The sequence below is a fragment of the Peromyscus eremicus genome, chromosome 12, assembly GCF_949786415.1.
Source record: "Peromyscus eremicus chromosome 12, PerEre_H2_v1, whole genome shotgun sequence".
NCBI classification, from domain to species: Eukaryota; Metazoa; Chordata; class Mammalia; order Rodentia; family Cricetidae; genus Peromyscus; species Peromyscus eremicus.
Genome location: NC_081428.1, coordinates 7,799,394 through 7,943,572, shown reverse-complemented (window position 1 = coordinate 7,943,572; position 144,179 = coordinate 7,799,394). Strand labels below are relative to the sequence as shown.

The window sequence follows — 144,179 nt, the reverse complement described above, 5'->3', positions numbered from 1 at the left end:
CAGTAGTAGCAGAAGCAGAAGTTCACTATGGGGCTGGAGATGCCTCTCAGTGGTAAAGGGCATGTCTAACACGCACAAATTTCTGGATTCAAAATTCTCTCTCTCTCTCTCTCTCTCTCTCTCTCTCTCTCTCTCTCTCTCTCTCTCTCATGAAAAATCTGCCTTTCTTGATATTTCATAATCTACAGAAGGTTTGGGCTGATTTCTTAATAATTCCTTGACCAGAAAAACATCACAGCTGCAAGAGGCAACCTCATACGGACCATTTCCTAACAAAATCCAGAACCCAACCACCCCCCATCCCACAGAATAACCCTCCATAGCCTGGCATGCCTCAAAGATACTTGCACATAGAGCAATGCCTGCTCTGTCTTTCACAGTATTTTAAGTGGAATAGAATAGGTAAATTTAGGTACAAAAATATGTTATTTTCCCCATGGGACTTAACATAATTAGTTCATTTTGATGGAGAGGGAGGAAATCTAGCCCAGGAGTATACTGTTTTCTCTAGAATTATGCCATACAAAAAAAAAAAAAAAGAAAATGAAAAGAGAGAAAAAAAGAACAACTCCCCACCACCACAGCATAGAAAAATGCCTCAGCCCCTCATCTATGAAATGGTCACCATGGGAGCAGAGAACTTCCCCCTTCTCTCTTTTAGAAGGCTGTCAGGATTCAGCTAGTGAGCCCTTATTCATTTTAGGCGACAAATCTTGTGTCCCCGCTAGGCAGCAGGCCTGTGTCCCCCATCGAAGAAGGCATGTCATATCCTTGACCTCCTGAAGCTCTCTGTGCTGGGAGGCTGTGATGTACAGGGCAGCAAAGAGCCAGAGGTGGAAGGTGAGTGACCCAGGAGCTCTCAGCTGAGTGCTAACGCATGAGGAAACTATTCACGGGCGCATCGGGTTGTGGGGTATGGCCAGAACAAAACTGGCACCCTACACACAGACTCACACGAAGAGAAGGGTGCAAAAGCAAGTCGGAGGGACCATCCATTCAAGAGTGATGCTGGAGCAGCCCGGCCACCACCGGCAACAATGAAAGGAAGAGCAAACCTGCCTCACGCCGGATCCAAAGAAAGGTCCAAGTCAATCATTAAGAACAGGAAACTTCAAAATATTTAGAAGAAAATCTCTGTGAGCACGGCTTAGGAATGAGTTCTTAGGAATGAGACCAAAAAGTAGATAGAACGGTTGGATTGGTCCTCATCAACACCAACATTCTCTGCTCTGTGGAAAATCAAAAGGGTGAAAAGCTAGGCCGTGAATGGGAGAGACATAAAAGCTGTGTGTTATTCTTTTTATTGTTGTGACCAAGTAAATGCCTCTCAAGAAACAACTCAGGGGGCTGGAGAAACGGCTCAGAGGTTCAGAGCACTGGCTGCTCTTCCCGAGGTCCTGGGTTCAATTCTCAGCACCCAGAAGGTGGCTCACAACCATCTGTAACTCCAGTTTCAGGACCTGATGCCTTCTTCTAGCCTCTGTGGGCACCAGGCATATGTGTGGTAGACCAATGTACATGCAAACAAAATATACATACATACATGTAAAAAAATTCAATTAAAAATAAAAAAAGGAAGCCGGGCGGTGGTGGTGCACGCCTTTAATCCCAGCATTGGAGAGGCAGAGGCAGACAGATCTCTGTGAGTTCGAGGCCAGCCTGCTCTACAAAGCGAGTTCCAGGAAAGGTGCAAAAAGCTACACAGAGAAACTCTGTCTCGAAAAACCAAAATAAATAAATATATAAAATAAAAAGAAAAAAGGGAAGAACCAACTCACGGTCAGAAAGATGGCCCAGCCGGGCGGTGGTGGCGCACGCCTTTAATCCCAGCACTCGGGAGGCAGAGCCAGGCGGATCTCTGTGAGTTCAAGGCCAGCCTGGGCTACCAAGTGAGTTCCAGGAAAGACCCAAAGCTACACAGAGAAACCCTGTCTCGAAAAAAACAAAAAAACAAAAAAAAAAAAAAAACAAAAAACAAAAAAAAAAGAAAGATGGCCCAGTAGGTAAAGGTGTTTGCCCCTAAGCCTAACCACCGGCATTTGACCCTCAGAATCCACATAAAGGCAGCAGAAGAGCACTCACTCCACAAAGTTGTCCTCTGACCTGCATATACACACTGTGGCACACATATACATATACATCATATACATCATATACATATACATCATATACATATACATATACATCATATACACCATATACATATACATCATATACATATACATATACATATACATATACATATACATATACATATACATCATGCTCACACACAATAATTAATTAAAAAGAAACAACTCAAAGGAGGGAGAACAATTTCAGCTGAGGTTGAGGGTCCATCATGGAGGGAACCATGGTGGTGGGAAGCTCCATGGCAGCAGGGCCTCTGCTGGACTCATCTCCTCCTCACACAGTGGCAGGACAGGAAACAGAGTGGCCTCGAGGTGGAGCTCAGCTCTAAAACCTCAATTGACCCCAGTGACCTGCTTCCTGTGGTGAGATTCCACCTCCTGAAGATTCCAGCCTTCCTAAACCATGCCACCAGACGAGGACCAAGTGTTCATATACATGAGACAACGGGGACATTTCACACTCAAAACATAGCATTCCACCCCTACCTCCCACTGGCCCATGCTCATCCCATAATACAAACTGTGTTCAATCCAACTTAAAAACTCCACATAGTGGATAACAGTCCCAAGACTTGAAAAGGCCAAAAATCTCTTCTGAGACTCCAGGCAATCTCTCCACAAGGAGTCCCTGTAATATCAAAGCATCCCCAATGTAGAGAAGCAGAGGTCAAACACCCCCATTCAGCAAGGAATTATCAGGCCAAAGCAAGACCAAACATCAAAGTCTACAGCTCCATGTCAAGCATCTGGGGATTGTGTTGAAATCATCTGGGCTCCAAGGGTCTTGGGCAGCTGCACTCCTCTGGCTCAGCCACCTACAGCATGTGTAACCTCTGTTTTGGGCTGTAGCTTTCCTTGGGAGATATCCCCTGTCTCCAGCATCCTGAGATCTCCATTGAAACTTAAGCATTACCTTCACAGCTGGACACAATGGCCTGAGTGGCAGGGGCTCCTTTCAGGGAATCTGACACTGCCACATCTTATTTGGCCTTGGTGGTTATCTAGTATCTTAGTATAAGCTTCCACAACTGCTTTTCTCTTTCATCTTTCATGACTGCAAAACCAGTACCTTGGGAATGATATTGCCTAGGTCTGCTGCTAGCTCAAGCTGTAGCCTCAAACATTTTGGATATAACATACGTCATCTGTATATGAGCATCACATACTAGATGAATGATTTACATAAGAACCCAGCAGTGATAAAATAGGACAGTTTAAAAAGAAATGGTCAAAGCACTTGAACAGACTCCTTACCAAAATTATATGGGTGATAAGTACATGAAAATATGTTAATCATCTGTCATTGTCTTAGTTGGGGTTTCTATTGCTGCCACAAAACACTATGACCAAAAAGCAAGTTGGAGAGGAAAGGGTTTATTTGGCTTACACTTCCAGATCATAGTCTATCACTGGAGGAAGTCAGGACAGGAACTCAAGCAGGGCAGGGACTTGGAGGCGGGAGCTGATGCAGAGGCCATGGAGGGGTGCTGCTTACTGGCTTGCTCCCCATGGCTTGCTCAGCCTGCTTTCCTGTAGAACCAGCCGCCCAGGGATGGGACCACCCACCATGGGCTGGCCCTCCCACATCAATCACTAATTGAGAAAATGCTTACAGCTGGACCTTATGCAGGCCTTTCCTCACTGAGGCTCCTTCCTCTCTGATAACTCTAGCTTGTGTCAAGTTGATACACTATAAGACCAGCCAGTACAGTCATTAAGTATATGAAAATCTAAACAACTGTAAAGTGCCACTGCACAGCTATCAGAAGAGATAAAAATAAAAATATGACCCTAAAAAATGCTGGTGAGGATGCAGAGAAATTGAGACATCTGAACATTTCCCACAAAGTTGAGCTTTACCATATGACCCAGGGTGTCTGCTCAAGAGAAATATGAGCCTGTGTCTACCCAGAAGTCTTCGAGGCAGCCGGACAAAGAATGGAAATGACTCAAGCATCCATCACCAGGTGAATGGCTAGACAAACAGTGTGTGTCCGCAGGCTGAATGGCCACCAGCAATAAAAAGGAACAAATGAGAATCCTACAGTTTGAAAAGGCATTATGCCACTGAACAAAAGTCGGACACAAAAGACTCCATGCTTCATGTAATAGGAACAGGAAAAAAGAACAATGATTGCCTGGGGCCAGGGCTGTAGGGAAAAGTGGCTGAAAATGAGCACGAGGGAAGTTTTTTAGAGAATGGAAATGTGATATGCCATAACTGTAACGGTGGTTCCATGATGATGTTCAAGTGTCAAAACTAAAAGCTGTACACTAAGCTCACTTTTTGCTGATTTTATTGCATGTGAATTACTCTTTAAGAAAGCAGGAATGTGTATAGACATATTATACAGCTCAGTAATAGAGTGCTTGCCTACCATACTGAAGACTGTGTGTTTTATTCCCAGCAACACACACACACACACACACACACACACACACACACACACACATACCCCGATTTCTATCAGGCCAGGTGATGTAAGCTGCGACTCTCTCAGCTGTTTGAGAGGTGCTGAAGCAGGAATGTTACCAATCCAAGGCCCTTTTAGGATGTAGAGTGAGTTCAGGGCTCACATGGGTAACTTGGTAAGATCTATCCCAAAACTGAAACAAACAAAAAAGGTAAAAAAGAATTTGGGGGTGTAGTTAAGTAGTAGAGCATTTATCTAACATGAATAAAGCCCTGGGTTCAATTCCGGTACCAAGAAGTGGGGAAGAAAGAGCCATACACTAAACCAAGATCTTTTGGGAAAAGCACAAGGAGAATTTTCTCTAGAGGGTATCAAAATATACTGCTTCATTTAAGGTTTCTGTTGCTGTGAAGAGGCACCATGACCATGGCAACTCTTACAAAGGAAAACACTTAAAACATTGGGGTGGCTTACGTTTTCAGAGATTTAGTCCATTATCATTACTATCATTATGGTGCAACAGGGTGGCGTGCAGGCAGACATGGTGCTGGAGAAGTAGGCGAGTGCCCTATATCTTGCAGGCAACAGGAAGTGAACTAAGACACTGAGTGTGGCTCAAGCATATACGAGACCTCAAAGCCTGCCTCCACAGTGACACGCTTCCCGTAACAAGGCCACATCCACTCCAACCAAGTCACACCTCCTAATAGTGCCACTCCTTTTGGGGGCCATTTTCTTTCAAATCACCACATATGCTACAGAATTACCATCCTTGTTTTGTCTTGCTTTGTTTGTGTGTTTAGATAGGAGCTCATTCTGTAACCAAGACTCTCCTTGAACTCACGGCACTCTCACCCCTCAGCCTCCGGAGTGCTGGGACTACAGAAGTGAGCTATCATACCGGGCAAGTTCCCATACTTTCTCAAGTGTACTGTTGGTCCAGCAATAGCTAAATAGCCTGACTGACATAAAGAGCTTAAAAGGAGAGCAATGTGCACAGCAAATGGTGATTTAAGTGGGGGGCTAAAATGAACTCCTCAATATGTACAGATCAAGTCTGATTTCACTGAAAAAAAGAAGAGCTGTTATCTACACAAGGCACATTGTGCTCAAAAATAGAAAATCAATTATCTAATCATTGACCTAGCTGTGAGGGCTCACACTATTCATTTCCTGACCCTGCTAAATGTTTAGGAGGCCACTGATTACCCTATGTTCTGATTTTACTATAAAAGAAAAGAATGCTATTACCAGCCAAGCTGATTGCAGTCACCACTACCTTCTAATGGGAATGGCATCATTTATCTCAGTGGGAAGATAAATATCTAAATTGTGCCCTTCCACCCACACAGACAGAGGAGAGAACGGAAGTGCTGAAATGTCAAGGTCCCCGCTGGTCCTTCTGGGATGTCGGCTAGTGGAAATCAAGTAGGTGGATGACTGGCCTTAGTTAGCCCTCTAATGCTCTTCAATGTCCTACGGAGGGTGTAGAGTGGAAATGCCATCTCTCTGTCCCAAGAAGGGACTTCCAGCAACACAAAAGGGAACTGCAGCCTGGGAAGGTGACTGATGAAGAACTGCTAACAGCAAGCAGGCCAGCCTGTAGACTACCACAGAGGAGGAGAGCTAATGGCTGATCTTCAAGGTTAAGCTGTTGGCGTCCTGTAGTGTGGGTTCCCCTGCTGTCACGCCAAGCCTTCAGTAAACACTTCTCTCCCTGAATATCCCACAAACTGCATGGTTTCCAGGAAAGCAACAGTGTTGAAGGGAAGCTTTTCTTTCCTAGTCCTCCCCCCACCATGAGGCAGGACATCCAAGGGCCTAACACTGGCCCTCTATCTACCCTTAAGTCACTATATCTGGTCTGTTTCCACATTGTTACAACAAAGTGCCTGAGGCTGGGAACATTTTTAAACTTGTTTTGCTTTGTCATGGCAGTGGTTTCAATGAAAATGCCCCCCTGGGCTCACAGGGAGTGGCACTGTTAGGAGGTGTGGCCTTGTTGGAGTAGGTGTGGCCTTGTTGGAGGAAGTGTGTCACTGGGGGTGGGCTTTGAGGTTTCAGATGCTCAAGCCAAACCCAGTGTCTCACTCTCTCTTCCTGTTGCCTTGGATCAGATGTAGAACTCTGAGCTCCTTCTCCAACATCATGTCTGCCTACATGACACCATGCTTCCCATCATGACAATGGACTAAACCTCTGAACTGTAAGCCAGCCCTCAATTAAATGTTTTCCTTATAAGAGTTGCCGTGGTCATGATGTCTCTTCACAGCAATAGAAACCCTAAGACAGTTGTCTTATGTTTTTGTTTGTTTGTTTGTTTTGTTTTTAAGCAGGGTGCCTCCATGAAGCCTAAGCTGGCCTTAAACTTGCCATTAATTCAGACTGGCCTCAAACTCATGATTCTCCTGGCTCAGTCTCCTAGTGCTGGAATAGCAGGGATATATATCACTATGCTTGACACCTGGGCATTTTCTTTAAAAGAGGGTTTATTTAGCTCAGTTCTAGAGGCCTACAAGTGTGACATTTGCTTCTGTTTGGCTCTGGCTCTGGTTTCATGGAAGGTAGTAGCATCACAGTGGATGGGCCATGTGCAGAAGAAATCTTTCTGCACAGTGAGACAAGAACCCAGAGGTTGGCTTACTCTTCTTACAATAACCTATGGGAAATAGCACATTCCATGAGTGTTAATCCTGTCTAAGGGTGGCATCTTAGGATTTTATTGCTATGAAAAGACACCATGACCAAGGCAACTCGTAAAAGAAAGCATCTAATTGGAACTTGCTTACAGTTTCAGAGGTTTAGTCCACTATCATCATGGCAGGAAATGGTGGTATGCAGTCAGATATAGTGCTGGAGAGGGAACTCAGAGCTCTATGTCCAGATCCAAGGCAGCAGGAAGATTGTAAGCCACTGGGCCTGGCTTGAGCATCTGAAACCTCAAAGCCCACCACCAGTGACACACTTCCTCCAACAAGGCCACACCTCCTAATAGTGCCACTCCCTGTGAGCCTATGCAGGCCACTTTCATTCAAACCATCATCCCCCAACAACCTAGTGCCTTCTCACCACACTCCAGCTCTTAAAGGTTCTTTTACATGTGAAAGGCTCACTCGGCTTTCTGTATGATGGCAGCCACTCAAATAAAGAGCTTTATTGTGATAAGGTAACTAATGGAAAGAGGGTAAGCATCCTGAGGAGCAATCATAGCTGTATCAGTGGATACAGGAATGGTTTAGGAGCTGGGAGATCGATTTACGGACACCTTCCCACTATGGTGGTTGGTGGATAGATGAGGCACATCTGACCAAGTTTTCTTATCCTCAGATGTTTTCCTACTCTGTAAACTTCAAGAACAGAGATGACTGTTGTTCTTATCACTGAAGTCCTCCCCATCCTTCAACAGACATTGAAGAGTCTACAGAGCTAAATGACTGATTGGGATCTCTGATTATGAAGACTTAGAAGGTTGCAGATTAGATTATCTTGAGTTACTTTAGTTTCTTTGAATGCCATCCATTGCCCAGCCCTTGGCTGACCCTTTCAAATACGTCCATACCAGGTCACCCGTTCCTATGGGTCCAGAAGCTAAGCACATCTTTAGATCATATCTGAAATCAATGGCTGAGTTTTCCCACTGTGCTTTAATGCACCAACTCTGGGCTGTCATCAATGTATTTGACAAATGCCTTAACGTCCCTCATTTTGAAACTAATAAAATCTCACACAACCATTTCCACGGTGGAATGTCTCTTTGGGGCAACCTGAATCGCTGTTTCTGAGCCACAGGCCACTTATTTTTTGCTCAAGGGTAAACGAGCTCTCCTTGGCTTTGACATGAGAGCTGCTACATCAACAGCCCCCAACACACCACACAGGGGACATGCTAGATGGGTCCCTTCCCGTGTGCCCTTTTGCTGGTCAAACCCACGGCGACGGAAAGAGCCATATTTCACCTGATCATGGTGGAAGATAAGGATAAAGTGGGGATGAATAGTGGACCAGGCAGATTTGCTCCCTAATCTGGTCTCAGTTCCTCTTCATCCTCAAGCTGGAGAGCAAACCACACTCTGACCTTAGCAGCTACCCCTCTCCCATTTGTGAGAATAGCAACTGGGCCAGCACGACTTGTCTCCTTGTTCCCACACCTGTCTTTGACATCTAACCGGATCTAGATCTGGGACCATGCTGTTTGAGTTGACTTCCCTTCCAACACTTTCATCCACTTCTATCTAGTTCTAGAGTTCTGTTAAGAAACTCGCGAGTGGGCCCCTGAGGCATGGTCTTCTTCTATCATTCATTTGACTTAAGAGTCTGGCAGGATAAGAGGATGTGAACTACTCAGCTACAACAAGATGTCCAATGTATGCAGTAAACGTTTCAAGAACCATCCATGTGGGCAGGTAAAGGTGCCTACTGCCGAGCATGACAACCTGAGTTCAAGTCCTGGAATACACATGGTGGAAGGAGAGAACTGACTCCAGCAAGTTGTCCTGTGACCTCTACAAGTGTGCCATTGCATATGTGTGCAAGCATGTGTGCACATATATACACACACAAACTAAATATATGTCAAAATCTATTTTTAATATCTGTCCACAGGGGCTAGAAAGATGGCTCAACAGTTAGAAGCATCTCTCACTCCCGCAGAGGGCCTGGGTTCAGCACCCACATAATGGCTCACGACCATCCGTAACTACAGTTCCAGGGGCACAATGTCCTCTCATGACCTCCAAGGACACCAGGCACACACATAGTACACAGACATACACACAGGCAAGACACTTCTACACATAAAATTAAAAAGTAAAATAAAATGAATGCACCCATACGGAATTCCAAAGGGGAGGCTGTGTCCCTAAGAAACGTTTGTTCCAGAACTCAAGGTTGAGAGTGCCCGTGTCTGGCTCTTGTTCTAACTCTGTCACCATGTCACTAGAGGTGACACAGGCTCTGTCTTAGTGACAGGTCTTCAGAATTCTGCACACAGCAGCCAGGGCCGTGCTGAGACCCAAGCCGTGTCAGCCAGGGCTGGCATCAGGGCAGATGAGCTGCTGGCTGGTGGGAAGCATCAGAATGTGCCTTCCTCTGAGACTCCCCAGTCAAACTGTGCTGTTTGGGCTCAGAAGGCAGAAAAACAGACGAGTTACTTTTGACCAAAAAAAGTTAGCCAGTCGTGGATGATGGCTGGCTGCAGCCCAGTATTGATGGGAAACACTCCAGTCCCAGCAAGCAAGACTTTTCTCAGTGATTCCAGCTGTATTTACACACACACACACACACACACACACACACACACACACACACACACCGCACTCTGCCTTTCACCAGTCCAAGGCTGGGGGTCAACTGGCCACCAAGCCCACTCTCTTCTCCCTGCTCACCTCATTTTACATGACACACCACCTCAGAAGATAGCATCTCCAACCCACTTGGGAAGCAGTGGAGTGATCCAGACCAGAACCCCCAAATCCTGAACCCTCACACTTCCTAGGGCTTGGCGTTTGTTTGTTTGTTTGTTTGTTGTTTGTTTGTTTGTTTGTTTGCGGTGGCTCTAGGCACCATCCCCTTTCAGGGAATAAGTTCTTCATGAAGAAAGCTACTGTTCTGCAGAGTAAAAAGGGCCAACACTAAGAAAAACATGCCATGTGCCTGTCACTGAGATAGAAATATTACTTGATGGAAATGTCTTCCCAGCAAGACCCACCATCTTGGCTAGAACTATGGACCACAGAGGAATGTATGCAGTCCTAACTCCAAGTATCCAGAATGTTACTATCTATGAATATAATTTTTTTTAATAATAATAAAGTTATAATGAGACTTTTAGGGTGGGCTCTAACACAACATGATCAGTGTCCCTGTGAAAAAGAAAAGTTTGGGACACATACCCATCCACAGAAGACTCATGAAGTCTTCTCACACAGAGAAAACGTAGACAATAACAACAACAGTATTAGATACTTTTCTGTTGCTATGATAAAAAGTCATGAACAAGGTGAGTTACAGAAGGCAGGGTTTGTCTGAGCTAATGGTTCCAGGGGAGAGTCCATACTAGCCGGGGAGGCATGGCGGGAAGCTGAGAGAGAGAGATCGTGTCTTCACCTGCAAACACGGAAGCAGAGAGTAAACTGAGTGGAGTAAACACATAAACTCTCAAAGTCCTCCCCAGCGTTCTGCAAGACTCCCCCTTCCCAAGGCTCCAGACCTCCCCAAACAGCACCACAAACTGGGGGCCAAGCACTGAAATGCACAAGCCTGTGGAAGATGTTTCTCATTCAAACCACCGCAAGGACGTACTGAGAAGATGGCTAAGCATGCAGAACACACGACCTCAGACGTGAAGCCTCTGGACTTCAAGCAAACGTGCGTCTATTATCTAAGCCGCACGGTCCTTGGCATTTTCCTGCGATGGCCTGACAGGTGACTACAGCTGCCCCTCCCCAGCCTACTATGCTTCTAGAGGAGGTGTTTGTCATGGGGCCAAAGGGAGCCCACATGGTGCAGCTGGCTCAAGATCCCAGAGTGATGGCATTGGGGATTTGAACTGGGGTCCTTTGATGCTGCACTTGTTTGATACACCTTGAAGTGTTGAGCTAGGAACCTGGCCCAGAGGTGCTCATAAAGCTCCCTTAGATGTAACTGAGCATGAGGACACATGCTCCATTTATAGCTAAACATCAATGGGTTTGCTGCTTGCTCAAACCCCTGGGGGTTGAAGGGGGATAAAAGCTGTGTCAGAAACCTTTGGTCCCGCTCCTTTTCTGTCCAGCCCTAACAAGGCAGGAGATCTAAACCAGTGTCTGCACGGAGCCCTTTGCTTCAGTCTGTGTGACCCCAAGACACAGTTGACCCCAGCGAATTCCCAAGTCCTCTCTAACCCTTCACTTCTGTGTGATGTGTGTTTAACCTTTGACCCGGGCAGCTACTTCCTCCTCACAACTTTGCATTCTCCAGAAAGAACGGTCTGGGCTCTGGATCGCTCGCTCCCTCCCTCGCTCGCTCGCTCCCTCTCTCATTTCTCCTACAGTCAAAGGCCTTCCTTCTGGGAGTGGTAAATTTGACTTCTGCCAGGGTTAGGAAGTTACAGGAACCAAGAAGCTAGGAAAATAACAGAAAAGGGCTCAGTGGGCAGTGAATTCCTAAGCATTTCTGTCTTCTTTATACAAATAAAATCACTTTTTTCTGACTTGCTTTGCAATGGCCCCAAAATAAACCCAAGATCACTTACATAGTTGTCACTGAGTCTCCCTGACCGACCAAGACGCCAAGGTTCACTGGCAGAACACCATGGTGGGCAGTGCCATTCTGCCGGGTATTGTCAGCATAGATGCCTGAGCGGGGGCGGGGGGGGGGGGGGCTGTCCATCTCTGCTCAGCCTGGCAAGCCACAGGCGGGCGGTTCATCAGTCCCTGGTGTACTGGGCTCTCGGCAACCAGAGTGGTTCCTCCTCGTCCAAGGGATCACAAGTGAGCAGAGACACACTGTACGTGCCACAGCAGTGCCCAGCACCCCTGGCTGGCAGTGTTTGTGTTTCAGACGTGTATGAACTATCTTACGTATGTTTTAGGGGTGACAAGAAGGAACCACAGTAGGTCCGTCCTCAGTAGGAAGAGAAGAAATCACACCAATTTGCTGGCCAGTACTAAAATTCTAGCTATTACTCTGCATGCATGCCTGTGTGTGTGTGTGTGTGTGTGTGTGTGTGTGTGTGTGTGTGTGTGTGTGTACATACAAAGGTCCACCTTGGTGTCTTTCCTCAGCATGGTCCACCTTGTTGAGTTTTTCTTATTGGTTTAGACAAGGTCTCTCACGGCCTGGAACCCACCGAGTATTCGAGGCGGGCAGGCTGGCTGGCTGGCAACAGGACAGACTCGTTCCTGCCGCCCCAGAGTGAGACCACAAGTGTGTACACCACGCCTGCTGTCTTCGTGGGTTCTGAGCTTTGAACTCAGGGCCTCGTGTTTGCCCAGCGAGCACTCTCCTGTTGCAGTCACCGCCCCAGCCCTGGCGGCTGCTCTCTATACAGCGGTTTGTGAAGCAGTTTTTGTGAGGGGTTAGTTTCCACAGAAGCCCGTCGACCGCTCTGTGAGGGAGATTTTAACACTCCTGTCTCACAGAGGAGAACGACAGTCAGAGTCAGCTGCCTCCTATGGAAAGGGGTGGGGCAGAAATGCAGGCTCTGTCTTCCGACCTCAGCCTTTGGTTTGTACCTTAGCCAGCCCATGAGCCGCCCCACAGCGAGCTCTCAGCAGCCCCCAACACTTACATTTATTTGAAACTCAAATCTTGCTCCAATAGTTTTTTCCACAGTGTAACTATTTGTACTAGTTTTTTAAACAAAACACATACCTACATTTATCATGGCACTGTTTATAATACCTACTGTGTGGAACGAGTGTAGCTAGCGACCAGGTCAATGAGTTAAGGAAATATGGCGTACCTACACCAAGGGGATATTGTGCAGCCATGAATAACACAGTCACGGCATTGACAGGAAAATGGGTGGAACTAGAAATCACTACTAAGCAAAATCAGTCAGAGGCAGAACGACAAATATTGCATGTTCTTTCCTATGTGGGAACTGAAATTTTTAAATGACGACCTGAAGTACCAAGACCCTTATAAAGTAAGGGGGACTAAGGAGAGAGGGGAGGAAGTGGAGGATGAGGAGGGGTAGTTGAGAGCACAGTGTATGTATGCAAGCAAATGCAGATCTTGAACACCAACTAAACCTCTCTATGCCTCAAGACACTCACAGACTCAGTTTTCCTTTCACCCACTGAGATCAAACAAGGTCACCCTTAAACTGAGACTCGGCTTTCCAAGACTCCAAGCCCCTTCCCTTGAGACACTGGACCTCATGTCTTTTTCATCGCTGGTGGTTTCTCACTCACACAGGCCTCCCCATGCCCCAGAGACAGCTGCCTCTGTCTTCTCCAGCTTCCTTGGAGCTTCAAGGGGGATGCCTCCTGTCTAGACTGACAGGACAGATGCGGGACACACCTTAGCTCTCTCCCCCTGGCCTGACAGAGTCCTTGGGCCGCCTCCCTGCTCTTACCACATCTCAAGACAAGAAGAGGCCTGGATGCAACCGTGAAGGAGATCAAAGAGTCCTGAGGACGAACAGTCTTTCACCTGGGAGTTTCTTGAGAATTGCTGAGTTCTGAATGGCCAGTTCAACTCAGCCCCTCCTTTCCTACTCTCTGTGCCCCAACATCCTCCCTCTCTCCCACACTCCCTCTCCTTGTGTTCAATAGCCCCACAGCCTGGACAAGCCACTACCACTTCTCTGGAGGAAACCGGTGTGGGCCCCTCGCCCACCTACCACCTAAATCCCCTAAAGCGGGAGCTTAGGGAGCTCAGGTCAGAGGCCTGACCCTTAACCCTCTACACCTGCGAATGGAGTGTCTGCATAACTCTCTTCAGACCAGTCACATGCAAGAACAACCCAGCATGGTCCATCCCTCTCTTTATAACTTGTCGGTGGATGGAAAGATGAAATCACCAAACAAACAAAAGCAACTGAACGTGTGAAGCCCACTCCGAAGGCAGCGGCTTACCCAAACCAGCGTCTCCCGGGCTCTCCCTACTGAAGGAGACTCTTCTTACTGCCTCCTGTACTAGGGAGCTGCTCTAAGCCTTTTTTAGGCTTTGGAAACAACTGAATCAGAAGTCACTGTCTTTAGGGGGACTCAATTCCAGCCCCTTCTCCCAGGCTGCCACCAACACGGTTCAAAACTTGGTGGAAATGCGTGGATACAGTTCTGTGGTCAGTCAGTATCACGTAGCAAATGGATAATCGCTCAAGAGCTTGGAGTGACAAGGGAGCCATCCACATTGAAGGAAAGAATCTTCGAAGGTCTCCACTCCAGGAGGGTGGCCATGCTTCCGTCCCTTCAAATGCCCCCGGCTCACCATGGCCAGAGAGATTCCCTCCTTTCTCCTCAGTCAGTCCAACTCAGCTCCCTCCCTCTGAGCTCAATCTCACAGTTCATTCTCTTTCCACTGTTATATGGGTTCTAGGCATAAACTCCGGTCACCAGGCTTGTACAGCAAGTCCCTTTACCCCCTGAACCATCTCCCTGGTTCTTGAGCTCAATTTTTGGGAGCCTGGCCAGAAAAGGAAAACATGTTTGCTTTATCTTGTAGGAAAGCTCAAAAATTCTTATCTCTGTTAACTTGGGTTTCCAGCTCCTTCTAATCCAAAATACTTTACCACCTGGATAGGAAGAGATATTATTTTATTCAGAGGCCTACAGGGTTGTGAAATTCCTACACACTGCTTTGCTGGCAAGCTGGTGGCACCAGATCTCTCAAGAGAGGCCTGGATCATGGCCTCCTCTCTCTGGACTCAGAGCTATCCCCTTCTGCACTTGGTGAGGTACAGGATCATCTACTCAGAATGATCTCTGGGCTCAGCAGAACTAAGAGAAAGGGTTCCCTCAGAACCTCTCCTAATGTGAGCACCGAGGAGGCCGTTCCCATGGGCGCTGCAGAGGGGGTGCCCCAGCATGGCTCACAGTGAGCACTGAGGAGGTCATTCCCGTGGGCGCTGCAGAGGGGGTGCCCCAGCATGGCTCACAGTGTGAGCACTGAGGAGGTCATTCCCGTGGGCGCTGCAGAGGGGGTGCCCCAGCATGGCTCACAGTGTGTACACTGAGGAGGTCATGCCCATGGGCGCTGCAGAGGGGGTGCCCCAGCATGGCTCACAGTGAGCACTGAGGAGGCCATTCCCATGGCGCTGTAGAGGGGGTGCCCCAGCATGGCTCACAGTGTGTACACTGAGGAGGCCGTTCCCATGGACACTGCAGAGGGGGTGCCCCAGCATGGCTCACAGTGAGCACTGAGGAGGCCATTCCCATGGCGCTGTAGAGGGGGTGCCCCAGCATGGCTCACAGTGTGTACACTGAGGAGGCCGTTCCCATGGACACTGCAGAGGGGGTGCCCCAGCATGGCTCACAGTGTGTACACTGAGGAGGTCATGCCCATGGGCGCTGCAGAGAGGGTGCCCCAGCATGGCCTAGCACTCAGGTTAGTCAGACATTGGTAGCCTGTGAGCAGCATTGGAGGGAAGGAAAACTCCAGGCCCCTTTGTGTGTGGTCTGAGGTATCCCCCCATGGTTTTCCCATCGTGCTGAGAAGGCACAGGTACTTAGAATACATGCGACTCCAGCTGTACAGCTGTCTCGTGGGGGTTAGTACAGCCTGCCAATATTTTCATTCATATCACCCCCGCCAGCCCTCTCCCACGTGAGGCTGGAATTCCCAGGATTCTTCATCGAAATACTTTCCCAGACTCCCCTTCCAACGGCTGCTTTTATCTTGACAGCAGTTGGCAGTCGTCTCTAGGGCTGGACAGCATCAGCCCTAACACGCACCGCGGTCACTGCGGTCAGAGAGTGCCCTCAGCACGGACAGGGTGGCGGGGAAGGGGAAGAGAGCCAGCGGACCACCCACCACCGCAGCAAGCCCGCTGCCTCCTCCACCAAGGAGACCTTTGCATGCCAGCTGCTCCCCTGACTTCCATTTGTGACAATTCAGAAGGCACACAAGCAGTCTGATCGGCCCCAAACCTTTCTAATAACATCTTCCCAGAAGGGCCCAGTCAGGTACCTTGATTTCCCAATCACTTACTGATTGGTTCAAAAAAGAAAAAAGAAAGAAAGAAAAAGAAAACCTGGAAAAAGCCTGTTTTTAGTAGAATTGTTAACACCATTTGAAAAGAGAATAACAAATCCATATTGAAACAAGTTGCTTTATAACTTTGGTTTTTCACTCTCTAAGTCCTTCAGTAATCAGAAACAGGCTTCATTTTCTCTAATTGTTGTAATGTGTCAAGGAAGAAAACCAAACCGAGAGGTCAGAGCTGGGCTCAGGGTTGTGTCTGAATGAGAATTAAGAGCATGTCTCTCTTTGCCTTTGATCGCGTGTCCATCCCACCAGTGAATCACGAACAGAACCAGAGTGAGCAATGTTGGGGACCTCCAAACTATGCAACCCAGACTGCCCGACTGTACACAACCATGTGCACTGCATCACTGTTTATGGCAGAAAGGGTTTGGAAAGAACCGGAAACCTGATGCTGGGCGTTCAGTTTCTAGAGCTATTCAATGTTGTGAAATATCATTGTCATCATGAGGACCGCTACACATGTATATTTGATGAGACAGAGAGCTGTCCATAATACAATACAGAATACACAGTTAGCTGCCTCTTATAATTGTAAACAAAATGTGTAAGCGAGAGTGTGGGAGGATGTATGATAAACTCTACTAGTGGCCATTTCTGGTTACTTGAGGTACAGCTTACTCTACTGCCTCCATTACCTGGACTTCCATGTTGCTTGCTTTCAGACAGGGTCTCGTGCACCCCAGGCTGCCCCACTGTGCAGCTGAGGGTGGCCTGGACTTCTGTTCCTTCTTTCTCTTCCTCCCTAATGCTTAGGTTGTGGGCATCCACCAGCATGCTGGGCTTATGCTGTGCTGGGCATTGACCCAGGACTCTGTGTGTGATAGGGACCTCCTGGGCTAGATCTGGATCCCCCACTTCTGGTTTGGACACAGCAAAGTACACTCTTGGGTCATTTATAAGAGTTGTAAGATTATTTTCCCAGGAAGCCTATGGTCCAAGAGCAAGCACATGTCTACATCTGAGATGAGCACACTTTATAGTGTGAAAACACAGTGCAATGGCAATTCTTGGCGGTCAACTGGACGACATCTGGAACTAACTGAAACCCAAGCGGCTGTGTATGCCTGTAAGGATTTTTTTTTTTCTCAACTAATTTGAAGTGGGAAGACCTACTTGTAATCTGGATCTCTTGAGGTGGGAAGATCCACTTTTAATCTGGCCACACCTTCTTCTGGCAGCCTTATATAAAGACACGGAGGGAGAAAGGAAGCTTGTTCTCTTTGCCTGCTGGCTCTCACTCTTGCTGGCAAGTCCATTCCTTCACTGGCATTAGAGCTATTTCTTTGGGATTCTGGTGAGATATCCAGCCCTACGGACTGAACAACTACTGGATTCTTGGGTCTTCTGTAGGTAGACAGCCATTGACTAGCTGGACCACAGCTTGTAAGTCATTCTAAATAATCATACACACACACACACACACACAGATATGATCTGTTCCGTTCCTCTAGAGAACCCCGACTAATATACACAGCCTTTCCAGTTTCTCCTAGCATCATTGTTTGAAGCCAAACACGTTTCCCAGGCTGGCTGGTGTCTACCTTCAGCAAAAGCTTAGGAAACAGTTTCTCATCAACATCAAATTTGCTGTCTTGTTTATTGTGTTGGGATTGCTTCACATGGCCCTGCTCAGACATAAAGCAAAATTGTTCTACTAGACAGAATGGCAAGTCCGCTGACCCCGCCAGCTCAGCCGGCCTCCTTCCCCAGAGCCCACTGCAAGCTTTTTCCCTTGTCTGTTTGATCCTTGGAGCTGCTGAGGCATCCTCTCTGTTCCAGGCCTCTGCCTAGATCTTATCCCGCAGCCCAGAGAGAGTCTTTTATCACTTGAGCTCAGAAATCTTCAAACTCCGCTGGCGGAGACAGCATTTGTTCAAAGGAGTTCCCACTGTGAGGCAAGGGGGAGGGTGATAAACGCATGGATGGCAGGGACAGTGTGTGTCTGTCATGTTGCTTAATTACGAAGTTTCCTCTTTCACTGTGTCATGTGTCCCGGTAGGGACAATAAACTTTATAGTCCTACGGGCAGGAAGAGCATGGCAGGGGAGCCCTTGTTCTTGGGGACCAGGAGTGGCACCTTTTATTACATGTGTCTTGGCTCATGCTGATCTCATCTGGGCTTTCCTTGAGAGAATTCTGAATCTTTTGCTTTTTAATGTAGACGGTGAACCAGGGTGTTTCAGACACTAGTGTCTGGGTGCGTTCTGAATATGCTTTTAACTGCCCATCACGAACAGTTCAATCCAAATGCTGATTTCAGAGAGAGGAAAATGAATGTGAAGGAGACTTCTCCTCAGTGAGGAGACGAGAACAAAGCAGTCAGTCTCCCCATTCACGGACCATCTCCCCCACACTGGCTCTCCGAAGGACCACATCAGGACCAGATTCTCCTAGGCTTCCCTTCAAAGAGAGAGAGAGACAGCCACTGTTGCCTTGGAGACGGTGCCCAGCAGGCTGGCATCACGAGACTTTGTGGGTCCTGCTCCAGGGCTGACAGCCAATGCTGACTAATTCAGTTTGACTTGGTGATGGCTTTGTCGGGGACACAATGATGGGGGGACGAGGACAGGGGAACTTGGGCACGTGAAATAACAACAGCAACATAGCTCCCTTTAACAAAGCAAGTTATGACAAGAGAGATCACTAGCATGTTTTGACAATCACGATGGTGGATGAAATGTTGGGGACCAGAGATGCCGTGAAACAAAGCACTCACGTGCCCACGTTTGAGTTCTATTCAGAATTCTGATTCAAAAATATCTCCAAGACCTGCCACCTGGCAGCCAGCTCTGACTGTCATGCAGCAGCAGCAGCAGCAGCAGCAGCAGCGTGGGCGGCACTCTGTTCCAAACCTCTCTTCTGGTCTCTTCTAACAGGCAGAGGATGGTCAGTGTCCACCAGGACTCAAGTGCTGCATGGGAGTCTCTACCTGCCCAGGCACAGTTGCCAATGCAAAGCAGCATCCACTGAGTGTCCCTTATGGGATGCTTGGGGAAGAACTGTTTGATATTTCAATATGTTTAGATTTGGAAATATTTGCGTAACAATGAGAAGCCTGGGGGATGGGAGCAGAGACTGCTTCCATACACATCTTACAGAAGTAGAGCGGAAGGAACATCACACATTCATTTTAGCCCTATGTGTTTTTCACTGCGACCCATCACATGAGGCTGACTGTGGAGTTTCTACTTATGGGGTCACGTCAGCATTCAGAAAGTTTCGGATTTCAGAGTTTGGGCTTTCAGATTAGTAATACTCAAACCTCCACTTAATTAAAACAAATATTGCAGGGGCCAGGGAGACGGCAAGTGGCTAAAGGTGCTTGCTGACAAGCCTGACCGGCAGAATCTGTGCCCTGTGACCCACAGGGAGAGAAGTGATGCTTGCAAGTTGTCCTCTGACCTCCACACGTGCGCTGTGGTAAGCATCACCCCCCCCCCCACACACACACACAGACATACATAAAATAAATAAATGTAACAAAAAATTAACATAACATTTTTCTGCTTTTTTAAATGAATTGGAAGGGGAATTTTACAGGTCATTTTAACCCAGTTCCTCATTCCATGGTTGGAGACAGGGCTGGGAAACAGGAGGTCAAGGGTACGAATGGCACCATCTGCTACTGGCTCTGTCTGGCTGCACCTCAGAGAACCACCTTTGCCTCCGCTGTTAATGTGGAGCATAATTTAACACACGAATGCAAACATTTGCGTTTTAGCAAATGGAAACATAAAGCGCAGTTCTTTCTCGGTACCCATGGGGGTCCCTGCCACAAAACGGCGTTCTATTTTGTACATAACCGAGGCACATCTGCCCACACTTTAAATCACTTCTCAATTACTTTTGATTCCTAATACAATGTAAATGCTATGCAAATTATGTTATAAGCTATTATTTAGGAACTAACAACGAAAAGGAATCTACAGATGTTCAGCATAGATTTAACTTTTTTCAAGTATTTGTGGGAAGTGGACAGTGTGTGTGTGTGTGTGTGTGTGTGTGTGTGTGTGTGTGTGTGTGTAGGTACCTGTGGAGGTCGGAGTTCAACCTTGGGTGTTGTTCCTCGAAAGCCATCGTCCTTGTTTTTATGTTAAGACAGGGTCTTACTGGGACCCGAGGCCACCAATTAGGCTAGATTGGCAGGCACTGAGTCCTAGAGATCCCCCTGTCTCTACCTTCCCGGTGCTAGGATTATAGGCACTCAGAACCATGGCCAGCTCTTGACCTGGGTCCCAGGGATCGAACTCAGATCCTGTTGCTTACAGGGCAAGCACTTTACCAGCTGAGCTCTCTCCCCAGCACCTCCCACATTTCTGATCTGTGGTTCTCTGAACTCACGGCTATGGAAGCTGGAGAGAGAGGGGGGTCAACTCTAACTGCCTTTATCTTCTTTCATTTTGGAAAAAGGGCTCACCAAAAGTGCTTTGGATGCCTTGTTCCATTAACAGTACCGTTCCCTAGGCCTTCCAAAGAAGCTCGTGACATGGAGACAAATGGGGAGAACTCTTGAGAAGTCCTTGTGAGTCAGGCATTTTGGTGGGGTGATTAGAAACATCTCCCCCAAAGCCCGACATCTCTCAGTTGGCAATTCCAAATGGAGCCGGCAGACACAGGTATTAGGGAGAGTCAGCATTCGGGAAGGGGGTTTAGTAATGAACCTGAGTCATGGAGACATAGGAAGCGAGTGAAAGAGAAACCATAATTAACTTCCCATGTACGATCTGAGTCTCAGGGAGGCTGCTTGCAGGCACGTACGAGGAAACAGTATTAGGGATGAGCTGACAGACTGTTAATAATCTGATAGGGACTAGGGTATAAAGGGGCTGGGGTTGTCCCGGCTGTGCTATTTAACCGAGAAGCTTCTGATGCTCCAGGTTAGTTGAAAGAGACTCCACCAGCCACTCAATTTGTCCTGGCGCTAGTGAGTAGCCAGACATGGTGAATATTTAGGTGGTGAAATGCGGCCCCTTGTGGTCTGATTCAGGAAGAAAAAAATTTTTTTAAAAAAAATGTGCATATATATATATATATATATATATACAATTATATCTGCCTAAATGACACTAACCTACTGTACATGGAAGAGGTAAAGTAGATGGAAATACAAGTTCACATTGTGAATTGCAGGGAAGGCCTGGAGTCTGGGTTTCTGAAACCGCTGCCATGGAGATGTCCACTCTGAGCAGCTCCAGGACTCTGAGGGAAGTCCCTGCCACATGGGATGCCCCAGCACAGCTGCACTTGGGCCTCTTCACTCTGGGATTGCATGCCCCAGGATGGCATTCCCATTAGGTTCCTGTCCTCCCAATGAAGGCAAGGTTGTGGGGGTGTCAATTGTCAATACTGAGACCCTGGGACCACTTCATCCTGCAAACCTGAGACCCCTGCTTTGAGATCATCCTTCTCGGAGAGAAGGGCATCCTTGTGGGGTCGCAGAGGCCATCCCCTAACATGGGACGACGTTTCAGGTTGGCATGTGTCTATGTCCTGTGGGTTCTACATGAACAGAGCTATGGCTGGTTCTCCTGGCCCTGGGTGCAGTAGGACGCTCTCTGGCCTATTTACCTCCAAATTCTCTCTTGAGGTTTGCACATCTGCAAATCACTTATGATGCCTGTCTGCTGGGCTTCTCACTCACACGTGGCACACAGTGAGCACCCGCTGTGATCAGAGTCCTGTTTCAAATAGTCATACTTTTACCTCTAATTCTAAGAATTCATTGTATTTGGTTAGTAAAAAATAATTTTTAATACCAAGTATTTTTAACTTGTGTGGGAGGAGAAAGATGGAGGACACAACAGCAGAATGATCACAGGTGGGTAATTACACATGTAAATGAGCTGAGTTTGGCAATTCCCCCCCGAATTCCTATTTACCCTTAACATGTTATGCTGAATCCTACACTACCACTTCATTTGGGGGTGTTTCTTTTTATTCTTATACGTTAATCCTAAAATGTTAAGGGGAATTTAGACAACCACTTTTCTATGCTTAGCTTTTACAGATAGTGCCACTTATCCTTGTAACTGATAAACAAGTAGACAGGATAAAACTGTTCTTTTCACTTAAAAAAAAATCATTATTAATTGCCTCCATTCAGTGTTCAGGGTCCGACACTTTGGGTTCTCAGGTCACCGGTGTTGGGGACATCTTAAGTGTTGAAGGACTAGTTCCCTCAAGTCTAGAACACAGTATCACAAGGTAGTGAAGCCAGTGATTTACTGATTGGGAAATAATGACCACGGCTGAGCGATCTGCAGTTCACTAGGAGGATGTTACAGGACCTCAAAGAGGACCATCGAGAACTCCAGAGAAGCGAGTGTGAGACACAGCACGCCTATGAGCAAAAGCTCAGCCCGCCAGACACACACACACACACACACACACACACACACACACACACACACACCTCACATACACCCCCCCATACACACACACACCTCACACACATACACACACACCACACACACACACACACACACACACACCTGTAATCCCAGAGCGGAGAGGCAGAGGCGAAGGGCTTCTGGGGCTCACTGCCAGCTAGTCTTGACAAGTTATCAAACTCCAGGTTTAGAGACTCCGTCTCAAAAAATAAGGTACAGAAAGATAGAAGACACCTGACACCAACCTCCAGCCTCCACACATACATGAACACATACGTGCACAAGCACATACATACACAGAGGGAAAATGTGCCACGACAAAGACTGAGTACCCCACACGTGTGGTGAGGTGAAGTGTGAATTACTGTCCACCCACTGTTCAGCAGTGACGGCAAGTCCTTCTGCTGCCTGTTTACACACGGACACTGACCAATTTCTCACTCAGGGAGAATAAAAAGAATGTCTGTGACAGCAACTATGTAAGATTCCCGGTCATTTGTTTTCAAGTATTTTGCTTTTTCTCTGGAAGAAATGAAGAATGCGGCTATAATCCTTTGGTTGTAAGACACTTTCATTTTTCACTTAACAAATGAGATGTTAAGAATGGTCTTTTGAGTGTTGGCTTCTAAATGTTAAGTTAAACAGGATGGAGCAAGACTGAAATAGACTACAGTGCTAGGAAACCAGCTCGGAAGGAAGAGGGAAACCCTGACTGTTTTTCAGTACTTGATTTCTCTAATGGAATACCCACAACCCCTCTCTGCCCAACTTCAAGCTGCCAGTGGTTTACCCAGCAGCTCAGGTATCTCTAAACATCTCAAACGCCACCTCCTGCACACCACAGGTGCTTCCATGGTCCATCTTCTGTTCAAGGCATGTATTCAAATGTCAAGTACAACCACTGAACGGAGTTCATACATTATGTCATAGTTTGGATCTGAAATGCCGCCCCCGCAAGCCTTCCGGTCACTAGGGGCACACGCTTAGTTACACTGACTGTGACTCTAACTTTCTCAGCATGCTTCAGGAACAACTGCTCAGAAAGTGAGTGAATGAGCACTACAGGGTGCTGTGAGGAGCCTCATCTGCACCTAGAAAGGGGTCTGGGCCGAGCAGATCACAGAGTATGTAGATTTCAGGGCCCCAGAATGTTTTTTATCACTTAAATATCAATTTAGTTTGTAAACAAACAAATGAACCTTCAAGCATTTTAAAAATCTTTATTCTCTTCCTTATTATAAAATAATAAATGTTCATTATAAAAGTTTTACATTATAGAAAATCGAAATCTAATATGTTACACTAAAATCTTACCCCAGAAGTTACATATTCTTTGGTAAGTATCTTTAAGCATGAAGATCCCACAGCAGGTTGGGATCTCACTGCACACAGGTGTTATTTTTAAGCATGATCTAGTGAACAGCAGGATGGGATCTCACTGCACACAGCTGTTATTTTTAAGCATGATCTAGTGAACAGCAGGATGGGATCTCACTGCATACAGATGGCATTTTAAGCATGAAGATCCCACAGCAGGATGAGATGGTAGTTTATTCTTGCACAAATTTCCAAGTCATTCTAGCAAGTGGACTGACCAGTTTTTCCAGAGGCTTAAGCACTAATCTTCAAAGACTACACCACAAAGCAGATGAGAAAAACAATTAAGATTTTCTTACTACTCACTCTTTAATATCCAAAGTATTAAGTGACAAAGTTTTTAAAAAATAGAAAAATGCATTTAACAAAATGAATTTAACAAAAAAGGACAGAAAAACCACCCCGTTTTTTAATAAAATAAGAACTCACAAAATCTCGTTCTAGCATGTATCATAAACTGGCTTTAAAATTCACATACGGAGAACAGTTACTTCTTCCCCTAAAGTACACAGAAGGAGTCCGACCACCCATGAGGAACAGGGTGGGGCAGGTGGGGTAGGGGCAGCTTAGCGGCAGCAGCCAGCGAAGGACAGTTTTGACTCAACCTCCCACAGCTTCGTCTGCAAGGCCTTCAGGACGTCTTCCATCTACCGGATTGAAAAGGCATGGAGAAACACAAGTGTGAGTATAATTACTGCTCACAGTTGAATGGTTAAAATGAGTCACACCTCTGTGACTGTTATGCACGGCATAGATGAAGATATTCGGCCTAACGAAACTCTTTAGATGAGTGAGTCTCCCGTGAATGAGACATACTCATAATCTTACTAGCTTTAGTCACAACCTAACCCACAATCTACAGCTACACACGAATTCGCCATCCCGTCAGTCTCAAGAAATGTGAGTGTTCAGCAATGAGCCCAATGCCAGGCAAGCCAATCCGCTTAAGGCCACAGGATGGTTTAGCAGGCAAAGGCACCTGCTGCTGAGCCTGACCAACCCTGGCTCAACCCTGAGCCCTGACTGGGGATCCGACACCCTCTTCCAGCCTCCACAGCCATCAAGCACACACATGGTGCACATGCATACATGCAGGCAAAGCACACAGACACGCAGACACATACAAATATTTGTAAACAATTTAAATATTGCTTTGCTCCAGGCTACATTCCTGGTTTAGAATGAGTACTGTTTTGAGCTCAGCATGGAAGGTGTTCGCTGTTCTGTTGACACAGCTTCAGCTCACAGCTCAACTCCCTAATGGATGATGAGCACTTTCTCACCGCTAAAGTGCTAAAAGCAAAACAGATGACATCACAAGGCCGTGGGGAGGGGTCATCTGGTCACTGCAGGAAACTGTTCAAACAAGGGCATAAATTTAGAGCAAAATTACCTGCTTTATAGACTTCTCTATTTCAACTCTGCTTTCCAGATTGAGAAGCTCCTTGTCTTCCGACACGATTTGCTTTTCGGAGGACCCTAAAGTGTAACTGAGATGTGGTACAATACAGAGTTACAGTCTGGAAAGGAACAAGCATCAACTCTGCAGCACTAACACCGCCAGCTCGAAGGCCATTCCTCTATCCCCGCGTAACTGAAGACAGCCGCTCCCTGTTGGTGGAGACCTTCTGAGGAAGCCGTACGACATAATCTCATCCCTCCCTACCGGCTTTGTCCAGCTAGCCCTGTGCATCCAGCTTCCGTTATAAATATTTCACTGTCGGAATAAGCCGCCTCCTCCTCCCCCCCCCCCGCCCCCCCCCCCCCCCCGGGCGGTCACCACGGCTCAAGGCCAGCGGCAAGCAGAGCAACCCTGAGAAACCAAAGCTCACTTTATGTGACTTCCCAGAAACATGGGCGTTTTCAAGTTTGGCTTCTAAGAAGTAGCCAGTTGTGGAACCAACTCTGATTATCAATCTCAGGGTTAGAGAGATAGTTGTAGGTAGTTAAGAGCACTTGCTGCTCCTGTAGGAGCTGAGTTCAGTTCCCAGGACCCCTATGGCAGCTCACAACCGTCAATGACTCCAGTTCTAGAGGATCCGATGACCTCTTCTGGCCTCCAGGGAACCAGGCTTACATGTGGCACACATACATACGTTTAGGCAAAACACCCATAAACACACAATAAAAACAACTAAGTCTGAAAAAATAAGATTTAGACAGCCTCAACATTGTCCTCCAGCCTGTGTTCTCCACAGCCCTCTAGGTTGTGGAGTGCTATTATTAAAAATGTATTTTTAAAAAAGCAGCAGCAGCAGCCTGGGCCATGAGAAAAGGAAGTCTGGTGCCAGCTCCCACATAACTCAACGTGAGGAAGGACACGCAATTCCTTCCCTTCTTTAAGTGTTTTATCCATGTAGCAACTTCACATCATCTGTCAAATAACAAGCCTTCTGGAGCTGCTGAGATGGCAGCAGGTAAGAGCACTGGCTGTTCTCCCAGAGGATCTGGGTTCAATTCCCAGCTCCCACATGGCGGCTCACGGCTGTCTGTAGCCTTAGTTTCAGGGGACCTGACACACTCACAAGGACATATATGCAGGCAAAACAGTAATGCTCATAAAATAAAATAAATAATAATAAAATCATTTTATCTTATATAAAATGAAAAAAAGAAAAGAGAACTAGAAAAAATCATCCTGTAAAAAAAGAAGAAATGAACTGAAAAGACTGATGGCATTTAAGTCATTTTCTGAACTGTAACTACATGTCACACGGGGCAAACACCTCTACAGTGAACCCAGACTCCTCAGCACGATAACCCTGCCCCTAAAGGTACCATGACCCTAAATTTAACTTTTAAGGAGAAAAATAACTTCAATATTGTGACCTTTAGGACAAAATATTCCACCCCTTTTCTTTTATATAGTTTCACTTTGAAATGTTATGGTGATCCTAGCACTTGGAAGACTGAGGCAGGAGGATCACTGAGTTCAAAGCTAGCCAGGGACACCACCACCCCCAATCTTAAAAAATCTGAGAAGAGTAAAGGGAGCTGGGGATTCCTCTCTCTGTTTTCTGACTGAGATGTAATGTGACTGTCTTTCCCACTGACTGACTGGTCCCTCAAAGTCTGAGTCCAAATAAACCATTCCTTCTTAAAAAGAAAGTCAGCTGGGTGTGGTGGCGTACACCTTTACTTCCAGCACTCGGGAGGCAGAGGCAGGAGGATCTCTATGAGTTCAAGGCCAGCCTGGTCTACAGAGTGAGATCCAGGACAGGCTCCAAAGCTACACAGAAAAACCCTGTCTTGAAAAACAAAACAAAAACAAAAACAAAAAAAAAAGAAAAAGAAAAACAAAACAATAATAATGATAAAATGGAAGATAGAAATTTTAATCCAGTAAGGTTGGAACAACTCTCTTTTTTGTTTGATTTTTGTTTTTGTTTTGTTTTAGGTTTTTTGAGACAGGGTCTCGTTATGTAGCCCTGACTTGCCACCACCACATGGCTTTATCATTATTATTTTTAAGGAGAGAGCTTGCTGGGTAACCAAGGTGCTTTAAACTCCCGACCACCCTCCCCACCTCAGCCTCTGGAGTGCTGAGGTTATGGTGCATCACCACACTTGGCTGAAAGGCCCTCTCTTTTATATGCATGCACACCCTCAGTTCACTGTCACTGACCCTGGTGAGCATCTCACAGATTAAGGGGGCACGTGTCTGGGACCCAGCCTTCTACTCAGACATTAAAATCATGAACCACCATATACTACATGCTCTGTAACATGGAACACTGCTTGCTTAGTGATTCTTCCATGTGAGTTGGCTTACGGATTATAAAATTTTGATTTAGACTTGTCTAGTTTCAAAAAACGCCAAATACAAAGTTATCAATTAATAATAACTGGATAAAAATTACTTAAATTTTTTTTGGGGGGAGGGTGTTTCGAGACAGGGTGTAGTTTTGGTGCCTATCCTGGATCTCGCTCTGTAGACCAGGCTGGCCTCGAACTCACAGAGGTCCGCCTGGCTCTGCCTCCCCAGTGCTGGGATTAAAGGTGTGCGCCACCACTGCCCGGCCTGTTTTAAAAATTTTTGAGGAGAAAAATCTAAGAAATTAAACAAGCATGATAAAAGTACCTCAAGTAAGGAAAGTATAGTCATTTTCTTTTCTTCTTAAATTGTTCTTTCCTGATACACAAGATCTTAGGGTCACATCTTTACAAGGACAAATTAAGAGGCACTGATATCAACTGATTTAATTTTGTATTTCTTATTTTAAAAGGACAGTCAACTAAAGGCCACTGAGACATCTGACATTGTTCTGAGGGGTAAGGTTTCCCATATCTAGCACTGGGTTTTTTATTTGGCAACCCAGGACTTCTAGGGTGAGCATAATCCCAGTGTAGGGTAACTCCAATGAAACTCAGATATATACACATATATAATAAAATAGCTTTCCATACGGCTTTTCAAGTGATCAAAGCTGTGGATGGCTGACGGCTTCTAGAGGAGGGAGTCAGTTTTCTCTAAGGAGGAAGCCCTGGTAGGTGGACCGTGATCTGTGGACGGCCACACACATGGAGTATAAGCCACACAAACTGGACTTGATAGGTTATGAAAGCGGCCTGAAGTTTTGGAGGGAAGAAGTGGGAAGAAGGAGCTGGGAAAAGTTAGAGTGAGGAGGGTGAATATGATCGATACATTGCATGAAATTCTCAAAGCATTACTAAACACTTTTTAATTATAAAACTATCTGAAATTAGGGGCCTGTAGCACCTAATTCACATTGTTTCCTAATGCTTTTTAGAAATCTTGCAGAATACAAATATTTCCTTGCATTTTTAAAAAATACAGAAAACAAAACAAAAACAAAAAACCAGATAATTCTTTATTATAGTAAATAACTAAATTTATATTTCTAGTCTTCTAGAATACCAAAGGGACTCCTTTCTTAACCAATTTTGAAATGCCAATTCTTCAGACATTCTTTTTGGGAGTCCGAGGGCATTCTGAGAGTCTTATGGATCCTAAGGCTAGCTCTCTATGTAGCTCTCTCTATGATCCTCCTGCCTCCACCTGCCAAGTGCAGAGATGATGGTATGCACCACCGTGCTGGGCTCTGAACCAAGGGTTTGTACATACTGCGCTCTACCCACTGAGCTACAAACACCCTGATCATCTAAGGCACAAGTTCTCAACCTGTGGGTCCCAACCCCTTTGGGGAGTTGAGTGACCCTTTCACAGGGGCTGCATATCAGATATCCTGAATATCAGATATTTACAGTATGATTCATAAAAGTAGCAAAATTACTGTTATGAAGTAGTAATGAAGTAATTTTATGGTTGGGGTCACAACATGAGGAACTGAATTGAAGAGTCACAGCATTAGGAAGACTGAGAACCACTGCCTGAGAGGTTAATAATGGGGATAGGAAAGTGTGGATAGTACATACTAGTCTACACAATTGCTTAAAAACATCTTGCTAGGCATACTCACACTCATGATCCCAGCATCTGGGAAGCAGAAGTAGGGGATTATGACTTTGAAGTCAGCTAAGAGTACGTACTAAAACTGGTAGTGGTGCACAGCTGTAATCCCAGCACTCGGGAGGCAGAGGCAAGCAGAGCTCTGTCAGTTCAGGGTCAGCCTGGTCTACAGAGTTCCAGGACAGCCAAGGCTACACAGAGAAACCTTGTCTCAGGAAAAACAAAAACAAAAAAATAAAATAAAATACAAATAAATAAACAAAAAACTCAACCGATATTTGTTTCAAAAAAAAGTCTCACATTTTCTCCTATAATTGGGTGTCTGACTTTCCCAATACTAAATAAATTAGACACAAAGTGTATATGGGGGTGGGGGTGACTTGCTGGCTTTACTGTCAGGAACTTTTACTCTAAAATGTATTTGAACCCACCAGTGTTGATTTAGTACAGTTGTTCTCACACCAACTTCTGCAAACCTAACAGTGAGAAATCAGTCACGAGGCAGCCACTTAGCTCTCAAACCTGCCTTTCAATCAAACCTGCCTTTCAATCAAACCTGCCTTTCAATCAAACCTGCCTTTCAATCAAACCTGCCTTTCAATCAAACCTGCCTTTCAATCAAACCTGCCTTTCAATCAAACCTGCCTTTCAATCAAACCTACCTTTCAATGGCTTCAACGCTGAGGCAGAACAAGTCCCTCTTGTAGTCTAGGTTCTTGGGAGTGCATCTGTACACATAGCCAAGGCGGAGGGAGCAGCCTGTACAATACAGAGTCTCAAGAATGCTGCAATAAAGAAATGACACTACTTAGGGAGAATGTATGAATGCGTATGATAAAATCCACAAGCTGAGGGCTGGCAAGACGGCTCAGCAGGGAAAGCTGCCAGGCATGACAACCTGACTCGATCCCAGAACCCATATGGTGAAAGGAGAGTTGTCCCTGACCTCTATAAACACACACAAAGACACAGATAGACAGACACACACACGATTTAAAGAAATAAAAATAAATTAAACACCACAGGCCCTGAGTTGCCTCAGGTGAAAAGGGGCTATTCTGACCACTTTGTGTTATTGTTTTCCTTTTGTTTTTGTTTTGTGTTTGTTTTGTTTGGGGGGGCACTGGGTCTCACTATGTAGCACACCCCCACCTCAAACTTTTAGCAGTAGTCATTCTGCCCATCTTCCCGTGGCAAGTGCTGGGGTGACAAGCATGCTCCACTACAACCAGCCTCATTCCGACTGTACTAAGTCACACACACACACACACACACACACACACACACACACACGTGAGCTGAGTGTAGAAGTGCAGTCAGCTCTAGGCCACACTACTTTGGACAAAAAATGACAAGGAACATAAACAAAATGCTGAGGCAGGGTTTTCCAGAATATATAGTCCTTGATCTGGTATTAAGACAAACTTTAAAATCTGGGAAAGCAACAAAAAGAGTCTGCACATCCATAACACTCTTGGTAGGAAGGTAGGCAATTTCCCTGTAATGAAATTAAGTAAATATTTCAAGTTTTCCGGCCACCAGGGGTCTGGTGTGAGCATCAACTCTGTACTGTGGCACAGAGCAGTCAGACATACAGAACTGAATAATCTGCTCCCCTAAACACAGCCACACAACACAAGCCCAGCCCAGGCCAGGTGGTGGCACACACCTTTAATCCCAGTACTTGGGAGGCAGAGGCAGGTGGATCTCTGTGAGTTCGAGGCCAAACTGGTCTACAGAGCAAGATCCAGGACAGGCTCCAAAACTACACAGTGAAACCCTGTCTTGAAAAACAAAGGAAAAAAAAAAAAAAAAAAAGAAGAAGCTTGAGCCATAGACCATCCAGTTTGTAATTAATATAAGCCTCTGAGTGATTATTTTATAAGCAGCTATGGGACCGTGGGTAGGAGAGATTTGTCTGGACCTTGGGGCCGGGCTGGACCTGAGAAACTTCCCACTACATCACTGTCCACCCAGATACTCAGAGATGCTTTTTAATTAAGGCAGCAATATATGGAACAAAGATCAGCACCTGGTAAGATTTCATTAGTGAAATAATTGGCTAGGTAATCTGCTACTTATTTTATATTAAGTCTCTATGGCATTTAAAAAAAGATTTTTTGTAAGAGATTAAAAAAAAATATTGGGGTTGGAGAGATGGGTCAGTGGTTAAGAGCAAGTACTCTTACAAAAGATCTGAGTTAGGTTCCCAGAACCTACATAACAGCCCATACTACCTACAATCCAGTTTCAAGGGGATCTGCCCTAGTTAGGGCTTCTACTGCTGTACCCATGACCAAAGCAACTTGGGGAGGAAAGGGTGTATACGGTTTATACCTCCATATCCATAATCTATCACTGAAGGAAGTCAGGGTAGGAACTCAAACAGGACAGGAACCTGGAGGAAGAAGCTGATGCAGAGGTCATTGAGGTCTGTGTAGCCTTAACTGTCCTGGAACTGACTATGTAGACCAGGCCTGCCTCTGCCTCCCAAGTACCGGGATTAAAGGTGTGCGACACCACCTGGGGGAGGCATTTTCTTAAGTGAGAGTCCCTCCTCTCAGATGACTTTAGCTTGTGTCAAGTTGACATAAAGAGCCAGTACGGGATCCAATACCCTTCTGTGGCCTCTGCTAACACTGCACCCACATTCACAAACCCACACACATATACATATACACACACTTTAAAAATAATAAAGTAAAAATTTTTTTAAGAACTATAAAAACAGCTTAGGGGCAGGAGAGATGGCACAATGGTTAAGGACACTTGTTGCTCTTCCAGAGAATCAGGTTTAGTTCCCAGCACTCACATGGCAGCTCATGATCATCCATAACTCCAGTTCCAGGGGATCTGATGCCCTCTTCTGACTTTGTGGGCACCAGGCACACTTGTGGTGCACATAGATACATGTGGGCAAAACATGTACACTCATAAAATAATAAATCTTTAAAGAAAAAAAAAACAAGCAAATAAAAACATCTTAGTAGATCCCAAGTAGAAAATCCCACCTACACTACCAACAGTGAACAGGCAAATCTACATGAGATATATATCTATATCAAGCTTCATAATAATTAGGAGGCTACAACACATTGTCAATATTGTAATCAAGAAAAAAGATTTAGAAAAACCTGAGATTTTAACTCCTAGGATATACTGATAATAAATGGATAATCTGAATTTTCAAAATCAGTCACGATACCTACAAGAGCTCACATGAGCCCCCTCACATCTCGGCACCATTTGAATGTGGTCTGTCTTCCAAGTTCATAAAGAAACTCCAGTGAGACAGTACACGGCCCTCAGAACTGGGGTCTCTTGAAGGTGACTAAGACTGGACAAGTCATCATGGTAGAGCCCCAATGGCTTTACAAGAGGGAGAGACCAGAAGAGACACACACCCACACAAGGTTCTGTCTTGCCACAGTATACTCTGCACCACCTGGGACTGTCATCAAGAAGGCTACCACTGGACGTGGCCCTTAGACAATGTACCTCCAGAACCATAAGTCACAGCAAACTTCCTTCCTTCATACCGCAGCATGGTCAGGTACTTCATCACAATCCAACTGATCCAGAACTAGAATCATCTTGGGGAACAGCAGGAGTGTGTGGCCACCATCAGACTATAATTGAACAAGACTGAGAAGCACCACCAGAAACCACAAATGACTTTAATTAAGGAACCTGCTCAATCCTAAGATCCTCCATGAGGGACGGATCAGAAAAGCAGGGAGCCGTACTTCTGGAACCCCCGCTTGGGCTCCTGCCGACCACTTGAATGGCTCAGCTGGACACTCAGTAGAAAGGACACCCTAAAGCAACCCAGTATTTCACAAGGCCTGGTGAGACCCAGGACAACTGAAGGCAATACAGATGACGGGTTCAGAAGACACAAGTAGACAGTCACTTCAGCTCACTGAGTGAGAAAGACAGTTCCCTTCTCAACTCTCAACCAGTTCTGATTGCTAAAGAACAGTCAGCTCCATGTCACACTGCTGTCCACACGGCTGTACACTGTTCAGCACCCCAGAACAGACCACAGGCTTAGCAAGACAAGCAACAACTGTGTGATCTACTGTTTATCCACTGCAGTGGAACTCGAGCTACCTTCAAGCTGATTTCAGGAGAACACACTAAGCACAAACAGTGGACCTGGGACACAGTCACGACATACTGGAGGAGGTTACATCAGAAGACTGAGTTGGAAGCAGAGAGGAAAGAACACTGCAGAGCAGTGAGGCCAACACCAACACCCTGGATGGACTGCAGTCAGTGCCGCAGCCGAGTGAGGGGCAAACCCCCGGGCTTGTTCTCTTCAGCCACAACATGAGACGTGATCTAAAGTTGAGATTTCCAGGAGACAGCTAGAGAGATGGCTCAACAGTTAGAGCACCGGCTGCTCTTGCAGAGAGCCAGGTTCATTCCCGGCACCCACACAGCAGCTCACACCTGTCTAGTACTCCTAATTCCAGGGGATCCAGCGCCCTCTTTTGACCTCTGTGGGCATCAGGCACACGCATGATAAACATACATACATACGTGCAAAGACTCATACACACAAAATAATAAATAAATCTAAAAAACAAAGGTGAGATTTCTAAATTGTAACCACCCACCTGCCAGCAACATAATCTGACACGCCTACACATTATCTTTACCAATATCCATGTAATTTCCCTTGAGTTTCTCTACCGCTGTACTCGACCCTATTTGAACAGGATATTCCAGCATTATTAAAGCTCTAATGTCAGTACCACCTTTGCTTCTCTGGGCACTACCTAACATTCATCTCTACACCTCAGCAAGACACGGTTCCGACTTGGGGTAGCAACTACAAAAGGCGGGGCTTCCGTTCATTTGCTGAGGACAGCACTTGCAGCCACAAGATGACAACCATGACAAGGTGGCTGTCCTTCAGCCCCAGCAGTGGCCACATGGAACCTAGGACTGCTGTGCTGTGGTTGGGACTGCTTGTTTAGGGCCACAAACGGCCTGTCTGTGTACCCAGTCGGCTGTGGACGCGGATTCTGGATTAGTACTTCCTGTCTGTGCTGGGACATGGAAGAGGCAGCAGCACTGGGACAGGGCACCTCAGACTTGGAGATTTTAAGATAGATATGTTCTACACTTACCTCCCATCTTCTTCAGCACCAAACCCAAAGCCCTAAAGTCGGTGTCAGCGACCCCTTCAGAAACTTAGAAACTTCCACTTTCCTATCTAAAGGGACTCTCACCACTGAATAATGGGTTTTTACTTCTTTTATATATGTTCAGTGACCATGAAAAGTTACATCTCAAGCAATCTCACAGATTGGTGGAAGACTCTTCCTTAAAACTAAACATTTTCTATGACGCAATATTCACATCAACACCTCACTTACCAGCCGTCTTCGCCTTCACACTTGGACAGTTTCTGTTCTTTATCCACAGACACGTTGGAGGAAACACCTGGGAAGAGAGCGGCAACACTTCATTAGTGTGGTTTGTTATAACACACCTGAACACAGACAACTTTTAACTCAACTTTAACTTTTATTTTAGAACTCAGGGGGATAGCGAAAAAAAAGGAGCCCAAAGACGGAGCCCACATACATGGTTCAAAACTAAAGGTGCAGGGGCCTTCTGGGCAAAGAAGGTGGAGTAAGAGTCATTCTCATCCTTCTCTGAAAACTAACAGTGTTAATAAAGCGAACAACATTACCCAGGAACATCAACGACAGAGCTTGCACTGTGAGAATCGCAAGCTACAAAGAACAACTACCAGGTAGAGAGAATCGGGGTCAAGACCAAGGAAGATGGTCATCCCTGCACCTCCAGATCCAACACAGAGCTCCTCTAAAAGTAACGGAGCAGGTCCCCAGACAGACATCTTGGGCTTGGACACGTCAGTTGGACCAGAGAAGCAGTACAAAACATTCCCAGAGGAAAATGGAGAAGCAGCCTCTCCAGTTCACCCTCCTCCACAGCCGCCCTAGTAAACCCCATGCCCACATATTCAGTTGCTCCCATTAGAAGCCGGGACGTATCCCATGAGTTTACTTTGGTTTTTACAGCTCTGGGTATCATGCCAAGCAAGCTCTGCCTCACAAACCTTCCTCAGGCCCTGAAACCTCAGACCACCTCTTGCCTGGACGACTGCTGCAGCACAGCTACAGCAGTGTTACCCTTCCCTCCTTGCTTGTTCCAGAGTCGACTGTCACTCCTCTGCCCCGTGTTCACTCATCCGATAGATTCTCCAAGTCCCTCCATTTCCTGGTCCCTTTCTAAAGCTTGTCTACACTTAGGCAACACAAGCCTGGGTCCCTTCCTGGGGGCAGAGGGGTGGGGGAGCAGGACCCAAGTTAGTATCTACGTATAAAGATAACAAAAAGAAATTTTCCAGCACCCAAACTTGACATTTCTGTGGGGACTGGAAAGACACTGGTGATAATTATACAAGCGATGGGGAAGTCACAAATTTTTTAAATTTTTATTAATTTATTTTTGAGTGTTTTACCTGCATGTGTGTATGTGCGGCAAGTGCATGTGTGGTGGCGCCAGATCCCCTGGAATTGGAGTTACCAACAGTTGTAAACAGCCCGTCAGTGCTGAGAACTGAACCCTGGTCCTTTGCAAGTGCTCTTGATCCTCGAGTCCTCTCTCCAGCCCCTATTTTTTTATATGTTAATAAAACTACTGGGGTTGAGAGATGAGTTTATAAATATATTAAGAAAGTTGCCAGGTGGCGGTGGCGCACACCTTTAATCCCAGCACTTGGGAGGCAGAGCCAGGCAGATCTCTGTGAGTTCGAGGCCAGCCTGGGCTACAGAGCGAGATCCAGGACAGGCACTAAAACTACACAGAGAAACCTTGTCTCAAAAAACCAACCAACCGCCGGGCGGTGGTGGCGCACGCCTTTAATCCCAGCACTCGGGAGGCAGAGCCAGGCGGATCTCTGTGAGTTTGAGGCCGGCCTGGGCTACCAAGTGAGTTCCAGGAAAGGCGCAAAGCTACACGGAGAAACCCTGTCTCGAAAAACCAAAAAAAAAAAAAAAAAAAAAAAAAAAACAACCAACCAACCAACCAAACAAACAAATCCCATCCCAATTTTAGGCTGTCCAAATTAATGGTGGCAATGCTGGGTGGATCACCCAGCAAAGAAATCGCCTACTCATTGGCCATATAGCACTCAGGAACTCACTTAATCGGTCCCGTTATCACATGTATTCGCCCTCACTTTGGCACAAGCTGTTGGACATGCCCACAAGTCCCCTCAAAGAAGCTGGATGGTCTTAACATTTGGAACTGTAAGAGCCATGGGGTAACAGAGCCCACCAGATCTGAAAAACCTTGACACGCCCCTGAAGGAAGCACCTAGCTAAGACGCCTGGTCACTTGTTTCTGGATAACGTTCACGACAATGCTCAACGATGCTCAACCCTGCTGGGGATGGCCGAGCCCACTGACAGGAAGGGCCCTCCTCCCCTTTGCTCACCCCCAACCCCCGGGAACCCAGGAACCCCTCAAGCCCCCGGGCCCGAACTGACAGCGCAAGAGGATGCAGTTGCTGTCCTCCTGGCTGGTCACCCAGGTGAGCGAGTCGCCCAGCGGCCGGCGACAGCGCGAGCACAGGAACACGAGCGGGTTCTCCCCGGCCGCCGCCGCCGCCGCCGCCGCCTTCTCTTCGCACGGCTCGGGCTCCGCCTCCGCCGCGTCCGCGCTCGACATGCTCGCCCACTGCTGAAGCAGCCGGTGGCGGCGCGAGTCTTCCGAGAGCCGCTTCTCCAGCAGCGAGGGGTCGCTCCACTTGCCCTGGCGGTTACATACACAAGAAGCAGAGGAGCAACCTAGGGAGCAAGAAGCCGCCATGAGCGACAAATCTGCCGCGCGCCCCAGAGCCCCACGGGAAAAGCACAGCTGGGCATGCGCGAGGACCGAGAGGCGGGGCACCGCTCGAGGGGCGGGGCCTGAGGACCCGGCAGCACCTAATGCGCGTGCTCGTCGCCCGGCTGGCGCGAGCTGCGCCCACTGCGCCTGCGTCCTCACGCCTCCTTCGACTAGGAAGCCGAGCTGGAGGTGTTGGCGGGATACCTTCGTGCACCCTCCGCTACCTCTGGGGAAGTTGAGGGTCTCAAATGAGTGGACACGCCCGTGCTGGGTTAGCAGAGCAGGGCGGTGGTGGCGCACGCCTTTAATCCCAGCACTCGGGAGGCAGAGCCAGACGGATCTCTGTGAGTTCGAGGCCAGCCTGGTCTACAGAGCGAGATCCAGGAAAGGCACCAAAACTACACGGAGAAACCCTGTCTCAAAAACACCAAAAAACAAAACAAAACAAAACTCAGGCCTAGTGGAGACTGGGGCCAGGAGAAGTCTAGCCATGGCGTTGCTGTGGCCCCTCAAGGACCAACCATTGGAGTATGTGTGAGGATACCATGCCTGAGTTAATTAGCTTCCAAGTAAAAGAAAGTGCTTCAAATAGTTCAGGGTTTTTCCACCCAGCGAATTGTCTCTTTTCCTACTGCTTTTGTAGAGTGTGCCTGGCCTACCCTTTCTGTGTTATGTGAGTAATACAACCCACATGAGTTGTGGAAGTTGGGTAGTATCTTTGGAATTCAATGGGCAATTGTTAGCCTCAGACATCGGGATCCTATGATCAGTACTTAAAATGCTATAATAGGATATCCCAGTACAGTGATCTTCATTCTCAGTGAATACATCTTGTTGCAAGAAAATACAGCTCTCGGGCTGGAGAGATGGCTCAGAGGTTAAGAGCACTGACTGCTCTTCCAGAGGTCCTGAGCTCAATTCCCAGCAACCACATGGTGGCTAACAACCATCTGTAATGAGATCTGGTGCCTTCTTCTGGCCTGCAGTCATACATATTGTATACATAATAAATAAATCTTTAAAAAAAATACAGCTCTCACCTCAAAGTGACTTAAGAGAGGGTTTATTATGGAGCCAAATATGAGTGGCCATGGCCCAAGAACACAGATCCTATGTTCCAATGTGACATCAGTTACGTGAGGTTTTAATTGTGTGTGAGGGGGCACAGTAAAGAAACCATCAAAATGGCCCATTTGACGATTAAAGAGGAAGGTTTTTATTGTAGATAAGAAAAAGGAACTATCGAGGCATCTGGAAGAGTTCGGAGCAGAGAGAGAAAGCAGCAGACTGCTGGACATGGCCAGGGCTATCTACAAGGAGGAGGAATAGCAGGAGAGAACAGTAGACGTGGTGAGATTGGGGGGTGGGGGTGGGAACGGAGCCTTGCCATTATATAGAGAAGGAACAGGTATCTGGGAGAAGGGAAGCCTGTGAGCTAGAACAGGCCTAGGAATTTGGGGTAGAGGAGGAGGTGAGAAGGGCCAGAATGCTCGAGTTGGCAGTTTGAAGTGTATGACAGGTACTTGTGAACAGGGTCTGTGGGAACCTGGAGGCCAGCATGGCCTTTGATATGCAACCATGGGCATATGTCAATGGAGAGCTATATGTCCCTTCTGCCAGAGAGGCAGGGGAATGACTCCTTTTGGAACCTGTTTCATACGTTCCTGAGGAATGCTGACTTTTATTTAACTTCCAGAAATCCTTCTGCGGTCCAGTCTGGCTTAAGGTGGGCCAAGACTGTCATTTCTGGATATATGCATTTCCTGAGACTTAAGGGAACAGAACAAAGAATGCCATAAACGAACAAACTTTTCAACTACACTGTGAGTTGTATCAGGAAAGCAAGTTACAGCAAAGCAATAGGAACCCTCTGCTGTGGACCTCCAATGCTATCTGGCCATATTCTTAGCATTTGGCTTTAGAAGCTAGGGATCTGATTGTATATATCAAAGTCTTTACCTCATACAGGGGAGGGCAGTAAATGACCATAGAAGGGGACTAAAGATAATCCAAAATGATTGGGCTCTGAACTTTACAGCGTTCTAACCTCTGCAGTCATTGATGTTCTGATCCCTCAATTAGCCTTTGTGGTCTCTGCCTCTTTCCAGGAATTTTCCTTCAGAGTTCCAATACCCCTGGTGCAGGCAGGAAATAGCAGTCATTGCAAACACTCTCAAACTCCTGCTTTGCTGAACTTGGCAGGGTGGGAGAGGAAGGGAAAGAGAGCTTGGAGATAGAAGAAAGTTCAAGAGGAAATGAATGGATGAGGCCTTGGCCATTGTGCTGGAAGAATTGTGGATTGATTTTTATTTATATTTATTTAAGGGGAACCTGCAGATGTTGGAAGGCAGAGGACAGCTTGGAGTCAGTTCTTTTCCTCCTGGAGTTTAAACTCAGGCTTGCTGCCAAGCACCTTTAACCTCTGAGTCATCTCTCCACCCTGAACTAGAGATTCTCAAAAGTGCACTGGCAGCCGAGGAAAATGAGAAATTAATAACTGCTGATTACAATCACAGACTGATTTTAATTGCATGCACTTCCTAACATTTGCACACCAGAATGACAATAAGATGTGATTGCAGGTCCCCAGAGGCGGGTGGCTGACTTCTCTGGTAGGCAGGTTTGATTGCGGTCGCATTCAAAGACCATTTAGATGTGTGTGTGTGGGGGGGGATCCAAATGGCACCAAAGGCTGCCTTCCCTGACCAGCTGGCACCAGGAGAATGGCACACTATCCCCTCAGCCCCCAAGGACCTTCTTTCACCCTCAGAGCCCTTCTTAGGGGATACAACCCACTATAGGTTAAGCCGGGAGCAGGGAGGTGGTGATATTTATATCTGTATTCCACACAGAACTCAGGAATATGTCTCACCTTCTTAAAAGTCCTCAGAGGCAGGTCGTTCTTTAAATAGTGTTTCTTCGCTCTTCTATGTGGTGAGTAGAATCACAACTTCCCAGCCCTCAACCGATTCTTGTGAAAGTTAAAAACAAGTAGGGAGAGCATGTGGTTCTCAGCAAAACCATAATACAGTGGAGCTGAGAAACCCACATGCTTAATTGATGCATCTCATTCTAACCATGAAAAGGCTGAGGTCTATGGGGTTCATGAGTAACTGTTCAGATGACCGGCAGGGATTTATGAGAGCCTGGTCTGTTAAATATTGAGCACACCCCTCACCTTCCCCCACGGAAACACCTAGAGAAGAACAACGTCACCATCCATATCTTGGTTACAATTTTAACCGGAAAGAAACAATGCTAACGGTCAAGGTCGTGGAGGCATTTGTTAATATAAGTATGTCATTGTTATCTCAAAGCGTCAGCCTTTGTGGGAATATTAGTTTTCTCTAATGCCAAAAGGTGGGAGGAAATGTTTAATTTGTTATTCCCCCTGGTTCTTTTTAAAATCTAGATTATTGTCACACCATTAAGTTCACCATAATAGTTAGTAATCCATTAAACAGAAGTAAAAATTTCGAATTAATCTAATTAAATTATGCTCAATTGGAAATGAAGGAAGGAGAGCAAGAGGGTGGAAAGGTAAATATATATAATTCCTCAGTTTAAAATACCTGCACAAAGATGTGAAATCCTCCCCCACACTCCACCTGACCTGTATTCACCGCATACACTACCATGAGCAGTAAGGTGTCTATCTCTGTTATCCACACCAGTCTCTGGCACGTCCTTGGCTTCCCCTCTCCTTCCCAACTTGACCTCTTCAGAAGGGGACCAGGAAGTCATTTTGTTGGACATCCTTGATTTAGCTTTTTCCCTAATGTCTTAGTCAGAGTTACTGGGTTCATGTGTTTAACAAGAGCACCACAGAGGTCATGTGTCCCTCATGCACACGGTAAGGGACAAACACAGTCATCACTGCTTGTCAGTGATTTGAAATGTAGCACCTGGAAGTTTCTTGTGATTGTTTTTCTCTGTGTAAACAGTATTTTTTATATTGTTATTCAAATTAGTAATTTGCAATTTGGAGATTCTTGTTAAATTAGGCAAATATTGTTTCTCCTCAAACTTTCACCTACTAATTTGACATCCATCTTTACATACCTGCCAGAGTCTTGCCCTCTGATAGTTGTGCTGTGTTTCTTCCCATCCTATAATTATGTTAGGATGAGCTAGCCTTTGGATAACTTGTTTATTTCATCAATCAGTTATCAATATGGGCTCACCTGTAGCTACTTTTTCTGTGGTATGCTGTGGGCGGAGTTTTTTGTGGGGACCACCAGTCAGCTCTGTCCTACCAGCTGGCTCCCCAAATAACCACACAGAGACTTATTATTAATTATAAATGTTGGCCGATAGCTTGGGCTTGTTACGAACTAGCACTTCCATCATAAATTAACCCATATGTCTTATCTACATTCCAAAATGTGGTAGGACAGTTTTCAGCATGGCATATTCATCTTGCTCCTCTCCGCGTCTCCTAGCGACCGTGACTCTGCCTTTCTTCTTCCTCACATTCTCGTTTTGTTCATAAGTCCTGCCTAAACTTTTCCTGCCTAGCTATTGGCCAGTCAGCTCTTTATTAACCAGTGAGAGTAATATGTATTTACAGTGTACGAAAAGATTGTTCCACAGCAGTATGCCCTCTAATACTACCACCACAGATTTTTATACTTTTCATTTTTATACCTTTCCACATTCTTAAATTTTTATGTTACATATTCATTTTAATTATTTTAATAATGGTTGATTTAAGGGCCTTGTCTGCTAATTCCAGTATCTGGGTCGTCTCAGAATTGGCTTCATTTGCCTTCATTTTCTCTAGATGGAATGCCTTGCTTTTTCTGAGTCTTTTGGAGGCAGAGTGATCTTTCCATTGTATGTGATGGCTAGCTTTAAATTTTAGCTTTCCACAACCTAGAGTCGCCTCGGGGTTCCTTAGATCAGGCTGTGGGCATGTCTGTGGAGCATTGTTTTGGTTGCCTTACCTGAAGTGGGGATAGAAGACCCACTCTGAATGTAGGCAACACCACTGCAGAGTGAAGAAAGCCCGCTGAGCAAAACCAAGCAGGCAGCATGTATACGTTCACTGCTCTCTGCTCTCAGGTGTGATGTCACAAGGCTGCTTTGTGACCCTGCTGCTGCCTTGACTCCCGCACAATGACAGAGTGAAACCTGGAGTTATAAACTGGAGAAGCCCTTGCTCCCCCAAGTTGCTCTAGTCAGGGTGGTTGTCACAGCAACAGAAAGTAAACTAGGCCACTGCCATAGTAGGTGACACATGGAGACTAGAGTCTGCTGCATCCTCTGAACTGTGGGTTTTTGCCTATTGTGACCTATTTCATTTTGATTCTTTTCCTCACTCAAGGATTTGACCAAGGTTATTTTTTTAACTGTGGAATGAGGGACTGAACCTAGAGCCTGGAATATTGATAGGCAAGTTCTGTCTCTACCACTGAGCTAACACACACCTTGAACAACATAAACAGGTTGGGGCAGGACGGGGGGCGTTCTGTAGGATTTCTTTCTGTACACTGTGAATATGTGTTGCTCTGATTGGTTGATAAATAAAGCTATTTGGCCAATGGTGAGGCAGTACATTCAAACTGAAGACGAGACAAAGAAGGGTGGTATTGGGGGAGACACAAGCCTGCCACCCAAGGAGCAACAAGATGCCAGCAGACCAGTAATGCCACAGCCACGTGGCAACATATAGATTAATAGGAATGGGTTAACTTAAGATGAAAGAGCTAGCTAGTAAGAAGCTGAAGCCATAGGCCATACAGTTTGTAATTAATATAAGCTTCTGAATAATTATTTTATAAGTGGCTGTGGGACCATGGTGGAAGAGATTTGTCTGGACCTTGGGGCCAGGCTGCACCAGAGAAACTTCTGTCTACAGGGTGGTAACTATGGCCTTTTACCCTCTAAGATTCCTCTACCCCATGCCCATTTAAATACTCTCCTATGCCAAGCTCTGCCCCCTGACTCCCAAAACCAATTAAATCTTTGTTTTCTGCTTGAATTCCCACTGGCTTATGTTGTGATGGCTGGGGGACGCACCCAGGAAAGACATCTATAAATACAAACCTCACCCCTGCTGTTCCCTTATCTCGGTGTTGTTATCTATCTTGTTGCTGTGGCTTTCTGTCCCTCTCTGGTGCCTCTGGATAGTTGTCTTATTATATTTTCTCCATATTTTGCAGTTATTACCTGAAGATCTATTAGTAGGATATGTGCTACTCCACAATTATAACAACAACAAAAACCAGGCCGCCTGATTGGGGTTTTAGTTTAATACTTTTATATGTAAACAATTTAGAATGGTTGACAGTTATTGCATTTTTGCAGCTTCCTAAAAATTTTTATGAGCCAGGCGGTGGTGGTGCACACCTTTAATCCCAGCACTTGGGAGGCAGAGGCAGGCAGATCTCTGTGAGTTCAAGGCCAGCCTGGCCTACAGAGCGAGATCCAGGAAAGGCGCAAAGCTACACAGAGAAACCCTGTCTCGAAAAACCAAAAAACAACAACAACAACAAAAAACCCAAAAGCAAAACAAAACAAAAAAAACATGAAACATGTTTAATCTGATTGATATTATCAATAAATTCTGACAATAAGTAAATCATGATCTTTGTCTTAAATTTTTTGCAAAGCACCCAGAGATGTTAAGACAAATATAGGAATGAATTAAAAATTCAGCAGAAACTTACTATAATAGGTCAAAGTAAAGGAACTGAAACATGTAGATCTAAAGGAACAGGAGCATGGGTATCTCATCAATTACCTCATGCTGTGTAAGAAAGCACCCCAAGATTAGTGACCTGAAATTGCCATTTGCCTAGGGAGATGGCCCCGCTGGTAAACTGCTGCCTGCCTTGCAAACATAGGACCTGAGTTCAATCCCCAGAGTCCGTGTCAGAGAGTGACCAGGTGTGACGGACGGTGCATGCTAGCAGTCTCGGCACTGGCGGGGGGGGGGGGCAGATACAGGCACCCCTGGGGTTCACTGGCCAGACAGCCTGGCCTACATGGTGAGCTCCGGGCCAGGGGGAAACAAGGTGGATGGCTCTTGAGGACTGATTCTTCATTGTTCTCTGGCCAGCACACACACACACACACACACACACACACACACACACAAACACACACACACGGGGACGGATGGGGAAGGGTGGGGGAGAGAAGAGACGGGGGAAGAAGGGAGAGAGAGGGAGAAGGCATATTAACACACACACACACACACACACACACACACACACACACACACACACGGGGACGGATGGGGAAGGGTGGGGGAGAGAAGAGACGGGGGAAGAAGGGAGAGAGAGGGAGAAGGCATATTAACACACACACACACACACACACACACACACACACACACACACACACACGGGGACGGATGGGGAAGGGTGGGGGAGAGAAGAGACAGGGGGAAGAGGGGAGAGAGAGGGAGAAGGCATATTACCACACACAAAGAACAACCATTCCGGCTGCTGGGGTTTGCCTGGCTCTTAACTGTGAAACTTGTCCCTGCTGCTAGTGCTGCAGAAGAATGGGAGTGTGCCAGACCTCTTAAGACAGTGGTTCTCAGTCCTCTAAATGCTGTGATCCTTTAATGTATTCTCCATGCTGTGGTGACCCTCAACCATAAATTATTTAGTTGCTGCTTCAGAACTGTAATTTTGCTAGTTATGACTCATAATGTAAATATCTGATATGCAGGATATCTGATATGTGGCTCCCATGGGGGGTCCTGACCCACAGGTTGAGAACTGTTGACTTAAGATCTTGGCCTGGAACTTGCACATCTTTGAGTTTTGTTTTTTCAGTGCTGGGAGCTGAATGGACCCGAGGCCTTGTAGATGCTCTGCATTGTGGTCTGCCATTGAGTCACATCCCAGGTCAATACAACGTCTCAGTTGCTGTATCAATTACTCAAAGCCAAAGCAAGTCACAAGGACAGTATCCAAGGGCTCGTCACTGTGGGAAAATGAATTACTCAGTATCTCTCTAACACTACCGAGGAACAAAAAGGAGTGACTGCTTCATGCAACATGTTGACAAAAGAAGCTAGAGCTCAAAGGGTGTGTACCGGGCTGCGTTTTGTGATTGATCACGTCTATGGGTTTTATTGGAATTTCTGGGTGACTGGGTGAGAGGAGCGACACACCAGCTTCCTTGATATGTACCTGGGCTTTTATGCTAATGAGGGCTTTTATGCCAATGAGGGCTTTTATGCTAATAAGGTGATTTGTGGAGACTCGGATTGTCAGAGGATCCAATCACAAGCTAACAAGAACTGGAACTCAGCCCACACTTTAACCTCTAGGGAGGGAAGGCTACATCTCACCTTGAGATTGAGATCAGCCACTTGGATCTAGGGATTTCATGCTTCACCTCTGTGCTCTATAACCTAGAGACCCTGTACAAGAAGGTTGGGGTGCAGGAAATGCTGGGGTATACATGGAGAAGGCCAGGAAGCTTCCTACCTCTTTATCCCTATACCTCAAAACCAAGGGAAATGCCAAATAAACCCCTTAGCTTCCCTTGCTTTTACTCACATGCTTCTAGCACCAGCTTTAGAGGGCACGCAGCTAAGCAATACCTCCCACGGCTTCGCTCTAGGTAACTCCTCTGACATGTGCTAACAGTTGTCCAAGTTGTTCAGAATTTGGAAGACATTCTCGTCTGTCTTCAGTGAGCTGGCACACTGCCCCTTGACTTGTTCCTGCACAGAGGGGGATGTTTTGACGTCAGAGAGCTGAACAGTTCACCCTTAGAGCTTACTAATGTCACTGTGTTCTGAACATGTGACCTCTGAAGAATCCTGAACTGGACCACACATGCACAGGCCACCCATCACTCCTTCACTCCATCACTCCATCACCCCATCACCCCATCACCCCATCACTCCATCACCCCTTCACTCCATCACCCCATCACTCCATCACCCCTTCACTCCATCACCCCATCACCCCATCACCCCATCACCCCATCACTCCATCACTCCATCACTCCATCACCCCATCACCCCATCACCCCATCACCCCATCACCCCATCACTCCATCACCCCATCACCCCATCACCCATCACTCCATCACTCCATTACTCCATCACTCCATCACTCCATCACCCCATCACTCCATCACTCCATCACCCCATCACTCCATCACTCCATCACCCCATCACCCCATCACCCCATCACTCCATCACTCCATCACTCCATCACCCCATCACCCCATCACCCCATCACCCCATCACTCCATCACCCCATCACCCCATCACCCCATCACCCCATCACTCCATCACTCCATCACTCCATCACTCCATCACTCCATCACCCTATCACTCCATCACTCCATCACTCCATCACTCCATCACCCCATCACTCCATCACCCCATCATCCCATCACTCCATCACTCCATCACTCCATCACCCCATCACCCCATCACCCCATCACTCCATCACCCCATCACCCCATCACCCCATCACTCCATCACTCCATTACTCCATCACTCCATCACTCCATCCACCCTATCACTCCATCACTCCATCACTCCATCACTCCACCACCCCATCACCCCATCACCCCATCACCCCATCACTCCATCACTCCATCACTCCATCACCCCTTCACTCCATCACCCCATCACCCCATCACCCCATCACTCCATCACTCCATCACTCCATCACTCCATCACTCCATCACTCCATCACCCTATCACTCCATCACTCCATCACTCCATCACTCCTTACCTTCCATCACCCCATCACTCCATCACCCCATCATCCCATCACTCCATCACTCCATTACTCCATCACCCCATCACCCATCACCCCATCACTCCATCACTCCATCACCCCTTCACTCCATCACTCCATCACCCCTTCACTCTATCACCCCATCACTCCATCACCCCATCACCCCATCACTCCTTCACTCCTTCACTCCATCACTCCATCACTCCTTACCTTCCATCACCCCATCACTCCATCACCCCATCATCCCATCACTCCATCACTCCATCACTCCACCACCCCATCACCCCATCACCCCATCACCCCATCACTCCATCACCCCATCACCCCATCACCCCATCACCCCATCACTCCATCACTCCATCACTCCATCACTCCATCACTCCATCACCCTATCACTCCATCACTCCATCACTCCATCACTCCATCACCCCATCACTCCATCACCCCATCATCCCATCACTCCATCACTCCATCACTCCATCACCCCATCACCCCATCACCCCATCACTCCATCACCCCATCACCCCATCACCCCATCACTCCATCACTCCATTACTCCATCACTCCATCACTCCATCACCCTATCACTCCATCACTCCATCACTCCATCACTCCACCACCCCATCACCCCATCACCCCATCACCCCATCACTCCATCACTCCATCACTCCATCACCCCTTCACTCCATCACCCCATCACCCCATCACCCCATCACTCCATCACTCCATCACTCCATCACTCCATCACTCCATCACTCCATCACCCTATCACTCCATCACTCCATCACTCCATTACTCCATCACTCCATCACCCCATCACTCCATCACCCCATCATCCCATCACTCCATCACTCCATTACTCCATCACCCCATCACCCATCACCCCATCACTCCATCACTCCATCACCCCTTCACTCCATCACTCCATCACCCCTTCACTCTATCACCCCATCACTCCATCACCCCATCACCCCATCACTCCTTCACTCCTTCACTCCATCACTCCATCACTCCTTACCTTCCATCACCCCATCACTCCATCACCCCATCATCCCATCACTCCATCACTCCATCACTCCACCACCCCATCACCCCATCACCCCATCACCCCATCACTCCATCACTCCATCACCCCTTCACTCCATCACCCCATCACCCCATCACTCCATCACCCCATCACTCCATCACTCCATCACTCCATCACTCCATCACCCCTTCACTCCATCACCCCATCACTCCATCACCCCATCACCCCATCACTCCATCACTCCATCACTCCATCACTCCTTCACTCCATCACTCCTTCACTCCATCACTCCTTCACTCCATCACCCCATCACTCCATCACCCCATCATTCCATCACCCCATCACTCCATCACTCCTTCACCCCATCACCCCATCACCCCATCATTCCATCACCCCATCACTCCATCACTCCTTCACTCCATCACCCCATCACTCCATCACCCCATTACTCCATCACCCCATCATTCCATCACCCCATCACTCCTTCACTCCTTCACTTTATCACTCTATCACTCCATCACTCCTTCACTTTATCACTCCATCACTCCTTCACTTTATCACTCCATCACCCCATCACCCCATCACTCCATCACTCCTTCACTTTATCACTCTATCACTCCATCACCCCATCACTCCTTCACTCCATCACTCCTTCACTTTATCACTCCATCACTCCATCACTCCTTCACTTCATCACTCCTTCACTCATCACTCCATCACTCCACTCCATCACCCCATCACTCCATCACCCCTTCACCCCATCACTCCATCACCCCATCACTCCATCACTCCTTACCTCTCATCACCTTTTCCCCATTCTCAGACCAGCCCTCTTCTTTACACCATAAATGTCCCTGTCCCCATCCTCAGGTAACAGAATTGAGACTTGTGTAAACAGAAGGCTTTTCTCTGTCCTGCCCTATCCTGCAGCTGTTTCCAAATAATCACTCAGAGGCTTATATTAATTATAATTGTTTGGCTGATGACTCAGGCTTATTACTAACTAGCTCTTACATTTAAACTAACCCATTTCTACTTACCTATTTATTGCCACATGGTCCATGGCTTACTAGTTCTGTCTGGCATCTTGTTCCTTGGGTGACTGGCTGGCTGGTGTCTCTCCTGACTCCTCCCTCCTTCTTCCCATCATTCTCAGTTTGGCTTTCCCACCTAACTTCCTGCCCAGCTACCAGCCTGTTGTCAGCTTTTTATTAACCAGTGGGAGTAATACCTATTCACAGCATACAGAAGGCCATCCCACAGCAGACTTGGGGCTTCTGTGTCCTCCATCTTTGCCTCACAAAAACCACTTTCAGTGATTGTCACACTCTGCAGTGTGCACACCAGGCCTGGTTTGACAGTGATAGCTTCTGGCTGACTAGACCTGAGTCGTATCCTTTTATGATGAGCCGGAGTCCTGGGAACCAGGGGAGGGGCTTGTTAAACCCTTCAGTGTCCAGCCAGTGGGTCAGAACTGAGGTGACAACCTGGGGTTCAGGATTACAGCTGAAGTGGGGAGAGGCAGGTGACTCTGGGCCCATAACCTGAGGGGTCTGCCAACCTTGGACAGTTACTGTCAGACTGAGCTCAGTTATAACACAGACGACGGGAACTTGCTTGGTATGAAACCCCTTCACTCCTGCTGAGAGGTAAAGCAGAAGAGGAAACATGAGTTCCCCTGTTCTTCCAGGGAATCATCGCCTCTTTGCTTTGGAAATCCAAGCACAACCTCCCCCGCTTCTAGACCTCTAAGAGCTCCCAGCAGAATGCCTGCCTTGGCATAGCAGGGTCAGAACTGGCAGGGCTCAGGCTGTACCTCTTGACACCCAGCACTGGAGACTTAGAAACAAGTAGGACAGATGAAAGACCCAGGATCGGTGCATACTCCCAAAGGCAAAATCCCAAGGTGCCTCACGCATCAGCTGCTCATTCCAGGATTCCTCCCAGTCTTTCAGGGTGGTGTCCAGAGACCTTGTGCACGAGTGAGTGCTTAACTTAGGGCGGGCCCCACAGAAGCCTGGATTCCTCCTTACACTGTGTCAGCTAAGAGCTGTGTAGACCCTTGTGCCTTATTTCCCAAGAGCTCAGTCCTGTGGGACGCTGACCCAGATACACCCAGCTGGCTCCTGGAGGCTTGAGCGAAAGCTGGGGGTGCATTCAGCTGGGTAGTGGGATTTTCCGTTTTAGTTAACTGGGTGTGCACAGGACAGAGGTTGCAAGTACAGGGCCTGCCTTCAGAATCCAAGTCAGAGGTCTGCTGGTTGCTTAATAACACCGAGAACTGCCTCGGTGTGTGTCAAGGGCACTGCCAGCCTTTCCTGCAGTTTTGTTAACTTTTCATGTATCAGAGGCAAACACGACGGCTCTGTCTGGCTCCGCTGGTCATTTCCTGCTTCTGGCATCTGATTTCTTGCCCACTTCCCAGGCCTTCCACGGAGAGGCAAGCTAGAGCTGAGTGGGAAGCCGTGACTCCAGCAGCCGGCTTTTCCTGCTTTGTAGTTTTTTCCAGGAGAGGCAGGATTCAGAGGCTGTTCATGGGAACAGCCCCCTGACCTTCCAGCGAAGCTATGATAAGCAGGCCCCTTGTCTGGAGACCCGCAGATGAGCTGGGTGACTCTGACAGAAATGAGTTAAGCAATGTCGTCCCTGGGGCCCACAGCCCAGCTCCGGATGTGAGGCTCTGGCAGACACTGGCCTCCACAGCCACAGTCATGGCCAACAGGACCAACGCCTCCATCCCGTACACCAGCTATGAATACTACCTGGATTACTTAGACCTCATTCCTGTGGATGAAAAGAAGCTGAGAGCCAACAAGCGTAAGTCGGAACCTGGGAAGGCGGCCAGGCAGAGGCTGGGTCCCAGATGAGGTGTTCCTGGTCTTGTCTTTACTTTCTAACTCCAAAAGACTCACCTGGCAGCAATAATACTGCACACACAGATGGAAATGAAGCAGGCCTGGGACTCAGACTGTACCTATAACTTTCAGTAGTAAGTTTATGAATCAACTTGCTATAAACTAAGCAGAATGTTCCTTTTAAAAATGCACATGCATTCATTTAGGGGGTGGGGGTGCCACAGTGCATCTGGGAAGGTCAGAGGACAACTTGGGGAAGTTGTCTCTCTCCACCACATGGGTCCCTAGCATGGAAACCCCGTTGTCAAGCTTGGCAGCAAGCGCCTTTAACCCTCTATGTCGCTAACCCAGCAGAATGTTCCTTTAAGACAAATGCACATGCACGCACACACATACTTACTTTTACGCTTTATTTCCCCATTCATTTTCTTAGTGTATATTAATTGTACAAAATAATGGGTTTTGTTGTAAAGGTTTCATACAAGTAGTGTAATTTTTTTATTTTTGTTTCTTTGAGATGGCGTCTTATTATTTAGCTTTGGCTCTGTTGGTACTCCTTATATAGCACAGACTTTGCTCAAACTCACAGAAATCCTCCTGCCTCAGCCACTCAAGTGCTGGGACTACAGGTGTGCATTACCATGACCAGCTGCGGACTTTGATCATATTCAGCCCCCTGTTACCCTTCCTTATGCCTGATTCCTTCCCCCTGGCCCTTCTTTCCCCAAATAGTTGCCCCTCCGACTTCCGTGCCCTTTTTTCCTCTCACCCTGCGATGCTGGGGATTGAGTCAAGCCCCTCCACCTCTCTGCTACACGCCCCCCCCCCCCACTTCTCTCTTGAAGGTCTATTTCTTGATGAAGTTGCATTTGTTTGGGGCTCCAGTAAGCTGGGTGAGTTTCATCAAACTGCAGAGTTCACTTTTTCTCACTGTCCATATTTAGAGCTGGGAGATGTATTCCCGCCACCTCTAAGACGGATGTCATAATCTCTGCTAAATTGCCAACAGCTGTTCAGCGTTCCTAGTCTCAGAGGACAAGCATGAGTTAACATCCGTTTCTCATCTGCTTTCATTCATCTCTTGAGCAACTTGGCACTTTGTGGACGTTCTTCCCTGATCCGTCCAGCTATATTCAGTCAAGGTCAAAAGTCAGCCAAGGTGATGAGCACACAGGCACAGCCCTGGAACCGTGCTCTTGGCGGGGGACCTGCCTCTGCCTGCTCCATAAGAGGTCTTGGGTTCTGTAGATACTTCCCACACTATAAATGGAATTCTTCAAAGGGATGGAATGATTTCCATATGGAAGGGAGAACGCTGCTTATAGTTCAGCTCAAAACAAATAAATGCTAGTGTTTAAGACAGTAAGCACAAGGCAGGCAGTGCCCCTGAGGACAGTCTTCTAGAACAGCCTGTCGGGTGGAGTTCCCGCTTCATTTCCAGCTTGCAGTATTCAAATGCAGGTGCCCATCCATGTTCCTGAGGACTCCCTGGTTCCCAACACTATAGGAAGCCCTCTGGGGGGGCAGGAGGTTTGCTGTGTGCTGTCTAGTGCGAGGCAGAGAATCGTGCCTTTCAGGGACAGGGTTTTGCACACATGACTCACAATAAGGAAGTTGTGATCAGAGGGAGAGTGGCGGGGCTGAAAAACACACCCACTTGTAAATATTGTCACAAGTTCAGAACCCGAGGACACGTGTTGATCTGGACAAAAAGTAGGTTTGCCTTCAGATGACTTTGTAAAACAGAACGCTGCTCAGATGCACAGCTGAGAGACCCTCAGACGGTGGAACTTTCTGAATGTGGAAGATGTCGCGCTCGGTCGCCACCTGCTCAGTAAAGCCGCCGCACTGGTTTGGGTGGGAGGCTTCTTGGTCATCTTACAGTCTGCGAGCTCAGCCTTGCCTTAAGTTCAGTTCCTGGGACCCATGTGGTAGGAGGAGAGAACTGACTCCCACAGGTTTCCCTCTGACCTCGACACACACACACACACACACACACACACACACACACACACACACAGGGAAGGATGGGGGAAAGAAGAGATGAGGGAAGAGGGGAGAGAGAGGGAGAAGGCATATTAACACACACACACACACACACACACACACACACACACACACACACACACGCCGTGCTGTGCACACACAATCAATAAATGTTGAAGAGAATATATTAATGTGCAAGTTGAGGAGATGGCTCAGTGTTTATAGCAAACGCATGAGGACCAAAGGTTGGGTCCCTGAACCCACATACAAACTGGGTATGGAAGCCCAGATCTGTAATCCCAGAACTCATACAGCAGGATGGGAGGCAGAGAAAGGAGAAAAAATTCATGGATACTCATGAGTTAGGTAGCCTGCTGTACACAGGAGCAACGAGACCTTGTATCAAATAAGATAGAAGGCAAGACCAACCATCCTATCTGACCTCCACAGGTGTGCCATGACATATGCACGTCTTCACACACGCCACACCTACACACAATGTTAATTTGCATTTGAAGGTCCCTAGTTTCTTAGGAGGTCAGTTCTAACTACATTACAAAGGATAACAGATAACAGTTTTACCCCATTCACTCTGTCCCCTCAGGAGAAAGAAGTCAGTACTGAGTTGAAGGCTGTAGGCTGCCATATATGCCAGTGACAGGTCAAAATCTGGCCTGATCCTGTTGTAAGCACTTTACAAGGACGTGAGCCTTGTAGTTCTCAATGCGGCTCATGACTGTTTCATGGAGATGTGTCAACACAGTAGAATATGCAGAGAGGCTTTGGAAGAACCCATCAGAGTTGGAGGGTATGATTTTGTATCTGTCCCCCTCTTGGATGCCAAGCTAAGAAGAGAACCAATCCTACGTTCTGATCTTACAGAGACAAAGGAATTATTCTGATGAGATGCGTCTCCAGTGACTGGTTAGTGTTCCTATTCAGAGGGCAGGGAGATGGTTGGGGTGGCCCTCCCTAAGAAATAACTGGCTTTAGTGCGCTATTATCTACCTCCATGGTCCACATATCTCCTTCCCTTTAATCATGAGTTAGAAAGAATTTGTCACAGTACAAATTGACTTCTGTTGCTGCCCTACCTCTAGCAGTTTCAATAATGCTGTCTATTCACCTGCTTCTCCAAGAGCTCAGGGAAGGAGAGCAGAAACACACCATTAATCAAACTCTTCCGAAAACAACAGGGATCTCAATGGACACATAAAACAAAGGGCTGCATATGACTCTTTTCTCCCAGGAGGAACATCAATTTCAGACTTTCCCCATGAGTTCAATGTCCTCAGCAAATGGTCCTCAGCAAATTTCAATGTCCCACGCACGTAACATAAATCCTGAAAGTGACATTTAAAGAAAGATGTCACAATGTTTGCTTTGGAATAAACTTTCATCAAATGTCCTTGCGAGGCATGACACTTGAATGATTCTGTTACTGGAACCCTTTGGTTTGAAACTTATTTAGACAACCACAGCCCATTCTCTGAAACATCTTTGGAGAGAAATGATGTGTAAGTTTTCAGAGTGATTTGTTGCTATGATTGATTGATAAATAAAATGCTGATTGGCCAGTAGCCAGGCAGGAAGTATAGGCTGGACAGAGAGGAGAGTTCTGGGAAGTGGAAGGCTGAGGCAGGGAGACACTGCCAGCCACCGTGATGAGAAGCAACATGTTAAGATACCAGTAAGCCACGAGCCATGTGGCAACTTATAGATTAACAGAAATGGGTTAAGATATAAGAACAGCTAGCAAGAAGCCTGAGCCCATAGGTCATACAGTTTATAAATAATATAAGTCTCTGTGTGTTTGCTTGGGTCTGAGGGCAGCAGGAGCCAGGCAGGAACAGGATAACTTCGGCTACAGTGATTTGTTTCTGGGAACTAGTTAGAGGAGGGCTGTGAGTATTTGATTAATAAACTTCGGGAAAATCTCTCTGTGGTAGCTTTCATTTGGATTTGTCCTTGTTGTTCTGGTGTGTTCCATGAGAAAGCCACAGTAAGGACTACTGATGGCAACGCACAGGAGAATAGAGGCAACACAAGTTGATGGCTCTCCTACAGAGGGCCCAGCCAGAGTAGGGTGGTGAGGTGGCCCCATGAAATCCTTAGGCACTAGACGACGTGGGACTCACTCCTCTAGCTTTCCTGAGACACGTCACTCAACTCCATGCTCCAGGCTTTGCTGATGACTTCCCCATCCACAGCTGGGCAGAAAAGTGGAGAAAGGGAATAAGGAAGGATGCAAGGTTCAGGAAGTCTAGCTGTGGCTGGAGGAAGACTCCAGGGCCAGTTCTTCTTATACTCCACTAGCTAGAACCTGGCTGAAAAGGAAGCTGGGAAATGTAGTTTTTATCCCAGGTAGCCATGAACCCAGACGAAACAGGGGTAGAGAACAGACCCTAGGATTGATAACTAACTAGCACTCTGTGCCATAGCTACCTTTATTCAGACCCCACATTAGTGAGGTCAAAGGACAATGTTGACACTGCATCATTGGCCATAAAACCCTTGACAAAAACAAGGATCTTAGTTCTCCTTAGAAATCGTAGGCACTGAACGAGAAACTATACCAGGGACATTTATTTTATTCAGTCATCTGAATACTTATATAATAGGCACTATTGGAGACAAACAAGATTTAGAGATGTAAGAAAATGTCAGATTGACCAAGATCATAAATAGGAAATGAAAAGGTCAAAATGTGAAATTGAAAGCAATCTGCCTGGGCTTTTACCATTTTGTTATTCCCCAACAAAGAGAAACAAATAAGGAACAACAGCAGCAAGAACTGAAGCCGATTCCTACCAGAACCCTGGAATGTGGTGACGTCAGACAAACACCGACGTCTACTCGCTCTTGCTCATACACTGAAGCACCTTCCCTGGGGTGGTTTAATTAACTCCTACAATCATACACTAAAGGCCCAGTTAAGGCCTGAGGAGCTGTTGAGAAGTAACGGACCCTCTAAGCGGTGGGGCCTAGCGGGAGGAGGTGAGGTCATTGGCGGTATGTCCTTGATGAGAACACTGGGGTCCTGGACTCTCTCCTTTTGCTCCCCAGTTGCCGTGATATTAGCAGTCTTATTCATCACATGCTCTGCACCATGGCCCCCAGCCTCACCAAAGCACCAAAGTGACACACTGAGCGACCACAGATTCAAGCCTCTAAAACCATGACCAAATAGACCGTGCCCTTTTTAAGTGGTGTGTGCGCTTCAGGGATCTTTTCACAGTGTTGTGCAGCTGACTGACACACTCAGGTTAGTCAGGGGGGTCCTATAATGTAAGGTGAAGTCCATCCGTGCTTGCTGCAATTTGCCTTAGAAGTGGGGTCATGCTATGTGAGCCAGGCTGGTCCTGAACATCTGAACTCTAGCAGTCCCCCTGCCTCAGTTCCCAAGTAGCCGGGACTACAGCATGCAATGCTGCACATGGTTCAGAATCCGATGAATCCTCTGTTGGTGTTCGATTCTTCACAGTCCATAGTGTGAACCGGGAAAGGGAAGAGAGGAAGGAGGGCGGAAGAGAGGAGGGAACTGAGGGAGGGAGGGCGGGACGGGGGGGGGGGGGAAGAGGGATGGAAGAGAAAAGAATGGGCAGGCAGGCAGGGAGAGGAAGCTGGGGGCTCTCCATATATGAACTGGTTTCATTCCCAGCCCAGCCAGGGGTTCTTTGCCAAAACAAGCCCGCAAGTGTGAGAATCTTTCAGATGCTGGGGGATGACGGTTCTTGCCTTTAGAACAAAATGTTCTCTGTGAGCACTCAAGATGAACTTTCAACAGAAGGGGAAGAAAGTACTATTTTTCTTGGCTTTCTATTTCAAAGGAACACAACGAGAGGGAATTTAGCATGGGAATTGACTAGTGGCTGCTCATCCTCATTTCGGTCTGACAAAATTTAAATTTCACTTGTCCGTAGGCAATGAATTCCAGGCAAGGGGTCGTCTCATTTCCTGCTTGGTATCAGGGATAATGACCAGGGCTCTGGCAGATGGTTGAGAGGAATGAGGCTCGTGTCTACTAAGTGCTTGAAGCTGCTTCCTGTGAACTTACAAGGACCTACGGACCTCAAATTTTTCATCATTTCTATGAAGAGGAAAAGAGAGCATTGATGTCCACAGAAATCAGAAATACCCATCCAGAAGAAAATCCCAAATGAAAGTTTCAGAAAGCATATGCTCATACCTGGAAGATTATGAAGCAAATTGTAACTCTCTGGGAGTATGGGCATGTAACAAGGCATGAAGAGAAAGACACAGGGGTCTTTTGAAAGGATTCTGTATAAACTAACCATAATGTCAATAAGGAGAAGGTTTTTCATGTAGATATGAGAGAGAGAGAGAGAGAGAGAGAGAGAGAGAGAGAGAGAGAGAGAACAGCCAGAGGCATCTGGAAGAGTCCATAGCAGAGGGAGAAATAAGTAGATGAATGGCCAGCAGACTGGATGTAGCCAGGGTTATCTTCAAGAGGGGAGAACAGCAGGGAATAGAGAACAGAGAAAACACAGTGAGAGGCAGGAGCAGAGAGAGAACAAGCAGGAATAGCTGGGCCATAAGGAGAATGAGTAGCTGGGGGAAAGAAGCCCATGTGCTGGAGGGAGTTTAGGGTAGGGGAGGAGGTGAGGAGGGCTAGGGTCCTGGCATGGACTTTGAAATGTGCAACAGGTACTTGTGATGCTGAGGGACCTGGGGGCCAGCACAGCACTCATATGCTGATAGGCACCACAGGCAGCCATTTGTCCCTCCTGCCAGAGGAAAGGGAAATGATTCCTTTTGGCAGATGGGAACTAGTTTCACCAGTTCCAGAGGAATGCTGGCTTATATCTAACTGCCAGAAATCCTCCTATGGTCAGGTTGAGCCCATTTCTTTTTTCTTTTTCTTTTCTTTTTTTTTGTTGTTTTTTTTGAAACAGGGTTTCTCTGTGTAGCTTTGCGCCTTTCCTGGATCTCGCTCTATAGACCAGGCTGGCCTCGAACTCACAGAGATCCGCCTGCCTCTGCCTCCCGAGTGCTGGGATTAAAGGCGTGTGCCACCACCACTGCCCGGCTTGAGCCCATTTCTTAATATTTGGACTTGCGTTTTGGGGTTTGGGGAATTGGAGTTTCCTTTGGACTTGACATGTTTCTGCTTAGGACATCCGCTATGACCTCATCTCCCACTTCCCGGGAGCCCAGAGGTCCCCTTAAACTGTTGAATGTTTCTTAGCTTAGGGGCAGAAAAGGGAGAGGATGCAAGAGCCAGCTTGGGCCTTTGCTGTCCTTGCCTCCCTGGAGGGTAAATGTAAATGTAAAGCTGTAAAGGGCTGATAGATTACAAGGCAGGGGCTTGTGTTCCTTCTACAAGCATAGCATCTTTTCTGCTGTGTGTGTGTGTGTGTGTGTGTGTGTGTGTATGTGTTTGCGCGTGCGCGCATGCGTGTGTGCAGTGTAGTACAGTGTGCAAGTGCACATATACCTGTGTAACCAGAGTTCAATGTTGGGTGTCTTTCCTCAATTGCTTGGCACCTAATCTGTTGAGATAGGGTCACTCATTAACCCTTGAAGTCATCAGCTCATCAGTTGGCCTGGCTGGCTGGCCAGTGATCTCTGGGGATAAACTTGTCTTTACCCCCTAATCCCCAGGATTGGGTTACAGATGAGCACCTGGTTTTTCCATGCATGCCTGGGATCTGGCCTCAGGTCTTCCTGCTTGTGCCATAGGCTGTTTACCAGCTGAGTCACCCCTGTCCTAAGCCCCATTTTTGACGTTAACTGTTAGGGTCCAGGGTGTGAATGTTACAGCTCTGGAGGGAGAGGTATCCCAACTTGTAGGGAAGCCAGGCTATACCTGGAGCTGCCATAGGACAGCTCTGGAGGCTGGGGCTGCAGTGGGACAGCTCAGCCCTGGAGGGAGGGGTATCCTGACTTGTTGGGAAGACAGGTGATACCTGAAGCTGGGGTGCAGTGGGAGATGGTCACCCCACAGGGTATTGCAATTCTGTTCCTCTCCTAGAGAGAGCCCTTACAGCTGAGCTTTGCTCGGCCCCCACTTAAGGGGGTTTCCCAGCAGAGCTCTGGTTCTTCTCTCTGGCCCAAGATGTTGCTTCCTCCACTTCACTCTGCTCAAGGGGAAACCCCTGCAGAAATGTAGCACTCTCCTGCAGCGAAAAGCTGTTACTTTGTTCTGCTCAGCCTGGCTCAGTCCCCCTAGTCTCAGCAAGTTTTTTCTGCTCAGTCTCCCTAAGGAATGTCTCAGAATGAAGATCTTCACCCAAGACTCTTGAGAAAGAGATTTATTTGGGAAGGAGGAGTCCGGCAGAGTGCCTGCCTCTGTCTCTGTCGGGGTGGGGTGGGAAAGCACCGTGTACAACTGAACAGGCAGAGGGACTTATGTAGGGCTTTTTAGGGGCGGAGTTTCTCCAGGGAGATTCTCTGCTCAGGGATTGGTTAGTTTCGTTGGTCGGGCAGAGATAGCTCTGATTTCAGGGTCAAACTATGTTGTTTTCACTGGTCCTTTTTAGCCTTTTGGCTCTAGTTTTAGGGCCAGGGCATGTTTCTTTCACTGGCTCTGATTCTAGGGACAAAGTGTGTTTCTTTGGCACTGGTTTCAGGGTCAGGGCATGTTTCTTAGGTTCTGGGTTTGGGGCTGGCCCCTTTTCTCTACACAAGGTCCACTTTTACAAAAAAAAAAAAAAAATTTTTTTTTTTAACCTGTCTGAGTCATAGGAAGCCGAGATGACACTTTTCAAATATGGCCAGCACTATATATCCACATACTGAAATTATTTTTTTAAAAATTGGGTATGTACTAAAAGTGGACAGACCCTTCTCTTGTCCTTATCCCCTCAGAAGACAGCGGCTGTTTGTATGCAGTCATGTTGAACAGAGTCATCTGGAGATGATTCAAGCTGTGGTAGTCTTGTGCAGGCTATACACACATACAATGTGGGCTTCCATAGTGGACATGAGCATCTGAGGACGTTGGTACCCTCTGGGGGGAGGAGAGCCTGAAAAGCAGGGATGCCATTTACACAGAGCCCACTCCATCTCCATGACTTACACACGCCTCACGCCACAATCACTTCTTTGGATGATTGCTCATTTTTTGTATAACATTCATAAATATCTTTTGTATGTGATAATATGACACATGGACCCTTTGTGTTAGCTTTCACAGCTGTGTAGCATTACAATTCACACTAACAGAAGGTTGCCCTGCAGGGCTCAGTGTGCTTAGTAAGTACTTCTTGGGTTACAGACTGTCTTAGGCTTTCTATTGCTGTGAAGAGACACCATGACCACAGCAACTCTTGTAAAAACATTAATTGGGACTTCTTTACGGGTTCAGAGGTTTAGGCCATTATTGTCAGGGCAGGGAGCATGGTGGCATGCAGGCAGACATGGTGCTGGAGAAGGAGCCGAGAGTTCTACATCTGGATCTGTAGGCAGCAGGCAGGGAGAGTCCCTGGGCCTCGCTTGGGCATTTGAAACCTCAAAGTCCATCCCCAGTGACACGCTTCCTCCAACAAGGCCACACCTCCTCCAACAAGAACACACTTCCTAATAGTGCCACTCCCTATGAGCCTATGGGGGCTCTTTTCATCCAAACCACCATACGATCCTTCAACAGTCTCTTTCTGTCACACATTGAGGGGTGTATAGATTCTCCCAGCTTGAACATCTTGTCCTGAGGCTACCACGTTGTTCTCATAGCCATAGGTAACCACCCCAAACCCACCATTGTGTGACAGTTCCCCAGCTACCTGTCACATGATACTGACCAGGAGCCTCAGAGACAAACCCTCCCGACCTGCCAGGTTCTGCACAGGGATGGAGGAGGCTAAGCATGTTTCCTGGTTTCCACTTGCCCAGAGCCACACATCCGGCCATGGTGCTGGCTACAACAATGCCCGAGAGAGGGTCACTAGCCAGTTACACCCCCTGTCCCTGGCCTCAGCCCACTTCTCCACAGGGGTAGGGGCCTTGACCTCCAACAGGACCCACTGGCCCTGTGCAGTTTTCCTGGGTTTCTGAGAATGGAGTCCCCAAAGCTGATCCTAATGGGGCCTGTCACCAAGGCTCTGAGAGTCCTTGTTACACCGAGCTGCACTCAATGAGAAAAGGAAGTCACAAAGTCACTAGTCAGGATTCTTCTCCAAGCAACAGTGCAGCTGGAGAAGGCTTGTGGGGAGCCCCAGATTCTATTCAGTTTGCCATCAAGTGACATCACCCTAAACTGAGGAAAAGCTGCTCACACACCCCACTTCCCTTTCTTTCTGTGGCTGTTACGGGAAACCTTCCCAGCCAACAGCTGGAAGAGGCCACCTTGGAGGCACTGGCTCTGGAATGCCTGGTCTCCTGACTTCTCACTGAGGACGGCTCTGCTGTCAGGCTGACGCAGCCGATTCTCTTCCTTCCTGCAGATTCCATTGTCATCACCTTTTGGGTGAGCCTGGCAACTTTCGTGGTGCTCCTCTTCCTGATTCTGCTCTACATGTCCTGGTCAGGCTCCCCGCAGATGAGGTAAGCAGGGAGGCGGGCGTTTGGACAAATGCAGATGTGAAATGGTAGTCGTGTAGGGCATTCGCCCCACGGGACGGCACCCATTCATGCTAAACATGGCCCAACAATAACAATCTACACATAGAGTAGCAGTTCCCCAAGTTTGTGAGTACAGCCTGTGGTGTTCGCAGTGAGCCCACCTAGTGGCCCACTGCTTAGCAGTTAAGAGCACTTGCTATTCTTCCCGAGGACCAAGTTGGGTGGCCAGCACTCACAATGGGCAGTTTACAACTGCCTGAGATCCAACTCCAGGGATCTGGCATCCTCTGCTGGCCTCTTTGGGTGGCATACGCTCACTCTGACACCCACATAAACACAATTTTCTTTTTTTTAGAAATCTAAAAAGACCCCCAAGACCCTGTGTGAGGACCCTCCCCACCCCCGCAGAGATGGGGGAGGGGGGGCAGACAGGAAATAAAAGGCTCCCATCGCTCCTGAGGCACCTGGAGAGAAGGGCTTTGGACCCTCAGCAGCTCCCCTCCGGTGCCTTCATTTTGGAGCACTGTAGCCACATGGAGAATCGTTCTCCAGCTTAGCTAGTCCCTGGCCCCGGCTCACCCCGATGCCACTTACGAGGCAGTTTCACCCCATTTTGTGAATAAAATCCAACACAGACAGAAGCAGTGGTCAAGGTTTATGCCAGGCAGCCATGTTCACTGCCCCCCAGCACTTCCGTGGCCTGGAAACCCAGAAGACAGGTTTCCTAGTTAAAGACACAGTCAGTGTGGCCATAAGGAGCTGACTCGGGTCTGTGTAGGCCGTGTGTGCGAGGAGATGATACAGAAGAACGGCACTGAAGGAAGGACTCAAGGCCTGGTTCCCGGGGCGCAGGGCAGGCCTGAGGGACAGGGGGTCTCCAGCTATGGACTATTCCCTAGCCAGTCCCTTTGATGTTCGCCTCTGTTTGCTCTGCCCACAGACACAGCCCCCAGCCCCACCGGATATGCCCATGGAGTCACAGCCTCAACCTCCCCTTCTGCCTCAGGAGGGCCTCCCCGCAGACAACAGAGGAACCAGGAAGTAGAACTGGCTCTGAGCAATGGTTACAGCAGCACAGTCCCTCTGCCTCGCCCTTGGAACCAGGCTTGGAATGGGGCTTCCCAGGGCATCAGCTGACCTCAGGAACAAGCAAGGGGGTGTAGTGGTGAGCCCGGAGACAGAACTTCTCAGCTGTGGAACTGACAAACTGATACACTCAAATCAACATGGACCATTTACAATGTAGTTCTAAGAACCTGACCAGGTCACAGCCAAGTCTACAGGAAGGACCATCACACAGGTTTACAGTCCGGGGAGGACCAACACACACGTTAACAGTCCAGGGAGGACCATCACACATGTTCACAGTCCAGGGAGGACCATCACACACGTTCACAGTCCCGGGGGGATCATCACACACATTCACAGTCCGGCTACCATGCAGAAGCTGCCCCGACATAGCTGATTCTGTTGAATATGTTAATCTGCTTGCTGCTTGCGTTTGCTTTGGGATGCGTAGGAAAATAAAACATGAACCAGGATAAAGAACACTAACCTTTGCTTTGCCTCCGTCATTCCTTCTGCCTGAACACACTTGACACAGGTTTTTGTGAGGATGCTGGGGAAGTCTGCAGACCTCCCTGTGCCCTCCACTGACACTGAGAGATCCCCAAGATACAACAGTGTGCGCCCTCCCAGGCCAGCTCAGCTGGATCACACGCTCTCTTCCCTACAGCCTTTCAAGACAGAGCCCAAGGAGCTTGTCTGAAGCAGGGCCTGAATTCAGTGGAGCCAGCCAGCCTCCAGCACGGTCCCAGAATGCTGACTTCTCCAAGCTAGCAAGTAGCTTCCCATTTTAGATGCCGCTTTACGGGACCGTGGCTCTGAGAGCCCCGAACAACTAGGTATCTAGTACCGATGGCCCTGCTTGAACTGAGATAGCACAAGGCCCAGAAAACCGGCAGTAGTAGCTGCTAGCACAGCCAGGAGCTGGTAGGCTCTATTCTTAAATGATGGTTTTCCCTTTCCACCACAGCCTTCACGCTAAGGCAGCTTCTCGGTACTGACCGGGGTGGGGCCATGCCAAAACCACAGTGAGCAAACCCTTGTGTAAAACAGTGCCGCGTTTGCACACGGCCAGCCTGCCGAGCACCACTTCTGGCATGCTTTAACCATCTCCAGATGCCCTCCATCCCGTGCATGGCAAGTCTCGACATCAGGACAGAGGCAATCCATTTCGTATCACAGCTGTGGACTGTGGGTCTAGAAGGCTGGCTGTGTCACCCCATGCCAGGTGTGGAAGACCATGTGGGACCCACTCTGCACAGGGCGAGGGCCAGGCGTGGTCTCACCAGGCTTGGGGGAGGTGAATCTAAACAGACGGAGAGCAGGCGAGCTCCTGAGCTCAGGTGCGCCTCTGCCCTGCATCGCTGTCACCACCTAAGGCAGCATCAACTTCTGTCTCTGCTCTGCACTGGCCACAGACTGCCAGGAGAGGGCAAGGGAGGGAGCATGACCCATGACCTCTCACCAGCTCCTATCCAGGGTCAAGACAGAGGAGGCTGGTACCATGAGACTGCATGTGGGCTCACCTCACAGGAGCAATCAAACCCCACCAAGTCACTGCGACCCATGAATCTAGGGGACGGCTGAGGACTGGAGCTTGTGACGAGCTGTGGAAACCTGCTGAGGTCTGGTGGCCTTTCAGAGGCCGGTTATAGGGACATGCTCCAGATGCTGTCTTTCCAGCCACTGTCCCTCTGTATGCCAGTCAGAGGTACCATAAGAGGGACGGTGTCAATAAACTGCAATCTAACGGCAGTGTCCTCGAGCTTTTGTCCGTTCCCTGCCATTAAAGGTAAACGGCCCCTGTCCTTACACGAGCCTGTCTGTGTAACAGGACGACACACAGGTGCACACAGAAGTGTAAACATTTAAGTCGAAACCAAGCCACTCTCAGTACTATACACACCACACACGGCAAACTAAATCACCAGCTCACAAATGGCAGCTCAAACACAAGGGACCAGTGTAGAGTATTTCCTCTGCAAAATCTATGCAATTTCATACCGACCTCTACCAGAGACAACACCTACTAACAGTGAACCATGAAAGTTAAATTCTGACATAAAATGCAGGTCTCTGAAATAAAAAGTTTGTAAAATGAAAGTACAAAGCGACTCACAAAATAGCTATTTATTATCAAAACATTAAAAAACTCAAAATCCTTGTTGAAATATAACTTAGAAAAATAGACTGTCTCCCCAAAGTAGAGGTGAAGGCATTTACCTTAGGGGTGTAGTACAATATACTTAACTAAAACAGCAAACACAGACAGGGGCTCAGCCCCGTGGTCACAGAAACTATTCCTACGACTTCTTACAGAGACGACTTGAAACATCTGTTGTGGGCATCCACAGACCCGAGGTTTCACATTTCAGCTTTCACACCATGAACCCTTCCCAGCACACTTAGGGGGCGTCCTCTGCTGGGGCTCCGGGACTCAGGGGATGGCAGCCATCTGAACCCGCCGTGGGCCTCATGGCCTGCCAGTGCCCCAGTCACTTCAACTCTGACTGTAAGGTCAACACCCGAGCCTCGTGTTGGTCAGTTAAGGCCTCTTAACTTTTCTTGCTGGAAAACAGTTGAATGTATCAGTTCACACCTCCCGGAAACCTTGCCCTAAGCTTTCTGGAACCCACTGGGGCGCTGGTCGGCAGGGGGGAGTCAAGCGTCTGGGTCAAGGAGTCAATGTTCCTGCACATCACAACAATGGCCTCCACTTCACCATGTGGCCCATCCTTTGCAGCCTCACAGACCATTTTGACATGATGGAGGAAGGTGTCTGGCTGCTGGGCCCCCAGCCAGATGTCCTTAACGTACAGCGACACCAGGAATGCTGCAGGAGCTGGGGAGAGTTGGACAAGGCCATTAGGATGCGCACTTGCTCAGATGGGAACAAACCGCCCACCCACAGTGCACAGGGCTTTGGACAGCTGCCAGATCCACTACACCAAACCTGGGGAAGCACAAGTGAGCACGTGGATGAACAATGAATTTCTTCTTGTGCTACCCTTTCTGATCATTTTTCAGTTTACTTTCTTCTGATGATTGTGTACCGACCTTAAAAAAGAACTTACTCCTAGTCCCATCAAGGTCAGAGGCCTCATGCCCAGCACCATCACTGACTCGGCATTTATCATCTCCAAGGGCGTGTTTAGGAAAGGTGAGGTTCACTCTGCTCCTTCTGCTCTCAGGTGAGGTCACAGCCCAGCCTGCCATCCTCTCCATTCCCCCAGATGGAGGACACAGCTGCCACTCCATCTCACAGCCGCCACGGAGCAGGTCACTCATCACTCACTCTGGCATCCAAGCCTCTGGATGCCAGCTGAATGTCAAGCATGAACTGCATGTGTGGGTGTGTGCTCACGTGGGTATATCCATGTGGTCATTGTGCAACACTGCAATGTTCTGCTTGGGTGACTTATGGTCAAAACACCCTCTGCTCTGTAGGATGGAGTGTCCCTAAGGTGCTGAGGGGGTGCCTGTCATCATAAACATGATTGTCGCTAATGAGGAAGACCTGCTCTCCCTTTGTATTCACTCTCTGTAACTCCCAGTCTTGGTGAGGACCCAACTAGAAATCAGAGTACCAAGTGAAAGAACTTTCTAACCCACCCTCTCCCACCCCACACATTTCTCTACTTCTGACCAAGAGCCCACATTACCTCGTTTGGCTTCATCCTTTTCGCTCAGACAGTCAAGGCACAGGGCCTCCACCACTGGATGGAAAAGGCTGTCTGTCTGGCCCTGAGCTACCAACAACTGCAGCATGACAGAGCTGAACTTGCAGGCCACATCCTGTGCAGGCTCCGCCAGGCCCTGGGCGCTGCAGTGACGACTATACAGCCTGAAGATGCCACTCTTCACAGCACTGTCCCTGAGAAGGTCAGCCACCACCGCTGGGTACGGCAAAATGTGGCTCTTGAGCCAGTCAAGGAGTCTTGTGGCCTCTGCCCTGCTGAGGGGGTGCTCAGCCAATGACCTCAGCACCCAGCTGGCCACCAAGGAAACAGCAGCATGTGTAGAGCCCAGTGTTGTACTTCTGGGGGTAGCCTGGCCCACAGACTCCTGAGTGGGTCCAGGGATGGTCACAACTGGCCCCCAGTGAGTCAGTGTGGCCCTCAGGAGGTCCTTGCATGTCTCCAAACTCGACGCTTCCAGCTCAGGCTCGGCAGTCTCCTCCACCTCTCCATGCCTCTTCTTTCGGCCTCGTGGGCCTTTGGCATGGGCAGCTGTCACAGGCTTGTTCTTATCCTTGAGCATTTCTGTTAAAGACAGAGAGAAAAGGCGAGGCTAGGGTCGCCACACCCACACAGTGTGTGTGTGTGTATGTGTGTACATGTGTGTGCAAGTGAGCAGTGTTGAATCCCTTGGAGCTGGAGTTAAAGGTGTTTGTGAGCTGCGATGAGGGTGTTGGGGTACAAACTCAGGCCCTCTGATAGAGCACTAAGCACTCTTTAACTAACTTTGTGTTTTGGGACAGGGTCTCTCAGTGGACCTGGCCTTATTCATCCGGCTGGACTGGCTGGCTGAGCCAACCCCAGACATCTACCTGTCTCCGTCTCCCCAGCATGGGGATTATAAACATGCTCTGCTGTGTTCAGCTCTGTGAGTTCTGGAGAGCCCCCTCAGGTCCTTATGTGTGTGTGACAGCGCTGTATAGGCTGCACTTCCTCCCAGGCCTTCCCAATCAGTTCTTCTGACTTCGGAGCAGAGAACAAGGTGAAAACAAGCCACTCTTAGGTACCTCCCTTAGGCGATCGGGCACCTCAACACTCATATGACCGTTTGGATCTCCTACATCCCCGAAGCCTTTGTGTTTTAGGCTTCCTCCCAATGCAGCAGTGTGGAAGTGAATGGTTCAGGAAGGTCCTGATCTTGTGGGCGAAGGGATTAAAACATTTATGCACTTAAAAAATTATGCACTTACTTATGGGACCTGTGGAAACACTGGAAAGTAGGTCACTGGCAGTGTACCTCTGAAGGTGTATCTGACCCCAGGTCCCTTTATCTTCTGATGTATTTTGTCACAGTGACATAAAGCTAACACACTTGGGTACTGACATATCTAAAGGCAAAAAGGCCACCAGGCTTGGGGCTGAAGTTCAAAGCCAGGTCCCCACTTCGGCCTCTGTGCGCACCAGCTCTCAACTGTGGCTGCTAAGGGCAGTGAGGAGGTCTAGAACTCACTCATTAGGTCCTTGACTTGGTGCTGCTCAATGACGTCTTTCAGGGCTCCTTGGAGCTTCATGTCTCTTTCAATGAGGCTCCACTTATGGAGGAGGACCAGCACATCTTTGGTGGAAAGCGTCTCCTTGTTCACAGTGAATCGGCCCATCTCCTTGAAGGTCTTTATGATGGTGGCCCGATAGCTCAGCACAGACTCAAGTGTCCAAAAGAAGTTGATCAGCTGGGCGGAGGCCAGGGTGGGTCTGTTGGAAGTCAATATTTCAGACTGGGCAAGAGCTGACCCTGTCCTGACAGCTCAGGACAGTCAGGGTCACACAAACTATACTTCTTTTGAAGGCCAAACCAGTGTGCACTCAGGACAGAGAAGAGGAAAAGCGAGGCACTCGAGAGAGACCTGGAATCTGAGGAAGAGAAATCTCTTGGAAAGCTAAGCTAAATGGGGGAAGCCAAGAAGGAAGATGGAGGCTGGTCAGGGCCATGGGAGTGCCACAGAACTCTACCCTAGGATGCTGAGTCCTCTCCAGCTCAGGCAGGCCCTGTTCAGTATCACCTCACAGGAAAGCCTGAGTGGAGGAAAGACAGCTTTCTGGTCCTTTCATGTCATCTGCTATACACAAGGTTGGATGCTAAACCATCATTCCAAGGACCACGAGCTGTTGGGCAGCAATGTTCCAGACAACCGCAAAGTAAGAGGTATGGTTGCTCAGCAGGCTTAATTTAATTTGGGACACCTGAAACCAACTGCCCTGTTCTTATCAAAAAATGCCTCCATTCTGAGCCCCATTCTCTCCCACCAACACACGTCAGCTCCCAATATGAGAAATCTAAGTACACACGTTTTCTCCAACACTGACTCTGAGGAGAATTCAGCTCCTAGAGGAAACCTAGCACCCGATTCAAGGATCAGCTGCCAGGACTGATGAGCTCGAGGATCCATGTGCATCTCTGGAGGCTGGAGGCTTGTAGGTGCCCTGGCTGAGGTAAGGTCACAGAAAACATGCTCTTCTGTGGGACCTCATTTGTTCAAGCAATGTGGGGGTGCAGTGGGGGCGCCACCTAGAAGTTTTTCCTGCTAAAAATGCCCTAGCCACCACTGCCCCAACTTGCACAGCAGAGTACCTCAAGGTGGGCTCACCTCAGGTGCTTTGTAAGCGCGACGAGAACATACAGGAACTCGTTGACCATGTGCAATGCAAGCATCTTTTGGGACTTGTGGGAGCCAGGCTGGCAAGGTGGCTGGCCGCCCTTCTCCGGTGCCTTGTTGCCCAGGTTGGTCGCCCACAGGGTGTGCAGCAAGGAGATCACGTTGGAGAGCAGCCGAGTCTCCACAAACCTGAAAGCAAACACGGCAGCAGGAAAGCCAATTTGTGAAGCTAAGATGGGGACTGCAGAGTAGGCCAGAGGTCCGATCTGTTCATCCCTCACCACAAAGCACATGTGCTAAGTAAAACCAAGGTCCTGATGTAGAAATGCGGCATCAAGCCAGGATGAGGCCGCCAGACCACTTTCTAACCAGAACACTGTCCCAAGTCCCCGAAGTACAGTAACAACAGCACTGCGGTTACGGTAGCAACTTGAGCTATAAATGAAGTTATTACGGGACAGGCTATTGGCCAATTATGCCTTTTTAAAAAAATCTGAAAGTCTTGAAGTTGTTGATGTTGGAAGACAAGGTTTAAGCTGTTTCTTTCTTTTAGAAAGATTTTATTCTATTTGTCTTTTTGAGGTAAGATCTAGCATGGTAGCCCAGACTGGCCTCGAACCCCCTGAAATCCTGACACAGTCTCCTGAGTGGTAGGATTACATGCACCAGTCATGAAGTCTGCACAAGAACCTTTAGAAAAGTATCTCTTCAATGCCAATGTCCGGCAGTGCTTATTCCCTGGTACGAACACCTAGTTTTTATATTAGGAGTAAAAGATCATTTAATCTAAGCTTTGGGCAAAAATAAATCAATGAAGGAGCATCTTCTGCAATACCAGGCTTATGACGTGACAGTGCCACAGACCTCTTGGGGATGAGGTGCGGTAGGCACCCTAAGAAGTCATCTGGTGTGGGGACAAACGGGATCTGAAATATGCAGAGTTCCCAGGCCTGCAGCCTGCACATGTGCACTGCAGTCAGCTTCTCAAAGAGCTGACATTACTTTGGAAAAGAACAAAAAGACCCAGTGGCCCTGGGCATATCACAGTTGCCCTGTCACAGACAGAGCCCTCCTGACAGTGTGGCTGTGTCAGGGGCCCCAGCCTTCCACAGACTCACAGTGAGGGGGACTACGAGGAATGACAGGCACCTTCTGTCCAGTCCTCCACACTGTAGCACCGGCTCCTCCCTGCCCCCCCCCCCCCCATCCTTCACTGGGCATTTCAACAAGCCTTTCAGAACCAGAGGCTCAGGCAACAGGACACTGTGTCAAGCCCTCTAGAAAGCTGACCCCAGTGGATGAGTGTGATATAAAGACAGGAAGGCCAGTGGGGTTCTGCCAGAGCAGACGCAGCTGTGCTCCAATCCAAGGCAGATAAGAGACACTGAAAGGCAGGAGTTAATGGAAGAAAGGTCCTTTGGCTGTTACCAGGAGCTGGGCTGCAAGCTCACAGGAGTATCAGTGGGCCGCCACTGCACACAGTCTATTGACTTAAACGCTTGGAGGTATCATGAACACATAGCTCATGCAAACAGTACTTACCTGCTCTCAAGGATGTGTAAAATCCATGTTAAAAGGCTATAGTCACGGATGACTTCATAGGCAGATCTGGTGATGTGGGCAACATTCTGCAGAATTTCCAGAATCCAATTCTGCAAAGACCCAAAAGTCACTCCTTAGTGGACAAACTTACTCAACTAAAAGTGATTTTTCCCTCCCACTGTTTTAACTTTTAGTATGTTTTAGATAGGGACTCACACTGGTCCCAGACTCCTGAGGGCTGGGATTATAAGCACTAGCCACTAGGCCCAGCTCCAAAAGAGTGATTTCAAAAATGTATCAGCATGCAAATGACAGAAGACGACTCCCAGCAGTCAGCAGGCCTTGGAGAGAGCCTCACTTCTGATAATCCATCATGGAACTGACCCACAGCAGACATGCACCATGAAAACCACATAGCTCAGATACATGACAGTCCAGGTGGGACACAGTATAGACCCCAGAATTTCCAGCCCAGCCGTGAGCTGCTACTGGTAGCCCATTTTGTCCTATCCACCCAGAAGGGAGACCATCAACACAGGACTATCCTTAACGGCTTCTGAGCACCTCAGAATTCTCTTACTATAAAAGTAAAGTTACCATACTCAAATTCCATTTATCACAATGTGTTTCTTAATCCTGACTGTTACCCCCCACATCTTACATAAGACAGAAATGAAAGCTCTCCAGGCTAAGAATTAATCTAGGCCGGGTGGTGGTGGCGCACGCCTTTAATCCCAGCACTCGAAAGGCAGAGGCAGGCGGATCTTTGTGAGTTCAAGGCCAGCCTAGTCTACAGAGTGAGATCCAGGAAAGGCGCAAAGCTGCACAGAGAAACCCTGTCTCGAAAAACTAAAAAAAAAAAAAAAAAAAAAAAGAATTAATCGAGGCACCTCAGCCTTTTCCCATTTTCTTCTTTCAGCGGCTTGTGTATTTAGAACACATAGAATCAGCTCTTGCTCCCGGACACAGTCAGGGGTCAGGGCAAACTCACTGATTCCTGATGGGTGAGGGAAGGCAGTCCTAACTCTCAATTCTCCCCAAATCAAAGGAAAATTGAGAATTAAGTCTTTAATTGAAATTCAGAGTGCCTTTGACTTTTAAAGCTTTAGTGAAAACTGTAAACTGTCATTTAGTTAGATGATATTGACACCAGACAGTCAAAAAGATGGATCCAGCCTCAGAGAGCACTCTGGAGCTTGTACATCAGTGTATGGTGACGGGAGGGGATGCAAGAAGTTCTGATCTCACAAAACAACCAAAGAGACCATGTGTCCAGTGCTTATACTTAGGGACTACATTCAGTGGAAACTTTTGAAGAGTCAACCTCACATCTGGTCAGGCCTACAGTCCAGCACGGGAAAGGCAGGAGGGAGCCTGCAAGTTCAAAGTCAGCCACATGAAAATCAGACTTCAGGCCAGCCAGGGCTACAAAGGGAGACCTTGTTCCAAAAGCAGGAAGAATAAATCACAGAAGAATAATATAACTGATATGAACTAATAAAACTGAACACACAGTGTGACTGTCCACAGACCCAACATTTATTTATTTGGAACATGGTTCATCTTATGCATTCCAGGCTGGCCTTGAATCCTCCTACCTCAGCCTAAGGGCTGGGATTCTTCTGCAAAGGTCTTCTGTCTCCAGACACCACATGAAAGCTGGGAGCTAGAGGGCTCCTGTCACTCATATGGTGCAATCTGCATCCTGGCTTTCTGGCCAACTCCACAGGCCTATGACCAGCAATCAGCACCTTTCCCTTGGTAAACTAAAGAGGCAGAGACCTTTCTCCCTATCACCAGGGGCATGGTAAGAAGACTACAAAACAACCACCTGTCAGGGGACAGACAACTGGGAGGACCCCAGAGAACAGTCGGCTGTGCAGTGGACCCGAGGAACATGCTCACCTGAGCCACTTCGTCACACAGGGGGCTGCTGAAGAAGGACAGGAGGATGTGGAGCACCCCTCTCCTGGAGCACAGCTCATAGCACTGCTTGTCTCTAATCCCCTGCCGCAGAATTCCCAACACCCATTCTTGTTCAGTTTTTTGCTAGGCCGGACAAACAAGAAAGCATTGTTAGGTAAGTTACAGCCCTTTCGTCGGACAATCAAACACCACTGTTTCCAGGTGAGGCAACAGCTCTGGCCTGACATCATGAAGAGTCTCATCCCATCTTTGATTCCATTATCAGCTCAGAAATCCAAGGGCAAGTCAAGTTCAACGCTGAGCCATGTGCAAGTGGTGGGAGTTTTACAGAAGGGTATGCAATACTTGGTCCAGGGACTCAGCAAGGAAATACACGAGGGATGCTTAAGGAAGTCTGAGAAGTGCCAGGACATAGGGGTGTGTCTGGCTTTGTGGGGCAGCACCAACGGTTCCTTTCTGTGACCTTGCACTGCACGTTTGTGCCATGGTACTGGGGAGCAAGCGGTACTACTGGGGACACAGGAGATGCAGCGGCAGAGCAATCCTGTCAGGAGTCTCTGGGGGCCTTGAGGACTTGGCAACACTACCTGGAAGTCAGAGCTGTAGAAGAACTGGTAGAAGCCTGGCAGTTTGTCCATGTTCAAGTTCTCGTGGGAGAGCAGGAACTTGCTGATCTTCCAGTACATGTGCTCCTCTGAGAACACAGGGAGACAGTCACTCACAGCCTCGTGGCACAGGCTGGCAGGAGACGAACTAGGGATCAATCCCAGCCCAGCAGAGGTTCTGTATCCTTCTCCTGATTACTAGTCCCTCCAAACCAGAATATGACTGGAAACCCAAGACCACTTCTGGTTTAGAAACCATTCCTGGACTTGGCCACCAACAAGAGCACAGGGCCCACACTGCCTACTTTGAGTCTCTCCTAGAAAGGGGCTGGCCCAGGAGGGAGGCTCAGACATCTGGCTCCAGAATACAAGGCAGGGATGGTACACACCTCCTCTTCCTGCTGCACTCTCAAGGTCCAGCTGGGGGGTCACTGGTCACCAACCCATGACCTTCCTTGGCATGAGGACTGATATGACAGCCATACCCAGGCACCATGGGCACAATGGGAGACTACCACCATGAACATCTGATCTCTGCTGTATTTTCTCCTAACAGCAAAGTGATAATTATTTAGCCCCCTCCACAAGTTTCCAAGGCAGGGAAGGAAACCATGTCACACAAGTTCTCTGACAGATGAGAACCAGACCTGACTTCGAAGAGCAACTTGATTGCACACTTGACTACACACTAGCTGAGGGCTTGAGACACCCTGCCTCTCCTGGGGACCTCAGCTGGTGAGGAGGTGGAGAGTCAGGTGGGGACTGTTTTCTCAGCTGAGATTATGACCTTGCTAGACTAACACAGCCCTGGGGGCCCCGATGGTACCAACCCTCTGTTGGTTTTTCTCTGATTAACCCCAACCAGGGCCTTCTGGTGAATCGAGGCCTGTTACTTGCATGTCCTTTTAGAGGTAGCCCTGTTCCCCATGAGCTGTGCTCTAACATCCTGGGTTACACCTCAGAATGACTCATGCTTTCCAGCTGAGTCCCCGGAACCACACACACCATGGCCTCTGCTATGCACGATCAGTGAGCAACAGTTTCAGCAGAACAGCTGTTAACTCAGATGGGGGTATGCTGTGCGGGCAGTCTACAAGGCTTTGGAGTGCATGACCCTTGACCTCTCATAGCAGTCCTAGAGGCAGGGGGTGCTCTACAGTGAAGAAACCTGTGGAACTGACTGACTCCCACAACCTTGGCTTTATCTATTTCTCCTCCCCCGGAATCTACGAGGGTACCTGGTTTCAAGATCTGTAGCGCTGCCTTGGCAATAAAAAGAGCCACGGTAAAGGGGAGTCTCAGGTTTGGAGCTTTAATTCCATTACGGACAACATCCAACAGGTACAGAACCTGAACAGGGGAAAAAAGACGAGCATTTTCAGAAGGTGTCTGTTTGGTCACAGCTTGCAGGGAGTGCCCACTCCTTCCAGCCTGGGGACCAACGGGAAGCTATAGCAGCATACTGTGTGCCTTCCTCTTGGACTTCCTGAAGTCCAATCTGCTCCTGTCTTCTAGCAGCACGGGGTGTGGGCTTCTGGGGGTCAGATGGTGTGGATAACAGCTGCCTTCACCACTGAGTTTAGACCAACATTCAACGGAAGGCAAACCATTGTGTCTAGCCACAAGAAAGCAGGGTGCAGGGGAGCCCTTCCCAGTGGGCCCTGGGGTCAGAAGGCAGTCTCCCGAGGCTGAGCAGGGCCTCTCACTCACGCCTTCTCCACACCCTTCCTCCTGCCCCAGGTGACAGGCAGCTCTCCAAAGCTTCACCTGCATCTCCACAGATCTATCCAATTCTACTCACTTGGGACTGTTCCCGGAAGCGAGCTCCCTCCAGGTGTGAGTAGTAGGCTGCTAGGACATAGTAGGCCGCAGCTCGCATCTGGGGGTCATAGCTGCTAAGGGCTGCGACAGTTAGACCCAGAGCATTTGAATCCAAAAATTTTCGACAATCCACCACAAACTCTACAGAAAGTAAATTACAGCGTTAAACACATGATCCAAATTTCATGATTCTTGTACAACCTACAGGATTTCTTTTACTTCCCACAAATGCCAGCTGTTCGGGCTGGACAAAGAAAACAAGTGTCTCTCTGACTGCTGAGACTGGACAAGAGTATACTCTCTTCTGTGGCAATGAGTACCTGTTTCTACAACACTGGTCAGTTCTAAGCACAGAAGCCTCAGAGCTGAGAAGAGCCAGGGCAACACCAAGACTCACTGTGCAATCTCAGCGCGTCAGCAGAATGGGACACAACGAGGGACCTGGCATCCAGGTCCTACCTTGTCTAGCCCTGGGCCTCTGCCCCATATAAAAGACTAGAAGGGACTGAAAGTTGGGAAACTCAGCCAGCACCAGTGGGATCTGGGCCCATTCTGTATACAAAGGACTCCCCTACCTCCACTCTGACGACCCTCCTTCCTTTATTCTTTAAACACACAACAAAACTCTCTGTAGAGTGGTTCACCAGGCTTAAACAAAAGCAACGGTCAAAAACGTCTGCTAGGGCTGGGGGCCAGGGCACAGCTCAGTGGCAGAGTACTTGTCTACCACACACAAGGCCATGGGGGGATTCCCAGCATTGCCAGGGTCAGGGACAGCCTGCTGGCTGACATCCATTTGCTCTATGTGAGGCCTCAAGGCACTCCCAACTGCTATGAGAAAGTGCAGGACAGCTGATCACATATAGGGGGCCAATCCCGACAGCCCACGGGCTCGATGCTCACCAACAGAACCTGATCTTGTCAGCTGATCACATACAGGGGGACCAATCCCGACAGCCCAAGGGCTTGACGCTCACCAACAGAACCTAGATCTTGTCAGCTGATCACATACAGGGGACCAATCCCGACAGCCCAAGGGCTTGACACTCACCAATAGAACCTGATCTTGTCAGCTCCACTTTAATGGGAACTCAGGACTTTCCCCGAGGAATAACTCTGTCCAAGAACCTCAGAAGAGAGCTAGGTTTCCCTTGGTGAAAAATGAGTAACTTGGTGATAATTTCCCATAAAGACGCTTTTTAGACTGAGTGGTCAGTGACCCAATCAGGAACTAACAGAAGCAAACGGAAATGAGTGTCTTCTATGAACACTCTTGGAATACACTATCAATGTGATCAATTTAAAACTGAAGCAAAGACGGTGCACGCTAAGACAGAGACGGAGAGAATGAGGACCCAAGCAGCTTCTGGAGGAGGCTGCGGGAAGGCTGGAGATGAAGTTGCTGTGGAATCACTCTTTCTGTACACTGTGAATATGTATTACTCTCATTGGTTTAATAAAGAGCTGGCTGGCCAGTTAGGCAGGAAGAGCGAGGTGAGAGAGCCAGACTGAGGATTCTGGGAAGAAGAAGGTGGGGACAAGAGAGTCACTGCCAGACGCAGAGGAAGTAGGACAGGTACAAAATGAAGTCATGAGCCAGGAGCCACATGGCAACAAGTAAATAAATAGGAATCGGTTACTTTAAGTTGTAAGAGCTAGTTACAACCAAATCTAAGCTCTCAGCCAAGCAGTTATAATTAACAGTAAGTCTCTGCACGGTTATTTGGGAGTGGCTGGTGGGACAGAGCTGAAAGTGCACTGGCCAGGACCAAGATCAGAACAGGCCAGTGACTCAGAAGACTGCAAGAGAAACCATGTAAACCAGATACAGAGAAAACTATCGGAACCCAAATACAGAGAACACAAACATCTAAAAGCCGCAGCAGCAGTACTGAGCAGCAGGGCAACGTGCAGGAGGCCAGCAACCACGGGGGCCTAAGAAGAACCTGGAGACACGGGGGTCACACTGCTCTCAAGCCAGCTCCAGAAGCACAAGCCAGAAACAAAGTAAAAATAGCAATCATAAGGTTTATAGGTGACAAAGAAAAGGTTTAAGAATAGCACAAAAGCCAAGCACGCTGGCTAGTTTTATTAACCTGACACAAGCCTAAGTCATCTGAGAGGAGGGAACCTCAAATAAGATCGGGCTGTAGGCAGGCCTGTACAGCATTTTCTTAATTAGTGATTGATGGGGGAGGGCCCAGCCCATGGTGGGTGGTACCATCCCCTGGCTGGTGGTTATGGGTTCTATAAGAAAGCAAGCTGAGCAAGCCATGGGAAGGAAGCCAGTAAGCAGCTCCCTTCCATGGCCTCTGCATCAGCTCCCACCTCCAGGTTCCTGCCCTGTTTGAGTTCCTGTCCTGACTTCCTTCAGTGAAGGACTAAGATCTGAAAGTGTAAGCCAAATAAACCCTTGCCTTCCCAACTTGCTTTTTGGTCATGGAGTTTCATCGCAGCAATGGAAACCCTAACAAGACACTCAGAAAGGAGAAACGGTCTATGCTATGGTTAGCCTCTTGCATATGCATGAAGCAGAGTCATCTGGCTGGAGAGTAAACTGTGATCAACTGCATGACATGAGCCCTAAGCAGCCACACTCACCCTTAGCAAAGACACAACTGAACCAGAGCTATGATTTCGTTACGTAGACATGGTGGACACACTCCAAGTAAACCAGAACTCAAGTTACTAAATTGTAACTTAGCACATGCTGCTCATGAGAACCCACTTGATGGTAAAGCACAGACGGAAGCCAAGACTGGGAAAAGAACAATCAGGCGATTGTTCCAGTAACTTACGGACTCCATTTTACAGTTTCTAACAACTGACGATTTGGATGTGAAAAGAGCACTAAAAAGCTTTTTAAAAGCATCAAACTGTAGATAAAATGAATACTGCTCTGGAGAACAGAGGTATTTAAGAGATAGCTACATAACAAATATTCATGAATAGAGTATGTTTGGGAGAGAGAACAGTCTAAACATTTAATTTACACTCAATGAGGAAAGCTAGAATTCTGATGGCTGGGATAATTTTAGTAACTACTGACATTCTAAGACAAATGAATTTTCCATGTGGCCATGAGGAGAAATCAACTTCCTACTTTGTGACTTTCTCGGCTACTCTCTGGTCTTAGCTGTGCACTTATGGAAGAGGGCTGCCCTTGGGTATTGAAAATATAACAGGTTACTGAAGAGTGCCTATAAATGCTACTCTGTTTTAAGAACCCTTTGAACAGGAGTTTGACCTTCTAAAACCAGCTTTAAAATTCCGAGATGGCTTAGCCAGGACAAAGACCACGGAAACATCAAAAGCACCCAGGTTTAGTGGACATTCATGGTCCTGTGGCTCTGTTCCAGGAGCACCAGGAAATGTGCCTCAGCCTCTCTTTATATGACATCCTCAGTCATGAACTGTAGAAGGTTCTTCACAGAGAGCAGAGTCCACAGGTCTGGTGCGCTGGGCACCAGGCCGTGGCCTGCAGCTCACCCTGTGTGGCTGCCTTGGCAGACTGTAGCTCCAGCCTGTCTGGCACAAGAGCTGCTGTGGAAAAAGCATCTGTCACTGCCACTGGTAACAGCCTTGGCTGGCTGAGCACTCCAAGTGGGCAGGTAGTGAGGTTATGAAAACAGGTTCCCACTCTCCACAAAGGGCTGAAAGTGGAGCAGTAAGACAGAAGAATCACAGGCCTGACGTCGGACAAGGCAGCAATACCTGGCCACGGTGGAAGCACAGGGGCCAGGAGAGCGCGCGTGCGCGCGCACACACACACACACACACACACACACACACACACACACACACACTAAATTTTTGTAAATAAATAAAAAGCCATGCCTAGAAGTCAGATACAGAATTTTTTTTACTGTGTGCCTTAAAGTTTTAATTTTCTATCATCTAAATTTTAAATTTTGAATGCATAATCCAACACTAAAAATAATTAAATTCTCAATTCTGGGAAAAAAGAACAATATCCCTTGTTCTTCCAACAAAAACAAGGTCTTAAGTATAGCTAAAGACCTTGAATATAACATAAATAAATCCATGGGCAGGCAAGAGGACTCGGAGGATAAAGGTGCTTGCTGCAAAGCCTGGCAGCTTGAATGTGATGCCTGGGATTCATACTAAAGGCTAAAACCGTCTCCTTAAAGTTGTCCTCTGACCTCCACGGGTGCTGTGGCATGTGTGCAAAACATCTGTGCACAATGGTAAGGACTAATTAAAAAACAAACCAACAAACCGACTATCGTGACTGAAAGGGAGAGAAAGCAGACTAGCTCAGGGCTCTAGGTCCCAGGAATGATAAGGCGGGCTGTGCCCCTAGGCCCCTAGCAACATACTCATAACAAACAAAACCCTAGAAGAAGAGTTTTCTGACTGGGGACTAACCTGGGAGCCATGAAAACAATGCACAGCAATCTGACTGCAGAAGGCGGCCCACTCACCTGGCCTGGTCAACTCCCCAAAGAGATGGAGGAGAAAGCAGGGGTCATAGAGGCTGTCGAGGTCCACTCTCACAGTCTTGTCCTTAAACACCAGTGGCTCCCCTGTGTCCTGAAACAGCCCAAGCCAACAACATGCTCGTGGATGCTGATCATTCGAATGCTGAACTGTCAGAGTTCATAAAGCCTAAGCAGTTCTACAAAAAGCAGAGTTTTCACAGGAAACTGTGATCTTTCAGACTTACTTCAAGACAAGCTTGTGGGGGTAATAAATAACAAAACAGTGTAACCAGTGTGGTCCAGCTTCAGTATGGACATGGAGGTCCAGTCTGCACCTCTGGACAAAACTGGAGTGGTAACAGGGGAGGGAGAAGAGCAGCACCACACCTCAGCAGGCAGCAGCCTCCGGTCCTGTGGGAAGTGCAGGATGGTCTGCATCATCCGTTCTGGGTCCAGCAGGCGGAGGATGTCCCCAACGCTTGGCTGCTGCCACAGTGACTTGCCTAGGCTTCGGCATGTCTTGTGATGCTCCACAGCTGCTGGGCCCCACAACAGAACCCTAGAGTCACAGAGGAGTGCAGACTGGTCACAGGACCCACCAGAAACAGAACTGATGACCACAACCCCAACACCAAGACCCAAGTGCCACTCTGGGTAAGCATGCACGCTCTAACACTTAATCCTTAACATGGCCTCTGAAATCGACATGGTGATGGTGCTGCTGAGGTGCAGGGACAGCGGGTGGTGGCAGCACAAGTCAGCACCCACACACCACTCTTGGGGTATGTGGCCAGACTCGGAGCCTGTCGCATGCACTAATTCGCGCAATCGGTGCGATGACCCCATGGCTTACATTGCCACCTTCTGTGCAATGTGGGGAAGAGGTACCGAGGGCCTGGGGACGCTGCACGGCCACTCACTGGCCCGCTGGGAAGCAGCAGAGCAGGGATTCTACAGGCAGGCTAAAGCAGCTACAGGATCCTGACCTCAGGCTGCCCACAGGAGGAACCAACCCATCAGGACTGCCGCAAAGTCTTTAGTCAGCCCTGCCTGGAGACCCCACCCTGTGCAGCCTGGTACTCGCTGGCAGCTGCCCACTGAGGCCCACGGGACATGGCAACTACTACAGTGTGGGTCTGGTTCCTGCCAACGCTTCTGTGGAGGCTCTGTTCTTGACTTCCAAGTGTGCACTGTGGCATGAACATGCTATGCATATGCCTACATTTATACAAAATAAGGAATACAAATCCTAATAATAGTTTAAGACAACAACAGAGAGGAATGAGTTGTCTCGGATCTAGAGCTCCCTGGAGAGGGGCGACGCCACTGGGCCAAGTGTCCCCACTGTCCTTTTGTTCATGACCACCTGTCAAGCCAACACTTACCTGAAGCTGATGAGGCTGAGGTTGTTCTGTTCATATGCACGAAGGAGAAGTAAAATCTTCTGGTCTAGAGACAAAGGAAGGCCACTTTCAGGAAACGGAACCCCTCCAATACACAAGAGGGTACACTCACGAGTCCCTCCCACATAGCCTGGCCATCAGGTCCTCCTCACCCAGGACACTGAGGGTGGCGCTGTAGGTCCCCAGAAGCACGGCAAAGTGGCTGCTCTCACAGACGGAAGGGCACATCCTCACCACAGCGGACATCAGGTCCACCAGGGTTTCTGGAAGAAACACGGACATAAGCACTAAGGAGAGAGACACCTTCTCACAGTCGGGGAGGGTGCATTGCAGCAGGCCTGGAAGCTGGTACTATCCTTCCAGAGGAAGGCTGGAGGGGGCCTCCATCCAGTCTCCGCCCCAGGATCACACGCAGTCTTGTAATAAATCATCTTCAGAATCACCATCTTTCTAGGGCTTCACAGGGCTTGGGCTCAGGATCTACCTACCCCTTCCCCCACATTTTAAAAAACCCAAGATTTTAGAATCCAAGCACACTCCCCAGTTATGCCAACACAATCTCCAGCAAACACACTCCTGCCTGCACAAGGTGTGGAGACCATTTCACTTTCTAACTTCCTGGACCAATAATTTGCATCTGACAGTTTTGTCTTTAGCCAGGCTGTTTAGGACAGACAGACCCTGTTAACGCTCACTGGTCTGAGGGTGACGCTTTGTCTCTAAACTGTCGCTTGGAGGGGGCAGGAGCACTCAGACTGGGTCCTGACATTCAAAGCAGTCTACACAGCACCAGGGACTCGTGAGCACAGAGTCCATGCTGACTGAGGTGGAGACAGAGTGCAAACCTGGCTGGAAGACTTCTACAGCAGTGGGCCACCACCAATGAAGCTCTAGCCTTTCCTGCAAGACCCATGGGCGACTCCACTCCTCTCCGGGCAAATGTCCACACTTATTTTCCCATCTCTCTCCTAACTCCCAGACCTTTAACACCAGCTCCTGACAGGGCCACATGAGCCCCCACAGAACCTCTGTAAACCAGACAAAGCCTTCAAAACAGGGGGCAACTTCTGTGTCACTGTTAAGACAGAGGAGCACGTCTGGACCCTGAATCTGATAGACACAGAGATTCCAGTACGGCACTCTGAAAAGGAATGGTGCATGGCTAGCTGGACGGAGCAGAAGACAGCAGCTGTCACTGAGCTGGGAGGGCAGAGTGTGCAGACACCTTTTACTTGACTGTCCAGATCTTCCGGTTCTTCCGATGTCAGCATGGTTGGCAAAAACAGAGAATGCTGGGTGAGCATCATGTGGACCACTGGAAGCTGGACAAGTTTTGTGTGCACAGAGCTTTCTGGACTATACAGGAGTTTCATGGCATCGAGCAGAGTCTTCAAAAAGGTGAGGTTCTGGTACCGAAATCTGGAAGACAAGCCAAAGGGAAAAAGTGTCATGAAGGGAAGTTTATTTTTTTAGGAAATAACATTTGTCCTTAGAATTCCAAAAATAGAAAGCTGACAATTTTACAGTGGCTATGTATACATTCAACCCTGGTTCTGAGTCCTATCTGTCCACCATGACAGGGATCTCTAACCTACATCATGAGGAGATCCTGTCATGAGACAGACGTCACAGAATGGCTGACACAGACAGGACAGCGACATCACTACCCAGCCTCGTGTGGGATCGCTATCATACAGGGTGATCTCTGACCAAACCATCTTCTGTGGCACGTGGCTGAACTTCCTCTGTGGCAGAGCTATCAAGAAGACCATTCTGTCTGCTGAGTCAGCAGGCAGATGCCTGAGTCTGAGGACGGCACTCTGCAGTGGACCCTACCAGGTCGGCCTCCCTGGGTCCTTGGTCATTTGGACTACACCAAGCTATGTCTTCAATCCCTTCAAACCCACTAAAAGGAGAAGAGGTCTAGGAGAAATCCTTGTAGCTCTCTCTAGGTCAGCATTAGGATCTCCCTAGACTTGTCATGAAGAAAACAGGAAGTGCTGTGCAGCATCAAGGAGAGTGGGGCTGGGCGGGGCTGTGTAGGGGAGAGTGGGGCTGGGCAGGGGCTGTATAGGGGAGAGTGGGGCTGGGCGGGGCTGTGTAGGGGAGAGTGGGGATGGGCGGGGGCTGTGTAGGGGAAAGTGGGGCTGGGCGGGGCTGTGTAGGGGAGAGTAGGGATGGGCAGGGGCTGCATCAATTCCCCTGGACACTTCCCAGCACTTGGGAAGAAGGCTCAGAGTTGGAGGAAGCTTGGACTACATAGTGAGACTCTGTCTCAAAAGGTCAAAAACAAACAAACAGACAGACAAATAAGAGAAGAAGAAAAAGAAGAGGGGGCTGGAGAGATGGCTCCGTGGTTAAGAGCACTGGCTGCTCTTCCAGAGAATCTGGGTTCAATTCTCAGCACCCATAGGGTGGCTCACAACCATCTGTAATGTGATTGAATGCCCTCCTCTGGCAAGTAGAGGAATATGCAGACAGAGAACTCAAATACATACAAACATAAATAAATAACGCTTGAAAAAAAGAAGAAGAAAATATAATAATGATGGCAGTATTTAACCTGGAACCACCCCTTCCTTCTTTCTTCTCATGACATTTTCTCTGGATGTTGGACATCACAAATAATCAGGAATGAAGATTATAGGCACCACACATCATTTCATGATTCTCTGCACACCCAAACTAGTCTGACCACAGCAAATGCAAGCGAGGTCACATTAACACACACACTCCCTGCTGGGAACAAAGTCTCTCCACTTTGCTCATCGAGTGACATTCAAAGTGTGCAGGTCCTCCCCCAGCCAGCAGGTCCTCTACCAGCACTACATGTAACATGGGGGAGTCACTGCAGGGGCTATCAAGGTGGGGAGGGCTCAGGGAACAGCCTAGATGTCCTCCAGCAGGGAACTGCTAAATAAACCGCTGTACTGTCTAAAGACGGAATTCTACACAGTAGTGAAAATGGATGACTTTTAGATCTGTATGTTTTAAATTAGAAACATCTGAGTAAAAAGAAAAAACAAAGACAAAGAATGATATGAATGTTCAAAATATCAAACACATGCAATAATACATCATGCCGTGGAACATACTCTGCCACACAGAGGCTGGTGGCCACAGCTCAGTGGTATAAAATACTTGCCTAGCATTTGTAAAGCCCTAGCTAGGTCAATCCTCGGCACTAAAAAAACAAAAACAAACAAAATAAAACTACAAGATAAACAGCCCTGGAGGATGACAAATGCATGGCTGGGCACAGAGGGGAGACAAGAATTAATTAGGAATAATATAGAAAACGGTGACATTCATCGTGTTTGAGTACAGCTATCAACTCTACACTTCAAATTTTCAAAATTTCATTTTTACTTCCTGTGTGCACGTGTGTGTGTGTGCGCGCACAACACATCACAGCATGCATATGGAGGTCAGACCAAGGGGGTCCTGACCCGCGCGCGCGCGCGCAACACATCACAGCATGCATATGGAGGTCAGACCAAGGGGGTCCTGACCGCGCGCGCGCGCAACACATCACAGCATGCATATGGAGGTCAGACCAAGGGGGTCCTGACCCGGAATCAAACTCAGATTGTCAGGCTTGGCAGCAAGCACCTTTATCCACTGAACCATCTCTCCAGACTGTTTTGTTTTCTTGAGATAAGGTCTCATGCAGCTCAGGCTGGCCTTGAACTTGCTATGGAGCAAAAGAATGATTTTGAAATTCCTCCCAAGTGCTGCATTACAGACATGCACTATCACACCATTTCCATGTTTGTGTGTTTAAGATGATTTTCTTCTCTGTAGACAAGGCTGACAGCTGTGCCGCTGTAACTGGTACTCTAGTGACAAGCTAAAGAGACCTGCATGGTTGGAGCACCACGTCTTTACAAGTGGCACCAAGAAAATCAAATCAACTTACTTGAGTCCTGTCTTCACAAACTGCTGCCAGTCACCAGGGTCAACCTCTTTAAGCTCATGCTAGAAAAAAGCAAGCAAAAGTGCACATGAAACATGCCAGTGAGCCGGACACACTGAGGGCTCCAGCGCAGTTTCGGGAGGCAGCTGAACTAGCTCTAGTTCTCTCTGACTTCTGAAGCAGGGTTACCGAGGGCCCTGCAGTCCTTCCTACCCAGTCTGTCATCCCCCCTGCAGTTGCTCCACTCACCTACTGCCGTTCCTGCTGACACAGAGGGGCAGAGACAGGCCAACCATCTTACAACGAAGACTAACGTGCAGACTATGAACTTACAGCAAACAGAAACCAAGTACCCAAACACAGCCGCTTCGTTTGAGACAGGCTCCCATGTAGGCCGCCGTGAACTAACTGGGGACGCCCTGCCCCTACTTCCTGAGGGCTAGGATTACAGGTCTGAGCTACCATTCCCTGTTTATTCGGTGCTGGCGATGGAACCCAGGGTTTTGTGCATGCTGAGCAAGGGCTCTACCCACTGAGCTACAACCCCTTGTATCTGAAATTTTATCAGCACACCAAACACGCAAAGGGGCATTTCCCGAGCGGTCCTGTAATGTTTCCATGCCCACCTTTTCAGACAGCACTGGTGGATTTGCGATTAGCCTTTCACTTAGGAACCAGTGGAGAACACTCAGAGGACATGCTCACCCACCCCAGGAAACAGTGCACAAAGGGACCGTGAGGTGCAACGCTGGCCCTGAGCACAGCTTAGCACAGGTCACTCATGTCACTGCCTCCACCAGGCCAGCCATGCACAGAGACCTCAGTGCCAAAGACGGCCAGGAGATCCCAGAGCACTGGCCCTCGACCGAGGTCTTCTCTGACGCATCACATTCTTAATTCTCTTCTCTTTGCCCAGCACTTGCTGTTTCGGGGATTCACCAGGATAAACTGATCAGATGTACAGAGGGCTGTGGCAGTCAGTACTGAGCCTCACAGGGTCTAGAGTAATCTAGAGACAAAAACCTCTGCGCTGTCTGTAAGGGAGTGTCTAACACTTACAGTTCAGTTCTAGCTCATCACTTGCACGCAGATATACCATCTCTAGGATATTCATTCACCTAACATGGCGGAATGGCCTTGCGATGTTCCCTTAGTTCTGCATTGCTGGTCTTCCTGGGTGGGGCTGGTGGTAGGTAGGGCACTATGGATAGAGCAGGGGCCTGCAGGTGCTGAACCAGCTCTCTACCACTCAGCTACACCCCAGCTCTGCACTGCTCACTTCTGTAGTTGGTGTTTGTTAGCTTACGATCACAAAAGACAGTAAATTTACATTTTCATGGTATTGGAGGAAAGGGTGACAGACATCACATATAGAATACTACTAAGCAACAAAAACCCAGGTACTTGCCGGGCGGTGGTGGCGCACGCCTTTAATCCCAGCACTCGGAGGCAGAGCCAGGCGGATCTCTATGAGTTCGAGGCCAGCCTGGTCTACAGAGCAAGAGCCAGGACAGGCACCAAAGCTACACAGAGGAACCCTGTCTTGAAAAAAACAAAACAAAAAACCCAAGCCAGCTACTCATTCCCATATCTGTAAAGTAATACTTAACCAAGAAAAGAGACACTGAAGGGTACACACTGAAGTCATGCCATGTTGGGTTCCTGTTACTTTAAATTCACAAACCATGACACAACAAATTAAGCCTGAAAGTACAGGTTGTAAAGTATATATATCTCAATCACTTTGTGATTCATAATGAACTCACAAATAAAAACATCAAGCAGCTAGAGTACGGGAGCCACCCAAACCCTTATCCAGTCCCAAGCTCTACACATCTCAATGTATCTCTGAAGCTGTACAGCTTCCACTGGGGTTTTACAATCCACAAGTGTATGGTACATGCCTGGAAGCTATACAGATGGCATGCCTGGAAGCTATACAGACAACATGCCTTGGGGGCTACTACTAACTTTCAGGATACTATTTCTATATGGAAACATAACATTTTAAAAGGGGGTACTTTAATAGAAGGGAATAAACGTGGACCATTTCTCAACTTTATAACCACCACAAGCTGCAGATAAACAGATGGCTGACTGCACCCAGTGCTTAAGAAGCTAGGGATGGAAAGCCTATGGGCCATCATAAGACAACTAACTGCTCAACCCACATTTTCAAAAGGTCCTAAAATCAGCCGTAGGGAAAAAGGCACCATGTATTAATGAGTGAAAGTAAGAATGACAGATTTCTGACTGGAAACAAAGCAATCCAGAAGATAGGAAGGCGGTACCTATAAAATAGTTAAGAAAAAACTAAACTGTCCGCTTGAATTTTAAACCTAGTGAAACTTTTCCCAACTCATCCTATGAGGCCTGCCTTACCCAACACAGAGCATCACAGAAAAGATAAATTCAACACTATTCAACTATGCCTTTGCCCAAAGGAACAAAAACTCCCTAGCGGAATTAATTATCAAATCAAATTCAACAACATAGAACAAGGCTAATACACTATGATCAAGTAGTTGATTTCAAGAATACAAGGCTGGTTTAGCATTAACTAATAAAATTCACCCTATTAACAGACTAATCAAAAGACAGACTTTCTGTAACATCTCAATAGATGAAAAAGAATCTGATAAAATGCAACATCCATTCCTGATAAAAGATGGCTTACAAATTCAGAGCCCTCCCACCCGACTGCCCCCAGACATCAGTCCCCTCATTTCCTCTGAGGCCTCCTTCACACCATACAGTCTGGCTTGTCTGGCTCACGTCCCCTCAGCATGTAAGCAGGGTCTCTAAGGAGAGTCACTTACCAGCAACTGGCTTAATCGGAGCAGCATTGGCTTCTCTTGCTCCTGGGGGTTTTCATCTCCTGGCTCCCTGCCACTGAAGGACACAGCCAGCCACTGCATACAGGACCCCAGAAGGGTCTTCCTCCAGGCCCTCAGCTCTTCTGCTGACCCCGCCAAGGCTGCAGAGACAGAGTCGGCCACGATCCAACTGCAGCAGGAGACAGGGGCGGCAGGGTTACGCTGCTCAGGGCTGTCTGCACAGAGGCCGCACTGCCCACTCTCGGGGCCACTCTGACTTCATGTCACACTGTCAGTGGGCTCAGCACAGCAGAGAAAGGACAGTCTCTCCAGACTCTGTGTGTGTGTGTGTGTGTGTGTGTGTGTGTGTGTGTGTGTGTGTGTGTGTGTGACAGAGACAGAGAGAGAGTTTCACCAGGTATAGAATACTGGGTTGGCAGTTATTATCTTTTTTTTTAAAATTTTTAAATTTAATTTATTTATTGATTCTTTGGGAATTTCACATCATGCACTGCTAGTTTCACTCACCTCCTGGTCCCCCCATATCTTCCCCTCACCCCTGCAGTGCCCCCCCAAGAGAAATTTAAAAAAAAATCAAAACATAACAATCAAGCAAGCAAACAAACAAACAAGACCCCTCTTCTCCTTCTTTCCTGCCTCTCCACCACCTCTTCACCGTCCTGGCGGCACTGGGAGCTGTGGTGTGTCACACAGTCCACCCTTCTGTCTATCAGTTTACCAGCAAATGTTCACTGCAGTGAGTCCTGGTCTTCTTTCTCCAGACTCATTCTTAACCAGGGTCTCCCCACCTCTGATCTAGTGCACACAGGGCCTGGTGCTTTCTTTGGAAGGCTGTTCTATCCGCAGTCAGTGGCACTCCGTCCCTCAACCCTCTGGAGACCAGAGAGCACACCCCCTCACCCAAGTGAGACGCTACAAAACGCTACAAAAACTGGGGGAAGCCGCTCTGGTAGAGCGCTGCTCTTGGGCATCTGCCCCAGCCATCCGCAGGCAGAGATACACTTCTCCAGCCATAATGGCTGCCCCAGCCAGACTGCTGTTCCGTCTACCGGCACAACAGGAAGACACACTTTTCCTTAACTGTTTTATACATACCAAAGAGAAAAGTGACACTAAGAAGGGGAAAACCATCCCATGGCCTTGGCTGTCATACCTCCTGTGACTACTCAGAGTCTGAAGCAAGCTGGGTAAACGGTCGATGAGAACATGCAGATCTTTGGTTCTTGCAAATGGCACGAGCCAAGCCAGGGACTCCAGATGCAGCTCATGTTTGGAGAGTCCGTCAGTCTGAAAAACCCTGTCTCGTACTTGTCTCCATAGGGCCCTCAAGACAGGAGTGACAGCGGAGCTCACTAGGCAGACACAAAGCGGAGGTTACTGTGCACAATGCAGGGCACCTTTGGACCTGTGGCTGCCTGCAGGGAACCTCCCTTTAGGAAGCACCGTCACTGACACAGTACAAAGCAGCAGGGAATCACCTTTTGTTTACTATAAGTGAGTAAGTTGGAGGTGACTGTCGGTGCCAGACCTGAGGCTCAGCAGGGAGAGAAGTGGATTCACACTGCTTGGACTCAGTATGAACTCACCAACAACTTTCCTGAAGGAGAGGACAGTGTAATGGGACAAAGGATGGCTTAGCCCTCAGTTACTTCTGCTCAGTCAGAAACAGCCAGAACACCCCAATTACTGCCCACCCTACCCTGCCTTTCTAATTAGGAATGGCTAGGCCCCTGGGGCTACACCTCAGTTCCTAAGGTCAAGAGACAAGAGAGGCTGTTGAGAATTCTCAGCTTTCTCAGACTCAAGAGACTACAGTAACGAGGGATCCAACTGTACCAGGCCCAGAACACAAGTGACAGGGTCTAAGAGGGCAAGCCATTCCGCCTTCCCAGCAGAGACCCTCACTGCTCTCTCCATACCTCCTGCTGGCCGCATGAAGCATCCTTGTGTCCTGTGCTGGAGATACACATGGATAAGGGGGAGGAAGTCATCCAGGTGCTCCTGCAGCAGCCCCCCACCAGGCTGCCCACACCACAGCTCAAACTTCAGTAGGTGGGTGCTGCTGTGCCGCAGGAGCAGGCTAGCAATGCCCAGGGCTGCCTCTGTCCGTCGGACCAAGCAGTACTCAAGCAGCTCGGCTGGGACCGCAGGGGCCAGCACAGGGTCTCTCTGCAGAGTCTGAAGGAATACAGTGTCCAGCTCACGCTCGGCCAGAGTGGGGAGCAGAGCCCCCAGGCCTCGAACATACTCGGCCCACCAGAGGAGCTCACAGCTCTGCAGCTGCTCCTGGGGGCTGCTTGCCAGCAGCTGTACCAGTGTCTTTCCAAGACTGCTCAGTTGTCTCTCCTTTCCTGGGGACTGCGTGCCTTGCTGGGCCAGCAGGTGGGCCTCTGGCAAGCCCAGCAGGGCCAGGGTGACCTCTCGGATCTGGACACTCTCCATGTATGGATGCAGCTCCCGCAGGGCCTCCAACTGAAGCAGGGTCTTGGGTGCTGTGGCAGAGTTCACAGTCCTGGTGCGCAGCTCTCTCAACACACTTTGGGTGATGGCTTCTGAGTACTTGGCCAGGAGGTCCAACCGGCCCAGTTTATAGAGAATGGGGGAACTTGCCACCAGTAGCTGAAGGACCCCGGCACTGAAGTGGGCCGCTAGGAGCTTCACCAGGATGGGGCTGAGCGTGTGTGGAGGCAGAGCTTTCTGCTCCAGGGCTAGAAACCAACTCTCCAGCGTGGGGTGTTTAAGGATGGCCACCAGCAGCTCCTCTACTGTCTGAAAAACAAGGTCAGGAGCATACTTTAACATGTGTGACACAGGGCCGGGGGGCCACAGCTACCCGAGAACACCCTGTGTCCGCAAGGAAACAGCAGGAACCTTTGTAAACCTGCTCTACCTTAGTCCACGTTTTGGTGCCGCTCCCGGGGCAAGCCTGCAGCATCCTGCCACACACATGCGCTACAGAAGGCCTGTCAGCACAGGACACAGCTACCTGACCCTCACCCGACCCCTCGAGAGGTTCAGGGACAGGTACAAATAAGAGCTCCGGGCTGGCATGACTGGAAAGACAGAACCCAGGCTAAGCTATTATCCTTGGGCAGGGTCCAGCATCTCAGCCATAGTTTTCTACAGTTCTCTGTTCTCTAGTAAACACATTTTTAAACTCAGAAATGGACAATATCTGCAACCTGTGGGAAAAGAGGAAAAGGTTCTGGTGGTGGTACCTTGTTAGTGGCCAACTCAAGTGAAGCCACAGACTCCATGTCCAAAAAGAGATCAGACTCAGCACGGGCGGCCTCTGCCTTCTGCTGGTTCTGGGCATCCAGCTGCTCAGAGTGGACAACCAGGTGTTTAAGGAGATCCAGGAGGAGCTGCAGGTGGGTCGGGCCCACACTTTTGCCCAGCTGTAAGAGACACATGACCCTCAGACAAGAAGAGCTGACCAGCCAGCAGAATACTGACTGCCAGGTCCTGTGGAATCAGCAGGAAACTGGAAGGGCAGGCCAACAAGGCAAGACTCATACACAGGGTTTCCAGGGTCCTCTCACATGGGAGACTGTCTTCCTCCAGGACTGTCAGGCAATCTCCCCTCACCATTCTTCCCCAGGTTAGCCAAGCTGTACATAAGGAAGCACTTGTATACATACTTGCTATTTAGGGGAGCATGGGATAAAAGGGACTTGTCTTCCTAAACCTCAGTGAAATACAAATGTTAACTTTGGCTAAAACAAAGGGAAAGATGGCTCAGCAGGTACGGGTACTTGTCACCTAGTGTGACAACCTGAGTCAATCCCCAGGAACGCTCCCCCTACTGAAAGGAAAAGACTCAATTCTTAAAGCTGCCCTCTACCTCCACATGCATGCTCCTGCACGTGCACATAAACAAGCACATGTTCATAAACAAACAAGCACATGCTCATAAACAAACACATGCACATAAACAAACAAGCACATGCACATAAACAAGCACATGCACATAAACAAACACATGCACATAAACAAGCATATGCACATAAACAAACAAGCATATGCACATAAACAAACAAGCACATACACATAAACAAACAATGCACATAAACAAACAAGCACATGCGCAAAAACAAACAAGCACATGCGCATAAACAAACAAGCACATGCACATAAACAAGTTAATGAGTGAATATGTGTAGTAAGTGTGGGTTTTTGTTTTTGTTTTTTTAAATATGGGCAACAGGTCAACAACAAAACCCAAACTAAAGAGCTATACAGCCCACCAGCAGCAAGTTCAACAGCGAGCTACTGGACTCACTGCTGCTACTGTCCAGGCTACCACAGGAGGGACCTTGTCCTGCGTACACACACTGGCCCAGACAGACGAGCATTGCTGCCTCTGCACAGCTGCCTGGAGAGGGCCGGCACAGGAGCAGCAGAGCCCAGCGCCCAGGCTCCAGAGCAGGGGTCTGCACAGCTGCCCGGAGAGGGCCGGCACAGGAGCAGCAGCTGGGGCCTGCCTCGTGGCATATCAGGATTTCTGTCCCTGCATGACCACTATGGTGCAGACTCAGAGAAGAGCACTCTCTGCAGGTGGAGGGCTGGGAGGAGGAGGAGGAGGAGAGGAGGAGGAGGAGGAGGAGGAGAGGTACTGACCTGGCTGAAGTTCTCCACAGTGCTCCTGAGGTAGAGCAGCACCTGCTTGGCTGAGCACAGCACCTGCTGCAGAGCTAGACCCGGAAGAGCAGCCAGCAGCTCTGTCTGAATGTTCTTGTCCCCAAGTGTGCGGCTCTCGTACGCTGTTTGCAGCAAGGTGGAGAAGCAAGATGAGGTGGGGACATGGGGTACAGAGCTGCTGGGCACCTGCAGTGGCTGAGGGATCAAAAAGGACAGAATGGAAAAGAAATGACCTCAGAAGCAAAGGCTCACACACCGGCGACAACTGGCTAACAGGTAATGAAGGGCATTTCACACTAAACACTTGGTGCGGTGTGGCGCCGCACTCAAGGAAACCCCATCCCAACACTAACAGCCTGAGGTCAACCTAGAACGTGCCTGCCGACAGTGCAGAGCACCTAGCGTTTGGTGTGAACAGACCTTTCAGTGAGGAGCCGACTGCCACAAAAAGGGGATTTGATCACTGCTGCTACCAGGATGAATCACTGCAAACTAGGAAAGTACCACCCAAAGCAAAGCCCTGTGCAAGCTACCGGCCTGCCCCGAGCACCTTGTCAGAAGGACAATGGGTAGAAGGAAAAGAAGGATCCAGAACAGTCCTGCTCCAAACAGAAACTATTCACTTATCACCACCAAGCTGCTGTCTAAACCTACCCATGGAACTTTAGAACACTTGACTTTCTTCAGCTAATGAGCTCAAGGCCACTGTGTACAGATGCTCAGTGGTTCTCAAAGCATGGTCTAAGGACCAGCGTGGCTGCACCATTACTTGGGACAGTGTGACAAAGGCTGATTCTCAAGATCCTACCCCATAGCTGCTAGCTGGGTCACATTAGGGTCACGGCCTGGCAGTCAGTTTAAATGAACACCACAAAGGGTGACTCCCAGCTGTGATCACACCGGCACACAGGAGGAGCGGGACTGAACTCGGCCGCCTGCTGACTGGTGGGGACCATGCCTCTGTGCAGAGGAAGACGGCAGTGGCTGTCTGGACATCAGCTCTGGAACAGGGCTCATCAAACCCTGCCCCACCACTAATTGCTGGTGGAACTTCTCTGCACCTCAGGTTCCCCATGTGTAACTAAACGGTGATCAGCGTCTTGACCTACCTCTCAGAGGTGGTGAATCAAACAGTTAACAATACACATGGCTACCTTCACAAGACAAAGGCCCTAAGCTATCTGCATTTTTTTTTTTTTTTTTTTTTCAAGACAGGGTTTCTCTGTGTAGCTTTGCGCCTTTCCTGGGACTCACTCTGTAGCCCAGGCTGGCCTCGAACTCACAGAGATCCGCCTGGCTCTGCCTCCCGAGTGCTGGGATTAAAGGCGTGCGCCACCACCGCCCGGCTCACTATCTGCATTCTTAAGCACAGCTGAAGTGGAGTGAATCCACACAAATCCACAGCAAGGTTTACTTGGTGCCCCAGACTGTTTAGACACAGCACCACAGCAAGAATCCTGGGGGTATTGAGGGGGGTGGTGTCTGCTAGCTGAGCACACTAACGTCTGTGGAAGACAGCTGAGACAAGCCCTCCACTTTACTTAGTAAGGGAACAGAGGAAGAGGCCGCTTCTTGTCCTCTGGCTGAAACAGTGATGAACCCATTATGATCATCAGGGAGCTGCTCCACTCACACCGGCTGAGCAGAGGAAATGGGAAGGTCAAGCTCACTCTGTAAACTACTATGCACATCTACTACAGCATGAGGAAGAGACACTTGGGAGGAGCAGCGAGTGCAGCTCACCGAGCCCTCTTGGGCTTGCTCAGGAATCCAGAGGCTGTAGTATCTGTGAAACTGGGCAAGCTGCTGACGGCAGAGCAGGCTGGCCGGCTCGCACTTGTCGTAAGCCTGGAGCAGGAGACACAGGGCGAGGGGGTCCCTCTGGGTATGGAGAAGGTCTGTCAGCACTGCAGTCAGATACGCCAGGACGCGCTCCCCTGCAAAGGAATTGGTGGGCAGGGTAGGGAGGAGAGTTAGACTGCCTCTACGCCGTGCTGACACAGCGCTTTCACAGACACAGCAGACTCAGGGACACTGAGTGCCAGCTCCACGAAGGGTCAAGTGCCCACATGGGAAGGTGCAGGCTCCTGTGGTGTCCTGGGTTCCAGCTCAATACATAGAGGGCACATGGTCTGACATCAGGTCCTCAGGCACATGTACAGCTAGACCAAAGCTACCTGGGACCAGGACTTGCTGGTGGCTCTCCTGTCCCTTCCTTTGCCTTGACACACAGGTCTCTCCAATGGGTAAGGTGGGAACACATGCCACCTGAGTCCCTCTCCAGGCATGGCACTTGCTGCTTGATCAGAGACTCTGGGATGACCAGGATCACCTTCCCCAGTGATCCTAGCTACATGCCATTAGATGGCGTAGCTATGAGAATAGCCTATATCCCTGGGCCACATCCTCGAAGAGAGCCACCAAGAGCCACCTGACGTGGATTGGCCTATAACATGGTCAGGAAACTTTTATCCTCAAACCATTGCCATGGGGGCTTCACATGTTATGGTAAAGTCTGGGTATGCCAGATTACTATGATCTGTGACTGCTCTCAGGCCTAAGATACTTGGGAAACCTAATAGATAGCCAAGGTTCATCCTTATTCTGATAGCAGGACTGAGTAGCACCAAGAAAACCTCAAAGTGATAGCTGGTTCCATGGAGCCATGTGAACACATTCTTCTAGACTCATCCCTCAAGGACTGCTCTGCCAGCAGCCTAGTCGCCTGCACATCTAACCCTGTGCTCTGGGCTCCAGACTGAGGTTCCATCACTCTGGGGAATCCGACTGTTGGCTCTTCATACTTTCAGCCCCTGGTATCCCAACCCCAACCTCCGCAGGCACCCTGACTATGCACAGGTACCTGCTTTACTTTCTGTCCCAAGAAGCAGCTTATTCCTGGCTTCCAGAGCTGCAGGAACCAGAGCACTGAAGGGGAAGGTGAGCAGAATCATGTCTTCATTTAACAAGAACCCGATCTCCTCATCCAGGCCCTCGCTGCCTTCCACCAAGACATCCACCATGTCCAGCACATCTGAGACAGAAGGGAGAGGCTAGCTTAGGAAGGAGCCACCACAGGATCCCACTGTAAACAGCCCAGGACAGGAAGAGGCAAGAGAATATTACAAAAAGAGATAAACAAAAATTTTCCAACTTCTCTCAGGGGAAAATGCTTCCTAGAGGTTGACAGATGCAGACACTGCCTGCAGTTTTTAAGGCCTGACAAAGTACAGGTACTCAGCTAAGGTGGACATTACCCCAGATGTCCAGCCGAGCAAGCGACACTCGAGAGGGCTACAGCACAGACCAGCACTCGGGCATCTAGGTTCAAATCTTGAAGTTGCTAGGACGTAAATGTGAGAGGCAAAGTGACTTGGCCTCTCTGTCCCCAGCTCTCTTAACTGTATATTAAAGAAGGACAGCAATACCTTCCTCACCTTAGAGCTGTTAGGAGGTTTCTGTGAGATCTGTAAAGAGCTTAACAGTGCCAGCGCACAGTAGACAACAGACAAACAAAAACTCCCAGCAGGTAAGTTCTCCACACACAGCACAGTGGGAAGCAGCTTCCTCTCCAGAGTTGCTGAAGGGCTCGTCCTTCACACAAGGAAACGGGCTGTCTGCACTCTGTCCAAAGCCTCGGCACACGTCTCATTCTGTCTAACTTGCCACTGTAGCCTGAGACTCAGAGCACAGTAGTAGTCTGGGCACAGCACCTACCGTCGATGTGGGAGATGGGAATGCTGACATCATCGGCGTCTTGCTTCCCCACAGTGGCCTGCAGGGTGCTGGCTTCCTGGACAAACTCAGAAGCTTTGTCCGTGTATGAGTAAGGGCTCGCCACCAGTGTCAGTAATGTCTGAACATAAAAGAGGCAGGTGAAGACAGTCAAATGCGACAAATAAATAGAAAAAAAGTCCCAAATGCCCTTGGTCAAAATTAAAGGAAGGAAGAAAATGTTAAGTGTCCTTATTAAGAATAATAATATAATTTTAGTAAAAAGATTTTTAAAGCTTTTTGAAATACAATTTTAAAAGGATCTCTTCTATTCTAATACTTTGTAACTTGGCTTTTTGGATAACCTTATTCCTTCAGGCAAAAACAACTTCCCAAATGAGATCAAGAAGCATGCAGTAGCACACTGCTACTTCAGATGCTAACACTGAGTGGGCGCTCAGTGTCAGCAGGATTAGGAAGTGAGGCGCAGCAGGAGCCTTCTGGCAGGGCTGCGTCAGGAAAGGCTCAGCGTGGTTGAGTCAGCTGCCCCAGAGCACACTCCATTCCGTGGAGCTCTGCACTCACACGCTCCAGGAACTGAATGATGGTTTCCTTGTGCTCTTCTGCAGTGCTATCCAGGTGCTCCAGCCACAGCTCCAACTCTCTCCACGTGTGTTCGAACACACCTGTGTCCCGAAGAATCTGTTGGCAGCAGAGGCATGCAAACGTCAGAAGCAAACCTGCTTTCTGTGCAGCTGCAAGTTTCACACCAACGTGCCCGACTACAGAGGGCTGCACACACCAGCCTTAGGTGTGCTCCACCAGCTGCTCTCCTAGGATGGAACCCCACTGCTGAGGTCACTCCACGCCCCGCTGGGAACAACATGGCTCCTTTCTCACTGCTGTGTACTCCCTTTCCTAAACTTGTAATAAGAAGGAGAATGAACCAGGTGGTTCTTGGGGAACTGTTTTTTTTTTTTATTTTCCAAGACAGGGTTTCTCTGTGTAGCTTTGCACCTTTCCTGAAACTCACTCTGTAGTCCAGGCTGGCCTTGAACTCACAGAGATCCGCCTGGCTCTGCCTCCCAAGTGCTGGGATTAAAGGCGTGCGGCACCACCGCCCAGCTGGGGAACTGTTTTTATCTGGATTTTCACAAAGACCAGATAAGCACATGTCATGACCCCTCACATGACTCAACCCTTAGCCTAAGGGAACTCCAAGTCTAGGATAACATTCCTACCAGGGGAGAGCTTAGTAAGGCAGGATCTCAATTTGCCAATATGATACTCCTAAAGGTCCTCTGACGTAGGAGACTCGGGAGCTAAGTGCTCTTGTGGCACAGGGCCCTGCCACAGTGTGCACCAAACACCCCAACTGTCAATCCCACCTCTGCAGCCACTAGTCATGACATCTGGCTGGGGTGGAGCTCTCAGCTAAACGGTCGGTGAGGGAATGGCCACACAGGGGCAGGGACTCAAGGCGGCCTTCAAGCAGCTCAGACAAGAAGCTGAAAATGTAGTAACATCATCAGCCTTTCAAGGAAAACTGCAAAGTAACACAGTGGCACTCCAAAAGCACCAGCTGCCACTGTTAGTGTTTCTGAGACGGTGTGGAGATCTGGCCTCAGGCCCCCTGAAGTAACTACAGGTGAGGACTATGATGCCTGCTGGTCAAGTGACCCTGGGAGTGTGAGTGCCACTGTACGAGAGAGAAGAGAGCCAAGTCCTCACTCCCGCCCACTGACTCTGCAGACACCTGAGTGTGGGCGATGGACAAGGTCACAAAGTGGGAAGGCCTGGAGAAAGTCCAGGGTGGGAATGAGGGACAAGGGGGAGCTCGGAAACAGTTTCCCAGGGGAACAGACTGTGTAGAGTCCGTACTGTGCGAGCTGTGACTACTTCACAGTTCCCTTTCTGACCCCCCCCACACACACACACACACACACGGACACACAGTAAATACGTGGAAACATTACAAAAATGTCAAATGGACTACACCCCAAATAAAAACCCACACAAATCTACTGCTCTCCTACCACATTCTAAATCACCCCCATAAGGAAGGCCACGTACATCCTTGTCAGATGAGAAACTGCTGCAAGATACTGACCTTCATGATCAGAAGTTTAGTGGACGACTTGAGCTGTAAATGGCCACTGCTCACAAACATCTTCATCAACAGGTAAAAAACCGAGCGCTCTCCTCCAATGATTTCTGCATCGTGGCCTTCCTAGAGTTAGGACATCATCTCAAGCTGCTAAGACGTACAATTAACAAGGGCACTACTTGCTGAGAAACATGTGACTGCATGCCCAGGATATGGCCAGGCCTTTCACTTCATCTCATTTTAACTACCATTCAGTGAAGAGTTCCGGGATCTCACATGGAAAACCACAGGCTAGGCCACTCAGCCAAAACCTCCGACAGCCGTGGTAAGGAGCCAGCAGCAACAACACAGAAGCATTTCTGTGGGCTGCAGCCCTAGGATCTCCATGGAAATGGCTCACTGAATCCCCCCTTCAACCCAGGAAGAGGCATAGCTGTGACCTGACTGACTCCTAACTGTGTCCTGGACACCAGGCTCTGGTGTAGACGCCATGCGCAGGTGGGAGTGAAGAGGCACCTCAAACAAAGCGGCGCGGCTGTGTTCCGTCAGGACACTGTGTAGACACAACCAACACTCAGTGGATGCACAACAGAGCCTTCTAAAGAGGCTTCCAGATGTTGAACACATGCCTGGGCCTCAGAGCCCGGGCCACTCTGTCATGGTCACAGCCCTTGGTGACAAAGTGCTGGAGATAACTGGTCCAGCACGCATGCCACACAGAAGATGCACTTTAGAAACATGGGTGGGTGGAGCGCGGAGGTCAATTAGTTTCTTGATGCTGCCACTTCTTTCACACTAAGAGGCCCTTCCGGGGAATTCTCATGGACGGGATTGTGTGGTGACTGTGTCTTAGTGTGACCGTTCCTGTGACACTCACGATCTGAAATCACTCATAATGCCATGCCACACAGCACTGTGTCACCTGCCGACCCTCTACCTGGTACCTGCTTTCTGCCTCCATCCTGTCTGCCCTTCTTTACAGACTCCTCTGAGCCCACTGGGCAGCACAACTTCACAGTGGGGTGTCTCAAAGGGCTCACTTCCTGACATACAAATAAGACAGTGTGGTTATTCAGTAGTGTCCTGCTAATCTGGGGAGGGTATGTCCACCCTTTCACTTGTAGAAAGTTTTCTTTTTCCCCAGGAAACAGGAGTATAGGAACAAAGCTTCTCTTCTTCCATCCTTTATTTCTTCTAGAGATAACAGGTGTCCTGGTCTCTGCCTGTCTTTCTAGTAAGGATCTGTGCACATACATACGTGAATGAAGAGTTTTGTGAGAATGCAAACACATGTGCACACATTCATGCTTGTATTCCCTTTTTAAACATAAATGATATCACTGTATTTTTCTTTTATTGTCTTAGTGATATGTCTGCGTTGACTCACAGTCTACATGTAAATTCTTGTGTTCCTTGGCCTTGCTGCCCATTACTCCACAGCGTATTATGATTTGGATTGCTTCGGCTAAGGTGAGGCCCAGTGTGAGGAGAAGTGACTCAGTGGCTTAACCGGCACGCACAAGGCTTTGGGCTCTAGCCCTAGCACCAGGGTGGAAAAAGACAATGTTTCTAACTCTCTACGTGTATCATCAAGATCTACTGGTCTAACAACATCTAACATGTCACTTCAGGGTGGAAACCGCTGGAGGCTGAGAGGAGGGCTCAGGACAGCACTGCCTGGGCCCTGCACATAGAGCTGGAGCACTGCACAAGTATCCTGAGCACTCTGTGACCCCAGCACCTTGTCTGACGTGCTTTGGGTGGAATGGCCAAAGCACCCTTGTGCAGCCTGCCATGTGTAAGTCCTTATGCAAGTAGGAGTTGTCCTCAACTCAGAAAGAGAGCATCATGCAAATACACACAGACCCCAGGGCTGCAGACTTTTCTGGAAATGCTGTGTGTGTAAACACCAACATGCATTTCCCTGCAACTGGCTCCAATTAAAAATTGTACATAAGAACCAAGCCATTATATGATCTGAGCTACTCAGAAGCACACTTAAGCTTGTTGTTCATGCCCTCAGTACACAACAGGAACAGATCTGGGGTTCCAGGGCATTGGTGAGCATCCAGGGCCTGCTGACTTCCCTCTATGAGTAAATAGTCTGACCCTAGAAGATGTTACTGAAGATGTACAAACACAGTACCCAGTATCTGCCTGCATATCTGCCAGCCTCAGCTCTCTGCTGGCATGGTGGTATTCCCATCTTGACCACTGAGCCCCTTCAGGGTCAGAACAAAGGAAAAGTGATGTGCTTTACTTTCCAGTGTGTTAACTGACAAGAACTGTGAAATGCTGTGGGATGTTCTGTATGGCAAATGTGTTGCTAATTAGTCAATAAATAAAACACTGATTGGCCATTGGCTAGGCAGGAAGTGTAGGCAGGACAAGGAGGAGAATAAAGCTGGGAAGTGGAAGGCTGAGTCAGAGAGACACTGCCAGCCGCCATGATGAGAAACAGCATGTGAAGATGCCGGTAAGCCACGAGCCATGTGGCAAGGCATAGATTAATGGAAATGGATTAATTTAAGCTGTAAGAACAGTTAGCAAGAAGCCTGCCACGGCCATACAGTTTGTAAGCAATATAAGTCTCTGTGTTTACTTGGTCGGGTCTGAGCGGCTGTGGGACTGGCAGGTGACAGAGATTTGTCCTGACTGTGGGCCAGGCAGGAAAACTCCAGCTACAGAGAAAGGATGGAGAGAAAAGCCAGCCCAGGAAGTTGGCAGCAGAGAACTGGAAATTCCACTTCCTACCTGTGCTTTTAGCCACAAAAACTTGTTAGCAGGCAGTTCCAGGGCCACCTTCAGCATGTGATGCTGCAAGATGGGAGGGACTTCCTCAGGAGGGCCCTGTTCAGAGATGATGCCTGCAGACAGAGATCAGGAAAACACAAGGTTACCCAGAGCTAACACCCTGACCCAGAGAAGAAAAAGAAGGAGATAGTCCGTTCTGTGTTCCATGCTCCCTTGCCCAGGCTGTGAGAAACACACCTCACCTGGCATCCCTTACCCGATGCCTAGCCAAATTCTTCAACAAAAGTCCAAATTCTCTGTGCCCACAACAGCCCTTGTCTGTCCCTCAGCCAATTCCCACCTGTCCTATAACTGCAGTCCCCATACTACATCACATCACAGTGCCTCCAAGTGTGGTTATGAACTCACTAATGTTACAACCCTCCATGACTCTATGCAGGGCATGGGCCCTATTATCCAGGCTGTATTTGCAGAGAGAGACTATGACCACTGAGCCTGAGCCTGGTCCCTGGTCTCTAGATTCCTCTCTTGCTTGGGAAAGATACAGCTGCTAAGTCCTACATGGCCACATTTCTTTAAGTTTTATATTCTCATGGAAAAGACAACTTTTCACCCTTGATGATTAAAATGCTAATTATAAGTCTCAAAAATATATTTCAATAACATATAGATTCCAAGAATGGCAAGCCATCTTCTGTAGGCCCAAATATAAAGCCAATTTTATTAGGCAAATTTGACCATCAAGGAACCATGTCCAGGCAAGCATGATGATACTCTTATACGAGGTGGTTTGAACCTCACTGGGGTAAATCATGAAGGAACTATACCCAATGTGCTTCTGCACAAACAGGATAGCACGTCCTCCACAGGGCTCCCCTTTCCGCTGTCCATGCACCCTGCCTGGGCGTATGAATCTTGGGGACAGCCCTGAGCAGCTCACTCAGCGTGGTTTTCTCTACTCTCACTGCTACCCTAAGGGTTCACTTAATGAGGACTTACAGGGCCCAGCTATCTAAAGAAATGGTGGTACAAATAGGTAATGGTGAGGGATCCCATCTGCTGGTAAACAGCCCACCACCCTTCCCGATTCTCAGCTCCTAGACTCTGCTGCAGTTTACTGGAGTGTCCTTTATCCCCACTGGCAGAAACCGAGGCAGCTTGCCTGCAGCCTCTTAAGACTCACCTTTTAGGAGTTTGCTGAAGTCAAAGTTGTACTGCATGACCATGTGGGGAACAACCTGTTGGTAGAGGCATATGACCTGGAGCAGAACAGCTTTTAGAAGAATGGTTTCTGCATTGTCTGCATCAAAGGGAGACAGTCTGCATTAGGACAAATCCTTGTTCCTGATCAAGTGAGCATTCATGCCACCAGCCCTAGCCAACTGCATGCTGCACACTCAGGCAACGGAAAATGTGATAACTAGATTTAAGGGCCAGTGGTAACAGGGCTGAGACTGTTCCACTTCACTGCTGCAGCCTGCTCAGGTCAAGGTCACCTCTCTGGGCTCTCCTGTCCTCATCTGAGCAATAGAGACACACAGCAAGGACTGCCCTGGGGTGCTGCTGTAAGAACGAATCAAGATGTAAATATGGGAAAACCACACCTGCCAACACCAAATTTTAACACAAGAGTGGCCTCATAGCTCACCTCCATCTGCATAGCACCAAGAGTCCCCATCCATTCACACAGCACCAGCAGTCAAGTTTCAGAGAGACATGGTGCTGGCATAAGGACCGAATGTAATTCTAACAGATACTAAAATTCAATCTACAATTCCATCTAATGCTTCTTCCTAAACAAGAAAGGATACAAGATCTCTTCACAGCCAGAGGGGAATTGATCCAGAACTCCTTGAGGATTCTCTCAGAGGAGACACCCCAGGCTGCCTGTCATCTCTGTCCCAGGCCAAGAGCAGAAGTAGCTGAAGCCCTCACCGTGCTGGACAGGCTCTGAGGAGGCAGGAGTCTTGCTGTCGCTCTTCTTTCCTTTCCCATGGTCCTGCTTAATCTCTTGCTTTTTCAGTGACTGCCAGACCCAAATAACTGTGTTCAGATCTGGCAAATTCTAAGAGAGAAAGAGAAGCGAAGAATAAAAACCAGTCACTTGACACACGGAAAGAAATCATTGAACTGAACACACTACAGGGAAACAAGGCTAGTGTCCACAGCCCGAGGGGAGAACAGGTTCCTGCCCTAAGCTCACTCCTGCAGATGTCCCAGAACTGCACTTGCTCTTACACCCAGACCAGACAGTGGAGCAGGAAGAATCCTTCCTGGAACAGCTCCAGTAACTGGCCAAGCACCACCAGGGTGCTCTGCACTGCTGGCCAGCGTGTCGAAGTCATACCTTATTAACAGAATTAGCCACGGGGGAAACAAGGGTCCCTCCAGCCACCCACCTTTATCTGCTTTTCCTTGAGCCATACACCATCACTGTGTGCACTTACAGGCACAGTACAGCCACTGATGAGCCACAGGTCCACCAGAACCAGAGCCCACTGTTTCTACGCCAGTGAGTGCGTGGTCTGACTCTTAGCTCCCTCAAGGACCTGTTCTAAGTGAGACAGAAGCAAACATTTATCAGCTGCTCCTGCCCACTGGCTTACTGTCTAGCAGCTGAGAGGACGCATCCATCCCATGGCTCCCACCCCACGTTCCCAGGATAGCCCTTCTCTCTTCTGTGTTTGGTGAAGGGGTATGCAGAGAAAACTCAAACTGGGACCTACGCCCACCTTGCTCAAGGCTTCTCTGAAGAGCTGAACAAAGTCTTCCATCATCTCAGCTGTGTACACGCCTGAATCTTGCCAGACCTCTTTATCCAGACAGTGGTCAACTGTTTTTAATGCTCTCTTCAAAATGACCGAAATAAGGGCTAACGCTGAGTGTCTCACAGGAATGCTGTCCAACTGGGAAGAAAAGAGAGAGATCCGTCATGTCTGCAGGGGGACGCCTGGGCCTGGTGGGCTCTTGTTCCTCAGGTCACTCTGGGGAAGCAGAGGAGATGGCTGGACTCTGCACTGAGAGGTGGTGGGGACCTTCCCCGTAGACATCCATTCGGTCTGACGACAGCCGTCACCAGGAATTCTCGGTAAGCCTTCTCAGGTGACCACTCGGCCAGGACAGATGGTCTGCAGGGTCAGCCCAGGATCTCCCTAGAGACCACTTGGCGTCCACAGAAGCACTCACCTCAAGTGAGGCAGAAAGAGGTAAGAAAGATGTCAGGCTGTTCCTGATGAAGCCCGACTTCAGGATGACTAAGCATCTGTATTGGCTTGGATAACATCTGTCCCCCAGAGGTTCATACGCTGGAAGCCTGTTCCAACATGGTGGTACTGAGAGGTAACAGAACCTTTAGGAGGTAGGATCACTGAGCATTGAGTAGGCTTCAGTCATGAATTAACACAGTTCTCATGAGAGAGTTGATTTCTAAGATGAGCCAAGGCTAGTGGTGAATGCCTATAATTCTAGCACCCAGGAGACTGAGGCAGGAGAACCACCAGGAGTTGAAGGCCAACGTGACCATCACAAGAACAAAGAGAATTTAACCAGCCTGTCCCTGTCTCTGGCTTCCTTTCTCACCATGTGTCCCCACCTCACTTCTGGAAGCACTCTACCTCTTTTTGTTCGCCTGCCCTGTTGTCTGTGGCACAGTAAGCGGGACCTCACTAAAGCCTAACCACATGAGGTCCCTCACTCTTGGACTTCCAGCCTCTACAGGTGCTGTAATAGTGACAGAAGATGGAGTAACGCAGAAAGCAACCCCCACACAGACTTCCGACAGTCAGAGTCCCCTCCAGTCAGAGGACAACCAAGAAGGGTGTCAAGGTCCTCAATGACCTCAGAGACTGAGTGACACTCAAGGACCCATAGATCCTCTTATCAAAGAGGAATGGGCCTGAGCCCTGACCAGGGGCAGTGCGTTCTTGAGCCAGCAGCCTGCTGGTCCCTGGCTCTCTACCAATTCTAGCCGAATGGGCACCTTCCCAGGACCCCCACGTGGTCCCATCCATGTTAGGGCGTGTGGAGCTGTGGCTGGAATAGTAGAGATTTACAATGAAACACAAAAGGCCTTCTGACTTAGCTTAATAACCATGATGGTCTAGTACGCCAGCCTTCCAGGCAGCTTCAGTTTTAAGTACATATAGTACACTTAAGAACAGAGACATGTTCTAAACCCAGCAATGGCTCCACAGCTGGGACCCCTTCAAAGGCAGGCCTTGAAAAGGGCTCCCAAGTGCCCACAGTGGAGGGAGCACGGAACTAACTCAGGACTCCAAACCCTGCAGCCAAATCCTTCTCCTTTCCCATTTCTACTCCTCTTTCTGACTCTGAAATACACACTGGTGGAAACTTCTCAGAGGAAAGCAGAGGGAACAAAACACAACTCCTAACCGCAAGCCTTAGAAGCCACTCACATCGATGTGTCCCCAACAGTACAAGTCTCAGCTCTTGGGAGGGCATGTGGGCACAGGGGACAAGGCTGTGACTCAATGGTCCTGGGCCTGCACAGAATGACTGCCACGAGCAGAGACAGCTCTGTGCTCAGTCACTGCTGAGCCACCCAGTCCAGGAGCTGGGACCCCCCTCTGGAGATACAGCCCTGGTGCTGGGAGTGAAAGGCAGCCTTCCATCTGACCGCAGGGACTGGGCAGGGAGAAGTGCCAATGAGGCCTCCGAGGAGGTACGTCCGCTGAGTTCTCCCCATTTCCTTGAGGCCCCTTGGGAAACGCTAATCTCTCCACAAAACAGACGGGACCTAATTTTGCGGATGATTTGTCAAAGACGACAAAAGGCCCTTTGCCCAGTCCCACACAGGCTCTCTCTCCTCACACACTGTACACACTCAGCACGAACCCTGCATGGGCATCGGAGGATTCACGCAGTCTCAGGAGGGACACAACCTTCCAGTGGTTTTACAGCGCCCGCCAACCCGACTGTGCAGAGCACCATGGCTGCTGACCCCATTCCTGCTCACGTCACACACCACCTGGCCTCTCTGGAAGGCTGGAGATGGCTCTCTGAGTGCCAAGACTCTCCGTGGGTATCAGGCTACCTGGCCTTAGGATGGGCTGGCTGCCAGAGTTCAGTGGCAGGTGTGTCAACAATCAACAACCACTCACATAAAACTAGGACACGGTGGTAAAGAACAGGAGTCCTCAGAATGCTGCTTCTGACAGGAAATGCGGACATCTACTGGAAGGAAGATGTGAACTGTTTGGAAGTTTATTTTATTTATGTGTATGTGTCTGTATGCGGGTATGAGCACATGAATGCCGGTGTTTGCAGAGGCCAGGAGAAGGTGTCAGGTGCCCTGGAGCTGCAGTTACAGGCAGCTATAAGCTGCCCAACATGGGTGCCCAACCAAACTTCCTCTGGAAGAAAAGCAAGTGCTCTTTGCCACTAAGTAATGATGAGAAATTTAAGTATCATTTTTTCCTCCAGCACAGCTTGAAAAAAGCTGCTCCTCAAAGTATATATTCCCCAGAAATCTTAACACCTGGTCCAAAAGGCCCTTGAAAGAAATGGAGATTGGCTGGAAGTTCTGGCCCCACCGTACCCTGGTATCCTGAAATAGTGAAGTTCTACTGCCGACCTTCCCGCACCCGCACAGGACTACAGAAGTGTGACGGGATGGGGTCCCCACAGTATGCTGAAGCAGAGATGAGGACCATGCTAGTCACCTCTGGAAGGAACGCTAACCCCAGGTTGACTAGATCGGTCCCTCACAGGTGACTTCAACCCAAAATCCTGTCTGAGAAAACGGTCCAACGCAGTCAGCAGCTCTTCTCAGGACCACACACAGCAGAGGGCTCTGCAAGAGAAAGCTCTGTGTGTGTGTGTGTGTGTGTGTGTGTGTGTGTGTGTGTGTGTGTGAGTGCGTGTGTGTGTGTGTGTGCGTGTGTGTGCGTGCGACTTACCTTTATTTTTAAATTTTAAATTTCTTTTTTTTTTTAATGTGCACCACACATAGGCAGTGCCAACAGAGGCCAGAAGGCGTCGGATCCCCTGAAACTGGAGTGTGTGTGTCACAGATGGCTGTGAGCCAACACGTGCTGGGGCAAACCCGGGTCTTCTGGAGAGCAGCCAGTGCTCTTGACCACTGAGGATTTCTCTACCCTGTGACTTACATTTAATGCCTGAGTGAACATGATCTTATTGCACACCAGAGGCACCGTGGTCACCATCACCATCGCCAGGAGCCTCGGCAAGGGGATAAACTCTCTGGTCCAAAAGGCCTGGGAAATCTCTGGCTGGGCCTCATAGATCTAAGACAGGGAAGAAAGAGACTGGGTTAGGGATGGAAGAAGGTACTGCCTGTGAGTACCCCCAAATCCACTCATACATAATCACTACACAAACTACTACAGTAACAAGGGCTCCGTCGCCGGTCACTGCTGCACTTGACAGGTGCGTGACAAACGACACCGTCCTTCCTTCCCTTTTCGGGACAGGGTTTCTCTGGGTGTAGTCCTGGCTGTCCTGGAATCACTCGGTAGGTAGCCTAGGCTGGCTTTGAACTCACAGAGCTCCAACTGCTTCTGGCTCTTGAGGGCTGGGATTAAAGGTGTGCATTACCATTGCCCAGTTAACCACACTGTCCTTTTAGAGCTCCACGAAAATACTTAACACACAGATGTGTTCATGGTGTCACAGCTGGACCTCAGTGGGACTACCAGCCACATAGTAGACAGACCACATCATAAGGACTCACGCCAGGCTATAAAACCACACAAGTGTCCCTTCAGCAGCATGGGGCTAGACAGCATCAGAAGTAGCTCTTAGGGCAGATTCCCCAAGCTGGGCCAAGGTGAGTGCTTCTCATGGGATTCAGGAGGCCTGTACACATAGGTGCTCTAAGAAAACCAGAGAATGTATGAGTTAAAAAGCTGGTTTTACAGATAATGTCAGGACCAAACTGAGACACCAGCAAACCGTCATGGGAATTTCCCTGAAAGGAAGACCATAAATCAGAGAGAGAAAGCTTAGCCACACTAGGTGTCACTACTATAGTTTTATTTATACTTATATTGCTGTGTGTGGGAAGACACAGGAGGGTCTTGCAGAGATTATACAAAAATTACAAAATCCACCCCACCCCCACCCCCACAAAACTCTCCTGGTCCCAAGCATTCAAGAATGGGACCTCTGATCTAGACCTACACTGGCAGATGAGGAGGGGCTGGGAAAGGGATTAATACACAGCACTCAAATACTTCATCACATCCTGCAAGGTCTACTGTCCTCTTCAGACTTCACTGACACCAGCCTATCCTGTGACTCCCAAGATCAGCAATGAGTTCAACTGAGTCAGAAGGGAGAGTTCCAAATCCAGCTCAGTGAAAAGTCAATGCTACCACAGGGCAAGACCACCAAATCCCACGGTCTAAAGTATCCCCGAGACACCCCGGCAGGCCAGCGTGCACACCCCGGCAGGCCTCCCAGCGTGCACAGCGGCCCCAACTGCTCAGACACTGCCCTCCCAGCCAGCAGCTCCGCTGTGCTCTACCTTGTTTAGCAGCTTCACATTATTGAGCCAAGCGGACTTCACTCTTGGAAGAAAGGAAAATGTGACTTCCTTGAAGTATTTGGTCAGCAGGTCCGGGCACGCTTTCAGAATGTTCACCACAAGAGCGGCCACCAGCTCATCCCCAGGCGCAGTTTTCAGACTCAACAAGAAGTGTAAGAGTGTCAGGTTGCCTCCTCTGTTAGGAACAGGGACAGACCAGAGGGTCAGCAGGAGGAGGAGTTCAAATACACTGAGCACTGAGTCCTCTCGGGGACGCGACAGGCACATGACAGTGAGTACACTTTCTCCAGGGCACCTGATGTGGTATGCTTTGGCCTGCAGGGGAGCCCTAGGGGAGGAATCCCCTGGGAAAGCATCTTCCAGCATGAGAGGAAGACAAGAGTAAAGCCTGGCATGGTAACACGCTCCGGAAACGCCATGCTCAAGAGAGTGAAGTGGGAAGGTCATTTTAAGTACCAAACTCTGGACCAGCCTGACCAATAAACAAAAGCAAGCAGAAAAAAACCCAGACAGGAAGCACCATCCCAGGACCTCTACAGCTAAGGCTCCAGGGCGCTAGGCCTTATCCGCCCAAAGCCTGAAGACAGGACTACTTTTCACAGCTGCTTGACCCCGGGCAGTCAGAGCATCCAGATGTACCCAGGCTCTGCCATTTGCTCATTAATTAGGCAGCTCACCAGGGTTGCCATACTATGGCTACCACCTGCCTTTAAGTCTTACCTGACGGTTACAGCATCTGTCTTCACCTGCAGACATTCACGTCACAATGGCAACGCTGGGTAGTCAGACTGGCCTGTAAAGTTACTATGTTATCTGGCCCTTACAGAAACAGGCTGCCACCCCTGATCCACACTGGCACCTTGTCTGCTGACCACTTAGTGTACGGCAGCCACCGTCCTAGGCAATGACCAGCCTCCACTCTGACCACATCTCACCAATCAGACTATGAGCAGAGAAGTGACTATACATGGTGGAGAGAAGTCACAGAAGCCTTGGCCAGGCAAGAGGACAATGACAGCAGAGGGCCATGTGAGCAAGGTCGGCAGGGGAGCGGCCCTGAGGTGATGACCTGTGAGGGAGGAGCCACGCACCTGCTGGCCACCTTCCTTCAGTTCCTCAGCTCTTTTCATCCCAACAGCACGGAGTTCCCTCCCCAACCCCAAATAAAAACCTCACTGTTTGCCACATTAACCTCAGCTTTGAAGGCCACAGGAAGAGAGGGAAATGCTTGGGGGGTGCAACGTTTCCAACAGCTGTAACATGGTAGTGGATTCTAAAATCCTCAAGTCGCATTTTAGCAGGGAAAGGCGTTCACCCTGAGGGAAAAGCTACGTGAAGTTTTTAAAGTTAGGACTAGGAGCACAGCTCGAGGTAGAGCACCTGCCCGAATGCTTAAAAGCCCTGGTTTGCTTCCCAGCACACGGAAGAAAATAAAAATAGAAAATATTACAAAGTGAAAGAAATGTAGTAAATTCAATCAAAATAATCTCAAAACAAATCCTCAGTCACACACAGAAGATTTCCCACCATGCCACCATGTTGAAGGACTCAATTATGTCCCTACAGCCATTCCAAGTCACAAGTAACTGAATTCTTTTGTGTTTGTTTTTTGAGACAGAGTCTCTCTATTATGTAGCTCTGCCTGTCCTGGAACTCACTATGTAGCCCAGGCTGGCTTTGAACTCAGAGGTTCAACTGCCTCCGCCTCCCAAATGCTGGATTAAAGGCATGCACTACCATACCCAGCCTGACTTCATAAAAGAAATGCTATGCAGCCTAGAGGAGTCTAAGGACTAGAAAACACGCTCATCTTTTTACTGCTGAATGAACGCGGGGCAGACTGATCGTTTGCCTTGTTAGAGAAAAAGACAGACATATAGTTATCTGACTACAAAAACACATTCAAAAGAATTAGTACCATTAGATTCGGACCTCCTTTCCTTGCTGATAAAATCTTGTAACTGAATTAAGAAATACACAAAACCACCACTCTTGATGTCCTACCCACTGGCAGCATGTTGGAGGAGCAGGGGCCATTCAGCTACCACATGGATCAGGTTTGGAATCAGATTTCCCGCACCCAGTGCAAGCTCTGCTGCTCATGGGGCAAGTGCCTTGCCCTCTAGGTGGCCTCCTTCCTTTCTGTAAAAGTGGGGTAACAGAGCTCAGGGCTACTGTAAAGCCTGTGTCAGCAGCTTGCCCTCCCTGGGAAGGCCCACTCTAGGGAACTCTTTCTCAGATCCAGAGGACAGTATTGTCTTTAAGTACATCCATGCGCAAATGTGTACTGCCTTCCCCTGCGTACACGGTCCTTTATCCTGTGTGCCTAGATTGCTATTGTGAGCACTCTGTCCACAAGGACACTGATGGAGAGACACTCTCCAGGTGCTCCAGGTGACCCCGAAAATAAGTTTAATCATGTCCATGATTCTGACTCTAAGCATTGGTGCCATCGCTTAGCTGGTTTCCACTGGACGGTCAGGACATGCCACCACCCTTTATGGAACACACACACAGGGGTTCACACAGCAATGTACTTTACCTGCCAGAAGTTCCCAAAGAGGCATCATAAAAACTAATGCCATGCTTTCGAGAACAGCAGAGATCTATCAGGAAGTTATGAACGAGGTCCCTCACCATGGCTTTCCCCGCCTCTTCAGCAGACACCTGGAAAGTTGAACAAACTATCAATTCCAAGGTCCTAGCTACAGAATAAAGACTGGGCAGCGTCACCAGAGGATGACAGCTAAGAAAATACTGTAAATCAAATACCTGAATGAAAAATGAAAAAGCAAACAAGTAACCCAGGAAACATACACTGATCACCAAGAAACAATACTCTTAAGAGGGCCGAGTTCAAACTTGTATTTTTAAAAAGTTAAAAACGACTTAATTTGTCTTGTGCTTTTGAATAAAATGAGTGCTTTCATCAGCCTGTGTGACTTCCTGGTGAGGAACACACAAAAACATGTTCAGAACAGGAGGACATGGGCAAGTTACCAACACAAAAGGAAGCAACCGTAGGCTCTCAGGAGGCAAATAACCATCAAGTTAACAGGGAAACTAAGCCCTCACTGGCGCTCAACGTGGTGGCAAGAGTTTCCACCTAAAACCTGAGAAAAAAGATTCTAAAACGGAGCTAAAAACAGTTCCTAGTTGTCTTTCTCAAGTTAGCAGCAGCCTGCATTTTGAGCTACTATGGCGGGTTCCTGGTGTGCGCGCTCGACCTGCAGTATGGCGGGGATGAGGCCTCTGCAAGTGGCACATTAAGCTGTGTGGTGGATTTAGCCTTTGCTAGTACAAAATAAAAAAAGAGGTTTCTGGGCTACACGCTGCTTTGATAGAAGCATAGACCCACTAATTCTGAGAGTTGATGGCTCCCAGAGCTGGCGAAAAAACGTACTACCGCCGGCAGAGCCAGCAGCCACAGCACTGTTTCAGTCTTAGAATGCTGCAGTTTAAAGCAATAGGCTCAAGGTAATATAAAAAATAAGCCACGTAAAGATGGCTACCACACAGAGAATCTGGATTATGTTCTCTTTGATATTCGTAACTGAAGAAAAACATTTGATTGTAAAAGCTGTTGAGTTATGCCAAAATGTATATTTTAAAGATACCTTGACTTCAAAATTTGGATGTAAGGATATGTTGCTTTGGAAAGGAGGCTCTGCTTTTGTTTCCACAGAAAGCCAGAGGCTATGGATTTGTTCCAGATTAAGATACATCAGGTTTGACCAGCCAAGACCCCCTGAAAGGTCTCCGATGACACCATGGCCCAGATGATCCAACATCCAGAATGGTTTGAAGGCAACTGGCTCAGACAATACAGCCTCATGGACTACTCCATAATCCTAAAATTTTCTTTGTGTCCCCATAAGATACAGCGCCCCGCTCCAGCAGGAAGTAGTAAGAGAAGCTACGCCCAAATTCCCAAATTATATGTAATTTTACTATGTTAAGGCTAAAACCTTCCTTTTTGAAAAAAAAAAAAAGAAAAGGAGAAGTGCTGTGGATATCATTCTGTATAAATAAAACACTGATTGGCCAGTGGCCAGGCAGGAAGTATAGGCGGGACTAACAGAGAGGAGAATTGAGATAACAGGAAGGCTGAGTGAGAGAGACACTGTCAGCCGCCGCCATGACAAGCAGCATGTGAAGATGCTGGTAAGCCACGAGTCACATGGCAAGGTATAGATTTATAGAAATGGATTAATTTAAGATGTAAGAACTAGATAGCTAGAAGCCTGAGCCATTAGGCCAAACAGTTTAAATAATATAAGCATCTGTGTGTTTATTTTATAAGTGGGCTGTCGGACTGCTGGGGCTTGGCGGGACCCAGCTACACCTCACCAGGCTAGCCAAGTCCATGTTCCACAGCATCCACAGAAAACCAGGATGAATGCTAGGCTTAGGCCAACGTGAGAGTGACTGTTCTAACTCAGCAATGAATTAACAATTGTAACATAAACTATCTGTCGGTAAACAAAATGTGAGGCCTTCTAGACGGAGTTCGGAAGTAAGAAAGTTACACTATAAAAGCTGGATATTTTAAAAGAAGAACAAGCAAGAAGAGAGGATGCAGCCTGGAGGAGTCCTGCAAACCCGCCAGACAGGCATGGCAGGGCCTGATGTCACTCAGCAGAGGTGACTGATTCCTCATGAAAAACAAAAGGTTTACTCTCACTGCTCTACGACCAGAATAAAAACCTACAGAAATTGTGTCTTATCTTGCAAAGAGTTAATCTACCTATCTAACCGTACGGCAAAAGAAACAGATGGTATGGGATTTCTTTAAAGGTCTGCGGTAGTGTTGGGATGCCTTCTCTTCCTGACTGTGAGGGTCACACACAAGGACTAAGTGAAACCTGGCAACTTACCTCAGCACTTTCTGGGTTTTCTGGACTGACATCTGTGATCCCATTCCAGTTGTAGAGAGAAGCTATATGGTTCAGAAGCTGCCCGGTAAAGAAACGCACCTTCTGGGTTTTCGTGATGTTTTTATTGTGAATTACCTGGATGCAGTCAGAAGACAAAGAAAAAGGAAGTCTATCATTTTTATAATACTGTTCACTGTTTTCTACTATTAAAAAAGCATGTATGCCAAGGGGAGATAAATTACCAAAGAAATGGAAAAACAGAAAGAGAAACAGAATTTGCCAACATTCCCAAATATCTCAGAATACCCACTTACCATTTTGGCGTGTTTCCTTTTAGCCCCGCCGACCTACCCCCACATTGCACATGTGTACTAGCTGGTTATCTTTTTTTGTCTGAGGTTATATTTATTTATAGTTTGGATGCTTCCTTTATTTACATTGTTTACCTTTTCTCACACTATTCAAAATTGCATCAGCGTCTCATTTTGGAGGGCTTTCCCCTTCTGTGCCCTGACTGGACCGTAACTGATATCACTGTTCCCTGTGGTGTTTGTATCAGTGGTCCCAACACTCTAGCTATTCCCCAAAAAGCCATGATCAGAATCCTGCTAAACACTTTTCACCACCTCTCTGTCTAGGGAGCAGGTGCTGGTTCTTACAAATAGGACCCAGATCAAGATCTCAGCCCCACCCAGAGTTACCCCCAAATCCCTGTCACTGTGGTCCAGGAACATGTATTCCACATGGGTGGTTCTAATGCAAAGACCAACTGTAAGTTCAGGTATAAACATACGTAAAACTCTGACACACCATGCCAGAGAGGCTGTGTCCCTCAAGGCTCAGTGCTTTCTCCAGGAAAGCACTCATTTTCACAGCCTCTTTGCTGGCACTGAGATCGAGTTATAAAAAGGAGGCGCTGGTTTGGTGGGGACAAACCCCTCTCGCTACTGTTCACATGACTGTAAGTGAAGGGTCTCTCGACCTCCACTCGGGAGCTGTACTGCAGGATGTGTTGCGACATCACCGATCTCACTCACAAGGGACCAGTGGGATGACCCACTGTGACAATCTAAACTCTCTCCAGACATCTCCAAATAGTCTCCCTTGGCGGAGAAGGAGTCAAACCCTCTTAGTTGAGTCACTATGGCAAATACTATCTAATGTTTTGTCCATACTTATTAGCCTTTTTTAAAGCACTGGCTTCCGACTTTTCCTTTTGGAGGATCAGTTTCTTCACTGATCACTGAAAGTATCTCTAGATAAAAAGCCATGATCCTTTCACCAAGTTTTAAAATGTCTCCTAAGATACCTGAAAAAGGCAGAATATGCAACACATCTCAAATGAACACTTGTAAAGAAAGGATCATTTGCATTTACAGCCCAAACTACTGCAGCTGAGTTACCACGAACTGCAGACTGACAGCTTTTTTCTCTTATGGTAACAAAATGGGCAGGCTGCTGGAGCTCTGGCTTTTCTTTAACCTTCTAGTTCCAGAACTAACTCCCCTCAAGACCAAGTTGAAGCCTAAGAAGCTGCTGTCCAAACTACCTCACCATAAGTTCAACGCTGAACCATATGGATGGCAGAGGAGCAGGCCTGTGGGCATTCTCAAAGACAAACGAGACAGACAGGTACCTTTGTTTTCAGTGTAGACAACAAAATGTTGATGGTAGAAATCTTATCCTCCTTTATGCCTGAGCTAAAAATGCAGGGGATAAATTCTGAAAATAAAAGTTGCAAAGAATTAAACTCCCAGGTACTCTGAAATGAGGAGCAAACCCCACCACACCTGGTTCAAGTTCTGTACTAATCACACAAGTTTTCAACATTAAACCTGCTCCATGGCCTAGGGAATCAAGAACATCTCAGGGTAAAATGACCACAGGACGTGTATGATGCTTGGTGCCGGCCCAGCCCCGTTTAGTGCTTTCTTACATGAAGTAAAAGCAACTACTGGGAGGGGACTCAGAGTGACAGTCCTCGAGAAGCTGTCCCCCACTTAGACAAGCTCAGGGCTGCTTCAGACAGCCGTCATTTTGAGGTTGGTGGGTGTGAGGAGCAGTTCGCTTGCCTTCCCTTTGACTTGCCCTTTCCTCTACCAAGAACAACTCAGACCTAGAAGTGACATAGGCAGAAATGTCAAAGCAATGACAGTTTCACCTGCTCCACACAAGCCTGAAGCAACACACAGTTTCTACAAAAGGAAAACGCATCCTTTTTTAAACGTCAAACCAAAAGGCTAAGTTTCAAGTCAACAAGGACTCTCTAACTCAGCTGCAACACTGTGACATCCAAGTTGACTGCTGGTTTCTGCTGGGTCCATATGCTCTGTCCAGTGTTCATCAAATGCTATTCTACACTCAACCACCTGTCACTCAAACACTGACATCAGGGTGTATTTTCCACCTGGACAACTAGTACTCAATTTGCTCACCTCCTCCCATGCTAATGGACAGTCAGAGGTCTGTCAACCAGTTATAAGGCTTTCTCCTAACCAATCCTTTATGCGTATCCTTAAACTATTTCCTTGGACAACTGACTAAACACAGCATGGCTGGATCCAACATCTTTAACGTCTCGATGCACAGGTGCTGTGGATATCGCTCTGTATGCTGTGAATGTGCTGCTGATTGGTTAATGGCTGATTGGCCAGTAGCCAGGCAGGAAGTATAGGCGGGACAAAAAAAGAGGAGAAGGCTGGGAACAGGAGGGCTGAGTGAGGAGACGCTGCCAGCCACCGCCATGAGAAGCAAGATGTGAAGGCAGAACTGGGAAAAGGTAACAAGCCACATGGCTAAACGTAAATAAGAATTATGGGTTAGTTTAAATGTAAGAGCTAGTCAGTGGTAGGCCTGAGCTAATGGCCAAACAGTTTTAATTAATATAAGCCTCTGTGTGTTTACTTGGGTCCAAGCGCCTGTAGGACTGCAGGATCAGGATAATTTCAGCTACACACAGGGCCCAACTGCCCCGCATAACCTGTCTACGGCAGTGTACACGAGCACTTGGCCATCCTTTAGAGAGAGGCCAGGTGGGTGAGATGACCTACAGCGGAACCCTAACATTCCCAGCCTAATCCTGAGCTAGTTCCTGGAAAGAGCAGGGGAAAACTGTCTGAGGCACTATGATGGCCAATTCTCATTGTCAAGTTGACTAGGTTTAAAACTGCCATAAAAACAAACCTCTGAGCACATATATGAAGGTGCTTCCAGAAGTTTAATTCAAGAGGGAAGACCACTCTGTTTGTGAACAACACTGCTGTGGGATGGTCTGTATGTCAAGTGTGTTGCTGATTGGTCAGTAAATAAATCACTGATTGGCCATTGGCTAGGCAGGAAGTATAGGCGGGACAAGGAGAAGAATTCTGGGAAGTGGAAGGCTGAGAGAGAGACACTGCCAGCCGCCACCATGACAAGCCGCATGGGAAGATCCCGGTAAGCCACGAGCCATGTGGCAAGGTATAGATTAATGGAAATGGATTAATTTAAGATATAAGAACAGTTAGCAAGAAGCCTGCCACGGCCATACAGTTTGTAACTAATATAAGTCTCTGTGTTTACTTGATCGGGTCTGAGTGGCTGTGGGACTGGCGGGTGAGAGAGATTTGCCCTGACCATGGGCCAGGCAGGAAAACTCTAGCTACACAACACTATCCCATGGGCTGGGCTCCCAGACTAAATAAAAAGGAGAAATCAATCCGAGTACCAGCATTCATCTCTCTCTGCTTCCTGACCATGGACTCAATGCCACCATGTCTTCCCCGCCATGAAAGATTGTCCTAAAGAACACAAGCCAAAATAAGCCCCTCTGTCCTAAGGCTGCTTCTGCCGGGCACTCTGTCACAGCAACAAGAAAAGTCACTAATGCAGACCCTAAGCAATTCAGCATCTCTCCTTCCATAATGCTCTGCCACCACAGCGCCCAGGCTGACCACACAGTCTCACCTCCACACTTACCCTCTCCTGCTGAGTGACGCCCAGGGCCCCTGTCCTGGGGGAGGCAGAGGACTGGTTACTGAACACTTAGGCTGTAGCACATGGGGATTCCTCCAAGGACTCAGCCCAGTGTTTTGCCATGACATAAGGGTGTGATTCTGGAACTCTGACTGAGCAACTACCATGTGCTACCCCAGGGCAGTCATTCACCAACCTTCTGAAATGCTTAATAAAGCACTAATGTTCCTAGTAAACTTTAACAAGCCTTTCGCTAAGGAAGCAGTCATCAGAAGTAGTCAAACTGGAGCTCCCTGGTGCCTTGATATTCTGACAACATGGAATGCTGCCATTAAGGCCATTAAATGTATCTATCTATGTTACTTATTATGATGCAAGGAATCAACTCCTTGTACATGCCAAGAAAGTGCTATACCACTGAGCTATATCCTAAACCCTTACACTTCATTTTAAAAAATGCAATTACTGTTGGGCGGTGGTGCACACCTTTAATCCCAGCACTCAGGAGGCAGAGGCAGGCGGATCTCTGTGAGTTTGAGGCCAGCCTGATCTACAAAGCGAGATCCAGGACAGGCTCCAAAGCTACACAGAGAAACCTTGTCTTGAAAGACAAAAAACAAACAAAAAATGCAATTACTGGGACTGGAGAGATGCCTCAGTGGTTAAGGACACAAGCTGCTCTTCTAGAGGACCCAGGTTGGATTCCCACATTAGCAGATTAAAACTGTTTATAACTCCAGACCCAGAAGATCTGATGCCTTCTTCTGTCCTCTGCAGGTAGCACATGCATACAGTGTATACATACACATAAAAACACAAATAAAAATGTTAAAGCTGCAAAGGCCGAAGTCAGGCAGTCAGGGCTATGACCTGTACATCCTCTTCCTCATCTGCCCCAGGCTGTGCTCAGCACTCCAGACGGCCTCAAGGGGCACCAACGAGTGGTAAAACCACAACTGCTCAAGGCCTTGCCCCACGCCCTCTGCGCACTGCAGTGAGGGGCGCAGCTAGAGGCCGCAGACTCTTCGGGAAGAAACACTTGCGGTAGGTTTTCCTCACTCCAGACTCTCCCGAGACAAAGCCGAACGCCCACCTTTTAGCTCCAGCACCTGGCCTATGGTGTTGTCGTCACCCGCAATGAGGAAGGAGAGGGCGAACTGGATGTAGGCCAGCCGGACGTCATGCACTCCCTGGAGGACAAAGGAGACTCACATGTAACTCACATGCATTAGAGACAGGAACGCAGAAGGCATGCTCACCTCCCAGCTCAGTGTCACCAGCCTCCTGATCCTGTCTCCAGGCACAGCACATGGATTCCTCATTCTCTATGGGAAGCCAATTTTCTTTACATTCCCCCAACCAGCCCTTAAGTCTTCTCTGCTTTTCCCTCTTCTTCTGTTCCCATTCTCCACACAAGTATGGCTGAAAACAGTCTGCCCCTTCCCTGACTTAAGACATCAATTTCTTTAGTTCACTCTGGGATAGGGCCAAAGATCCTTAGTCCTGCTGGAATCCATTCCCTCTAGCTTGCTAATGAAAACAATCTATTGTGTTTTAGAAAAGCCAGAGATAATGGAGACATGGTGCTGCTTTTGATGAGAAGCCAACGTGGTGAGATCTGGTTTTTATTAAATATTGTAAATAAGTTATTAAATCACACTAAAAACCAAAGCACAGATGCTTCATGTTATAAGCGCATGGACAGCCCAGGATACAGCCCACAGACATCAGCATGACCCAGGGAGGCAGGACACAAAGACCAGTGAAGACAGAGCAGCTGCCTGAGGCTCCCAGGAAGTCAGTGACATCCAGAAGACACGAGTTATTTACCTGCTATATCCTGTGGGTCCTAAGGCTTGCAGGCTTTCCTGAGAGTGTGGCAGGCTAGACCTGCATTTTGTCTATTTTCTCTGCTGTTTACTTGTAGGATGTGAACGGCTTTCCCCCCAGTGTTGTTAAGATACATTCACGTCTCCACACAAGGAAGAGAAGTACAGATCTCCACAGCTGCTCCAGCACTGGAACGTGTACTTAAGAGTCTCCACCACTTAAACTGAAAACCTTTCCAATTCCCAATTATTCCAAGGTGCCTTACTGCATTACCAAGAAATATTACGATAGAAAGTATGGTTTCGAATGCCTGGCAAGACCAAGAAGTCAGCATCCCCGCCTTCCAGACCATCCTGGCCCACTCAGTAGCCACAGAAGAGGTGGTAGCAGTTGTGATGGTGGTGAGGACAATGACAATGGTTCCTGAGCACCTGCTCCATGCACGCCAGGCACTATGGCAAACACTGAATTGCTGTCATCTCATTCAGCTCTCTTCACCAGCCAAGGGGGAGCATCGCACTTTGCAAATGACTTGGAAAAGCCTATCATCATCATTATCATCACCATCGCCATCACCACCATCACTGAAGTATTAGAGTCAGGGCCCCAGTGTGCTGTCCCTCTAGATTTTTCTAGACTACGGGCACGGGCACGCAGCAGAGTTGGACTAGATCTTCCTGTGGGCTCCTCCAACACAAGGTTTCTAATGAAAAGGAATCTGGTTACCACCTGTTGGTTCCCGTCCTATACCCCAGCCAACCTCCAATCTCAGGTTCCTCCACTGTAGAGAAACTAGCCTGACAAATCCCAGAGACAAGGGCGCCCCTCCCCCCCCCAGGCTGGCCACTGCCAGGCCTCCATCCCCACCGACCCTTCAAAGGCACCCCACTCCCACCGAGACGGCCTGTGCCTACTCCTCGTTCCCACCCAATGACCTCACAGGGTTGTCATCCCAGAAAGGAAACATCCTGAACTTCTCTGCGCTTGTTCTGAAAAACACTTTCTAAAATAGGCTGAAACACTGGCAAAAGTGCTCTTTGGCACAGCGTTTTAACAATGCTTTCATTGGCTGGGTGAGCAGAGCCACGATCCGCTTTCTTCAGGAACACTGAACTACACCTTATAAACCGGAGATGACTCTTCATCTTCAACTACAGGGCATCAAATCAAGAAGGGAGTCAAACGTTTAGGATCCTTAAAGACACCCAACAAACTTACCAGCCAAATACAACAACCCAATGAATCTTGTCTGGATCCAGATGGAACCAAGAAGTACAAAAATGTCTTTTGAGACAGGAAGATCCAAAGACCAAACTGGGTGTTCAAAGTAGGAAATTATTAATGGTGACAGTGTCATAACGGCAGTGTGGTTTGTTTTTAAAAAGACACTTTTCTGCTGAGAGTACATGCTGAAATATTTATACTGAAGTATGATTCACGTCTGGGACTTGCTATAAAAGTCAACTGAAAAGGTGGGGTGTTGAGTGGGTAAAGGCGGCTGACACCAGCGAAAGCTAGAACACGGGGTTCCTTGTGCTGCTCTATTTTTAACGTCTCTGATATCTCTGAAAAGCCGTGATGTCTGGACGTCACTGACCACACATACAGTAGCTTATGTAGATCACACAAAAGCAGCACAAGCTCTTTCCCCACGACAGAGCCTTCCATTTCACAGATCCTGGAGGTAACAGAGCCCATCCTGAGAGCCTGAGGTGAACCAGCTGCTGTAGCCGGGGTTTGGGAGCGGAAGCCCTAACTGGGCTTTGCCATGTTGTCCAGGCTGTCTGGGTGGCCCAGGTACGTCAGCCTATTTCACTCGGACAGCTTGGATAACTAAATCAGGGGAGGGGGAGGACAGATTATCTGGTAGATAATCACTGCTAGGCTTACTGCCAGACAACAAGAGCAAAGAACTTCGACATTTGCCTTACTGTGCAAACAGCAAACACTCTTTTCGTTATAAATGCATTTCACGTCCAAAGCCCTTACCCACTGGTAGGAATTTGTTGACATGTTAATAAAGCATAGTATCTAAAGACACTAAGACCTGGGCTTTCTTCCCTCAGAGACTGCGTTATTTGTAATTCTGTAAAACCTTCAATACCAGGCTAGTCTTATAGAGCCATAAAAGTTACATGGCATTATTATTAACCCTTTGGTCTACTTCCTAGCAATTAAGACATTTAATCCCCAGGCATACTGAGACAACTAGCTAGCATACTGTTACACAGGAGATGTAGAGCACCACACTTCTCCACCTCAACAAGTGGGGTGGTATGTGTTCACTGTGCTCTACTCTCAGGAGGAGGGGAGCACTTGGGCCTTGGCTGTGCACACCACTGAGCACCATCAGGAGCTAATCTGGCAAGCGCTACCAAGACCTGCAGCTGGCCCCTGTGCTGGGAACTTAGATATCTTGGTTGTGTTTTCTTCCCCAGAGCCCTGCCAAACCCAAGTGTCACCTCTAGAGCTACCAGTGAACTCTTGCGGTGCTCCTGAAAACCGAGCACTCCTGTTCCCATTCTCACTGGCCTATTTATCCTCTACCCATCACAAGATTATCACAGAGCCGGGGAGCTCTCTGGGGCTAAGTTCCAAGAGATTTCTCTAGAGTGGACAGAACAGCAAGAGCCCTGGGAGCTGTATAAACTCACAGCTGGGGCAGAGCGAGGCTCTTCTAGTCACTTAGAAGAGAGGGTGCTTACAAATGGTCCTCTCAGCCCAGAGCCCTAAGCCACCCCACCAAGCCAACCTGTCCCCTTAGGGAGGCTCGGATCTTCCTGGATGTACCAACTGTTCAGGCTCCATTGAGGCCCTGGCCCATCAAAGTCAGGGTGGGGAAAGGCTGCTGCCCTACTCACAGGCATGGTCTTCACCCGTGTGGGGACCAAGGGAGAGGAGGAGGAAAAAAACGACCACCAGAGCCTCCCTAAGGGAAAGGACAAGCACAGCACTGGGGATTCTCACCTTTGAACCTCTCTTGGTCACCAGCGTATACAAGGCTTTTTTATTCAAATCAAAACAGCTGCACACATCCCTGGCGGCTTCAGGACCCTGGGTCACCATGGCAGCCATCAGGTCCAGGCAGGCTCGAGCCAACCTGCACAGAGACAGTAGACCAAGTATGAGGAACAGGGGCAACACTACCAGGACCCAGTGCACTCCTGGCTTAGGACCTGCCACCCAAAACCGGGAAAAAGAAGCACAAATGTTCTTTTCTTCCATATTTTTTAAGAACAGCAAAAACTTTAAAAGGAACTAAAAAGCCAAGGAAAGATTCTAATACAAAGAAGAGAAAAATTATCATTATTATTTGAGACAGAGTTTCACCATGTATGTAGCTTTGGCTGAAGGGAAACTTACTATGTAGACACTAGGCTGGTCTTGAACTCACAGAGATCTGCTTGTCTCTGCCTCGAGTGCTGGGATTAAGGTTTAAGTCATCATGCTCAGTGCTAAAGATAAAAATTTTATCTCTTAAGTAACCATCAGTGACTGAGTGCCATATCTCAGTCACTGCGTTTTGGGGACACAATGGACCACTTCACAGAGCTATCTCCAAAAGTGCCCTCTTGGCAGCCTTCTGCTCTGAGCTTGCCAGCATTGGTGGCTCCACACAAGGTGATGCTCTAGACACTGGAAAGTAAGATGCTATCATCCTCTGCACACGTATTTGGGGAAGAAGACAGTCAACAGATGTAGACCACTGTGTTGCTGCACAGATATTTGTCGACATACAGGAAACTGAAGTGGGACATGGAAACAGAAAAGGCCAGTGGACATCTTACTGGCCTAAGATGGTCAGTGAAGACCCCACAGGCCTTTCCTCCACAAAGTGCTGTGGAGAAGAATCATCTAGGCAGGACAAGCTATGTAAGGCATGTCTGAGCCACAGGATAGTGAAGAAAGGTAGAAGAAGGCTGAGCGGAAGGGACACTTGGTGTGAGAAGTCAGCAGCAGTCCCTGCTGGTCACTGGCGAGCAACTGACTCACCTGTAACCAGATGCATACAGGGATTCACACAGGAGCTTCATGTGGTTGTTCAGTAGCTTCTTCACAATGTTGATACCCACCACATGGAAATGAGTAAGATCACTGGCTGTCCTCAATAATATGGCCTCAAAAACTTGAAATATTAACAGCATCTGCAAAGATATAATTGAATACTATTGATCATTTCATTCTTGACTTACAAAGTTACGAAGTTAGGCCTTCCCCAGATCCTGAACCAAATAGCAGAAGGAAGCAGGCGAGAGTTTAACACTCTCATCCACTAAGACCCAGGCTCTGAACTAGAAACAGACAAGAGGCTGCTTAAAGTTTCACGAGATGACAGCAAAGGACAAAACTCTATAGAGACTGAAACTCACTGCTCTGAGGACACTCAGTTCTACGGCCTTCCAACATGAGTCCTGAGATCAACAAGCTCAGAAACAGTTCCAGTTTTCCACCTCTGGGAAACCAATCAACTCCACATGTGTTCTGAGTCTGTAACAGGGCGTACTGCTAAAGCAAACCAAGTGTACTCTAAGAATCCATAATCCTAGGGCTGGAGAGACGGCTCAGCAGTGGAAAGCACTGGATGCTCTTGCAGAAGATCCGAGTTCAGTTCCCAGCACCCACACAACAGCTCACAACTGTCTGCACTCTAGTTCCAAGAGATCAAATGCCCTCTTCTGACCTATGAGCACTAAGAATGCATGTGGTGCACATGCATACATACATACATACATACATGCATGCATGCATGCATACAGACAGACAGACAAAGCATTCATATACATAAAAATAAATGAATAACCATTTTTTAAAAACTGTAACTTTGACTTATGACATTAGTTATAAACTATTAAAGAGAAGCTACCATTTCCCATCAAAAAAAAAGGCCATAGAGGCAGAGCACTGGGACAAGAGATCACTTTCTGAAGGAAGCTGGTGCAGCCCAAGACATGGATCTCACACTTTGCCAAGCTCAGTGCCACACAACACTGACGTCTCTTCACCACACAGGTAAGAAACAACCTACTTCACTCTCAGGCTGCTTCTCTCCACTGAGGAGCTGGAAAATTTCTGCACACTCCATGGAAATCTTGATGTAGCCCTCAACGACATCACACATGCCTTCCTGAGGTAGCTGTTTGGCAGCAGAGACAAAGGCTTCCAAAGCTGAAATAAGAGATAAGAAATCAACAGGACCGTCTCCTCAGACACCATCACAGCCACCATTACACCACACTTTCCTTGTTCTGAGATTCCACACCTCTTCTGTACCCAAAGAGGCAGAGAACCCACTGAACTGAAGGTTCCTGTTAAGGCTGTAATTCCTACAGGACTATATGAAGACAGGGCTTCTCAGAGACAATTAAGGATGACTGAGGTCATCGGGTTGATGCCCCAATCCCATAGGATTGGTGTCCTAATGATAAGAAGGGGGATGCCAGAGAGATCCTCTTTGAAGAGGTGAGGTCCTATGAGGCCTCCAGGCAGTACGGGGTATTCTAGCATGGGAACTGCTGATCTGTTATGCTTGCCAGCTCTACAGCCATCTTTCCATTCACTATTTACCACACTGGGATGTGCCAGACCTGGGATGTGCTGGTAAATGAACTGCAAATGGTCTCCACCAATGTGGTACAATGTGGAATGAATGGGGCCAAAATGCATTCCATGGGTATATATTATGGCCCTCCCACTCGCTTAAATAGACATATATTTCAAACTATAGTGAGTGCTATGAAGAAGGGGAAAAGCTGCTGATAAGAGGTTATAACTATAGATTTTGTGATTTTGACCAAGGGCTAGGAAGGTGTCTGCAAAGTAAGGTGGCACCTGATAATCAGAGAATTAGTTGGGGGAGGGCGAGGCAGTGCTCCCAGCCAATATGAAAAGTCCCCGGCCTGGAGGAACAAAGCGAGGGTAGGTACAGTGGGGCTGATATCTGGGTGAGAGGGGAGGATGGCCTGAGATGAAGACAAACAAGTAGGTAGGCCAGGTGGAGTAGAAGTAATGACTTTGGTTATCAGCCTATGTGCAGTAGGATCGAACCAAAAGATGCCATGAGAGGAGGGACAGAGTGGCAGTTTTAAAAGATCACCTCATGCTGCATGTGGAATGGGGTCTAGGGAATGAGCTCAAGCCTGGGCAGCTCTGACCATAATCACAGCAAAGACTAATGACCATGGAGGAAGTAGAGGGCAAGAGACAGACTCCAGAGACACATAGGACTACCAGCAAGCCAAGGGATGGACTGGGGCACAAAGAGGGCTCCGGAAGGAACATCTAGGTGATGAGGAACAGGGACAAAATTTAACCTTTAGCACACTCATATTCACAGTATGGCCTTTTCCATCACCAGTGAAGGGGCAAACATTTTTAAGAGAACCAGACTTAAGCAGACCCTTTCTTGATCTAGAATCCTGACTCACTGATCATCACTTTAATCCTTGACACAGGTCCACTGAGCACCCTCTGCTAACGGAACCCCACAAGCTCCTCTCCACTACATAAAGGGAGCATAAGCAACAATCTTCCCTCACGACTGCATAAAGAAAAAAATCCCTGCCACCCACCCACCCACAAATCCTATCCTTGGTAGCATTTCTATCACAGGAAGTCAGCAAGTACCAAGGGGGTGGGAGGGTGGGGGAATCTGAAATAAGAGTCAAACACAAATCTACAAATTCCCACACTCATCCACTGACTTCAGCTTTGCCACATCTTTCAAACTTCACTAAACCTACTGCCTGTCAACCTAGCTGTCCCTTTTCAGTTGGCATGGTGCTCTCTAGCTGGACCCTGAAATGCAGACAAAAGCCTTTCTGTAACCAAGCTTGCTCTTTTCTTCCGCAAGAAAGGCTCTTGTCCCTATACCTTTCTATACAACTCTAGAAAATCTACTTCCTTGGGGAAGTCTTCTTCGATCTCACAGCTTAGGGTCCCAGGCCCATTAGACACAAAGCGTAGCTGGCTCCTCTGGAAGACTTGTGACTTTATGGAGCACCTGCTTCCCCAAATTGACTACCAGATCCACAATGGCAAGGCCAGGGTCAGATTTGTATTCACCCATTTATCTCTACCTAACAAATAACAGCCGCTATTAAGTGGCAAATAAAAAGGTGGGATGCTGGATCATGTGCTAAAAAGGGCATCATCCTCCAAACTATCAAGGATGGGCACCAAAAGTTTAAAGATAAAAATTGTAAGAAAAAAAATTAGTTGAGAGTCCTTTCTGAAACAGTCTCACTATACGGTGTTTCCCGAGTCCCTTGGCTGTGAGTCAGCCCAGAGGAGTGCAGTGACACAGACAGCTTACTCTTCTTTGGGCTTCCAGCAGCAGCTCCTGGAGGGATGTCACTGCTAACAAGTTCCAATTCTGTCCCTGACCTTCTACCATTTCTAACTAGTTAGGAAGTCAGGTGTACTTGGTTTGGAACTTGTTGGGTAGACCAGGCTAGCCTCGAACTCACAGAGATCCGCCTGCCTCTGCCTCCCTCTCAAGTGCTGAATTAAAGGCGTGGTAACATCAAGTCCTGTGACAGTTCATTGATTTAGTAATTTACTTAACCTGAGAGAAATATTTCATTATCTTACTGTACTACAGCGTCGATGTCTGAACAGGACAACATGCCTAACTGTAGTTTTCCTCGTAACCAATGTACTCCTTACACGAGTACTTACAACTCCTTATAAGTAGCTGTGAAGTGTGGTCACACTCTTCACCAAGAGAAATTAAGTTACAGAATCTGGTCCATCTCAGTCACAAGTCCAATCCCAGTCACTTGACAAGGAGTGGTAGGTCCTTACGGGGAACTTGTTACACGTGACATCCCGCCATTCTTAGGGTTGACAGTTGGCTAGGCGTGCCTAAGGGGAGGGATGGCACGCTGTCTGGCTGAACCACTCTGGGCTGACTCCCCGGCCAGGGGCGCGGGAAACGCTCGCAGTGTGGACGAGGACCCTTCCTTTGCCTTCCTGGCAATCGCAATCGAGAGGTTTTGGAGGCTGTCTAGGGTCGCTGCCCGAAGAGAAACGTGTGGCCGCATAAGCACGGACATGCAGGGTGGGGAACCCCGCAGGCTCCATCACCGGAGCCTCCGTTTCCCCGCAGCCAGAGGCGTGGCTGTCACTGCCCGGGAGCTGAGAGGGGTCCGGCTGATTGCCTCCCCCAGCCCGCCGGCCTCACTCACCAGGCCCCGGGCCCTGCGCGTCCCTCAGCTGGGTCTTGAACCGCACGCCCGTGAGCTCCTCCGCACGGGTTCGCTTGGCTGTGCCCGCGGGGGACGCCGCGCCGCCCGGGCTCTCTGAGGCCTTCCTCTTGGGGACCCCCATGGTGCAAACCCCCAGCCCCAGAAATCGGCACGCTCAGAAAACCCACGCGACCGGAAGCAGTGGCGGCAAGGGGCGGGACTGGAGGAAAAGGCGGAGCCTGAGTGGGTAAGCCGGTGGAAGAGGCGGTCTTCGGGTGGCGAATGGCGGAAAGGGCGGGGCCTGCTGGAGGCAAAATACCTGAAGGGCGGGGTCTTTGAAGGAGCTGGGCGGGGCTTAGTGCTGGGGGCGGGGCCTGGAGGGCATGGGATCACTTCTGGCTCTCAACTTCTAATCCGCACAAATCGCACACGCCTCAACACACGCTGCGGCAATCTGGGGCGGATCAAAGCGCTTCTCCTGTCCCGACAGTGCTGTTGGGGTCCCGAGCTCCGGAAGAACTCTCAGACCCTTCCCGAACGCCACCTCCCTGACGCCCACAAAGATCACAAAGCAGCGCAAAGCTCAGGTTTTGTTTTTGTTTTGGGTTTTGTTTTTGTTTTATCTCTGGGCACCTTAATGGTATCCCTTAAATTACTCCATGGGATCAACACTTTGCCAGTTCAAGCCCCTGCGTGTAAGCCGGGTGATTCGGTGATTCTTGAGGGCCTGATGTTAAGTGGACTTAATACTGAGAAGCCCTAGCTTGGGAATGCCGGTCCCGGGCTGTGCAGGCGCTCCTAGCCTTGAATTCCAGCTTACGTCACAACCTTAGCCAGATGGGCTGGGTTGGTAAAATGTCACTACAAATAACTTCCAGCCAAGCTCCCCCATACTCAGGGGCTCACATGCACTCCTTCTTGTAGTGCCGAATGTGAAGGGAGATCAAAGAAAGTAAACATTTAAGAAAACTCCTTGGACAATGTAGGGTGTCCACACCTCAGGTCCCTCGCTAAGATGGAGACAGCAAAGCGCTCTTTCCCCAGTTCTGCGCTAGAGAACACTAAGTAACGCAATGTGTAAAGAACTGCTTTGAGAGCGAAAGGGAGTACGATATGTTTGTTGTTGTGAACTATTGATTCACAAGTTGCATTAAACGCTCTGACATGGTGTGGAAAAGTAAAAACAGGCAGCTACATCTTTTTAATAAACCAAATCTTATCAATACCTGGATATGCATTTAAAACCCCAAACTAGCCTGTTAGTTGGACAATCTGGATGGTTCCTGAAATTCTCTGTCATATTCTTCTAGTCTGAGGGGACACTGCCTTGTGTTTTGGAGGCAAATATCTTTTAAGCATCTAAGAATGTGGTCCCTTGTGGCTACTATGATTTCTGAGTCCCTAATAGAAAAAACAATTGCCTTTAACTTTAAATCTATAGCCCAGAAAGACTATTGCACCTGTGGAAATCCCTTGGTCATAGGTCTGTCAGAAAAATAAAGATAACTGAAGCCATGTAATAATTTTAAGAGACGAGGATAAAGACAAATTTGTAACCAACTGTCCACATGGAACCTCCTCACTGATTAACATTCATCGACAGTCACCAGGACCCCCACAAAAAAGCAGCAGGAAGAAGTAAGAAACAGTTGAAAACCCTGAGTTCAGTTTATGTGACATTGGGGGAAATTACCATCTCTCTGTACTGGTGTATGCTATAAAGAATTAAAGAGAGGAGCTGGTAACACGACCTCCGTTCAACCCCCAGAACCCACATGGTGCAGGAGGGACCCTCCCCACAAGTTGTGTTCTGACCCCTATATGCATGCTGTGGCAAGTGCAACACACACACACACACACACCACACATGCACACACACACACACACACACACGTACACACACACACACACACACACACACACACACACAATTTTTAAACCACAGTAACTAGAGAACTGAAGAATTTACCAGTATACCCAGCAGGCTAGCCCCGATTACATGGAAGCTAGCTATGTCCGACCTAGCCTTAGCTAAAGAAGTACTCAATGTACTCAAAGTACTCAAATGTCTCAGAATTACAGATGGATGTTTAAAACTAGCTCAGAGCAATTCTCTAAATCACTAATGCCAGGTCTTTGTTACCTTGTCCAATGCCAAGCTCACCAGCCAGTAGTGAGTTAGCTTCCCAGGAAAAGCTCTGCCATTTGTCCCTGTGCTGATTCCTTTCCTTGTGACAGTGACTGAACACCTGGCAGAAACGAGGTAAGAAGGATTTCTTTTGGCTAAGAGCTTCAAAGAATGTCAGTCCATTATGGGAGGGAGGGCTCAGTGTCTGGGGCAGCTCACCCATGGAGGTGGGGGCTTGCTGCCCAACTTTTTAGACATCAGAAGATCAGGAGACAGAAAGCATGGGCCACACCCAGAAGTAGATATCAAGGCCTGCTCCTAGCAACTCACTTCTGCCAGCTAGACTACAATCTCAAAGGTTCTCCCTAAGTAGAGCCAGCAGCTGGGGACCAAACGCTGAAATACGTATAGAGGGTGTGTTTCATACTCAAACAATAACAGTTTGCAAGCTTGCTCTGGTTTGTTGAAGGCTGAGCATCACTGTTCTAGGACATTCCAGGTTGGTATCCTTTTTAGAGCCTTTGAAACTTCAGCCTGACCTTTAGCGGCTCCAACGTCACTTCACTCGGGCTCTTCTTGTCCATTCTTCACTCTATCTTTTACCATCCTCTGGTTTCTTGTTTGTTTATTTGGGGGAGCTTTTTGTCTTTATTACCTATTGGTGACACAAATATTCTTTGCTAATGTGCACTAACCATAACAGTGCAAGTTCCGTTTCCATTGCTAGAACACACAGAGGGCCAATAAATTCAATAAATATCTATACAGATACAAATATGAATGAATGCATGACTCTGACTTTTTTTTATCTTGGTTTAAATTCAAGTTCTGGTAAAAGGAGATGCTCAATCAGAATCCATATCAAGTTCATACTAAACTATGTTTATCACAGTTGCAGGATGTGAGGATTAGAGCATCATCATCCATGGGAGGATGTTTTCACCGTATTATCACTATTGTTATTGTCTTGAAGTGCAGGGACTCAAACCTAGAGGCTCAAGCATGTTAGGCAGGCCCTTTCCTAACAGATCTACATCCACAGCCCTGATGTGAATTTCTCCATAGTTTGAACTGCATTCTTTCACCTTGATAAAAGCTCCTTGGCAGAGTTCGGTTCTAGAAATCAGAGGTGTGGAATTCTTTTCTCCGTTCTGATTCAAGTTCTGATCTCTTCAGTTGATATGTGTTGATGTTTATTTTAATGTAATATCTACTGAAATCAAGACAGTTTAATCCCCTGCGTGATGGGCAAAGAGAACACTGCGTTATTTCAAAGACAGTGTCCATGAGCTCTAGTGAAGAACACAATATACTTGGGCCAGAAAGGGGAAGCAAGTATCTGGATCCTCAATTCCAGTCCACAAAAGGCCAACGTCCACCAACAGTGGCCATGGTGTTGCTTTTTATAATCAACCATAATAGATTCGAGGAAGTATAACACAGCCCACTTACCCCACTCAAGGCTCGCTAAGGATGTAACACATCTGATAAATTCAGTGAAAACAAACAGTTTATACCAAGAATCTGAATAACCAGGAATCCAAGATGAGAAGTTAAGGGGTCACATGGCATAATAATGAACTATTTGAGCAATGACTACATTGTGGTCATAAACTCCATGTTATTTCATCATAGATATCTTACTGAAATGATAGTAAAAGAAGAGAAAAAGCAGAAACATCAAGTTGGTCGATTTTTTTCCTTCTCTGAGAAGAAAAAAATTGTGGGAGAATAGAAAATATTCCTGTTATTCAATGTAGACTAAAGTAGTTATGTGAAGCTAGTATTGATTTTAAAAGAATAGTACTGTAGGTGAAGTTTGTCTTCTTGGATTCCCCCAAATCTGCTGTCTACTGGTTTATGTTTGTTTTCTGTTGCTGTGATAAAACACTCTGAACAAAAGCAACAAAGGAAGAAGGGGTTTGTGTGGCTTACATTTCCAGGTCACAGTCCATCACTGAAGGAAGTAAAAGCCAAGAACTCAAACGAGAACATGAGGCAGAACCCATGGAGGAATGCTGTTGGCTGGCCCCATCCCAGGCTCCTGCTTACTTAGCTTCCCTATATAGCTCGGGGCCACCTTCCTAGAGATGGTGCCACCCACAGTGAACTGCGCCATCCTTTGTCAGTTAACAGTGAGACAGTTCCCTGAAGACCTTCCAGGGGCCAATCTGATCCAGGCAGTTTCTGGATTGAGATTCTTTTCTCAGGTGACTCTACGCTGTGTCAAGTTGACAGCTACAGCTTCTAGGCCACTACTCACCCACCCAACTCTGCCCACAGACACTTGACATCTTCCTGATGCCCCATTCTCTGTAGTCCCTACTGACACAGCTTTCCCAGAACTGATCTCCCTGGGGAGTGTCTGTGATTGGACTTAGTCCTATTTCTGCCTCCCTCCCGATGCGGGCTCATCATTGTTTCTTCCCTCCTCCAAAAGTCCTTGCCTTACCAAAGTTCCCTGGGCTAACCATCAGAAAACAAGGACATTTGGTATGTTCACCGTCAGGTACTGGAGAACAGTTGGGTTTTGAAGTCTTTCCATGATTATTTTTATACTTCAAAAGAACATTTGGAGTGCGCTACCCCGGTGAATTTGGAGTGTTTTAGTCACTGTGTCATTAAGATGGGCATAGGTGAGAATGAAGAACCAGGTCACAGGCAAAATAGAGGAATAACTTCAGAACATTGACACAGATCTGCCTGAGTTCCGGCCACATGTTACATTTTACAATCTTGAGACATGCACATTTTCGAAGATGGACTTTCAAATCCATTCAGAAAGTACACAAGTATCCCACTAAAATCCATGTTGCTGAGGGCTACATCCTTAGTCAGCTCATATTATGTTGAGGGCCATTGTCTTAGACTGGGATGTTCAGAAATGCTAGGTCATTGAGTTCATAGCCAGAATCTTTGAAGGCCAAAACATAGCAAAAAGCTACAGTAACTTTAGAGATTAAAATCTCAACTGATAAATTCCACAGCTATTTTATAAACTGTGCTGGCATCTTAATTATTAGATGGAAATCTTAAAAATATGAGGAACATATAAATAACAGTGTTTTAAAATTAATAGACTCTAAGAGAATTTGTTTACCCATAGAGAATACATGTTTTTATGACAAGGAATGCTCATAAAAGCTGAACACTTAAGGCTACAGAGGAGGCATCACAAATTCTGGAATAGCCACAGAGTGAGAGGCCATGTTCTCTGACCATCACCCAGTAAAAGTAGGCCTTGATATCAAGAGGTTTTCCCATTGCATGAGGGATACAACTTCTCCTAAGTCGTCTTTGGAAAGCATACACTAAGTTGGGAGAGTTGGACCGCAACACATGGAACTCTAGATAGCGACCTCATGCTGTGTACAGGAATGCTTTCTGCTTTAAAATCCACCTATCAGAAGGCAGGGAAGATGGAAGTGAACTAGTGATAAAGGGTTCAATCACAAGAGTGGGGAGAGTATAGATAGAAATGAGAAGTAAAAAGAATAAACGAGCTGGGAAACAAACATCTTAAAAATACCACAAACTTGCAGGGAAGCTGGTTGCATCTCTTTTTATAATAAATATACAAACTGGTGACAAGATTAATTAGGAGAATAAAATGAAAGATTATAGAAACTACATGAGTAGAAGAGGAAATAAGCACACAACATAGGTAATTAAAATATTAATATTCTATTTTGATAGGTATGGATGTTCTGCCTGGGTGTATGTCTGTGCAACATGAGCAAGCTTGGTGCCTGCAGAAGCTAGAAGAAGCATCAGATCCCCTGGATCTAGGGTTATCGATGGTTGTGAGACATTATGTGGGTGCTGGGAACTGAACCCTGGTCCTCTGCAAGAGCAGCCAATGCTTCAGAGTGTTTAAAACCACTGAGTCATCTCTCCAAATCCAATAATACAGGCCTTAAAATTATAAAGAACTACCAAAAAAATGTAAAGCTAAAAGAAATGCACAAGCTGGTAGAAAAGATAAAAGTCCCAAAGCTAGCACAAAAACAAATTAGAACAACTGGAAACATAAGCAGTCGTTAAAATTATACAATAAACCTTTCCCATGATACTAATGACGTTTCCAAGTTCTGACCATTTGTAATAGAATCCACAAGCCCTGGTTCCCTTCAGCTTTTTCCACAAAAGCAGACAAGAAAGGAAGAATCTCAACACATTTTACGAGGCTGACATAACCTAGGTCCAAACCAAAGGGCTGGGATGTAGCTCAACTAGAGAGCATGTATACAAGTGTTAGGACCTGAGTTTAATTCCCAGGCCTGAAAAAAAAAAAAAGCTACAAAACCAGTTAAGGCAGATTGCCTGGAGAGAAAAGTCAGCAATAGTCTTACCCAGCTGTGAACCCCATGCACTGCCTTGGTGACCAGCATGGGATGTGCCCATGAGTGCAATGGCACACGTATTATGAGGGTCACCAATCACTGTCTGATCAGATTTAAGGCCCGCTGTGCAGAAGGCAACTCATGCCTTATACTAGAACTTGATTAGAGTCTAGTTAAGAACTCAAGGCTGGAGAACTCTCTTAGACCCCAGGGGTGAACATATCATTTTGCTTAATAGACGTAGTATTGAAATACCTCTAAATTTCTGTCTCTGTACCCACAGGTTAGTACGGCTCTCAGACCTTATCCGAGAAGCTTCTTTGTGCAGTGGGCAACAGGTAGTGCAGAAACTCACATTTAGTCATGTGCAGAGAATAACTGTGGCATGCTCCGCTGTCAATGGGATAACTACATCATATTCCCCTAAGGGATCACGAAGGAAGAGGGGCGGGGAAGAGTGTAAGAGTCAGAGGTCGGGGAGGACCAAAGTGAAACAGTACTTTCTGCACTCATGAACTCCCAGCAGCCTGGTTACCTGCCCAAGATCAAGCCAGTTAACATTCCAGTGTGGAGTTGGGGCTCATGACACATATAAGAAACTATTGACATTTGATGGCTGCTTGAGAGAAGGAAAGTTTTTGTTACGGGTGTGGCCCTTGGTAGACCAGTCATACTCGAGTGAATAGTCCCACATGCACTGCACCCATGTTCATATGGGCAGTACAGATTGAACTTAGTGAGTTACTTAAAGAGAAAGAGTGGGGGGGACAGGGTAGTGGTGTATGCTTTAACCCAACACTTGAAATGCAGAGGCAAGCAGATATCTGTGAGTTAGAGGGCATCCAGGTCTATGTAGTGAGTTCTATGCTAGTTGAGTTTACATGGTGAGACCTTATCTGAAAACAAACAAACAAAACACCAGAGGACATGAAGTCAAGAGGAGTTACAGGGCATGGGTGGATCTAGGGGGAGTCAGGGAGAGGAGTGGGGGGTGAATTATCAAAATACATCGTACGCATATATGAAATTCTCAAAGAATTCATTAAAAAATATGCACATTTTAAAAAACCAGCTAAAGGAAATTCAAAGTAGGAAAATGATGTTCTTACTTCAATTATGGACATAGATTTATATAAATAAAACATTAGCTAACTGAGTCCAATACTGCACTTTAGAAACAGAAGAACAATATAATATCATGTTTATATAATTTACCACATTAATGGATTAAAGAAAAACAACTATCTTGAGAGGCAATAAAAATGAGCATTCAAAAAACTATCTAGATTGTTTTTAAAATTCACACAGAACTAGGGGCTAAAGGAATGTCCTTAGTTTGAATATGGTTACATATCCCCAAACATACAGCAATCGTCATGAATGGAAACACTTTGAATTCTGATAGAGAAAAATAGAAAAGATAGAGCTCTTCACTGTCTATACTATATCTATTATGTATATGTGGAGGTGTACAGATGCCATGGCTTAGGTGTGGAAGCCAGAGGACAACTTGTAGGAATCATTGTTCAGGTATAGAGGATATGTGGTAAGTTGCACATAATGACCATATACAAACAAATAAGTTTAGTCATGAAACTATCACCCTCGCCAAGGTATCAGACATACCCAGTTTCCCCATGCCCCTGGATGGTGTTTAGGGCTGTGAGAATTTTAGGGACTATCTTGCATAACCACAGCTTTATAACAATCGTATAACAAATTCCCATTTCTTTCTCTGCCAGTAAGACAGTCTCACTAAGCAGCTCATCCTTGCCTGAAACTCAGTATGTCCACAGGCTGACATCAAATTCATGGCAATTCTCCTGCCTCAGCTCCTGAGTGCTAGGGTTGCTGGTATGTGTCATTACATCCAGGCACAAAATTATTCTTGGTTTTGTGAGCTTTACTATTTAAATACTGCATGCAAATATAATAGCAATACAGTGTCTGTCCTTCTGTGACTGGCTTATTACACTTAGCAGCAGGAATTGAAATCAGGATCATGAAGTAATATCTATACTCTTGGGTTTATGATAATAGCATCATTGACAATAATTGGCTTGCAGAAGTCAATGATCAGATGACTGTATAAAGACAGTATAGTATGATAGACACATTCAGTGGAATATCACTCAGTCTTTTAGAAGAAGGAAACCATCAGGGCGGCAGTGGCACACGCCTTTAATCCCAGCACTCTGGAGGCAGAGGCAGGCAGATCTCTGTGAGTTCAAGGCCAGCCTGGTCTACAGAGTGAGATCCAGGACAGGCACCAAAACTACACAGAGAAACCCTGTCTCAAACAAACAAACAAACAAACAAACAAACAAACAAGGAAATCTTGCCAGATTTGAGACAGAGAAGACTCTGGAGGACATTACAGGTATTTGACAGATGATAAAGACAGCACCCCAAATCCACTGGATGAAGTTGATATAGGAGACTGCAAAATGCAGTCATAAATTCCTCCCACCAGGGCAGCGTACCTCTTTGCATTTTAACCTTGGAGTTCTTCCTCTTGGGGTGTGGCAACATCTCTTCATTTGTAGGGAAGCAGCCTGGACTTGCAGGTCTCCAGGAGTACCTCAGCACCAGCCCCGACACTTCTAGTGTCTCTTTGGGCTTCTCTCAACGCTCCTGGCTTGTCTATTTAAATCACTATGATCCCGTGTATTTACATCATTTTCTGTATTTACTTTGGTCTTTACTGTTCTGCTTCCTTTTTGTGCACTGATATTTTAATAGCGTCAAGTTTTGTCTTGTTGTACTGAAGGAAGCCTGGACTTCTAAAGCCAACTGTGACTGTGTTTGCAGATGGTGTTTGGGGAAAGGCACAGGAAGATTGACAGAACTGGCCCGCAGGTCACTAGGAGTGCTCTGCAGATAAAGAACATGGATCAGGGTGACTGGGATGAAAGGCCAGCAGACACCATTAGTTGATTAGGGAGAAGGGCCATGGAAACCCAGGCGGAAAGAGTGTTAGTTGTAGCAAAACATTGAGATGTGTATGATCGGAGTGGGGCAGCTTACGAAAGGCCAGTTTACACATCACCGTAAGGAAATCCTATAAAGAGGTTTACTTAACTGTTTCAGAGACTGACCGTTCAAGCTGTATGGCACAGATTCTGGCAGGCTCCTAGCCTGTGGCACACCATCCAGGCAGCCTCATGCTAGGGGTGCATGTAAGGTAAGAGATCACAGGTTGAGACTGGTTGGTGAGACCATCAGCCCCGGAAAGGCTCACACAGCATCTGCGGGACTAGACAAGGTCTTGGTAACATTTGAATGATTGCGATTTCTAGATCCCAAACTGAGCACCATGGGGCCCAGAACCCAGGGAGAAACACGAAGGCTGTCTTGAAATGTCGGTACCTATCAAAAGAGACAGACTCGGCAGCTCTTGGTGGCTCTTTGCCCCCCCTACACACACACACACACACACACACACACACACACACACACACACACTGCTAGTTCAAGCTGGCTGTTTCAACACCTGGCACTACTTTCTTTTCATCGAGGTCACAGCTCGCCAATCTGGGTTTCTGTGGTGATGGTGATTGAAAAGGGAGGAGGAAGCAGACAGAAGTCGACACGGGACAGGAAATGCTGTCCCCATAGGACAGCCGCCGTGACACACCTCACAGGCACACACACCCCATTAGTAAATAACTGCGGTTATTTAAGAATACAATAAAAATATTTCTCCTTTCAATTTATTATACGGTAAATTTTTTCAAACTGATACTGAGTGATTATAACACAAATACTCACTGAGCTCTTTGGATCTGTTTAATAAACACAAAAAGTTCAGTTTGGTGTTGGGTGTCTGTGTGTTTGACTAGGGCCACCGTGAAGAATTATCGAGACACAAAGCACATTGGGAACTGGGAAAATTTGAGGCCTTCTGCTCTGTGCCCTTAGCCAACCAGAGATCACTTTTGTTTGATTCTGAATTGTCTTTGTTGGGTTCTGATTGACTTTGATCTGAGTTTCCATTGATTTCAATCTTCCGTTGAAAACAATCACTTATAATTTAAACTTTTTGGTACACCCAGTTTCGTAGCAGGATTAATTGCAAATGATCAAAATGTAGAAACAACCCAATTTGCCAGCGAGGGATTAATGGTGACATGGTGTGGTAGTGTTGTGGCCGAGTCCAGAGACCCCTGAACAAGACCACCACAGAACCGATATCCGATGCAAAACACGCAGGGGTTTACTGCTAACAAGCAAGCCCGGGCTTGGTCTGCGTCCAACACAACATGGCGGGTGAAGGAGGACAGTCCTGAGCTCTCAGGGTGGGAGGTTTTTAAAGGGAAAAACCGCAAACAGGGTGGTACAAGCCTTGGCCTCATGTGATTGAGTGAGGGTGTTTAACCTTTGAATTTACTGGTTGGGGGTTACAGTTATCATTTTGGGGGCAGGTCTGGACAAGTCCCAGGCTCTGTCCTTGAGCTGCCATGGGGCCTGGCTGGCCTAGCACATTCACATTGACCCGTGCATTTGGCTCTCGGCAGACCATAGGTACAGGTATCAGTTAGGCACTGCATACTTGCTCTTCCTTTCTTTTTCTCCACTTTACATGTATGTGGGGTTTTCTGCATGTATGTCCATGCACTAGGTGCACCTTGGTGCCTGGGGAGGTCAGAAGATCGGATCCCTTGGGAGTGGAATTAGAGACATTTGTGAGTTGTTATGTGAATGCTGGGAACTGAACCCAGGTCCTCTGGAAAAAACAGCCAAAGTGCTCTTAACTGCTGATCTATCTCTCTAGCCCCAATACACATGTTCTTTAAGACCTCCTTCAGTAGACTTTTGGGTTAAACGTTGCCTACACACATTTTCTAGTACATTCTAGCTTCTGTCGCCCCCACTAGTCAGGCTCCCTGCTATTGATGTGGCTCTGTGGTACGGTTCTAAAACAAGCCACTATTTGTTGCTTTCTAAAAATAAGTCCTTTTAGGCCTGGAGGGTATGGCCTCCCTCTCCTGAGCTGAAAGGTTGGTTTCTTTGAGGCTGAGAAATGGCTGCTTATATCTTCTCAGAACAGTCACAGTCCATCTTCATTGGAAACCTGAAGTCTTACCTTGATAGCTCGGGTGAAAAGACCTGATTAGACCTGAAATTTAAGTTCAAAGCCCTCAAACATCTTCTGAAACACACTTAGATATGTGTGGAGGTGAGCAGCAAAGATCTCTAGGGAGAAGAGAAACAGGACTGCAACTTAGAGCTAGCAGAATACACAGAGGTTGTTTTAAAAGGGAAAAAAAAGGAAAAAGAAAAGGAAGAGAGACAGCCAATTTATAATGTCCCTTAGGGGTGCCTCTCCCACAAAAGATGAATGTCTCGGATATAAGGAGCATCTCAAACTCATTCAGGGTGAGGTGAGCTTGTCCAATAGCACATGGCCTACAGAGGGGTGCTGTTACATTGGCATCTATTCCTAGTGGCTGTGCCTCTCAGTACAGGGGCTTCCCTCAGCTCCTCACTCTGGGCGAGCTTGTATCCTCAATGTCTCTATCATTTTATAACAGATGGATAATTGATATCCTTTATTAGTTACCATGATTCTCAAAGGGTTGGGAACAATTTATCATTTGGCTTACTCTTATCAGACTGAATTCACTCTTTTTTCTTCTCTCCAACCCTGGGATTGAACATAGGTCCATGTGCATGATAAGCAGTGCCATACCATTGAGATACATCTCCTGCTTTTCAGACTGAATTGATATGAATTCCAGTGTCTATAATCTGGCTGGATAATCAAGTGGTTGTAGCCACTTCTTAGCTTTCAAATTCTATTATAGAAGAAAGAGTGAAGGGCACGTGTGTGTGTGTGTGCCTTAACTATTTTCTTTCTTTCCTTCCTTCCTCCTTCCCTCCCTCCCTCCCTCCCTCTCCCCCCCCCCATTTTTTTGTAACTAAATAACTTACTGAGGAGTTTATTTGGCTTATACCTCCAAAGGGAGAGTCCAAAACAGTGGGGGAGCTATGACAGCAGGCAGCCAGAGCAGGAAGCTGAAGGGTCACATTTTCAACCACATGCGCAAAGCAGAGAGAGGAAACTAGAAGTGGGACAAGACCATAAGCTCTCCAAGCCCGCACCCCGTGGGGTGAAGCACTTCCTCCAGCAAGACCGCACTTCCTGTATAACCCCCTCAAACAGTGCCACCTATTGGGGACCACATTCAAAGTGAGTCAATAGGAGACATTCCACATTCAAACCATGGACTTTATTGGTGGGAAACAATCTTCTCTGAGGCTGAGATTGACGTTACAAAGATCTACAAGGTCCCCTCATGTTTGAACCACGCAGTCCTCTCCGCAGGCCTTTGATGGAGTGCCACATTTGAGATGTTTGATTCCCTAATGTTTGGCGGTAAGGAAATGGGACGAGGTAGAATTTCCTTTTGGTTACAGGGGTACAAAGGTACTGGGTGGGGTTGGGGGAGGTACAGAGGAAGATGGATGAGCTTAATTTTCTTGCAAGGGCTAGCCTGGGTGTCCAGGGAGCCTAAGAGAAGGGAGAGCCCTGTGCTGGCTCAGACTGCGGTCCCCTCTTCCAGGGCAGTCACTCACAGGCCACTCTTGGGGAACGGAGCAGAGAGCAGAGTCACTGACAGACAATCGGAACTGACCCAACAGGCGCCTTTTGGCTCATTTGGGAACCACACATGTGAAGACAGAAGACTGGCCCCCTATCCAGTGAAGAGCAGCTGAATGCTGGTACCTTTGGGGCCTGCCGGGGCTACCCTTTGACAGACGTCCACCACTCTCCAGCCCGTAGGCCAGAGAGATGGCTTAGTGGGTAAAAGCTCAATTGTCAGGACTCACATGGCGGAGTGAGTCCTGTGACTCACTCCAGTTGTTCTCTGACTTCCAAACATAAGCACGACACATGTGCACACATACAAACAAATAAAAAAATTAATTTTTCTGCAAGTTAAAAACCTCTTCTCTAAAGACATGTTTTATTTTTAAAACAAATTCTGTGTGTGTGTTTGTTCCTGTGTGGGGGTGCAGGTGTTCACAGAGCCCAGAAGAGGATGTCAGACGCCTTGGAGTTGGAGGGATTGGCGGTTGTAAGCTACCGGACATGGGTGCTGTGAACCAGACTCTGGCCCTCTGCAAGAGCGGTGCATGCTGTTAGCTGCTGAGCCATGTCTCCAGCCTCCTGAACAGTTCTTAAAGGAAGCAAGTTAGGAATGAAATCCTCCGTTTTGACAGAAAAGGCTAAGGGGTAATGCAAAGGAGGGCAGGGAGTTACCTTTAGTCGCCTCTTCCCTACGCCTCAACCGCCAGTTCCCGCCACATAGTATCCGTCCTTGTGAAAATCTCTCCAGGGCTGGGGAGATGGTTCAGTTGATAAAGTGTTTGCCGTGGAAGTGTGAAGACCCGGGTCCCATCCCAGCAGTGGGGGTGAAGACAGGAGGGGTCCTGGGGCTCACGGGCAGCCAGGCGAGCTGAATCGTGAGCTCCAGGCTAACGTGAGACCTCGTTTCAAAAAAATAAAAATGTGGATGGTGCCTGAGGAGCAATATTCAAAGTTGACCTCTGGCCTCCACATGAATGCACACACTCACACACACACCACACACACACACACACACCCATGTGAGCACACCCTCTCCAAACACACACAATCTTTCCCATTCTTCCGCTGCTCTCCTCTCTGTGCTCTCTGGGCTCTCCTCATGACTCTCTCTCTACAGCCACTGCTACTGTGAGATCTTAAAAACATCTCCATTGAGAGAGATTTCACATATTAGAACTCACTTGTTCAAAGTGTATAATCCACTGGCTTAAGGCATATTACATTATTAAGTTTTTAAAGCTATGATGCACTTATATAATAAAAACTTTTTTCGTTTTAACTGTTTTCAATTGTACAACTCGGTGCCTGTAATTATGCGGTTACCACAAATTCCAGAACTTTAAAAACAGTCACCTCCAACAGAAGCTCAAGTGCTCATTAAGCAGTAACTCCTGACCCACCTCCTCAGCTTCCCCTCCAGTCTGCATTCTGCCCTGTGACCCTGCTGGCCAAACTCCTCCTCCAAGTCGACTCATACTCCACTTGTCTGGTTAACTTCTCTCAGCATAATGTCTTCAGGGGTCATCCATGTTGCGGCACGTACCAGAACATCTCTCCTTTTTTATTGCCAAATAATATTCTGCGTTTTGTTTATCCCTTCATCCATTGATGGGCACATGGATCGCTTCCACCTCCTGTCGACCTCACATAATGAATACTGGTGTGCAAGGATCTATTTTAGTCACTGATTTTGATTCTCTGGGGTGCATACTCTCCAGCCCCCTCCCCCTTTTATTCGAGACATGATATCGCTATGTACTTAAGCTGACTCAAACTTGCAATCCTCCTGCCTCAGCCTCCTAAGTTCTGGGATTGCAGGCGTGCCCCACCACATCCAGCTGGACCAGCTGTGGACACTTCCAGTTTATTTGTGCCCAGTTGCCACAGGAATCTTTTTGACCCTGCAGTGTTGGGGATCAAACCTAGGGACTTGAACAGTCTAAGCAAATGCCACTGAGCTAACCTCTCAGCTTTATCCATATGTTGGTAGGAACATTTCTACCAACATATGCCAGCTCACACCACTTCTCTGTTCATAATCCTTTGCCAGTTTGACATAAAGATGCCCCTTGAGGTCTGAGAAGATGATTCTGTCCATAAAGCATCTGAGTTGACTCCCAGAACCCACGTGATAAAAAAAAAAAACATGGCAAGATAGATAGCTTGCAGTCCTAGCAGGGAGATAAAGACAAGTAGATCCAGGCACTTACTGGCCAGCCAGCTTAGCCTTCTTGGGGACTTCTAGGCCGGTGAGAGGCCCTGTCTCAAAAACAAGTGGATAGTACCTGAGGAGTGAGCCCCAAAATTGTCCTCTGGCCTCCTCATGTGTGCACACATGTGTACCCCACATACATACCCACTAAGCAAGGGGTTCAGAGAGACACTCTAACGCTGAGCCAGGCCTTTAGAACCTGAGCTGGGGCCTGCCAGAGTCTCCAAGGTTTCATACCCCTTCCTCTGCTCTAGATGCCCCAGACTTCCCATCCTGCTCCAGAGCCATGCTCCTTTCAGATTTTAACCTTCAGGTCCCTCTTTCTCCCTTTAATATTTTATTGTCATTTATTTATGTGTGCATATGTATGTATGCATATGAGTGAGACAGACAGAGGGATGTTGGATTCTCTGGAGTTATAGGCGGTTGTGAGCTGCCAGATGTAGGTGTTGGGAAGCGAACTCAGGTCCCCTGCAATAATAATAGTATGTGCTCTTAACCACTGAGCCATCTCTCCGGCGCAGGTTCCTCTTTCTAAAATGTTCACACACCTCCAAATCCCTAGGTCTTGCTAGCTTTATTAATAGTCAACCCTTCCTATCTTTTCCATCTATCTTACCATAGAAATTTTCCCTAACGTCCACAAACCCCGCACCCCAGTCCCCTGTCTGTCAATCTTTTGTGCTCTTTCAGCCCTTTGTCTGTTATGACTTGGCGTGGATGGTCCAATGTCTTGTCCTCCCTGCTGTAGTGATGACCCCTACGGACTGAACACCTCCTGTGTGTCTCAGGCTGTTCCACACACATCTCCTGTAGTACCTTATCACAAGCTGACAATGGAAGCATGGGGATCCAGTCACAGTGTCGGTGACGTCTAGAAACCACTACTGCCCCCAGAGTCATCCCTCAGGGAGCGTGGTGCTCCTTCCTGTGCCAGCATCTTCATGCCCTACCAAAGAACCTGGCGCACGCTGGTAGCCAATCCATACCTAGATGAGGGGATAAGATGGAAGTACAGGAGGGACTCGTGTGTATGTGTGTATGTGTGCCACATGTGTGAGGGGGCCGGTGGAGGCCAGACTAGGGCTTGGTGTCCCCTGGAGCAGAGAGATTCGGGGTGGTTGCAAGCTCCCAGCACAAGCTGCTGAGATTTGAACTTCGGTCTTCTGTAAGAGCAGCACGCTCTCTTAACCGCTGAGCCATCTCTCCAGCCCAAGGCTGTGCTTTCGTTTTAACATAATAATGTTTTGTTTTGTTTTGCAGTTCAGCCTCGCACACTGGCTCTCTCTACACAAACACTGATAGTTAGCATTTTCTTCCCATCCTCAGGATCCCAATTTGGCCGACCTAGCCCCGGCAGGATGTGTGGCTGTCCTCTTCCTTGGATTTTAGTGGTCCACCTCTGAGACAGTGCCACAGGGAGGCAGAGCGTCCGCGTGCTCTGCTGGCCTGGCCTCACACTGGCTGCTCTGCTCCGGGAGTCGGGCGGAGCTGGAAGCCTGGCCCCGCCCTTGGCGCTCGTTATCTACGTTTCCGCGTCAGGCGCTGGGTGAACTTGGCAAGCCCTCCCGGCTGTGGATGGGGAACACTTTGTGCCCAGCGCCGGCCCGCTGGGCCCTCCTCCTTCCCGCCGGCGCCGCAGGGCCTGGACGCCTCCGCTGTCCCTAGGTCTGGGGTCTTTGGAACCCGAGTTACCTTGCACCTGGACCGCAGCTCTGAACTCCCACGCTTCGTCCCCAGTGTGGTCACCGATCTCTTGGTCTACGGGAGTCCAAATGTGTGGACACCGCGCTTAGTCAAGGGGGGTCATATAGGTGCCGTGGCCCATTTTAAAACAAAGCTCAATTATAAGCGCGCAGCGGCTGTTTATTCCAGCCCAGCCTCTGATCCCCGAGGGCTGCTGTCAACTAGTACCCACAGGAAGCTCAACCCCAACAAAAAGAACCGGGCCTGGAGCCTAGGGACCTGCTTGAGACCCTCAGCTCGCTCAGGTCCAG

The 144,179-nt window shown here is 48.0% G+C and overlaps 3 protein-coding genes across 3 annotated transcripts; 1 reads left to right on the top strand and 2 right to left on the bottom strand.

The window, feature by feature from the left end:
- Positions 1–24,290: 24,290 nt before the first annotated feature.
- Positions 24,291–45,326, bottom strand: Mis18a (MIS18 kinetochore protein A). The gene is made up of 7 exons (XM_059277693.1): positions 45,291–45,326; positions 42,256–42,442; positions 36,970–37,269; positions 34,825–34,891; positions 30,100–30,222; positions 25,400–25,496; positions 24,291–24,653 (listed from the first exon to the last, which is right to left on the bottom strand). Exons 1-7 carry the CDS (start codon positions 45,324–45,326, stop codon positions 24,573–24,575), a joined length of 891 nt encoding a protein of 296 aa, XP_059133676.1. The 3' UTR covers positions 24,291–24,572.
- Positions 45,327–50,430: 5,104 nt separating this feature from the next.
- On the top strand, positions 50,431–62,979 carry Mrap (melanocortin 2 receptor accessory protein). Its single transcript, XM_059277210.1, has 3 exons — positions 50,431–50,878; positions 61,308–61,407; positions 62,366–62,979. The coding sequence occupies exons 1-3, from the start codon at positions 50,629–50,631 to the stop codon at positions 62,586–62,588; spliced, it is 573 nt and encodes a 190-aa protein (XP_059133193.1). The 5' UTR covers positions 50,431–50,628; the 3' UTR covers positions 62,589–62,979.
- Positions 62,980–64,605: 1,626 nt separating this feature from the next.
- Positions 64,606–127,098, bottom strand: Urb1 (URB1 ribosome biogenesis homolog). The gene is made up of 39 exons (XM_059276853.1): positions 126,905–127,098; positions 123,745–123,884; positions 122,712–122,863; positions 121,686–121,818; positions 117,982–118,078; positions 114,571–114,656; positions 112,935–113,069; positions 110,600–110,724; positions 108,037–108,232; positions 106,658–106,795; positions 103,262–103,435; positions 102,465–102,594; positions 101,713–101,829; positions 100,530–100,642; positions 97,779–97,898; positions 96,254–96,370; positions 95,672–95,810; positions 94,818–94,988; positions 93,698–93,891; positions 91,934–92,149; positions 90,532–90,711; positions 89,233–90,082; positions 88,467–88,665; positions 87,296–87,482; positions 84,480–84,538; positions 81,786–81,979; positions 80,713–80,823; positions 80,543–80,606; positions 79,545–79,716; positions 79,161–79,269; positions 74,696–74,856; positions 74,133–74,244; positions 72,877–72,983; positions 72,269–72,412; positions 70,364–70,473; positions 68,813–69,010; positions 67,678–67,919; positions 66,153–66,752; positions 64,606–65,332 (listed from the first exon to the last, which is right to left on the bottom strand). Exons 1-39 carry the CDS (start codon positions 127,044–127,046, stop codon positions 65,079–65,081), a joined length of 6,888 nt encoding a protein of 2,295 aa, XP_059132836.1. The 5' UTR covers positions 127,047–127,098; the 3' UTR covers positions 64,606–65,078.
- Between the last annotated feature and the right edge of the window lie 17,081 nt (positions 127,099–144,179).

Coding starts and splice junctions, on each gene's coding strand:
- Mis18a (XM_059277693.1), bottom strand. CDS start 45,326: ATGTTGCATGAAGCAGTCACTCCTTTTTGTTCCTCG. Junction 37,270..42,255: donor GTCTTCTATCCCCACTTCAG/GTAAGGCAACCA, acceptor CTTGCTCCCTAG/GTTGCTCCTCTGCTTCTTGT. Junction 34,892..36,969: donor CAACTGCATCCTCTTGCGCT/GTCAGTTCGGGC, acceptor CTCTCTTCCCAG/GTGTTTCCTCCAACGTGTCT.
- Mrap (XM_059277210.1), top strand. CDS start 50,629: ATGATAAGCAGGCCCCTTGTCTGGAGACCCGCAGATGAGCTGGGTGAC. Junction 50,879..61,307: donor GAAGCTGAGAGCCAACAAGC/GTAAGTCGGAAC, acceptor TCCTTCCTGCAG/ATTCCATTGTCATCACCTTT. Junction 61,408..62,365: donor TCAGGCTCCCCGCAGATGAG/GTAAGCAGGGAG, acceptor CTCTGCCCACAG/ACACAGCCCCCAGCCCCACC.
- Urb1 (XM_059276853.1), bottom strand. CDS start 127,046: ATGGGGGTCCCCAAGAGGAAGGCCTCAGAGAGCCCGGGCGGCGCGGCG. Junction 92,150..93,697: donor AGCAAGCCCAAGAGGGCTCG/GTGAGCTGCACT, acceptor TTGATCCCTCAG/CCACTGCAGGTGCCCAGCAG. Junction 81,980..84,479: donor TTTGTGAAGACAGGACTCAA/GTAAGTTGATTT, acceptor CTTGTCTTCCAG/ATTTCGGTACCAGAACCTCA.